This window comes from Scyliorhinus torazame, chromosome 22 (assembly GCF_047496885.1).
Source record: "Scyliorhinus torazame isolate Kashiwa2021f chromosome 22, sScyTor2.1, whole genome shotgun sequence".
NCBI lineage: Eukaryota > Metazoa > Chordata > Chondrichthyes > Carcharhiniformes > Scyliorhinidae > Scyliorhinus > Scyliorhinus torazame.
The window spans coordinates 31,117,560-31,261,738 of NC_092728.1; the positions used below are offsets into that span (position 1 = coordinate 31,117,560).

Sequence of the window (144,179 nt, forward strand, 5' to 3'; positions counted from 1 at the left end):
GGGGTGAAACCCATGCAAACTCAGGGAGAATGTGCAAACTCCACACGGACAGTGACCCAGAGCCGTGATCGAACTGGGACCTCGGCGCCATGGAGAGAGGTGCAAAAATAATAATGAGATAGATAAGTGTCTTTGTTTAAGATGTTTGTTCCTTGTTTGCACAATGCTCTTCAAACCAGGATTTCAGGTCTAGATTTCTGCTTTCCAGTCTGTAATGGTTTTCACAAGAGATTTATTCAGGTTCCTGCAATTTTAGGAACACGGCAACCCACACCGTTTCTGGAGAGAGAGAGAGAGAGAGAGAAGGGAGCAGGTCCCTCCCCTGATTGCCCAGGATTCAAATTTAGCTTCTTGGGTCTCTGAAAATTATTCCACTTGAGTAGGACCCATTCATACCTGTTACGGGGCAGAATACAGCTCTTTTGCACAATTAATTCACCACCAGACAATTAATCCAACCGAGTCCCCCCCCCCCCCCCATTCCTTGGGTGCCAAGAAGTCTGAGTTCTCCCCTGCGCACACGAGCAGCACTATATACTATGCTGTAACCTTTTAAATTCCTCATTCTCTCTGCTGCTTGTGTTAAAGACACATGTCCATTAAGCATCCATAGATAAAAAATGATAATGGCAAAAATAAAGAAAGGGGAAATAAGGGAAGCAACAAGAAGGACCTTTACATTCCTCCTTCCCGAAAAGGGATGGAACATCAGGGCCGGGACGTTTTATTGTGAGGTATGCAGGACACAAATCACAAACACTTACACATCCACCTACCCCCATTTTAATGAGCATTAACCACTTTCGCTCCTTTCTTAGAATCCTCCCTGTTCGCCCCCACAACTCCCGTGGGCCTTCCTTGCAATTTCAAACAGGTTGAACGAACCTGTCCCACCTTATTACAATGGTAACATCTCGGTTTCCCAGTCTCACTTCCACCCCCAGCACCTTTCTTTCTGGTCTGAGGAAGAGATCTCGGAGCCTTCCCAGCGAGCCGTTCTTTACCTTGGCTACCTGCCGTCCTCTTACTCTCCCACTTCCTGTCCTTTTCAAAATGATGAGCGTAATGGAACAAAGATTTAAATTTATGGATTAGCTCATAGTCGTCAGCCATAATTTCTGCTTGCCCTGCCTCCAACGTAAGTATACCTTCCCTTAGATAAAGGGACCAAAACTTTTCAGTGTTCCAGGTGATCTAACTAGTGCCTTGTATAACTTTAGCAAGACTTCCCTATTTTTACAAATAAACACCAACAATCCATTTGTCTTCCCAATTACCTGCTGAAGTTGCATGCTGGCTTTTTGCGGTTTCTACATGAGAGCCCCAAAATCTGTGCTGCAGCTTACTGGAGTCTTTCTCCATTTGAATAATGCTCCTTTATTCTTCCTACCAAAGTGCATATCTTCACATTTTCTGACGTTATATTCCATCTGCCAAGTTTTTGTCCACTCACAGAACCTGTCTATAACCCTCTGTCAACTCTTTTGTCACCCTCACCACTTGCCTTCCGACTTATGTTTGTCTTCCACAAATTTGGCAATAATACATTCATTCCCCTCGTCCAAGTTATTGATATATATTGTAAATAATTGTTGCCCCAACACTGATCCCTGTGGCACTCCACTAGTTACAGGTTGCCATCCTGAAAATGACTGTCCTACCACAACTCCGTCACCTAGCTAATCTGTGCTAATATAATATTCCCAACACCATGGTCTGTTATTAAGTTGCCTTTTGTATGTTACTTTACTGAACACTTTTTGGAAATCCAAGTATATTACATCCACTGTTTTCCCTTTATCTATCCTGCTTGTTACCACCTCGAAGAATTATAATAAACTTTTCAGACATGATTTCCCCTTCATTAAACCATGCTGACTTTGCTAGATTATATTATGGATTTCTAAATGCTCTGCTATTACATCCTTTATAATGAACTCTTAACTTAAAATGTTAAGCTAACTGGCCTATAGTTACCTGGTTTTTGCCTCAATTTTTGAAGAAGGGTTTTACATTGGCATTTGTCAAACCCTCTGGGATTTTTCCAGAATTTAAGGATTCTTGCAAGATTATTACCAGTGCATCCACCATCTCTGTAGCTACTTTCTTTAATATCCTTGGGTGCAACCCATCACATGCAGGAGACTTATCGAGAGTTAGCCCCATTAGTTTCCTGAATAATTTTTCTCGAGTGATAGTTATTGTTCATAAGTTCATAAGTTCATAAAATATAGGAGCAGAATCAGGCCAATCGGCCCAGAGAGGCTGCTCCGCCATTCTATCATGGCTGATATGTTCCTCATCTGCTACCTACAATGTTACAGACCAAAAGCTGCATTGCAAAATCAACTAGAGCATCTCCTCCCTAGAACACATGACCTAGGAGCAAGAGCAAGCAATTTAGCCTCCCAAGCCTAAACGCCCTAAATGTGATCATTGTGTTTATTTCTCCCTCTTTCCCCCGTCCCTTGATTATTTAGTACTTTTGGAATGTTATTATTATCTTCCACCATGAAGACTGATGGAAAGTATTTGTTTAACTGTGCTATTTCCTGGTTCCCCATAATCATTTTCACAGTCTCATTCTGTTCACTTTGCCCTCTCTTCCATTTTACATGTTTAAATAAGGTTTTACTGTCTGTTTTGATGTTATTTTCTAATTTACCCTCATTGTTTATCGTTTTTTTGCTGGCACTTTTTGTTCTTTTAATGATTTCTCAATTCTCTGGCTTGTCACTAATCTTGCTACATTATTTTTTCTTTGAATTGAACTTGATTTATCCCATTTCTAGAATCCTTCTTCCTCACTGGGATATAAGCCTGATCCCTTGTTGAATCCACAGCACGTTGTTCTCGGAAACTGTCCTGAAAACACACTCTGAATTCTTCCTCATGGCTACCTCTGCCAATTTGATTTTCCCAATCCACATAAAGGTTAAAATCACCCATGATTAAAGTGCGACGTTTTTTGCATGGCTTTATTATCTTTTTGATTTATTCTCGGTCCTACAGCATAGCTACGACGAGGGTGTCTATAGACTACTCCCAACAGTGTCGTCTCCCCCTTACTATTTCTTACACCCACCCTTATGGATTAGACATTTTCCAATCCAAGATAATTTCTTACTATCGTATTTATTCCATCTCGTGGTAACAAAGCTACCCCACCACTCTTTCCTTCCTGTCTCCTGCCCTTCCAAAAAGTCAAATACCCCTGAATATTTTGTTCCCAGGTTTGATCTTGTAACCATATCTCTGCAATGGTCATAAGTTTATACCCATTAACCTCAATTTGTGTCGTTAATTCATTTATTTTGTGCCGAATACTATGGGCATTTAAGTAAAGAACCATTAATTCAGAAAAAAAAAAATTCTGCTTGCCTAGCAGTTTGCACTCTCTGGTCTTCAACATGGGCTCTTATTATTGAAGGTAAGGAATTCTTAAACACCTCTAAGAGAATGATCTCTCTCAGAACCTCATAGGTAGTCGCACCTCCCAAAGCTCATACCCATCTATTTAAATTGTTCTGCTTAACCCTTTCAAACTCTGCATAAGTGTGTCCTGGCAGACTCTTCAAATTCTGGAATTTTTGCTTAGGAAAATATGCTTAGGAAATATGCTTAGGAAACCAATTCATGTGCACCTGGAATAGCCTTTTCATTAAGTCATAATCCCTAGAGTCTTGCTCCAACAAGGCAACAGAAACTTCCTGTGCCCTCCCTGTCAATTCACCCTTCAGGAGTAATTCAATGAGCTGATCTTTGCGAAGCTTTTCCAAATAAACCAAAGATACATTGTTCATCTGGAGCAATTACTGAACCGCTTCCATAACCATCTTGTTATATTACTACAAACCTGGGCCTTTAGAATTTACTCTGTACCTCAAAAGGGCCACCTAATGTTTCCAATCCTGGATGAGCCCCCAATTTATGTTATGACACCCTGGGCAAGTGCGTGGTCAATTCCAGCCCCACTGACCCTGGAGACCCAACATGAGGGTATGAACTAAAAATGCATGTTTTCTGATGATCTTTAACCCTCGACTACTCCAATGAGTTACAGACACCAGATTTATAAGTAAAACATCAACAAACTGTTTATTAATAACAAGTGGAAAAGATGAATATGTAAAGAAATAACAGGACAATGGTCTACCTAACCCCAAAACCCTGTCACTCTCCACTCAGACACACACAAGAAAGGCTCACATTCAGGGCTGGAGAGGATTTTTAAAAAATGGAGATTAAGTGAAAAGGTTCAAGATTACTCTTCTCTACTGCGGTTGTGGCCTCTGTGAAATAGATTCATTCAAGAGGTTCAGATTGACGCATTTCCGTCCTTCGGCCACTGGATGGCGTTTCTGCAAGAGTTCCAGGTCGGAGAAATTCCACCCTTCAGGTGGAGCTTTACACATGATTCAAGTTTTACAACAAACAAATGTGTTTACTGCAAGAGACACCAATAAACTACTTTTCCAATTCAATTTCTTTTTCTGAATTTCAATCACTTGCTGTAAATGTAGTTTCCATTTCTAGAAGAAGAATCAATCAAAAAAAATAATGCTTATGTGTCCAAGCATCTTTGAATTTAACTCATTATTGGTTATTTCCATTATAAGTGGGCTAGACAGCTGGTTTGTGATGCAGAACAAGGCCAGCAGCACGGTTCAATTCCCATACCAGCTTACCCGAACAGGTGCCGGAATATGGCGACTAGGGGCTTTTCACAGTAACTTCATACTTGTGACAATAAACGGTTATTATTGTTATTATAGATTTAGATACAAAGCAATTATTATAATAATAATGTAATTAATAATCTTAGTGTTGTCAGAAGAAACACATATGTACACAATTTAACTTGACTATATATAAATGTTAAATATAATTATTTGTATGAATACATTTTTAATGGGTTAAAATGGGTGATCAGTTTAGTGATTCCTGGAAAACCACAAAGTAGAACAACATCATCTGCCACAGACACCGAGAGGAAGACAGTGAAAGATCGTCTACATTGGAGCTAATATAGCACTTCTAACTAAACAATCAGCGTTATTGTAACCTTTGGTAATGTAGTCTTTATTCTCTCATCACTTTATTTAAATTTAAAAAAAAAAAAAATACTTTATTTGACAATTTTTATAACAGTAACATAAACAATGACATCAACATGGTACAATAAACATTTCCCACCCCCCAGCCCCATCTTCACGCACCTCAACCATACAACAACAATGGAATACTGCAACTGCTGACATTTAAATTTTCTCCGAGGAAGTCGACGAACGGCTGCCACCTTCGGATGAACCCGAACATTAATCCTCTTAAGGCGAATTTCATTTTCTCGAGACTGAGAAACCCAGCCATGTCACTAACCCAGGTGGGGGCTACACTCGGGGGCTTCGAGTGCCTCCACATTAACAAGATCCGTCTCCGGGCTACCAGGGAGGCAAAGGCCATGACGTCGGCCTCTTTTGCCCCCTGAACTCCTGGATCTTCCAACACTCCAAAGATCGCTACCTCCGGACTCGGCACCACCCATGTTTTTAGCACCGTGGACATTGCCTTCGCAAAATCCTGCCAGAACCCTCTAAGCTTCGGGCATGCCCAAAACATGTGGACATGATTTGCTGGGCTTCCCGCGCACCTCGCACATCTATCCTCAACCCCGAAAAACTTACTCATCCTAGCTGCTGTCATCTGTGCCGGGTGGGCTACCTTAAATTGTATCAAGGTAAGCCTGGCGCATGATGAGGATGTATTAACCCTGCTTAGGGCATCCGTCCATAGACCCGCCTCTATCTCTCCTCCTAGCTCGTCCTCCCGCTTGCCCTTAAGCTCCTCCACCTGCCTCCGAAAGCTCCTGGTAAATATCCGATATCTTACCCTCTCCCACCCAGTACTGGAGACTACTCTATCCTGTAACCCCCGTGGCGGCAGCAGCGGAAAGGCCGGCACCTGTTTTCTCAGGAAGTCTCACACCTGCAATACCTAAAACCATTCTCTGCTAGCAATTTAAATTTATCCTTCAAAGCGTTCAAGCTGGGAAAGCTCCCATCTATAAATAGATCCCCCATCCTTCTAATTCTTGCCCTCTGCCAACTCCGGAACCCACCCTTTAACCAACCCGGTACAAACCTGTGGTTATTATAAATCAGGGTCCAAATCGATGCTCCCTCCACTCTCTTATATCTCCTCCATTGCCCCCAGCTCCTCAGAGCTGCCACCAACACCGGACTTGTGGAGTATCGGCGAGAACGGCAGAGGTGCCGTTACCAGTATTCCCAAACTGGTGTCTTTGCATGACGCCGCCTTCATCCGCTCCCATGCTGACCCCTCCTCCACTTCCCACTTCCTAATCATGGCTATATTAGCCGCCCAGTAGTAGTTGCAGAAGTTTGGCAGCGCCAACCCACCCTCCGCCTGACTGCGCTCCAGCAACACTTTCTTCACTCGTGGGGTTTACCCGCCCACACACAGCCCGAAATAACCTTATTCACCCGCTTGAAAAAGGACTTAGGGATGAAGATGGGGAGGCACTGAAAGACAAACAGAAATCTGGGGAGGAGCGTCATTTTCACGGTCTGTACTCTCCCCGCCAGTGATAGTGGGAGCATGTCCCATCTCTTAAAGTCCCCATCCATTTGTTCTACCAACCAGGATAGGTTTAACTTGTGCAGTTCCTCCCATTTCCGGGCCACCTGGATTCCCAGATATTGAAAACTCTTCCCTACCATTCTTAGCGGCAGCTCTCCCAGTCTCTTCTCCTGTCCTCTTGCCTGGATCGCGATCATCTCGCTTTTCACCATGCTCAATTTATACCCTGAAAAATTGCCAAATTCCCCCAAGATTTGCATTATTTCCCCCATCCCCTCCAACGGGTCTGAAATATACAAGAGCAGGTCATCTGCGTAGAGCGAGGCCCGGTGCTCCATCCCCCTTTCCTGAACCAGCCCTTTCCAGTTCATAGCGGCTCTTAATGCCATTACCAATGGCTCTATGACCAGAGGAAACACCCTTGCTTTGTCCCTCGGTGTAGTTTAAAATACCCCGACCTCAGCCGGTTCGTACACACACTCGCTGCTGGTGCCTGATAGAGCAACCACACCCAGTCAATAAAGCTCTCACCAAGCCCAAACCTTTCCAGCGCCTCCCACTGGTAATTCCACTCCACCCGATCAAAAGCCTTCTCCGCGTCCATCGCTACCACCACCACCGCCTCCTCTCCTTCTGAGGGCATCATAATAACATTTAGAAGCCTTCGAACATTGTCCTAGAGTTCCCTGCCCTTAACAAATCCTGTCTGGTGTACCACTATCACCCCAGGTGTCGTGTTGGGTGTTCCGCTATACAAACGAACCAACACGGTTGTAGATGGTACAACTCTGTTTTATTATTCTTGATAACATCTACTGTATACTTCTGTCTGTGGTTCGTACTTTACCAGTTAACCTGTGGACCCAGCCCTAGCACTATCTCAGAGAGGCACTCAGCACATGGTGTATGTCTGAGTGGCACGCTGTGAGCTCTGTGCTCTGAGCTATCTCCTGCTGGAATGAGCAGGAACTGTGGTGTTCCCTGTTTTAGAACATAGAACATAGAACATAGAACAATACAGCACAGTACAGGCCCTTCGGCCCACGATGTTGCACCAAAACAAAAGCCATCTAACCTACACTATGCCATTATCATCCATATGTTTATCCAATAAACTTTTAAATGCCCTCAATGTTGGCGAGTTCACTACTGTAACAGGTAGGGCATTCCACGGCCTCACTACTCTTTGCGTAAAGAACCTACCTCTGACCTCTGTCCTATATCTATTACCCCTCAGTTTAAAGTTATGTCCCCTCTTGCCAGCCATATCCATCCACGGGAGAAGGCTCTCACTGTCCACCCTATCCAACCCCCTGATCATTTTGTATGCCTCTATTAAGTCTCCTCTTAACCTTCTTCTCTCCAACGAAAACAACCTCAAGTCCATCAGCCTTTCCTCATAAGATTTTCCCTCCATACCAGGCAACATCCTGGTAAATCTCCTCTGCACCCGCTCCAAAGCCTCCACGTCCTTCCTATAATGCGGTGACCAGAACTGTACGCAATACTCCAAATGCGGCCGTACCAGAGTTCTGTACAGCTGCAACATGACCTCCCGACTCCGGAACTCAATCCCTCTACCAATAAAGGCCAACACTCCATAGGCCTTCTTCACAATCTTATCAACCTGGGTGGCAACTTTCAGGGATCTATGTACATGGACACCTAGATCCCTCTGCTCATCCACACTTTCAAGAACTTTACCATTAGCCAAATATTCAGCATTCCTGTTATTCCTTCCAAAGTGAATCACCTCACACTTCTCTACATTAAACTCCATTTGCCACCTCTCAGCCCAGCTCTGCAGCTTATCTATATCCCTCTGTAACCTGCTACATCCTTCCACACTATCGACAACACCACCGACTTTAGTATCGTCTGCAAATTTACTCACCCACCCTTCTGCGCCTTCCTCTAGGTCATTGATAAAAATGACAAACAGCAACGGCCCCAGAACAGATCCTTGTGGTACTCCACTTGTGACTGTACTCCATTCTGAACATTTCCCATCAACCACCACCACCATAGCCAATTTCTGATTCACATCTCTAAATCACCCTCAATCCCCAGCCTCCGTATTTTTTGCAATAGCCTACCATGGGGAACCTTATCAAACGCTTTGCTGAAATCCATATACACCACATCAACTGCTCTACCCTCGTCTACCTGTTCAGTCACCTTCTCAAAGAACTCAATAAGGTTTGTGAGGCATGACCTACCCTTCACAAAGCCATGCTGACTATCCCTGATCATATTATTCCTATCTAGATGATTATAAATCTTGTCTCTTATAATCCCCTCCAAGACTTTACCCACTACAGACGTGAGGCTCACCGGTCTATAGTTGCCGGGGTTGTCTCTGCTCCCCTTTTTGAACAAAGGGACCACATTTGCTGTCCTCCAGTCCTCTGGCACTATTCCTGTAGCCAATGATGACAAAAAAATCAAAGCCAAAGGTCCAGCAATCTCTTCCCTGGCCTCCCAGAGAATCCTAGGATAAATCCCATCAGGTCCCGGGGACTTATCTATTTTCAGCCTGTCCAGAATTGCCAACACCTCTTCCCTACGTACCTCAATGCCATCTATTCTATTAGCCTGGGGCTCAGCATTCTCCTCCACAACATTATCTTTTTCCTGAGTGAATACTGACGAAAAATATTCATTTAGTATCTCGCCTATCTCTTCAGACTCCACACACAATTTCCCATCCCTGTCCTTGACTGGTCCTACTCTTTCCCTAGTCATTCGCTTATTCCTGACATACCTATAGAAAGCTTTTGGGTTTTCCTTGATCCTTCCTGCCAAATACTTCTCATGTCCCCTTCTTGCTCGTCTTAGCTCTCTCTTTAGATCCTTCCTCGCTACCTTGTAACTATCCATCGCCCCAACCGAAACTTCACACTTCACCTTCACATAGGCCTCCTTCTTCCTCTTAACAAGAGATTCCACTTCCTTGGTAAACCACGGTTCCCTCGCTCGACGCCTTCCTCCCTGTCTGACCGGTACATACTTATCAAGAACACGCAGTAGCTGATCCTTGAACAAGCCCCACTTATCCAGTGTGCCCAACACTTGCAGCCTACTTCTCCACCTTATCCCCCCCAAGTCACGTCTAATGGCATCATAATTGCCCTTCCCCCAGCTATAACTCTTGCCCTGCGGTGTATACTTATCCCTTTCCATCATTAATGTAAACGTCACCGAATTATGGTCACTGTCCCCAAAGTGCTCTCCTACCTCCAAATCCAACACCTGGCCTGGTTCATTACCCAAAACCAAATCCAACGTGGCCTTGCCTCTTGTTGGCCTGTCAACATATTGTTTCAGGAAACCCTCCTGCACACACTGTACAAAAAACGACCCATCTATTGTACTCGAACTATATCTTTTCCAGTCAATATTTGGAAAGTTAAAGTCTCCCATAATAACTACCCTGTTACTTTCGCTCTTATCCAGAATCATCTTCGTCATCCTTTCCGCTACATCCCTAGAACTATTAGGAGGCCTATAAAAAACTCCCAACAGGGTGACCTCTCCTTTCCTGTTTCTAACTTCAGCCCATACTACCTCGGAAGAAGAGTCCCCATCTAGCATCCTCTCCGCCACCGTAATACTGCTCTTGCCTAGCAGCGCCACACCTCCCCCTCTTTTGCCTCCTTCTCTGAGCTTACTAAAACACCTAAACCCCGGAACCTGCAACATCCATTCCTGTCCCTGCTCTATCCATGTCTCCGAAATGGCCACAACATCGAAGTCCCAGGTACCAACCCATGCTGCCAGTTCCCCTACCTTGTTTCGTATACTCCTGGCATTGAAGTAGACACACTTCAAACCACCTACCTGAACACTGGCCCCCTCCTGCGACGTCAAATCTGTGCTCCTGACCTCTATACTCTCATTCTCCCTTACCCTAAAACTACAATCCAGGTTCCCATGCCCCTGCTGCATTAGTTTAAACCGCCCCAAAGAGCACTAACAAATCTCCCCCCCAGGATATTTGTGCCCCTCAGGTTCAGATGTAGACCATCCTGTCTGTAGAGGTCCCACCTTCCCCAGAAAGAGCCCCAGTTATCCAGAAATCTGAATCCCTCCCGCCTGCACCATCCCTGTAGCCACGTGTTTAAATGCTCTCTCTCCCTATTCCTCATCTCACTATCACGTGGCACGGGCAACAACCCAGAGATAACAACTCTGTTTGTTCTAGTTCTGAGCTTCCATCCTAGCTCCCTGAAAGCCTGTCTGACATCCTTGTCCCCTTTCCTACCTATGTCGTTAGTGCCAATGTGGACCACGACTTGGGGCTGCTCCCCCTCCCCCCTAAGGACCCGGAAAACACGATCCGAGACATCACGTACCCTTGCACCTGGGAGGCAACATACCAAACGTGAGTCTCTTACGCTCCCACAAAATCTCCTATCTGTGCCCCTGACTATAGAGTCCCCTATTACTAATGCTCTGCTCCTCTCCCCCCTTCCCTTCTGAGCAACAGGGACAGACTCCGTGCCAGAGGCCCGTACCCCATGGCTTACCCCTGGTAAGTCCCCCCCCCCCACAAGTATCCAAAGCGGTATACTTGTTTCTCAGGGGAACGACCGCAGGGGATCCCTGCACTGACTGCTTTTTCCCAGTCCCTCTTACAGTTACCCACCTATCTCCAATCTTTGGTGTAACTAATTCCCTGAAGCTGCTATCTATGACCCCTTCTGCCCCCCGAATGATCCGAAGTTCTTCCAACTCCAGCTCCAGTTCCCTAACTCGGTCTTGGAGGAGCTGGAGATGGCAGCACTTCCTGCAGGTAAAATCAGCAGGGACACTGACTGCATCCCTCACCTCAAACATCCTGCAGGAGGAACATTGCACTCCCTTCCCTGCTATTCCTCTAACTTTCTACCAAGATCTGGCAAACAACTAAATTAAATTTTTATTAAAAAATAATAATAATATAATAAAATATGGTACTTACCACAGACCAATGGGTTTTATTATTAGGTTAGAGGAGGAGGGCGGGTGGGAGACACTACACGTGTAGTGTCTCGGGTTTCCTCTCCACCAGAATTTATTGGTGAGGGTCTTCCCAGACGTCCGCAGGTCGACTTCCTGTTCCCGCCTAAAAAACTAATTAAAAAAAAATAAAAAATTCTCAGCTCCTGCTGAAATTGACTAACCAGCCAGCTCCACTCCCGCCGAAATCGACTGGCCTGCCCCTGCAAAGACAAGTGTTTTTAAAGGACAGACTTACCTCCCAGCAGCCACTTCCGCAATGCTCCCGCTGAAACTGACTCACCAGCTGTTCTCACGCCGAAATCGACTGGCCTGCCCCTGCAAAGACAAGTGCTTTTAAAGGACAGACTTACCTCCCAACAACCACTTCCGCAATGCTCCCGCTGAAACTGACTCACCAGCTGTTCTCACGCCGAAATCAACTGTTTTATAGTGCGTGTGCTCTCACTGGTGATTGGCTGTGATGTTGCGTGTGTGTTGATTGGTCCGTTGATCTGTCCATCAGTGTGTGTGTGTGTGTTTGCACCATGATATGTTTATATGAATATCATGACATCCCCCTTTTTTACAAGAATATGTGCCTATTTGGTAATAAATATTGGTGTGTACTGAGTGCAGCTGAATATGTGTGTGCAATATCTACAACATGTACATGAGGCTAAACTATATACATAGGAAGGTGTCAGGTGCAACATAGCAACGAGGTTGTACCATAAACAAAACAAGTGCAATCATCAAATATCGAAAGAGAACTCCTGGAACGACAAAAAGAAAAACACATTAACATTGTTGCATAACAATTCAGTGAGTCCAATGTGCAAACAGGCTCATAAGTCCAGCCTAGTAGGTGGGTGACGAATTCGGGTTGACCGCCTCAAGGGTGGGTCAGGAGCCACCGGTAGAGGAATGGGCCTGGCCACGGGCAATAGAGGAATAGGCAGAGTGGCAGGAAGCTCCACGAAGTCAACATCAGGGACAAAAGGAGGGCGTGGCACCGGTGGATGATCACGTAGCGAGTGCGGAAGCAGCCGAAGAGCCTGCCGATTACACCGGCGAATGGAGCCATCAGGCATGCGAACCAGGAACGAGTGGGGAGCCACGCGGTGGAGAACTTCGGCAGTTGCCGACCAGCCACCCTCTGGTAGGTGTATGCGGACGTTGTCTCCAGGCGCCAAGGCAGGAAGATCAGTTGCCCGAGTTTCATGTGCCACCTTCTGCTGAGCACGCTGCTGTTGCATCCTTTGCAGTACTGGAGCATGGTCGAGTTTAGGAACATGAATGGACGGTACAGTGGTCCTGAGGGCGTGACCCATCAACAGCTGGGCTGGTGAGAGGCCTGTGGACAGTGGGGCCGAGCGATAGGCCAGCAGGGCTAACCAGAAGTCAGATCCGGCATCAGCAGCCTTGCAGAGGAGCCGCTTCATGATATGGACGCCTTTTTCCACCTTCCTATTTGACTGGGGATGCAGAGGGCTGGACGTCACGTGTGTGAAGCCATATGAAGCGGCAAAAGAAGACCATTCTTGGCTCGCAAAACAGGGCCCATTGTCCGACATGACTGTGAGCGGAATGCCATGGCGAGCGAAGGTTTCTTTGCATGCTCTGATTACAGCTGATGATGTCAAGTCGTGCAGGCGTATGACCTCCGGATAATTTGAAAAATAGTCAATTATGATGACGTAGTCCCTGCCGAGGGCATGAAAAAGGTCCACACCCACCTTCGCACAGGGGGACGTTACCAACTCAAGGGGCTGAAGCATCTCAGGGGGTTGCGCCGGCTGAAACCTTTGGCTGGTGGGGCAGTTGAGCACCATGTTGGCGATGTCGTCGCTGATGCCCGGCCAGTACACAGCTTCTCGGGCCCTCTGCCTGCACTTTTGAACCCCGAGATGGCCTTTGTGTAATTCATTGAGGACCAGCCTGTGCATTGAGGACCAGCCAAAATGTATTCAAAGTTGTGGGTCAGGTGAACTCCATGGTGAACTTTGGTGTTCTCTAAACCCTGGCCCATAATAAATTGGGACCTTGTGGGATAAAAGTCTATCTTTCATGATTGGGTTGGCTTAGTGAACTTAAAGACAATGAGGGGTGAGGATATTTGTGTTTGCTTTTCAGGTGTGGTATTGCAGTTTAAGTAGGGACAATGTGTTGTGGACAATGGCTCTTTCAGAGGCTCAGAAGTTTTTGGGGGTGGAGAAGGTCACATGCAGTATTAAAACGAACAGAGACTAAAAAAAGTCTTTTAGATTTTGCAAAAAATCTTGCCGTTAGCATTACCTGATAGCACACAAAATGAAGAGGTAGCTGAGCATTGAAAACTGCCTGAGATACAGTCATTAGGAATGGCAAAAATTCAGTTACAGACTAAACAACTGGAACATGAAAAAGAATTAAAGCAGCTTGAATACGAAATGAGGGAAAAAGAAAGAGTAGCACTAGCAGAACAACAAGAAAGAGAAAGGGAGGTACAGATCAGAGAAAATGAAAGAGAGAGAAAGGGAGGTACAGATCAGGGAAAAAGAAAAAGAGAGAGGAAAAAGAAAGAGAGAGAGAGGAAAGGGAAAAAGAGAGAGAGTTTGAAGTTCAGAAAATGACCATGAAACATGACAGTCAGTTAAAATTGGCGGAGGTAAAGGGAAATGTGCAGTTTGAGGATAGTGATGAGGATATAGAGAAAGAACGTCACAGTCGAAGGCTTGGTGGGGATCTATTTAAATATGTCCAAGCATTGCCAAGGTTTGATGAGGTAGAAGCCTTTTTCATTTCATTTGTAAAGGTGGCTAAACAACTGAAATGGCCACAGGACTTGTGGGTACTACTGATTCAAACAAAGCTGGTAGTGAAGTGTTTGCATCACTATCAGAGGAGTTTTCTGGGACATATAAGGAGGTGAAAACATCCATCTTAGATGCATATGAACTAGTGCCTGAAACCTACAGACAAAGGTTCAGAAATTTAAGGAAATAATCTGGTCAAACATACACGGAGTTTAAAAGGATCAGACAGAGTAATTTTGATAGGTGGATAAGGGTTTTGAAAATTGACCAAAAATATAAAGCTCTCAGAGAAATTATACTTTTGGAGGAATTTAAAAATTCAATTCCTGATGTAGTGAGAACTCATGTGGAAGAGCAGAGGGTTAAAACTGCGAGGTTAGCAGCAGGAATGGCAGATGATTATGAATTAGTTCATAAATCAAAGCTTGGTTTCTGACATCAGTTTCAGCCTGTGAGGGATAGAAACTTGGGAAAAGACAAATACACAAGTGGTAGAGGTAGAGATCTGATGGGAGATAATAAGGAGAGTGTACCTCAGATTAAAAAAGAAATCCAGGAGTCTGGAAGAGAAATGAAATGTTTCAGATGTTTTCACTGTAATAAACTAGGCCATGTAAGGTCACAGTGTTGGTGGTTGAAGAAAAACACTGAGAAGGCTGATGTGGGACAACAGCATAAGTCTGTGGGGTTTGTTAAAATGGTAACTGAAAGCCCACGTTAAACGAAGGAGGTGCAAAAGATTGTACAGCCTGATCAAGAGGTGATTGATAAGAAGGTGCCAGATCTCTTTAAAGAATTTACTTGTGTGGGTAAAGTTTACTCATGTGTATCAGTTAAAGAAGTCACGATTTTAAGAGATAAGGGAGCTAGTCAATGTTTGATGGTAAGAGATGAGGAGTTATGTAGTTTGGGAGGAATATTGCCAGTAAAGGTAGTAATATGTGGAATTGAGTAGTGTTCCATTATATAAGGTAAGGTTGGACAGTCCAGTGAAGAGCGGTGAAGTGGTAGTAGGAGTAATAGAGAAACTATCTTGTCCAGGAATACAGTTTATCTTGGGTAATGATATAGCTGGATCGCAGCTGGGAATGATGCTTACTATTGTTGATAAGCCAGTGAAAAATCAGACAACTGAAGTATTGAAGGAAGAATATCCTGGGATATTTCCGGATTGTGTAGGAACAAGGTCGCAAAACCACAGGGTAAGACAAGAGGAGAAATCAAAGAGTGAAGATAATGTTGAAGTTCAATTATCAGAAATTATTTTTGATCATATGGTTGGAAAAAAACAAGAACAGATGGAGGATGAGGCACATGTTTTTTGTTCAGTAAAATTGGCAGAGAAAGATATAGAAATAAAACGGATGTATCAGAAAGCATACATGGAATAGGAATCTGAGTGTATACCAGAATGTTATTACCGTAAAAGTGATGTCTTGATGCGAAAATGGAGATCTTTACATATGCAGGCGGATGAAAAGTGGGCAGAAGTTCATCAAGTCGTATTGCCGGTAGGGTATAGAAAGACGGTGTTGCGAGTAGCACATAAGGTATCAATGGGAGGTCATTTGGGAGTAAGGAAAACTCAAGTTAAAATCCAGAAATATTTTTATTGGCCTGGACTACATAAAGATGTAGTTAATTTTGTCAATCATGTCACATATGTCAAGTGATAGGAAAAACTCAAGCAGTGATAAAACCAGCGCCCTTAATACCCATTCCAGCATTTGAGGAACCTTTTACTTGTCTTAATTGATTGCGTAGGACCGCTTCCTAAAACAAAATGTGGGTTTCAATATCTTTTGACTTTCATGAATGTGCCTACCAAGTTTCCAAAGGCCATTCCAATATGCAATATTACTGCTAGAAAGATTGTGGAGGAGTTACTTCAATTCTTTACCAGATATGGACTACCCACAGAAATACAATCAGATCTAGGATGAAATTTTACCTCAAGGTTATTCAAAGAAGTTATGGATAGTTTAGGAATAAAACAATTGAAATCAACTGCGCACCATCCAGAATTGCAAGGAGTGTTCGAAAGGGGAAAGGTGGCCTCAGACATTAAAGACAATGTTGAGGGCTTATTGTCAAGATTATCCAGAGGATTGGGATAAAGGAATTCCATTCGTACCGTTTGCAATTAGGGATGCACCTATTGAGTCTTCCAAATTCAGTCCTCTTGAAATAATTTTTGGTCATGAGGTGAGAGGACCACTTAAATTGATGAAGGAGAAATTGGTGAGTGAGCAGTCGGAACTTACGTCATTGGATTACGTTTCAAGTTTTTGAGAACGATTAAATAGAGCATAGGAATTGGCCAGACAGCATTTAAAGGTTGCACAACATATGATGAAATGGGTAGGGGACAAGAAAGCAAAAGTTTGTATTTGCCAGTGGAGATAATTTTTAAAAATTATTACCAGTGGTAGGTGAACCTTGAATAGCTAGGTTTTATGGACCTTATCAGATTGAAAGGAAATTAAGTGAGTTGAATTATGTGGTAAGAACGCCAGATAGACGGAAAACCCTCACTGAGTGTGTCATGTGAATATGCTTAAAAGGTACTTTGAAAGGGAAGGAGAACAAAAGGAGTTGATTTTAATGATTCTAACTCAAAGTGAAGAACCAAATCCAGATGACTTTGAATTTGACAATTGGAAAATGAGGATGTTCTTAAAAATTTGGATAAATTGTTGAGTTACCTTACAGGGGAAAAACAAACTGACCTGAAAGAGTTATTGATATCACATGGGCAAGACTGTGGAGATAAATTGGGAAGTACTAAAATGGCTATACATGATTGTAGAAGCCAGGTATTTCTAATACACCTAATATTTACGCTAAACAGCTATCTTTTACCTATATTAGGTGTATTAGAAATACCTGGCTCCATCAACTGGCGTAGTCGATTGGCAGGAGGGAAGGAATTCTGATATGACCTTTGTAGAGGTTCGGAAAGCTTCGGGAATAATCGGAGGAGGCCCAGGCGATGACAGAAGCTTCGGAAATATTCGGAGGAGACCCGGAAGACATCCGGAATCCACGGCTAGACTAGGGTAAGAAATATCTTTTTCACCCATTAAAAGTCTTAAAGCCGCATCAATCAGTGCTTCGACCCCTGAAAGGACATTTTTATAGACTGTGTTAAATCAATCAGGTGCCGATCGTTGAGACTAATACTGCCTTCACACAGTCAACGACCTAGAGAAAGCTAGGTGAAAGGTTGAATTTATGGCTGATCCAGATCAAAGTATAGATTCAGAGCCTTTAGCAGGTTGAAAATTACTCCCTACGACGATAAAAGGAGGATATGGGGTACCAGGTGTTTCTATTGAAGATATGTTGGGGGATTTTGGGTCTTTCATTCGCAGACAATTTGACCTATGTGAAACCTCAAGAAAAATTGAATCAAGCTATGATATCCCCAGAGGACAGTGGTCCTTCGATAATATCAAGAGAGCATGGGGAAAATGCACACGATTGCACGGCGCAGAACGTATAAAAGATGTAAACAATGTAACAGGACACTGCAAAATCCTGACAGTCTTGCAGTTCAGAATTTAAAGCAAAGCACAGCTCAGGACCAACCAGCAGCTGAACAAACAGCACAAACTCCCAAGCACCCCACCTAGTGGCACAATCGGCAATTGCACAGCCGAGATCAAGTGTCAGGAATAATTTAGTTCCTCTGCCAGATGAATTAGATGAAGATAGTGTTCCTACAATGCAAAATACTAAATTAATTTGACTAGCCCCTTTAAAACGCAAATGGGTTAGAATTGGAAGCAAAGAAATAGAAGAAGAAGGAGAAACTGTGGCAGCACGGTAGCCTTATGGATAGCACAATTGCTTCACAGCTCCAGGGTCCCAGGTTCGATTCCGGCTTGGGTCACTGTCTGTGCGGAGTCTGCACATCCTCCCCGTGTGTGCGTGGGTTTCCTCCGGGTGCTCCGGTTTCCTCCCACAGTCCAAAGATGTGCAAGTTAGGTGGATTGGCCATGATAAATTGCCCTTAGTGTCCAAAAGTGCCCTTAGTGTTGGGTGGGGTTACTGGGTTATGGGGATAGGGTGGAGGTGTTGACCTTGGGTAGGGTGCTCTTTCCAAGAGCCGGTGCAGACTCGATGGGACGAATGGCCTCCTTCTGCACTGTAAATTCTATGAAAAACTATCACTAGAAACTTATTTGATCATCAATGGGTTCATGAACCAGCAGATCTTGAAAAAATTGACCAATGGTCCAAAGATCTTCCACACCCTAAAAAGGGTGGTATGACCACATGGGATGGAATTCACAGATTACAATCCATTTACGGTCTCCACCCATTTGCTCAAATCCAGCCCATGCAGCCTATTGCTCAAATCCAGCCCATTTGATGGAGTACAAATTCTGACGATTACTCGTGTAATTGCAACCCTTAGAACTGAGGTGGAAGTTGCCCTTGGAGACGATTTACAAAATTTAGAAGCTGGTTGGCTAGCAGTCAAGAATTGGCTATTAAAATTTCGCCCCCCCGAGGCCCAATTGGTCTAAGATCACAGCTTGCATTCAAAAATATAATGAAGATATTCAGGATTTTGAGGAAAGATTTTTACGTACTTGGATGGAATATTCAGGGATGACACTCGGACAGGAAACTGACACATGGGATGCAAGCACTTTAAGTCCATTGAAAATGGCTTTTATAGCCGGTGTTAAACCTGAAGTTTCTGCTGCCTTGAATTTGGTTTTACCAGCTAGGGTCACAACTGGCACATACCGAGACATAGTTGACCGATGCATTCAGATAGATCGTGGTTTGCACAATCAGGCAATTTTTAATACTGCAGCTGCTCAAATGCAGCCTATTGCTCAAATCCAGCCCATGCAGCCTATTGCTCAAATTCAGCCCATGTTACCTGCTGCTCCAGCGGCGGCTGTTGCAGCATATGCAGGAATATCAGCAGTAACTACAATACCACCACAAGCGTCAGGGCAAACATGTGGCCTTGCTCCATTAAAATCACGTAAGACGATACCACAATGCCTTTTCTGCAGAAGAGTAGGACATTGGATGGCAACATGCTATCATAAACAGCGGATGGATTCGAGAGATGATAATGAAGTAGACAATGTTCACTACAATACATTTCCACCTCGTGGTCAATCATGTAACGCGCACAAACAAGACGCACTAGGGTTACGTTCCAACAAGACACACCCAGTATGGCTTCTGGTCAGCAACACTGGCTAAGCAAGTACAACCATGGTTTGCTTTTACAGTTAATCAGCAACAGTATCAAAATAGCCCAACTGTTTACCACATGGCTCTACAGAATCATCTCAGGCATCTGCCTGTTCTGCCTTCCACCATTATCCAGTATGAAGATGATGTTCTGATAACCTCCATCAATAACGATGATCATGACAAAGAATTACGGGTGGTCTTGAACCACCTCAGTACTAATGGTCACAAAGCTAGCTTTGCCAAAGCACAAATTGGCCAGGAAGAAGTTGTTTACTTGGGACAGAAAATTTCCAAAGGCAAAAGGGAACTTACTCAGAACATAATGGCTGCAAAGGCTACAGGTATACAGGACATGTCTCGTATCCCTAAAAAGTTGCCAAGAACTGTCAACTTAAGAAAACTGTCATTATTTTCAATGTTGCTTTATTAATTTTAATAAGTAAATATATCTTGTTCGTTGTGCTTCCTCTAACAGAATTGACTAATTCATCTACAGAACACCAACACACAGCGCAAAATTGGTTCAGTTATATATTCTTAAAAAAAAAATATATATATATTTATTCAAATTTTTCAACAAATTTTCAACAAACCCCCCCCCAACAAGAAAGAAGAAACAAGAACACAACAAGCAGAAATTATACATTGGATTTCCTCCAAATACAATAACCCCCCATATAACAGTAAAAAACACAAATAGGGAAAACCCCCCACCTTAACCCAAACACCACCCCAAAAGAAATAACCCCCCCTCCCTGCCGCCCCACCCGCCCCGGGCTGCTGCTGCTGCTGACCTCCTCCTAACGCTCCGCGAGATAGTCTAGGAACGGTTGCCACCGCCTGAAAAACCCTTGCACAGACCTTCGCAAGGCAAACTTTATCCTCTCCCGCTTGATGAACCCTGCCATGTCATTGATCCAAGCTTCCACACTAGGGGGCTTCACATCTTTCCACAGTAACAAAATCCTCCGCCGGGCTACCAGGGACTGAAAGGCCAGAATACCGGCCTCTTTTGCCTCCTGCATTCCCGGCTCGTCTGATACCCCAAATAATGCTAATCCCCAGCTCGGCTTGACCCGGGCATTCACCACCTTGGACATAGTCCTCGCAAAACCCCTCCAAAACCCATCCAGCGCCGCGTACGACCAGAACATATGGACATGATTTGCTGGGCACACTGAGCACCTCCCACATCTGTTCTCCAGCCCAAAGAACCTACTCAACCTCGCCCTGTCATATGTGCTCTGTGAGTAACTTTAAACTGTATTAGGCTGAGCCTGGCACAAGAGGAGGAAGAATTAACCCTACTCAGGGCATCAGCCCACAGATCCTCATCTATCTCCTCCCCAAGCTCCTCCTCCCATTTGCCCTTTAACTCCTCCACCGAGGCCTCCTCCTCTTCCTGCAGCTCCTGGTAAATCGTCAAAACCTTGCCTTCTCCAACCCATACACACAAAATCACCCTGTCCTGAATCCTACGTGCCGGAAGCAGCGGGAATTCCCTCACCTGCCGCCTCACAAACGCCCTCACTTGCATGTACCTGAAAGCGTTTCCCAGCGGTAGCCCAAACTTCTCCTCCAGCGACCCTAGGCTCGCAAATGTCCCATTGATGAACAGGTCCCCCATTCTTCTAATCCCTGCCCGATGCCAGCTCCGGAACCCCCCGTCCATCCTTCCTGGGACGAACCAATGGCCCCTGTGTCGCCTCCACTGCCCCCAGATCTTCAGCGTCGCCGCCACCACCGGACTCGTGGTGTACCTTGTCGGCGAGAGCGGAAGCGGTGCCATCACCAGCGCCCTCAGGCTCGTGCCCACACAGGACGCCATCTCTAGCCTCTTCCACGCCACCCCCTCTCCCTCCATTACCCACTTACGGATCATCGCCACATTGGCTGCCCAATAATAGCCACATAAATTCGTCAGCGCCAGCCCCCCGCTGTCCCTGCTACGCTCCAGAAACACCATCTTCACCCTCGGGGTCTTATTCGCCCACACATATCCCATGATGCTCCTGCTTACCCGTTTGAAAAAGGCATTGGGGATCAAAATGTGCAAAGATGTGCAGGTTATCATAGAATTTACAGTGCAGAAGGAGGCCATTCGGCCCATCGAGTCTGCACCGGTTCTTGGAAAGAGCACCCCACCCAAGGTCAACACCGCCACCCTATCCCCATAACCCAGTAACCCCACCCAACACTAAGGGCAATTTTGGACACTAAGGGCAATTTATTATGGCCAATCCACCTAACCGGCACATCTTTGGACTGTGGGAGGAAACCGGAGCACCCGGAGGAAACCCACGCACACACGGGGAGGATGTGCAGACTCCGCACAGACAGTGACCCAAGCTGGAATCGAACCTGGGACCCTGGAGCTGTGAAGCAATTGTGCTATCCACAAGGCTACCGTGCTGCCACGTTAGGTGGATTGGCCATGATAAATTGCCCTTAGAGTCCAAAATTGCCCTTAGTGTTGGGTGGGGTTACTGGGTTATGGGGATAGGATGGGATAGGTCTATGGGTAGAGTCTTCTTTCCAAGAGCCAGTGCAGACTCGATCGGCCGAATGGCCTCCTTCTGCACTGTAAATTCTATGTAAAATGGGAAGGCACTGGAACACAAAGAGAAACCTCGGAAGGACCGTCATTTTGATCGACTGCACTCTACCTGCTAGTGAGAGTGGCAGCATATCCCATCTTTTAAAATCCTCCTCCATCTGCTCCACCAACCGCGTCAAATTGAGCTTGTGCAGGGCCCCCCAACTCCTAGCTACTTGGATCCCTAGGTACCGAAAGCTCCTTTCCGCCCTCTTCAGCGGTAGCTCGTCTATCCCCCTTCCCTGGTCCCCTGAATGCACCACAAAGAGCTCACTCTTCCCTACGTTGAATTTATACCCCAAAAAGTCCCCAAACTCCCGAAGGATCCGCATGACCTCCACCATCCCCTCCACTGGATCCGCCACATACAACAACAGGTCATCGGCATACAACGACACCCGGTGTTCCTCTCCCCCCTGGACCAGTCTCCTCCATTTCCTGGACTCCCTCAGTGCCATGGCCAGCGGCTCAATTGCCAGTGCAAACAACAAGGGGGATAAGGGGCACCCCTGCCTCGTCCCCCGGTACAGCCGAAAGTACTCTGACCTCTGCCGGTTCGAAGCCACACTCGCCACAGGGGCTCTATATACCAGCCTGACCCAACTGATGAACTCCTCTCCGAACCCAAACCTCCGCAACACTTCCCAAATATACTCCGACTCCACCCGATCAAAGGCCTTCTCCGCGTCCACTACCTCCGCTTCCCCCTCCACCGAGGGCATCATGATCACATTGACGAGCCTCTGCACATTTGTATTTAGCTGCCTACCCTTCACAAATCCTGTCTGGTCCTCATGAATCACCCCCGGGACACAGTCCTCAATTCTCATAGCCAGCACCTTCGCCAACAACTTAGCGTCAACATTGAGGAGCGAGATCAGTCTATACGACCACATTGCAATGGATCCTTGTCCCGCTTCAAGATCAAAGAAATTAGCGCCCTGGACATTGTCGGGGACAAGGTCCCCTCCTCACTCGTCTTATTAAAAGTCCTCACTAGCAACGGGCCCGGCAGATCCACGTATTTCCTGTAGAATTCAACCAGGAACCCATCCGGCCCCGGGTCCTTCCCCGCCTGCATGCTCCCCAATCCTTTAACCAGCTCCTCCAGCCCAATCGGCGCCCCCAAACCAGCCACCTCCTCCTCCTCCACCCTTGGGAATCTCAGCTGATCTAGGAATCGTCACATCCCCTCCTCCCCCGGTTGGGGTTCAGACCTGTACAGATCCCCATAGAAGTCCCTAAATACCTTGTTTATTCTCACCGCACTCCGGACCATATTCCCCCCTCTATTCTTAACTCCACCAATCTCTCTCGCTGCCTCCCTCTTACAAAGCTGATGTGCCAGCATCCGACTCGCCTTCTTCCCATACTCATACGTCACCCCCTGCGCTTTCCTCCACTGTGCCTCTGCTTTCCCCGTGGTCAACAGGTCGAATTCCGTCTGGAGGTTCCGTCGCTCCCTAAGTAGCCCCTCCTCAGGGGCCTCTGCATACTTCCTGTCCACTCTTAAAATCTTCCCCACCAACCTCTCGCTCTCCCTCCCCTCTCTCTTCTCCCTGTGGGCCCTAATGGAGATTAGCTCTCCCCTGACCACCGCCTTCAACGCCTCCCAGACTACCCCCACCTGCACCTCCCCGTTGTCGTTGGCCTCCAAATATTTTTCAATACACCCCCGCGCCCGCCCGCACACCCCCTCATCTGCCAACAGTCCCACATCAAGGCGCCACAGCGGGCGCTGGTCCCTCTCCTCCCCCAACTCCAGCTCCACCCAATGCTGGGCGTGGTCCGAGATGGCTATGGCCGAATATTCCGTTCACTCCACTTTCAGGATTAGCGCCCTACTCAAAATGAAAAAATCTATCCGGGAATAGGCTCTGCGGATGTGGGAAAAGAAGGAAAATTCCCTGGCCAGCGGCCTGGCAAATCTGCATGGATCCACTCCCCCCATCTGGTCCGTAAACCCCCTGAGCACCTTGGCCGCAGCCGGCCTCTTACCCGTCCTGGACCTAGAACGGTCCAGTGCTGGGTCCAGCACCGTGTTGACGTCCCCCCCCATTATCAAGCTTCCTACCTCCAGATCCGGAATCCGACCCAGGATGCGCTTCATAAATCCGGCATCATCCCAATTCGGGGCATATACTTTCACCAGTACCACCCACACCCCCTGCAACCTACCACTCACCATCACATATCGACCTCCATTATCCACTACAATATTCAATGCCTCGAACGACTCCCGCTTCCCCACCAGTATTGCAACCCCTCTGTTCTTCACATCCAGCCCTGAATGAAAGACCTGCCCTACCTTCAGATGTGTCTCCTGGAGCATAACCACGTCTGCCTTCAGTCCCTTTAAGTGCGCGAACACCCGGGCCCTCTTGACCGGCCCATTCAGGCGCCTCACATTCCACGTTATCGCACCCCCCCCCTGCCGACTAGCCATCTCCTTTTCGAGGCCAGCCATGTGCCCGCGCCTCCTGCATCCTCCAGTCCCCCAGGCGGTGGACCCCCTCCCCGACTACCTCTCCTAGCTCCAGCTCCCCTTTGGCCAATGCAGCAGCAACCCAGTTCCCCCCCCCTTCCCCCCTCTCCCCCACTAGATCCTCATCGAGCCATTTTGCTCCCCCCATGACATTCCCGTAAGTCAGCTGACTCCTGCTGATCCCGGCCTCCCCCGCCATTCCATCGACCCCCCAGTGTGAGAATCCCCTCCACCCCTTGCCAGTCAGTGTGCACTCCTCCCCAGCACCGCCCTCACCCCCCCGGCCCCACCCCCATCCTTCTCTAACGCGGGAAAAAGCCCGCGCTTTCCTGAGCAGGCCCCGCCCCCTCTGGCGCAGCTCCTTTTTGCGGCCTTACCCCAACTCCCCATCCCCGGGCCTCCGCCTCCCCCTCTTCCTCCGTGGGACCCTACCCCTCCAACACCGACGCCCACACTCTCCCACAGCCCCCACATCAAATCCATTCACCCATCCCCACCCCGCACTCAAACAAAAAGAACATTCCCCAAACGCGGTAAACACAGTAAACATCCCCCCCACGACAAGCCCTCAATTTGAGTCCAACTTTTCAGTCTGTATAAAGTTCCATGCCTCACCAGGCGTTTCAAAATAGTGGTGCCGATCTTGGAACGTGACCCACAAGCTGTAGCATCCCGAACTTCACCCCCTTCCGATGGAGCACCACCTTAGCCCGGTTGAAACTAACCCTCTTCTTAGCCACCTCCGCACTCCAGTCCTGGTGAATTCGGATCTCCGTGCTCTCTCACCTGCTCCTCCGCTCTTTTTTGCCCCATCTCAGGACTCTCTCTCTGTCCATAAAGCGGTGGAACCTCACCACTACAGCCCTTGGCGGCTCGTTGGCTTTGGGTCTCCTTGCCAGGACCCGATGAGCCCCATCCAGCTCCAGGGGCCTCGGGAAAGCTCCCGCGACCATCAGCGAATTGAGCATCGTGCTCATATATGCCGCGTCATCGGGCCCCTCCACTCTTTCAGGGAGACCCAGAATCCGAAGATTCTTCCTCCTCGACCTATTCTCCAGGTCCTCGAATTTTTCCGCCTACCTCTTGTGCAGCGCCTCGTGCGCCTCCACATTCACCGCCAGGCCCAAGATCTCATCCTCGCCACCCCTTGGGTCTTCTGGGTCTCCACAAGCTTCTCAATCGCTGCCTTCATTGGCGCCAGCATTTCTGTACTCAGCTCCTCAAAGCAGCGTTGAAGAAACTCCTGCACCCACTGCGCCCACGCTGCTTGGTCTCCACCTGCTGCCATATTGCTTTTCCTCCCTCGCACTTTTCGCTGCACCAGGATCACTTTTTTAACCGCCCCACTCCCAGTCCAATCCATATAATGTCGGGAGGACCTTCCCACACTGGAAGCTGTCAAACAATTGCCGTTGGGGGCCCCTCTGAAGAGCCCAAAAGTCCGTTCCCGGCGGGAGCTGCCGAACGTGTGACCTAGCTAGGCATAGCCACAACCGGAAGTCCATTGTCTACAACTACATGAAGCGCACACTCAGTAAGCTTTGCACACGGTGAAGTCGAGACATCCTGAGTGAGTGAGACAGCTAGAGTGAGGTTGAAACTTGGCAATTTGGAGCATTGAGGTAATTCGGTGCAGGGTGGTAGGAGGTGCTTTTCCCCTATCGCTTTGTTTTCTTTCTTCCGGCTTGTAATTGTTAATAAGCAGTGAGAGATCCAGAGAGCATCCTGGGTAGGTAAGTGATTTTAATATGTTTTGAAATTGTGTATGGGGGCGGTGGGGGGGGGGGGGGGGGGGGTACTGAAGTGGCATCACAGTAAAGCTGTGACCTGATTGGCTGGTAGGGAATCTGTTAAATTAAAAAAAATAAAATAACATTGAAAAACGAATTAAATCTAATTGATGAACCAGGTAGAGGAGTAACCAAACCTGAGGGCAGAGATTAGTCTTTAGCATTTAATTTTACAGTAAAAATCTAGCCCCAGGGCCATATAGTTAATTGTAATGGAATCTAATAATAATTTAATTGTTTATTTTGAATTAATTAACTCGTACATTAATGTCACTCAGCAGGGTGCAGTGCTCTAACTATGAGATGTGGCAGATCCGTGATGCTTCCAGCATTCCGGTCGACTACGTCTGCAGGAAGTGTAACCAAGTGGTTTGGTTGGAGCAGCAGTTGCATGCATTTCGGAGCATGCAGGTGGCAGAAAGCGTCATAGATAGGAGTTATAGAGATGTGGCCACACCCAAGGTGCAGGCAGACAGATGGATCACCGCTAGAAAGGGCAGGCAGTCAGTGCAGGAATCCCCTGTGGCTGTCCACCCCTCTCTAACTGGCTCTGTTGCTCAGCAGGGTACGGCAAAGTGCAGGAGAGCGATAGTTATAGGGGACTCGATAGTACGTGGCACAGATAGGCGCTTCTGTGGAAGTGAAAGAGACTCCAGGCTGGTATGTTGCCTCCCTGCTCCCAGGGTCAAGGATATTTCTGAACAAACACAGGACATTTTGAAGGGGGAGGGAGGGTGAACATCAAGAGGTCATAGTACACATAGGTACTAACGATATAGGCAGGTAGAGTGATGAGGACCTGCAGAAAAAATTCAGGGAGTTAGGCAGTAAGCTAAGAAGCAGGACCTCTAGGGTTGTAATCTCAGGATTAATCCCTGTGCCAAGTGCCAGTAAGGCTATAAGTGGGGGGATAGTGCAGCTAAACACGTGGCTAAACCAGTGGTGTAGGAGGGTGGGTTTAAGATTTCTGGACCATTGGGATCTCTTCTGGAGCAGGTGCGACCTGTACAAGAAGGACAGGTTGCATCTAAACTCGAGGGACACCAATATCCGGCTGGGAGGTTTGCTGGTGTCACGCGGGAGGATTGAAACTAATCTGGCAGGGCGGGGGGGAACCACAATGTTAGCTTACAATGTATCATAACTGAAGGGGAAATAGAGAACAAAGATAAGAAATCAACATCACCCTCAGGCAGAGAAAAAAGGTGACAAGTGTGAGAAGGGAGGTGGTCAATGCAGGATTGTACCTTAATGCGTGCATCATACAGAACAAGGTAAAAGAGCTTGTTGAGCACATTGAAATTGGCCGGTACGATGTTGTGAGCATCACAGAGACGTGGCTGAAAGGGGATCAGGACCGGGATCTAAAGATACAAGAATATGTGTCCTATCGAAAGGACAGGCAGATGGGCAAAGGGGCTGGATGACTCGAGATATTGAGACTCAGGTCAAAAAGAAGAAGGAGGCATATGACGTACATAAGCAACTGGGATCAAGTGGATCCCTTGAAGAGTATAGAGATTGTCGAAATAGAGTTAAGAGGGAAATCAGGAGGGCAAAAAGGGGACATGAAATTGCTTTGGCAAATAATGCAAGGGAGAATCCAAAGCGATTCTACAGATACATAAAGGGGAAAAGAGTAACTAGGGACAGAGTAGGGCCTCTTAAGGATCAACAAGGACATCTATGTGCAGAGCCACAAGAGTTGGGTGAGATCCTGAATGAATATTTCTCATCGGTATTCACGGTGGAGAAAGGCATGGATGTTAGGAAACTAAGGGAAATAAATAGTGATGTCTTGAGAAGTGTGCATATTACAGAGGAGGAGGTGCTGGAAGTCTTAAAGCGCATCAAGGTAGATAAATCCCCGGACCTGATGAAATGTATCCCAGGATGTTGTGGGAGGCTAGGGAGGAAATTGCGGGTCCCCTAACAGAGATTTTTGAATCATCGGCAGCCACAGGTGAGGTGCCTGAAGATTGGAGAGTGGCGAATGTTGTGCCCTTGTTTAAGAAGGGCAGCAGGGAAAAGCCTGGGAACTACAGACCGGTGAGCCTAACGTCTATCGTAGGTAAGTTGCGAGAAGGTATTCTGAGAGACAGGATCTACAAGCATTTAGAGAGGCAAGGACTGATTCGGGGCAGTCAGCATGGCTTTGTGCGTGGAAAACCATGTCTCACAAATTTGATTAAGTTTTTTGAGGGGGTGACCAAGAAGGGAGATGAGGGCAGTGCAGTAGACGTTGTCTACATGGACTTTAGCAAAGCCTTTGACAAGGTACCGCATGGTAGGTTATTGCAGAAGGTTAAAGCTCACGGGATCCAGGGTGAGGTTGCCAATTGGATTCAAAATTGGCTGGACGACAGAAGGCAGAGGGTGTTTGTAGAGGGTTGTTTTTCAAACTGGAGGCCTGTGACCAGTGGTGTGCCTCAAGGATCGGTGCTGGGTCCACTGTTATTTGTGATTTATATTAATGATTTGGCTGAGAATTTAGGAGGCATGGACTGGGACTTTTTTCCCTGGAGCGTAGGAGGCTTAGGGGTGATCTTATAGAGGTCTATAAAATAATGAGGGGCATAGATAAGGTAGATAGTCAACATCTTTTCCCAAAGGTAGGGGAGTCTAAAACTAGAGGGCATAGGTTTAAGGTGAGAGGGGAGAGATTCAGAAGGGCCCAGAGGGGCAATTTCTTCACTCAGAGGGTAGTGAGTGTCTGGAATGAGCTGCCAGAGGTAGTAGTAGAGGCAGGTACAATTGTGTCTTTTAAAAAGCATTTAGATAGTTACATGGGTAAGATGGGTATAGAGGGTTATGGGCCAAGTGCGGGCAACTGGGACTAGCTTAATGGTAAAAACTGGGCGGCATGGACTGGTTGGGCCGAAGGGCCTGTTTCCATGCTGTAAACTTCTATGATTCTATGATTCTAAAAAGCATACAAAGTTGCAAGGATTAGTGGGAAGCCAGAGGATTGGGAATCATTTAATAGAGATAAGAGGACAACTAAAAAGCAATAAGAGGAGAGAAGATGAAGTATGAGTGCAAGCTAGCTAGTAATATAAAATAAGATAGGAAGAGATTATTTCAATATATAAAAGGTAAGAGAGAGGCAAAAATAGACATTGGAACACCGGAAAACGTGACTGGAGAAGTAATAATAGGAAACAAAGAAACGGCAGACGAACTGAATAGTTACTTTGCATCAGTTTTCACGGTGGAAGACACCAGTGGGATGCCAGAGCTCCAGGAGAACCAGGGGGCAGAGGTGAGTGCAGTGACCATCACTGAGAAGGTTCTGGGGAAACTGAAAGGTCTGCAGGTGGATAAATCACCTGGACCAGATGGACTACACCCCAGGTTTCTAAAAGAGATAGCTGAGGAGATTGTGGAGGCATTGGTGATGATCTTTCAGGAATCAATGGAGGCAGGAAGAGTCCCAGAGGACTAGAAAGTGGCTAGTGTAACATCCCTGTTTAAGAAGGAAGCGAGGCAGAGGATGGGAAATTAAAGGCCGGTTAGCCTGAGTTCGGTCATTGGTAAGATTTTAGAGTCCGTTATTAAATATGAAATTGAGAATTATTTAGATATGTATGGTAAAATAGGACTGAGTCAGTATGGCTTTGTCAAAGGGAGCTTATGTCTGACAAATCTGTTCGAGTTCTTTGATGAGGTAACAAGGAAGTTAGACAAAGGAGAACCAGTGGACGTGATTTATTTAGATTTCCAGAAGGCCTTTGACAAGGTGCCGCATAGGAGATTGTTAAATAAGTTAAGAGCTCACGGTGTTCAGGGTAAGTTCTTGGAATAGGCAGAGGATTGGCTGACTGGCAGAAGGCAGCGACTGGGGAAAAACGGGTCTTTTTCAGGATGGCAGCCGGTGACTAGTGGTGTGCCTCAGGGGTCTGTGCTGGGACCACAACTTTTCACAATATACATTAATGACCTGGAAGAAGGAACTGAAGGCACTATTGCTAAGTTTGCAGATGATACAAAGACCTCTAGAAGGACAGGTAGTATTGAGGAAGCAAGGGGGCTGCAGAAGGACTTCGACAGATTCGGAGAGTGGGTAATGAAGTGGCAGCTGAAATACAATGTGGAAAAGTGTGAGGTTATGCACTTTGGAAGGAAGAATTTAGGCATAGACTATTTTCTAAATGGGGAAGTGCTTCGGAAATCAGGAGCACAAAGGTACTTGGGAGTCCTTGTTCATGATCTCTTAAGGTTAACGTGTAGGCTCAGTCGGCAGTTAAGAAGGCAAATACAATGTTAGCATTCATGTCAAGAGGGCTAGAATACAAGACCAGGGATGTACTTCTGAAGCTGTATAGGGCTCTGGTCAAACCCCATTTGATGTATTGTGAGCAGTTTTGGGCCCTGTATCTAAGGAAGGATGTGCTGGCCTTGGAAAGGATCCAGCGGAGGTTCACAAGAATGATCCCTGGAGTGAAGAGCTTTTCGTATGAGGAACGGTTGAGGACTCTGGGTCTGTACTCATTGGAGTTTAGAAGAATGATGCGGGATCTTATTGAAACTTACAGGATACTGCGAGGCCAGGATAGAGTGGACGTGGAGAGGATGCTTCCACTTGTAGGAAAGGCTAGAGCCAGAGGACACCATCTCAGACTAAAGGGACAATACTTTAGAACAGAGATGAGGAGGAGTTTCTTCAGCCAGAGGGTGGTGAATCTGTGGACCACTTTGCCGCAGAAGCCAAATCACTGAGGGTCTTTAAGAGAGAAATAGACATGTTCTTGATTAATAAGAGGATCGGGGTTATGGGGAGAAGGCAGGAGAATGGGAATGATAAAAATATCAGCCATGATTGAATGGTGGAGCAGACTCGATGGGCCGGGTGGGCTAATTCTGCTCCTATATCTTATGGTCTTATGGCCTTACCCGGTAAATTTTGGAACACCACTCTTAATAATAGCAATCTTTACTAGTACCACAAATAGGCTGGTTTAGCACAGGGTTAAATCGCTGGCTTTGAAAGCAGACCAGGGCAGGCCAGCAGCATGGTTCAATTCCCGTACCAGCCTCCCCGAACAGGCGCTGGAATGTGGTGACTAGGGGCTTTTCGCAGTAACTTCATTTGAAGCCTACTTGTGACAATAAGCAATTTTCATTTCATTTCAATAGGCTTACATTATCACTGCAATTAAGTTATTGTGGAAATCGCCTAGTTGCCACACTATGGCGCCTGTTCGGGTACACTGAGGGAGAATCCACAAGTAGGCTTCAAATGAAACTCCTGCGAAAAGCCCCTAGTCGCCACATTACGGCACCTGTTCGGGGAGGCTGGTACGGGAATTGAACCTTGCCACTGGCTTGCCTTGGTCTGCTTTCAAAGCCAGCGATTTAGCACTGTGCTAATTTCCCATTGAGAGCACTAACCTCGTCAAATTGATGTTTAAAGATGTGGATGGTTGCTTCTCCAAGCTAGCCATGATGGTATGCACTGCTGTTCCCCCAGTCCATTGGAGAAAAGATGGCACAGATGGGCTCTTTAAAGATGGACTCTTTGCAGATGGGTTATGCGTCAAGAGGGCAATTTTGAAATGGAGCTATTTTGCAGGATCGTTTGCATGTGGACAAAAAGAAATGGACACATTTTCCGATGGGCTCTTTTGCTATTTAGCAAAATAAATAGCAATCATCATTAAATTAACTGTAACAAAGAGATGGGGAAAAGCCTGACAATTACTGACATCCATTCCACATCCAAGGAAGAGGGCTGGATTTCAGCACCCGCAAATGGGTTGTATGTGATGTGATCATAGTTGTAATTTAATAAATCTATTCATGGTCCTAAATAACTTCTATTCTGCCTCCTTTCTGTTATATCAGCTGCTGGACAGAGTATGAAAATGGAACGAGCCACAGGAGACAGCAAATGATTTTAGGTATTTAAAGAGGTTGTCAACCTCTAAATGGCCAGGTTTCTACATATGTCCCCAGATTCGATGGAATGACCGCTAGGATTAGCAATCGAGTCATAGAATTTCATAGAATTTACAGTGCAGAAGGAGGCCATTCAGCCCATCGAGTCTGCACTGGCTCTTGGAAAGAGCACCCTACCCAAGGTTAACAGCTCCACCCTATCCCCATAACCCAGTAACCCCACCCAACACTAAGGGCCTTCTGAGAGCAGTATTCTCCGAATTAAGTGCATCCTGGGGCGGGTCATATAAGAGTCATATACATAATATGAGTCACAAAGTATGGGAATTCGCCTGAAAATCCCGAAGCCTGTGTTTTAGGGATGCGGGTGTTGGGTGAGGGGCGGGGGTCGTGGGGAGGGGGATTGCTGTTTTTACCATGGCTGGGATTGGACAACCCCACAAACTGAACCATCTCATTGTTGGGGGTTGAGTCCCTCCATTCGATATATGTTGTGTGTTGAAAATATTAAAACTCTGAAAATTCTTGATGTATATTTCAGCGAAGCATATACATTCATGAAAGAAGAGGAACAATGGGAATGTTGATAAATCTAGATCAATAGAGGGAGGCCTGTGTTTTACAAAGACAGGGAAAGGTTAGTTGGACAAATTAATAATTTCTGGGGTTTAGATACTCCTAAACTCAAATTCGAGATATCTTAAACATAAATTTATCAGTTTTCTTGATATTGTTCACTATAATGTAAAAAGAATCAAGTTCAAAATTGTCAATTACTACCCAGCCAATGTGCACTCTATCATCAGCATAGTAATGGGACATCAGGGCGGGATTCTCCGAACCCACACCGGGTCGGAGAATCGCCGGGGGCTGGCGTGAATCCCGCCCCCGCCGGTTGCCGAATTCTCTGGCACTGGATGTTTGGCGGGGGCGGGAATCGCGCCGCGCCGGTTGGTGGGCCCCCCCCCCGGCGATTCTCCGGCCCGCGATGGGCCGAAGTCCCGCTGCTGGAATGCCTGTCCCGCTGGCGAGAATCAAACCACCTCTCTTACCGGCGGGACAAGGCGGCGCGGGCGGGTTCCGGGGTCCTGGGGGGGGGGCGCGGGGCAATCTGGCCCCGGGGGGTGCCCCCACGGTGGCGTGGCCCGCGATCGGGGCCCACTGATCCGCGGGTGTGCCTGTGCCATGGGGGCACTCTTTTCCTTCCGCCTTCGCCATGGTCTCCACTATGGCGGAGGCGGAAGAGACCCCCTCCACTGCGCATGCGCGGGGATGCCGTGAGTGGCCGCTGACGCCCCCACACCTGTGCCGCACGGCAAAGTCATTTCCGCGCCAGCTGGCGGGGCACCAAAGGCATTTCCCGCCAGCTGGCAGGGCGGAAATCAGTCCGGCGCGGGCCTAGCCCCTCAAGGTGAGGGCTCGGCCCCTCAAGATGCGGAGAATTCCGCACCTTTGGGGCGGCGCGATGCCGGACTGATTCGCGCCATTTTTGGCGCCGGTCGGCGGACATCGCGCCGATTGCGGAGAATCCCGCCCCAGGATGCACTTAATTCGGAGAATACTGCTCTCAGAAGGCCAATAGGCGTTCCTATATAATCATCTTTATTGTCACAAGTCGGCTTGCATTAACACTGCAATGAAGTTACTGTGAAAAGCCCCTAGTTGTCACATTCCAGCACCTCTTCGGGTACACGGAGGGACAATTCAGAATGTCCAATTCACCAAATAGCACGCCTTTCGGTTCCTCAAAGGCTCTCCACCTCCTTTCCACGGTTCTTACCGTGTTTCTCTGAACACGAAAAAGAGCTGAATTTCTGGTGAGGTGAGAATGACTATCTTTCATATCAATGCAGCCTGAGAAACAAACACCACCAGCAAAATTGGCATTATTGAGAATACGTTCATTGGCGACACACTTGACACAAAGTGTATGATTGCAGCTAAATAGATGCACCCCCTGGGGTAATCATACATGAGGTCTTCAGGATTGAGTCCTCGGCAAAAATATCTTTGCTGCTTCACGGATTGCATTCCTTCTATCATTATGTCATAACTGGGAATTTCCTCTTGGATGTGATATTCAGGATACTTTGCAACTCTTCAGATACTGAATAATGTTGAAATATAATGAGTCAAATGACTTTCCCCTGCGTTAAAATAATTATATATTTCTGTGCTTTGATTCCTTCCTCACTCTTCCCTGTGTTCCTCTTACCTCGACCACGGATTTCAGCCGACTGTTTGCCCTCTTTAATTGATATCAGTGAAATAACGTTGAACTGCCCTAATTATCAGCGCAGAGACATGTAAGAATCGTTACTGGGACTCCCGGCAGGATCTCGCGGCCTGGTGACATTCGGCTGGGCAAAAGTGACACTGCAAGAATCGAACAGTGGGGCCTAATTTCGATTGGTTAATTAGCTAATTAACGAATGCTCAATCTATTGCAACGTGTGGCGGATATTAGTCGAATTTTATAAGGGCATTTTAAGGGCACTTTTAACGTCTCGCGACATCACAGGGCTGTCGCTGCTCTCCGATTGTATATGACAACTGTCACTTTGACATTGCAAATCTATTATTATTAAATCTATTGTCCTCTAACCAAAGAAAAACAACTGCTGTAAAGATCAAGAGGAAGGCTCGAGGGCAGGTAGAAGTAGAAAGACGTTGAACCGTGACGTCACAGCCTGCAGGTAAGGGATTGGCTGGTGACTGGTAAGTAGTTTTTCTTTTATTTTCCTTCAGGTGTTATCGTGCAGGACGCAGAGGTTGCTGAGTGAGTGCTTGCTGAAAAGGGGAGTGAATAACAGGTAAGCTCTTTCTTTCATTTTCTTTTTTTATCTAGAGGGGATGGCAGGGAAGGCAGTGCAATGTTTCTCCTGCAGAATGTTTGAGGTGAGGGACACCGTCAGTGTCCCTGCTGATTTCATTTGTGGGAAGTGCACCCATCTCCAGCTCCTCAGAAACCGCGTTAGGGAACTGGAGCTGGAGCTAGATGAACTTCGGATCATTCGGGAGGCAGAGGTGGTCATAGATAGAAGCCTCAGGGATGTAGTTACTCTGAAGAATAAAGATAGATGGGTGATGGTGAGAAGGGCTGGGAGGAAGCAGTCAGTACAGGGATCCCCTGTGGTCATTCCCCTTAGTAACAAGTATACACTTTGGATACTGTTGGGGGGGGGGGGGACTTACCAGGGGTAAGCCATGGGGTACAGGTCTCTGGCGCAGAGTCTGCCCCTGTTGCTCAGAAGGGAAGGGGGGAGAGGTGTAGAGCATTAGTCATTGGAGACTCCATAGTTAGGGGGATAGATAGGAGATTCTGTGGGAACGAGAGAGACGTGCGGTTGGTGTGTTGCCTCCCAGGTACCAGGGCGCATGATGTGGTGGTTGATGGGAAATGTTCAGAATGGAGTACAGTCACAAGTGGAGTACCACAAGGATCTGTTCTGGGGCCGTTGCTGTTTGTCATTTTTATCAATGACCTAGAGGAAGGCGCAGAAGGGTGGGTGAGTAAATTTGCAGACGATACTAAAGTCGGTGGTGTTGTCGATAGTGTGGAAGGATGTAGCAGGATACAGAGGGATATAGATAAGCTGCAGAGCTGGGCTGAGAGGTGGCAAATGGAGTTTAATGTAGAGAAGTGTGAGGTGATTCACTTTGGAAGAAATAACAGGAATGCGGAATATTTGGCTAATGGTAAAGTTCTTGAAAGTGTGGATGAGCAGAGGGATCTAGGTGTCCATGTACATAGATCCCTGAAAGTTGCCACCAGGTTGATAGGGTTGTGAAGAAGGCCTATGGAGTGTTGGCCTTTATTGGTAGAGGGATTGAGTTCCGGAGTTGGGAGGTCATGTTGCAGCTGTACAGAACTCTGGTACGGCCGCATTTGGAGTATTGCGTACAGTTCTGGTCACCGCATTACAGGAAGGATGTGGAGGCTTTGGAGCGGGTGCAGAGGAGATTTACCAGGATGTTGCCTGGTATGGAGGGAAAATCTTATGAGGAAAGGCTGATGGACTTGAGGTTGTTTTCGTTGGAGAGAAGAAGGTTAAGAGGAGACTGAATAGAGGCATACAAAATGATCAGGGGGTTGGATAGGGTGGACAGTGAGAGCCTTCTCCCGCGGATGGAAATGGCTGGCACGAGGGGACATAACTTTAAACTGAGGGGTAATAGATATAGGACAGAGGTCAGAGGTAGGTTCTTTATGCAAAGAGTAGTGAGGCCGTGGAATGCCCTACCTGCTACAGTAGTGAACTCGCCAACATTGAGGGCATTTAAAAGTTTATTGGATAAACATATGGATGATAATGGCATAGTGTAGGTTAGATGGCTTTAGTTTCGGTGCAACATCGTGGGCCGAAGGGCCTGTACTGCGCTGTATTGTTCTATGTTCTATGTTCTATGTTCTATGTCTCGGATCGCATTTTCGGGATCCTCAAGGGAGAGGGGGAGCAGCCCCAAGTCGTGGTCCACATCGGTACCAACGACATAGGTAGGAAAAGGGATAGGGATATAAGGCAGGAATTCAGGGAGCTCGGGTGGAAGCTTAGATCTAGGACAAACAGAGTTATTATCTCTGGGTAGTTACCCATGCCACGTGCTAGCTAGACAAGGAATAGGGAGAGAGAGTTGAACACGTGGCGACAGGGATGGTGCAGGAGGGAGGGTTTCAGATTTTTGGATAATTGGGGCTCATTCTGGGGTCGGTGGGACCTCTATAAATGGGATGGTCTACACCTGGACCAGAGGGGTACCAATATCCTGGGGAGGAAATTTGCTAATGCTCTTCGGGAGGGTTTAAACTAGTTCAGCAGGGGCTTGGAAACCTGAATTGTACCTCCAGCATACAGGAGGTTGAGAGTAGTGAGGTCATGAGTAAGGATTCAAAGTTGTAGGAGTGTACCGGCAGGCAGGAAGGTGGTTTAAAGTGTGGCTTCTTCAATGCCAGGAGCAACCGGAATAAGGTGGGTGAACTTGCGGCATGGGTTGGTACCTGGGACTTCGATGCTGTGGCTATTTCGGAGACATGGATAGAGCAGGGACAGGAATGGTTGTTGCAGGTGCCGGGGTTTAGATATTTCAGTAAGCTCAGGGAAAGTGATAAAAGAGGGGGAGGGGTGGCATTGTTAGTCAAGGACAGTAATATGGTGGCAGAAAGGACATTTGATGAGGACTTGTCTACTGAGGTAGTCTGGGCTGAGGTAAGAAACAGGAAAGGAGAGGTCACCCTGAAAAGTTCCAGAGGTGTAGAGGAAAGGATTTCAAAGATGATTCTGGATATGAGCGAAAGCAACAGGGTAGTTGTTATGGGGGACTTTCACTTTCCAAATATTGACTGGAAACTCTATAGTTCGAGTACTTTAGATAGGTCCATTTTTGTCCAATGTGTGCAGGTGGGTTTCCAGACACAGTATGTAGATAGGCCAACGAGAGGCAAGGCCATATTGGATTGGGTACTGGTTAATGAACCAGGCCAGGTGTTAAATTTGGAGGTAGGTGAGCACTTTGGTGATAGTGACCACAATTCGATTACGTTTACTTTAGTGATGGAAAGGGATAGGCATATACCGCAGGGCAAGAGTTATATCTTGGGGAAAGGCAATTATGATGCGATGGGGCAAGCCTTAGGATGCATCGGATGGAGAGGAAAACTGCAGGGGATGGGCACAATGAAAATGTGGAGCTTGTTCAAGGAACAGCTACTGCGTGTCCTTGAAAATTATGGACCTGTCAGGCAGGGAGGAAGTGGTCGAGCAAGGGAACCGTGGTTTACTAAAGCAGTCGAAACACTTGTCAAGAGGAAGAAGGAGGCTTATGTAAAGATGAGACATGAAGGTTCAGTTAAGGTGCTCGAGAGTTACAAGTTAGCTAGGAAGGACCTAAACAGAGAGCTAAGAAGAGCCAGGAGGGGACATGAGAAGTCTTTGGCAGGTAGGATCACGGGTAACACTAAAGCTTTCTCTAGATATGTCAGAAATAAAAGAATGACTAGGGTAAGAGTAGGGCCAGTCAAGGATAGTAGTCGGAAGTTGTGCATGGAGTCCGAGGAGATAGGAGAGGTGCTAAATGAATATTTTTCAACAATATTCACACATGAAAAAGACGATGTTGTTGAGGAGAACACTGAGATTCAGGCTACTAGACTAGAAGGGCTTAAGGTTCATAAGGAGGAGGTGTCAGCAATTCTGGAAAGTGTGAAAATAGATAAGTCCCCTGGTCCAGATGGGATTTATCCTAGGATTCTCTGGGAAGCTAGGGAGGAGATTGCTGAGCCTTTGGCTTTGATCTTTAAGTCATCTTTGTCTACAGGAATTGTGCTAGAAGACTGGAGGATAGCAAATGTTATCCCATTGTTCAAGAAGGGGAGTAGAGGCAACCCAGGTAACTATAGACCAGTGAGCCTTACTTCTGTTGTGGGCAAAATCTTGAAAAGGTTTATAAGAGATAGGATGTATAATCATCTGGAAAGGAATAATTTGATTAGAGATAGTCAACACGGTTTTGTGAAGGGTAGGTCGTGCCTCACAAATATTATTGAGTTCTTTAAGAAGGTGACCAAACAGGTGGATGAGGGTAAAGCAGTTGATGTGGTGTATATGGATTTCAGTAAAGCATTTGATAAGGTTCCCCATGGTAGGCTACTGCAGAAAATACGGAGGCATGGGATTCAGGGTGATTTAGCAGTTTGGATCCGAAATTGGCTAGCTGGAAGAAGACAAAGGGTGGTGGTTGATGGGAAATGTTCAGAGTGGAATCCAGTTACTAGTGGTGTACCACAAGGATCTGTTTTGGGGCCACTGCTGTTTGTCATTTTTATAAATCAACAGGTTTGTTTCGATGTCACTAGCTTTCAGAGGGCTGCTCCTTCCTCAAGGTTAACCTGAGGAAGGAGCAGTGCTCCGAAAGCTAGTGACATCGAAACAAACCTGTTGGACTTTAACCTGGTGTTGTAAGACTTCGTACTGTGCTTACCCCAGTCCAACGCCGGCATCTCCACATCATTTTTATCAATGACCTGGAGGAGAGCGTAGAAGGATGGGTGAGTAAATTTGCAGATGACACTAAAGTCGGTGGAGTTGTGTCATTCAAATGGTCATTGGATAGACATATGGACGATAAGGGAATACTGTAGATGGGCTTTAGAGTGGTTTCATAGGTCGGCGCAACATCGAGGGCCGAAGGGTCTGTACTGCGCTGTAATGTTCTATGTTCTGTGCTCACCCTTTTGCGAATGTCGATTTTTTTCATCAGCTGTCAGATAAAGATCTAATGACTGGGCACCCCGTGTCCCTGGCCGCTTAATGCCTGTAACATTCTCATGTGTTGTCAGTTATCGGCTGGATCTCCCCAACTGGCTAGGCCTGTGATTGCCTGAGGCTGCTTTCAACCTGTCACAGACTCTGCCCGCTGACGACAGCCAGTCCAGCTCCCATATGTTCTGAAGCGGCTGTCGCTGAGCGGATGGAGCTCACAGACTTTCGCAGGTGGTTGACTCTGAGCCATTGGAGCCGCTGATTTACTAAGGTTGCTGTCAGACAACCAGCGGAGTTTGCAATTGGCAGAAGCTGAACTTGCTGGGGCAGCACGGTAACGCAGTGGTTAGCACAGTTTCTTCACAGCTCCAGGGTCCCATGTTCGATTCCCGGCTGGGTGACTGTCTGTGCGGAGTCTGCACGTTCTCCCTGTGTCTGTGTGGGTTTTTTCCGGATGCTCCGGTTTCCTCACACAGTCCAAAGATGTGCAGGTTAGGTGGATTGGCCATGATAAATTGCCCTTAGTGTCCAAAAAGGTTAGGTGGTGTTACTGGGTTACAGGGAGAGGGTGGAGACGTGGGCTTAAGTAGAGTACTCTTTCCAAGGGCCGGTGTAGACTCGACGGGCTGAATGGCCTCCTTCTGCACTGTAAATTCTATGATTCTGAAACGGCTGTGAGGTAGCCAGTGAGTCCCTGACTGGCTGAAGGCAGCTGTCAATCAGCGCAGCGAACGTCCAAATTTACTCACTTTGTTGTCAGTTTTTTGTTTGCTCATTTATAAATTGAATAATTGATGCAACCGGATATTTCACTGCCTTCTTGATCTGTTCCCTGAACTTGGACTGAGTCACTGCGTAAATAAATGTATTTGTGCAGCAACTTAAACCCAGCAGCATATATCCGACTTGTTGATATATATATTCAGGTTTGGTGAGGTTAACTAATCCCCTAATTTTATAATAGAAGAATTCTGAAACAAACACCGACCACAGGAGTACAAAAATACCGGATACGGTGAATAGTAAAATCATTGACTTCCTTCTGTTCTCCATTTCTGGGTCACTCATTCTCTCATTCCTGTCAGCCCTCAGAGCCTTCCGGATACGACTGGTTACTAAAACGTGTCTGACTGTCAGAGCGTTTATCAACAGAATTAAACTGAATGGGAGCAATGGGGTTAAAACCTGAACAAACCAGGAATATCCAATCCAGCCGGGATCAGTCCAATAGCTTGTCTTTATAGCACAGAGCCACTGTACATTGTCAATTATCTCTCCTGGTTCAAATATGTAGTACCTGGGGATGTTTCGCAAACAGAACAAGATGGCGGTCGTTGTTAGAACCACAGCTGCAGTTCGTCCGGTGCAATATTTAGTTTTCAGTTTCTGACAGCGAATGGCCACAAATCGATCAAATGAGAAAGTGACGGTGAACCAGACAGAGCACTCTGTGGCTGCAACCATCAGGACAGTTTTAACACGACACACATGGGTGAGGTCCAGGAAACACCGGGGGAAATAATAAGAATTGATCTCTGTCAGTATTGGGTCAGTGATAATGACCAGTAGATCCGCCATTGCCATGGCCACCAGGTAGCGAGTGGTGCATGTGGAGAGGCCACACTTTCCCCGGCACAGGATGGCAATTCCCAGTAAATTAACTGTCATTGAGAGAAGAAAGAAGAGCGAGTAAATGACTGACTAAACGTTTTCTGTGACCAAACCGTCAGTAGCGATAGTGTTTCAACATAAATAAAATGGGTAGGCAGAAGTAGTGGTGTCGCAGAGTAAAATTTCAGATTGAAAAGTAAAACTTGAATCTGAAGTGTTTGAGGATATGCAACGGGGCGTAGTGAGACAGCTGGGTTCTACAGACCTATTAGTTTGACCCATAGTAGTCTGAACATGTTGAGAATTCATATGTTTAAAGTGCAACTGAAATTCTAGACTTAATCTATTTTACAGGATTATAAATAACCGCCTGGTTTCCCAATGTGATCTACCCACAACAAAGATATTAGTGATTAGCAGTAGAACCGCTCATCACAGGTCCGCTCCAATTATCGGGTCCCGCCGCGAATGGACTCTTTCCGGAGAGGACTCTTGATGGACTGGGATCACACTCCACTTGTATCTGAAACGGCCATTATTGACACCCTCAAACTGGAGCCAGAATCCGCCAAACCAAAGAATATTAGAACATGTTACATGATTGACAGAACTCCTCCAAGTCCAAACGTTCCCCAGAACACATCTTTCCCAGATTGAAATATTCCCAATTTCGAACAATCTTCACTTTCTTTCTGGGAATTGATCCTCTCCAGATTCTCAAGCTACCCAGGTCATTCAATTTCTAAGCATTCACAGGTGCATTTTTTCAGTCTTAGTCCTTGTCCAAATTTGAAGACGCCGCTTGTCACACTCCTCCCAGAAATATACTCTCTCTAAGTTTGGGAACTGCCCACATCCCAGTTGTTGAGTGTATGCTTACTTCCAGGATCGTGTTACGCTGAACATGTGGCTGCAGGAATGGTGTAGGAGGGAGGGCTTCAGGTATTTGGATAATTGGAGCACATTCTGGGGAAGGTGGGACCTGTACAAGCAGGACGGGTTGCATCTGAACCAGAGGGGCACCAATATCCTGGGAGGGAGGTTTTCTAGTACTCTTCGGGAGGGTTTAAACTAATTTGGCAGGGGAATGGGAACCGGATTTGTAGTCCAGCAACTAAGGTAGCCGATATTCAGGACGCCAAAGCATGTAATGAGGCAGTGGGGAAGGGAACACTGACAAAGGAGAGTACTTGCAGGCACGGAGATGGGTTGAAGTGTGTATACTTCAACGCAAGAAGCATCAGGAATAAGGTGGGTGAACTTAAGACATGGATCGGTACTTGGGACTACAATGTGATGGCCATCACGGAAACTTGGATAGAAGAGGGGCAGAAATGGTTGTTGGAGGTCCCTGGTTATAGATGTTTCAATAAGATTAGGGAGGGTGGTAAAAGAGGTGGGGGGGGGGTGGCATTGTTAATTAGAGATAGTATAACAGCTGCAGAAAGGCAGTTCGAGGAGTATCACCCTACTGAGGTAGTATGGGTTGAAGTCAGAAATAGGAAAGGAGCAGTCACCTTGTTAAGAGTTTTCTATAGGCCCCCCAATAGTAGTAGAGATGTGGAGGAACAGATTGGGAAACAGATTTTGGAAAGGTGCAGAAGTCACAGGGTAGTAGTCACGGGTGACTTTAACTTCCCAAATATTGAGTGGAAACTCTTTAGATCAAATAGTTTGGATGGGGTGGTGTTTGTGCAGTGTGTCCAGGAAGCTTTTCTAACACAGTATGTAGATTGTCCGACCAGAGGAGAGGCAATATTGGATTTGGTACTTGGTAATGAGCGAGGGCAAGTGATAGATTTGTTAGTGGGGGAGCATTTTGGAGATAGTGACCACAATTCTGTGACTTTCACTTTAGTAATGGAGAGGGATAGGTGCGTGCAACAAGGCAAGGTTTACAATTGGGGGAAGGATAAATACGATGTTGTCAGACAAGAATTGAAGTGCATCAGTTGGGAACATAGGCTGTCAGGAAAGGACACAAGTGAAATGTGGAACTTGTTCAAGGAACAGGTACTACGTGTCCTTGATATGTATGTCCCTGTCAGGCAGGGAAGAGATGGTCGAGTGAGGGAACCATGGTTGACAAGAGAGGTTGAATGTCTTGTTAAGAGGAAAAAGGAGACTTATGTAAGGCTGAGGAAACAAGGTTCAGACAGGGCATTGGAGGGATACAAGATAGCCAGGAGGGAACTGAAGAAAGGGATTAGGAGAGCTAAGAGAGGGCATGAACAATCTTTGGCGGGTAGGATCAAGGAAAACCCCAAGGCCTTGAACACATTTGTGAGAAATATGAGAATGACTAGAGCGAGGGTAGGTCCGATCAAGGACAGTAGCGGGAGATTGTGTATTGAGTCTGAAGAGATAGGAGAGGTCTTGAAGAGTACTTTTCTTCTGTATTTACAAATGAGAAGGGCGATATTGTTGGAGAGGACAGTGTGAAACAGATTGGTAAGCTCGAGGAAATACTTGTTAGGAAGGAATGTGTTGGGCATTTTGAAAAACTTGAGGATAGACAAGTCCCCCGGGCCTGACGGGATATATCCAAGGATTCTATGGGAAGCAAGAGATGAAATTGCAGAGCCGTTGGCAATGATCTTTTTGTCCTCACTGTCAACAGGGGTGGTACCAGGGGATTGGAGAGTGGCGAATGTCGTGCCCCTGTTCAAAAAAGGGACTAAGGATAACCCTGGGAATTACAGGCCAGTTAGTCTTACTTCGGTGGTAGGCAAAGTAATGGAAAGGGTACTGAAGGATAGGATTTCTGAGCATCTGGAAAGACACTGCTTGATTAGGGATAGTCAGCACGGATTTGTGAGGTGTGGGTCTTGCCTTACAAGTCTGATTGAATTATTTGAGGAGGTGACCAAGCATGTGGATGAAGGTAAAGCAGTGGATGTAGTGTACATGGATTTTAGTAAGGCATTTGATAAGATTCCCCATGGTAGGCTTCTGCAGAAAGTAAAGAGGCATGGGATAGTGGGAAATTTGGCCAGTTGGATAACAAACTGGCTAACCGATAGAAGTCAGAGAGTGGTGGTGGATGGCAAATATTCAGCCTGGATCCCGGTTACCAGTGGCGTACCGCAGGGATCAGTTCTGGGTCCTCTGCTGTTTGTGATTTTCATGAATGACTTGGATGAGGGAGTTGAAGGGTGGGTCAGTAAATTTGCAGACGATACGAAGATTGGTGTAGTTGTGGATAGTAAGGAGGGCTGTTGGCGGCTGCAAAGAGACACAGATAGGATGCAGAGCTGGGCTGAGAAGTGGCAGATGGAGTTTAACCCTGAAAAGTGTGAGGTTGTCCATTTCGGTAGGACAAATATGAATGCGGAATACAGGGTAAACGGTAGAGTTCTTGGCAATGTGGAGGAGCAGAGAGATCTTGGGGTCTATGTTCATACATCTTTGAAAGTTGCCACTCAAGTGGATAGAGCTGTGAAGAAGGCCTATGGTGTGCTCGCGTTCATTAACAGAGGGATTGAATGTAAGAGCCGTGAGGTGATGATGCAGCTGTACAAAACCTTGGGCAGGCCACATTTGGAGTACTGTGTACAGTTCTGGTCGCCTCATTTTAGGAAGGATGTGGAAGCTTTGGAAAAGGTGCAAAGGAGATTTACCAGGATGTTGCCTGGAATGGAGAGTCGGTCTTACGAGGAAAGGTTGAGGGTGCTAGGCCTTTTCTCATTAGAACGGAGAAGGATGAGGGGCGACTTGATAGAGGTTTATAAGATAATCAGGGGAATAGATAGAGTAGGCAGTCAGAGACTTTTCCCCCGGGTGGAACAAACCATTACAAGGGGACATAAATTTAAGGTGAAAGGTGGAAGATATAGGAGGGATATCAGAGGTAGGTTCTTTACCCAGAGAGTAGTGGGGGCATGGAATGCACTGCCTGTGGAAGTAGTTGAGTCAGAAACATTAGGGACCTTCAAGCAGCTATTGGATAGGTACATGGATTACGGCAAAATTATATAGTGTTGATTTATTTGTTCTTAAGGGCGGCACGTAGCATTATGGATAGCACAATTGCTTCACAGCTCCAGGGTCCCAGGTTCGATTCCGGCTTGGATCACTGCCTGTGCGGAGTCTGCACATCCTCCCCGTGTCTGAGTGGGTTTCCTCCGGGTGCTCAGGTTTAAAAAAGAACAAAGAACAAAGAAATGTACAGCACAGGAACAGGCCCTTCGGCCCTCCAAGCCCGTGCTGACCATGCTGCCCGACTAAACTACAATCTTCTACACTTCCTGTGTCCGCATCCCTCTATTCCCATCCTATTCATGTATTTGTCAAGATGCCCCTTAAATGTCACTATCGTCCCTGCTTCCACCATCTCCTCCGGTAGTGAGTTCCGGGCACCCACTACCCTCTGTGTGAAGAACTTGCCTCGTACATCTACTCTAAACCTTGCCCCTCTCACCTTAAACCTATGCCCCCTCGTAATTGACCCCTCTACACTGGGGAAAAGCCTCTGACTATCCACTCTGTCTATGCCCCTCATAATTTTGTAGACCTCTATCAGGTCGCCCCTCAACCTCCGTCGTTCCAGTGAGAACAAACCGAGTTTATTCAACCGCTCCTCATAGCTAATGCCCTCCATACCAGGCAACATTCTGGTAAATCTCTTCTGCACCCTCTCTAAAGCCTCCACATCCTTCTGGTAGTGTGGCGACCAGAATTGAACACCATACTCCAAGTGTGGCCTATCTAAGGTTCTATACAGCTGCAACATGACTTGCCAATTCTTATACTCAATGCCCCGGCCAATGAAGGTAAGCATGCCGTATGCCTTCTTGACTACCTTCTCCACCTCTTTCAGTGACCTGTGGATCTGTACACCTAGATCTCTCTGACTTTCAATACTCTTGAGGGTTCTACCATTCACTGTATATTCCCTTCCTGCATTAGACCTTCCAAAATGCATTACCTTACATTTGTCCGGATTAAACTCCATCTGCCATCTCTCCGCCCAAGTCTCCAAACAATCTAAATCCTGCTGTATCCTCTGACAGTCCTCATCGCTATCCACAATTCCACTAACCTTCGTGTCGTCTGCAAACTTACTGATCAGACCAGTTACATTTTCCTCCAAATCATTTATATATACTACAAACAGCAAAGGTCCCAGCACTGATCCCTGCGGAACACCACTGGTCACAGCCCTCCAATTAGAAAAGCATCCTTCCATTGCTACTCTCTGCCTTCTATGACCTAGCCAGTTCTGTATCCACCTTGCCAGCTCACCCCTGATCCCGTGTGACTTCACCTTTTGTACTAGTCTATCATGAGGGACCTTGTCAAAGGCCTTACTGAAGTCCATATAGACAACATCTACTGCCCTACCTGCATCAATCATCTTTGTGACCTCCTCGAAAAACTCGATCAAGTTAGTGAGACACGACCTCCCCTTCACAAAACCGTGCTGCCTCTCACTAATACGTCCATTTGCTTCCAAATGGGAGTAGATCCTGTCTCGAAGAATTCTCTCCAGTAATTTCCCTACCACTGAAGTAAGGCTCTGTGTTCCCTGGATTATCCTTGCTACCCTTCTTAAACAGAGGAACAACATTGGCTATTCTCCAATCCTCCGGGTCATCACCTGAAGACAGTGAGGATCCAAAGATTTCTGTCAAGGCCTCAGCAATTTCCTCTCCAGCCTCCTTCAGTATTCTGGGGTAGATCCCATCAGACCCAGGGGACTTATCTACCTTAATATTTTTTAAGACGCCCAACACCTTGTCTTTTTGGATCTCAATGTGACCCAGGCTATCTACACACCCTTCTCCAGACTCAACATCTACCAATTCCTTCTCTTTGGTGAATACTGATGCAAAGTATTCATTTAGTACCTTGCCCATTTCCTCTGGCTCCACACATAGATTCCCTTGCCTATCCTTCAGTGGGCCAACCCTTTCCCTGGCTACCCTCTTGCTTTTTATGTACGTGTAAAAAGCCTTGGGATTTTCCTTAACCCTATTTGCCAATGACTTTTCGTGACCCATTCTAGCACTCCAGACTCCTTGCTTAAGTTTGTTCCTACTTTCCTTATATTCCACACAGGCTTTGTCTGTTCCCAGCCTTTTAGCCCTGACAAATGCCTCCTTTTTCTTTTTGACGAGGCCTACAATATCTCTCGTTATCCAAGGTTCCCGAAAATTGCCCTATTTATCCTTCTTCCTCACAGGAACATGCAAGTCCTGAATTCCTTTCAACTGACACTTGGAAAGCCTCCCACATGTCAGATGTTGATTTTGCCCTCAACATCTGCCCCCAATCTAGGTTCTTCAGTTCCCACCTAATATTGTTATAATTAGCCTTCCCCCAATTTAGCACATTCACCCTAGGACCACTCTTATCCTTGTCCACCAGCAATTTAAAACTTACTGAATTGTGGTCACTGTTCCCGAAATGCTCCCCTACTGAAACTTCTACCGCCTGGCCGTGCTCATTCCCCAATACCAGGTCCAGTACCACCCCTTCCCTAGTTGGACTGTCTACATATTGTTTTAAGAAGCCCTCCTGGATGCTCCTTACAAACTCTACCCAGTCTGAGCCCCTGGCACTATGTGAGTCCCAGTCAATATTGGGGAAGTTGAAATCTCCCATCACCACAACCCTGTTGTTTTAACTCTTTTCCAAAATCTGTCTACCTATCTGCTCCTCTATCTCCCTCTGGCTGTTGGGAGGCCTGTAGTAAACCCCCAACATTGTGACTGCACCCTTTGTTATTCCTGATCTCTACCCATATAGCCTCACTTCCCTCTGAGGTGTCCTCCTGTAGTACAGCTGTGATATCCTCCCTCACCAGTAGCGCAACTCCGCCACCCCTTTTACATCCCCTCTATCCCGCCTGAAACATCTAAATCCTGGAACATTTAGCTGCCAATCCTGCCCTTCCCTCAACCAGGTCTCTGTAATGGCAACAACATCCTAGTTCCAAGTACTAATCCAAGCTCTAAGTTCATCAGCCTTACCCGTAATACTTCTTGCATTAAAACATATGCACTTCAGGCCACCAGACCCGCTGTGTTCAGCATCTTCTCCCTGTCTGCTCTGCCTCAGAGCCACACTGTCCCTATTCCCTAAGTTCTCCCTCAATGCTCTCACCTTCTGACCTATTGCTCCCGTGCCCACCCCCCTGCCATACTAGTTTAAACCCTCCCGTGTGACACTAGCAAACCTCGCGGCCAGGATATTTATGCCTCTCCAGTTTAGATGCAACCTGTCCTTCTTATATAGGTCACACCTGCCCCGGAAGAGCTCCCAGTAGTCCAGATAACGGAAACCCTCCCTCCTACACCAGCTGATTAGCCACGTGTCGAGCTGCTCTATCTTCCTATTTCTAGCCTCTCTGGCACGTGGCACAGGGAGTAATCCCGAGATTACAACCTTAGAGGTCCTGTCTTTTAACTTTCTGCCTAGCTCCCTGAACTCCTGCTGCAGGAACTCATGCCCCTTCCTGCCTATGTCGTTAGTACCAATATGTACAATGACCTCTGCCTGTTGCCCTGCCCCTTCATAAGAACATAAGAACTAGGAGCAGGAGTAGGCCATCTGGCCCCTCGAGCCTGCTCCACCATTCAATGAGATCATGGCTGATCTTTTGTGGACTCAGCTCCACTTTCCGGCCTGAACATCATAACCCTTAATCCCTTTATTCTTCAAAAAACTATCTATCTTTATCTTAAAAACATTTAATGAAGGAGCCTCTACTGCTTCGCTGGGCAAGGAATTCCATAGATTCACAACCCTTTGGGTGAAGAAGCTCCTCCTAAACTCAGTCCTAAATCTACTTCCCCTTATTTTGAGGCTATGCCCCCTAGTTCTGCTTTCACCCGCCAGTGGAAACAACCTGCCCGCATCTATCCTATCTATTCCCTTCATAATCTTATATGTTTCTATAAGATCCCCCCTCATCCTTCTAAATTCCAACGAGTACAGTCCCAGTCTACTCAACCTCTCCTCGTAATCCAACCCCTTCAGCTCTGGGATTAACCTAGTGAATCTCCTCTGCACACCCTCCAGTGCCAGTACGTCCTTTCTCAAGTAAGGAGACCAAAACTGAACACGATACTCCAGGTGTGGCCTCACTAACACCTTATACAATTGCAGCAGAACCTCCCTAGTCTTAAACTCCATCCCTCTATCAATGAAGGACAAAATTCCATTTGCCTTCTTAATCACCTGTTGCACCTGAAAACCAACTTTCTGCGACTCATGCACTAGCACACCCAGGTCTCTCTGCACAGCAGCATGTTTTAATATTTTATCATTTCAATAATAATCCCTTTTGCTGTTATTCCTACCAAAACGGATAACCTCACATTTGTCAACATTGTGTTCCATCTGCCAGACCCTAGTCCATTCACTTAGCCTATCCAAATCCCTCTGCAGACTTCCAGTATCCTCTGCACTTTTTGCTTTACCACTTATCTTAGTGTCGTCTGCAAACTTGGACACATTGCCCTTGGTCCCCAACTCCAAATCATCTATGTAAATTGTGAACAGTTGTGGGCCCATCACTGATCCCTGAGAGACACCACTAGCTACTGATTGCCAACCAGAGAAACACCCCTTAATCCCCACTCTTTGCTTTCTATTAATTAACCAATCCTCTATCCATGCTACTACTTTCCCCTTAATGCCATGCATCTTTATCTTATGCAACAACCTTTTGTGTGGCACCTTGTCAAAGGCTTTCTGGAAATCCAGATATACCACATCCATTGGCTCCCCGTTATCTACCGCACTGTTAATGTCCTCACAAAATGCCACTAAATTAGTTAGGCATGACCTGCCCTTTATGAACCCATGCTGCGTCTGTCCAATGGGACAATTTCCATCCAGATGCCTCGCTATTTCTTCTTTGATGATAGATTCCAGCATCTTCCCTACTACCGAAGTTAAGCTCACTGGCCTATAATTACTCGCTTTCTGCCTACCTCCTTTTTTAAACAGTGGTGTCACGTTTGCTAATTTCCAATCCGCCGGGACCACCCCAGAGTCTAGTGAATTTTGGTAAATTATCACTAGTGCATTTGCAATTTCCCTAGCCATCTCTTTTAGCACTCTGGGATGCATTCCATCAGGTCCAGGAGACTTGTCTACCTTTAGCCCCATTAGCTTGCCCATCACTACCTCCTTGGTGATATCAATCCTTTCAAGGTCCTCACCTGTCATAGCCTCATTTCCATCAGTCACTGGCATGTTATTTGTGTCTTCCACTGTGAAGACCGACCCAAAAAGCCTGTTCAGTTCCTCAGCCATTTCCTCATCTCCCATTATTAAATCTCCCTTCTCATCCTCTAAAGGACCAATATTTACCTTAGCCACTCTTTTTTGTTTTATGTATTTGTAGAAACTTTTACTATCTGTTTTTATATTCTGAGCAAGTTTACTCTCATAATCTATCTTATTCTTCTTTATAGCGTTTTTAGTAGCTTTCTGTTGCCCCCTAAAGATTTCCCAGTCCTCTAGTCTCCCACTGATCTTTGCTACTTTGTATGATTTTTCCTTCAATTTGATACTCTCCCTTATTTCCTTAGATATCCACGGTCGATTTTCCCTCTTTTTACCGTCCTTCCTTTTTGTTGGTATAAACCTTTGCTGGGCAGTGTGAAAAATCACTTGGAAGGTTCTCCACTGCTCTTCAACTGTTTCACCATAAAGTCTTTGCTCCCAGTCTACCTTAGCTTGTTCTTCTCTCATCCCATTGTATTCTCCTTTGTTTAAGCACAAAACACTAGTGCTTGATTTTACCTTCTCACCCTCCATCTATATTTTAAATTCCACCATATTGTGATCGCTCCTTCCGAGAGGATCCCTAACTATGAGATCCTGAATCAATCCTGTCTCATTACACAGGACCAGATCTAGGACCGCTTGTTCTCTCGTACCAATCAACATGTAGATTAAAATCCCCCATGATAACTCCTGTACCATTTCTACATGCATCTGTTATTTCTTTGTTTATTGCCTGCCCCACCATAATGTTACTATTTGATGGCCTATAGATTACTCCTATCAGTGACGTTTTCGCCTTACTATTCCTGATTTCCACCCAAATGGATTCAACCTTATCCTCCATAGCACCGATGTCATCCCTTACTGTTGCCCGGATGTCATCCTTAAATAACAGAGCTACACCACCTCCCTTACCATCCACTCTGTCCTTCCAAAAAGTTTGATACCCTCGGATATTTAACTCCTAGTCGTGACCATCCTTTAACCATGTTTCAGTAATGGCCACTAAATCAGTCATTCACAATGATTTGCGCCATCAACTCATTTACCTTATTTCGAATACTACAAGCATTCAGGTAAAGTACACTTATGTTGGCTTTTTTACCTCTGTTCTTAATCTTAACACCTCGATCAGTAACCTCTCCTAAGTTATATTTCCTCTTAACCTTTCTCCTAATTTTCCTCGTCGTCGAACCCATATCTTCCTGTAACAGCCTGCCGTGTCGCTTACCATTAATGTTTCCACTTCCCGTTTTATTTCTTTTAGTTTTCCTGGTCCTATTCACTGAGCTCCCCTCAGTCACTGTACCTTGTACTGTCGCCCTTTTTGATTTTTGACTATGGCTTCTCTGCCTTACACTTTCCCCCTTACTGCCTTTTATTTCTGTCCCTGTTTTACTACCTTCCAACTTCCTGCATCGGTTCCCATCCCCCTGCCACATTCGTTTAAACTCTCCCCAACAGCTCTAGCAAACACCCCCCTTAGGACATCGGTTCCAGTCCTGCCCAGGTGCAGACTGTCCAGTTTGTACTGGTCCCACCTCCCCCAGAACCGGTTCCAATGTCCCAGGAATTTGAATCCCTCCCTCTTGCACCATCTCTTGAGCCACGTATTCATCCTCTCTATCCTGACATTCCTACTCTGACTAGCTCATGGCACTGGCAATCCTGAGATTACTACCTTTGAAGTCCTACTTTTTAGTTTAACTCCTAGCTCCCTAAATTCAGCTTGTAGGACCTCATCCCGTTTTGTACCTATCGTTGGTGCCTATGTGCACCACGACAGCTGGCTGTTCACCCTCCCCCCCCAGAATGTCCTGCAGCCGCTCCGAGACATCCTTGACCCTTGCACCATGGAGGCAACATACCATCCTGGAGTCTCGATTGCGTCCGCAGAACCGCCTGTCTATTCCCCTTACAATTGAGTACCCTATCACTCTCGCCCTGCCATTCTTCTTCCTGCCCAGCTGCACAGCAGAGCCAGCCATGGTGCCATGAACCTGGCTGCTGCTGCCTTTCCCTGGTGAGCCATCTCCCTCAACAGAATCCAAAGCGGTATATCTGTTTTGCAGGGAGATGACCGCAGAGGACACCTGCACTGCCTTCCTACTCTTGCTCTGTCTTTTGGTCACCCATTTACTATCTCCCTCAGTACCTTTCACCTGCGGTGTGACCAACTCGCTAAACGTGCTATCCACGACGTCCTCAGCATCGCGGATGCTCCAAAGTGAGTCCATCCGCAGCTCCAGAGCCATCAAGCGGTCTAACAGGAGCTGCAACTGGACACACGTCTTGCACGTGAAGGAGCCAGGGACAGTGGACGTGTCCCTGAGCTCCCACATCGCACACGAGGAGCATGACACGGGTCTGAGATCTCCTGCCATGTCTTAAACCTTCGGTTAACTTCAACAATTTCAATTCCCCCCCCCCAAAATTTAAATAAATAAATAAACAATGAAGAAAAAAATAAATAAATATACCAATGAAAAGAAACAGAAAAACAGAAACACTACTTACCAGTCACAAAAAGCACTTCCTCCCCACCCAGCTTCGAATTCCCACCTCGATTCAAATTCCCAAACTCAGTCTTTGCTGTCTCACTCCTGGCTGTCTTCTCTGTCTCACTGGGAGAACTCACTGCTAATTTAGAGGGGTATCTAAGCCAGAGATCGGAGAGTACTATATTTAGCTTTCACATTTATAGTAGAAATCTAGTGCTAGGAAACAGACAGTTAACAGTAACTTTAAAAAATGTTTTAAAAATTTTAACTTTAATTTACTAATTAATTGACGCAATGTCAGTTCAGGATGCCCTCTACCTGTTCGGAGACATCCTGGACCCTGGCACCAGGGAGGCAACATACCATCCTGGAGTCTCTTTCACATCCACAGAAGCGCCTATCTGTGCCCCTGACTATAGAGTCCCCTATTACTATTGCTCTTCTGCTCTTTGACCCTCCCTTCTGAACATCATAGAACATAGAACAATACAGTGCAGTACAGGCCCTTCGGCCCACGATGTTGCACCAAAACAAAAGCCATCTAACCTACTCTATACCATTATCATCCATATGTTTTTCCAATAAACTTTTAAATGCCCTCAATGTTGGCGAGTTCACTACTGTAGCAGATAGGGCATTCCACGGCCTCACTACTCTTTGCGTAAAGAACCTACCTCTGACCTCTGTCCTATATCTATTACCCCTCAGTTTAAAGCTATGTCCCCTCGTGCCAGCCATTTCCATCCGCGGGAGAAGGCTCTCACTGTCCACCCTATCTAACCCCCTGATCATTTTGTATGCCTCTATTAAGTCTCCTCTTAACCTTCTTCTCTCCAACGAAAACAACCTCAAGTCCATCAGCCTTTCCTCATAAGATTTTCCCTCCATACCAGGCAACATCCTGGTAAATCTCCTCTGCACCCGCTCCAAAGCCTCCACGTCCTTCCTATAATGCGGTGACCAGAACTGTACGCAATGCTCCAAATGCGGCCGTACCAGAGTTCTGTACAGCTGCAACATGACCTCCTGACTCCAGAACTCAATCCCTCTACCAATAAATGCCAACACTCCATAGGCCTTGTTCACACCCTATCAACTTGGGTGGCAACTTTCAGGGATCTATGTACATGGACACCTAGATCCCTCTGCTCATCCACACTTTCAAGAACTTTACCATGAGCCAAATATTCCGCATTCCTGTTATTCCTTCCAAAGTGAATCACCTCACACTTCTCTACATTAAACTCCATTTGCCACCTCTCAGCCCAGCTCTGCAGCTTATCTATATCCCTCTGTAACCTGCTACATCCTTCCACACTATCGACAACACCACCGACTTTGGTATCGTCTGCAAATTTACTCACCATCCCTTCTGCGCCTTCCTCTAGGTCATTGATAAAAATGACAAACAGCAACGGCCCCAGAACAGATCCTTGTGGTACTCCACTTGTGACTGTACTCCATTCTGAACATTTCCCATCAACCACCACCCTCTGTCTTCTTTCAGCTAGCCAATTTCTGATCCACATCTCTAAATCACCCTCAATCCCCAGCCTCCGTATTTTCTGCAATAGCCTACCATGGGGAACCTTATCAAATGCTTTGCTGAAATCCATATACACCACATCAACTGCTCTACCCTCATCTACCTGTTCAGTCACCTTCTCAAAGAACTCGATAAGGTTTGTGAGGCATGACCGACCCTTCACAAAGCCATGCTGACTATCCCTGATCATATTATTCCTATCTAGATGATTATAAATCTTGACTCTTATAATCCCCTCCAAGACTTTACCCACTACAGACGTGAGGCTCACCGGTCTATAGTTGCCGGGGTTGTTTCTGCTCCCCTTTTTGAACAAAGGGACCACATTTGCTGTCCTCCAGTCCTCTGGCACTATTCCTGTAGCCAATGATGACATAAAAATCAAAGCCAAAGGTCCAGCAATCTCTTCCCTGGCCTCCCAGAGAATCCTAGGATAAATCCCATCAGGTCCCGGGGACTTATCTATTTTCAGCCTGTCCAGAATTGCCAACACCTCTTCCCTACGTACCTCAATGCCATCTATTCTATTAGCCTGGGTCTCAGCATTCTCCTCCACAACATTATCTTTTTCCTGAGTGAATACTGACGAAAAATATTCATTTAGTATCTCGCCTATCTCTTCAGACTCCACACACAATTTCCCATCCCTGTCCTTGACTGGTCCTACTCTTTCCCTAGTCATTCGCTTATTCCTGACATACCTATAGAAAGCTTTTGGGTTTTCCTTGATCCTTCCTGCCAAATACTTCTCATGTCCCCTCCTTGCTCGTCTTTGCTCTCTCTCAGAGCCAGCCGTGGTGCCACTGCTCTGGCTGCTGCTGTTTTCCCTTGATAGGCTATCCCCCCTAACAGTATCCAAAGGGGTATACCTGTTCGAGAGGGGGACAACCACAGGGGATTCCTGCACTGTCTGCCTACCCTTTCTGGCGGTCACCCATTTCTCTGCCTGCACCTTGGGTGTGACCACATTTATATAACTGTGATCTATGACGCTTTCCGCCACCTGCATGCTCCTAAGTGAACCCAATTGCTGCTCCAACAGAACCATGCGGTCTGTGAGGAGCTCCAGTTGGGTTCACATTCTGCAGATGAAGCCATCCGGGATGCTAGAAGCCTCCCGGACCTGCCACATCTCACAGTCAGAGCACTGCACCCCTCTGACTGACAAACTGACATTGCGTCAATTAATTAGTAAATTAAAGTTAAAATTTAACATTTAAAAAAAAAAGTTACTGTTAACTATCTGTTTCCTAGCACTCGATTTCTACTATAAATGTGAAAGCTAAATATAGTACTCTCCGATCTCTGGCTTAGATACCCCTCTAAATTATAATTAAGTAATTATGTTTAATTAGTTGCCAATGCTTAATTTTTTCAATTTAGTGTAGATTCCCAACCAGCCACTCAGGTCACAGCTTTTCTGTGATGTCACTACAGCCCCGCCCCCCACACGCAATTTGAAAAGGTAATAAAAGTAAAAATGAGTAAAAATCACTTACTTACCTTCTGAGGGTCTCAGATGTTCTCAGGTTCTCTCCCTGCTGATTAAAAGTTACAGGCCCGAAGAAAGAGAGAGAACAAAACAGTAGAGAAAAAGCACCTTCTCTCACTCTTCACCGAATTACCTCACTGCACCAAATTACCAAGTTTCAAATTCTCACTCTGTCTGTGTCTCACTCACTCAGGCTGTGTCTCTTTGACCTGCGCAACGGTCCCACAGTCCAAAGACATGCAGGTTAGGTGGATTAGCCACGCTAAATTACCCTTCGTGTCCAAAGGGCTTGGTGGGGTAATTTTGATCGGAAGAATAGATTTCCTAAATACTACTTGTTTAAAAGTCTGGGATTAGCTGAAATTTCTTTTTCAGTTGGAGCAGATGAATAGAAACATAGAAACAGAAAACAGAGAGATATTGAGAAATTGAACGTTATTGACTTATTACCAACTGTTTTCAGCAAACATCAAACGCTTTCTAGTTTGAATACATTGCAAAGGTAAAAACAAACCAGCTCCATGAATACAGATAACACTTGTTCAATCTAACAAAGCATGATTTCAAAATAGAATCAATTTATATTGTTGCAGTTCCAGATTCCCACTCAGTTCTACACTGAAAGACACCCCCAGTAACAAACTGCAACTTGGAACAGGTTTTTCACACTTGTTAATGACATAAACTTGTTATATTTCACACTCAAAAAAACCCCATGAATAAGTGGCGCCTGGGTTTTGGTATTCCACTCTGGTTTCTGACCAACACTCTAACTTAACACTGCATTCTCTTCTACTAAATGCAATCACTTCATTTATCAGACAGCTGTGAGTTAGGAACATAAGTTTATTCTCACGTGGGGAAATAACATGAACACACAGAGCTATTTCAGGGAAATTTGCCTTATTCGAATGATATCGCTGATCAGGTGTTTGTATAAAACTGAGCACCAGATTACCATGGAATATGTTCAGTCACAATTTAAAATCAGGCAGGCGCTCCCACACAGATTTACACAACTTCAATGGTTATAGTCACTTACCTGGAACACCAACAACAGCGAGGATTATATAGAATATTTTCTGAGCCAAATCAATTGATTCCATCGTTATCAGTCCGTGCGATGTTTTCCTTCGTTCTGCGTCAGTCTCTTTGTCTTAAACGCTGAGGTGATGCATTTCAAAACCCGTCATTTATACCCCAAGGTATCACCTCAGGGATAATGAAGTTGCAACATTGTTCAACCTTTTATTTCATATATGGATTACGACATTGATTGATGTGTTATGATGCATTTATTTGCAAATTGACTTTCCATGTTACAAATACAGACTTCTCCTATCGGATCGCGGGACCCTCCAGAAGCCGCCACCAACCTGGGAAGTGAGGGAAATGCATCAGTCTGCAGGTGAGACAAAAACAACGCGGTTTCAAGTCTCCACTCCACACCATACACCTGGCAAATGCCCAAGCGATCGAAAACAAGCTGGACGAGCTAACGCTAGACTTACCTCAGAGAGGAAAGTTAGAGACAGCTGTGCACTCTGTTTCACAGAGACATGGCTCACCACTGTCTCACCGGAGTGTGCTCTTCAACCTGACAGCTTCTCAATTCACCAGATGGACCACAGGTCGGCATTGGGAATGCGAACATTGGAGGGGTTTGCCTCCTGGGTAACTGCACCTGGAGCTTAAACATGGCGACGCTGGTGAACTACTGCTCCCCGGACCAGGAATATGTGAAATGCCACCCAAACAATATTCCATGGGATTTCACTTCTGCCATAATCACAGCGGTCTCCATCCCACACCAGGTGGAAGTGAAGAAGGCACCTTATGGATTGTACACCACTATAAATATCAGTGAAACAAAATACCTGAAGGCCTTGTTCATCGTTGCTGGAGAGTTCAACTAGGCCAAACTCAAGACATTATTGCAAACTTCCACAACACATCTCCTGTCCCACCTGTGGCCCATGCATTTTTGTCCATTGCTACACAAACATAATTGGCACCTACCAATCAAATCCCCTATCTCTCTTTGAAAAATGGGACCACAAGTTTTTACTCCTTGTACCAGCATATCAGAATAAATTTAAGCAGGAGAATCCAGTCAGCAATGTCGTGCAATGCTTGTCCGAGGCAACCGAAGAGCTTCTATGTGACTGCTTGGAGTCAGTGGACTTGTCTATATTCAGGAACTCAATGGCCACACTAGTCGAGTATGCCACCACCATCACAGACTTCATCAGTAAGTTGATGATTGCACGCTAAAGAAGGTAGCATGTGCATTCCCCAACCGGAAACTATGGTCTGACTGGGAGATCCACTCCCTACTAAGTCAAGGTCTGTGGCGTTCAAGACAGGCGGCCCTCATCAATGCGCAAAATCTAGGTATGACCTTTGCAAAGCATCAGAAATGCAAAGAGACAATACCGGATTAAGTTAGAATCGCAGACTAATGACATGGACTCTCATCACTTGTGACAACTTAAACATTTGCCTGCAGCAGGCGACAAGCAAAAGCTGCGTACAATCTCTGGCAACTGCGCACCCCTCCCAATGAACTCAATGCATTCTATGCTCGTTGCAAGCAGGAAGCCAACAAGCCATTGCCAACTGTCCCAACAGCCTCAGTCATACCCATACCTGCTATCACAGCCTCACAAATCAAATCAGCCTTCTTGAAAGTGAACCCAAGGAATGCAGCCCAGACAGAGTCCCTGGCCTTGGACTTGGATCCTGCATGGACCAACAGGCGGGTGTGTTCGCAGACATCATCAACCACTCCCTGCTCTGCTCCGAGGTTCCCACCTGCTTCAAGAAGACTACCGTTATTCCAGTTCCAAAGAAGAACCAGGCGTGCCTCAATGACTACCATCCATTGGCCTTGAAGTCTATCATTATGAAGTACTTCAAGACGTTGGTCATGAGACACGTCAACTCCATATTCCTAGATTGCCTTGACCGACTGCAATTCACATGCCATCACAATCGCTCCACAGCAGATGCTATCTCCCTGATCCTACACTCATTTAAAAAAAAAAAATATAGAGTACCCAATTCATTTTTTCCAATTAAGGGGCAATTTAGCGTGGCCAAGCCACCTAGCTTGCACATCTTTGGGTCGTGGGGGTGAAAACCCCCCCAGACACGGGGAGAATGTGCAAACTCCATATGGACAGTGACCCACAGCTGGGATCAAACCTGGGACCTCGGCACCGTGAGGCAGCAGGGCTAACGCACTGCGCCACTGTGCTGCCCAGACCCTACACTCATTGCATCTCGAAAACAAGAACTCCTACATCAGACTCCTATTCATTGACTACAGCTCCGCATTCAACACCATAATTCCAGCCAAGGTCATATCAGAACTCCAAAGCCTAGGACTTTGCTCGTCCTTATGCAACTGGATCCTCGACTTCCTGACCCATAGACCACAATCAATAAGAATAAACAACGCCATTTCCTCCACGATAGTCCTCAATGTCTGGGCCCCGCAAGGCTGCGCACTTAGCCCCCTGTTTATACACAAACACGACGGTGTGGCAAAATGTGGCTGTAACCCCATCTGTAGATTTGCTGATGACACGGCCGTTGTGGGTCGGATCTCAAACAACGATGAGTCTGAGTACAGAAGGAAGATAGAGTACCTATTGGCATGGTGCCATGACTACAATCTCTCCCTCAATGTCAGTGAAACTAAATAGCTGGTCATCGACTTCAGCAAGGGAAGTGTTGGGCACACCCCTGTCTGCATCAGTGGTGCCGAGGTCGAGATGGTTGACAGTTTCAAATTCCACAATCTCTCCTGGTCCACCCACATCGACGCTACCACCAAGAAAGCACAACAGCAGCTCTGCTTCTTCAGGAAACTAAGGACATTAGGCATGTCCACATTACTCTTAGCAATTTTTAGAGATTCATCATTGAAATCATGCTATCTGGCTGCATCACAGCCTGGTATGGTAACTGCTCATCCCTAAACTGTAAGAAAATACAGAGAGTCGTGAGCACATCCCAGTCCATCACGGAAACTCACATCCCATCCATTGACTCGGTCTACTCCTCTCGCTGCCTTGGGAAAGCGGGCAGCATAATCAAAGAGTCCTCTCACCCGGGTTTTTCTCTCTTCCAGCAGGTAGAAGATACAAAAGTCTGAGTACACGCACTAATATTCAAAAACAGCTTATTCCCCGCTGTCACCAGACTCCTAAACGACCCTCTTATGGACTAAGGTGATCTCTCTATGCATCTTCTCTACTGTTGTTAGCACTATACTTTGTACTCTTCACCCGATGTCTATGTCTATATATTGACATTGTGTACTCATCGTATGTCGTATGTTTTTCATGCATGAGATGATCTGCTGGGACTGTACACAGAACAATACTTTTCACTGAACCTCGGTACACATGACAATAAATCCAAATCTGAACAAAATCTAATATATTCCGTGCCCTCAACACCAAGAGCTCAATCACGAGATATCATATCGCTTCAGTGGTATCCGACACTCAAAAATGATCACTCGGTATTTAGATTCCAAATGTGAATGTAATCCTCTCCAAACTGTTCTACTGATATTCAAGGTGTAGCATCCCTCTTTAACTGAGGAATACCCATTATGCTTGAAATGGTTTTGGGGTGACTATTCATTGCACAGTGCAACGAATAAAATCTCTGGAAATAATTGAAGTCCCCTCTCAATGATCCCACGCTGAAATCAAATGCAGGTCATCGATCAGTGACAACATTTGGAAACAATGGCACACCGAGGGAAATTCAGACCCTGCAACAGATACTAACAAATCAACTGATACAACAATAAGAACAGAAAAAAAAAGACCTGACTGCTAATGCACATATTCTGTACGTGGAAATTCAGATGGATTTACACTCAAAGTGGAGGAGGACGGTTAGTTGTTAGCGGCAAGGCCTTGAGTTCTTGTTATTGCAGAGACTATTATCTTACAATAATGTTATATGTAAAAGCAGGAAGTAAAGGTTAATAACAACATATTATTGAAGTGATTAATTTTGGAATGTCGAATTTGAATGCTGAACACAGGGTTAAAGGCAGTATTCTTGGAAGTGTGGAGGAACAGAGGGATCTTGGGGTCCACGTACATAGATCCCTCAAAGTTGCCATCCAGGTTGATATGGTTGTTAAGAAGGGGTACGGTGTGTTAGCTTTCATTAACAGGGGGATTGAGTTTAAGAGCCGCAAGGGTTTGCTGCAGTTTTATTAAAGCCTGGTTAAACCACACTTGGAATATTGTGTCCAGTTCTGGTCACCACATTATAAGAAGGATGTGGATGTTTTGAAGAAGGTGTAGAGGAGATTTACCTAGATGCTGCCTGGACTGGAGGGCATGTCTTATGAAGAAAGGTTGCGTGAGCTGGGGCTTTTATCATTAGAGCGAAGAAGGAAGAGCGGTGACTTGATGGAGATGTACAAGGTGATGAGATGCATGGATAGAGTGGATAGCCAGAGACATTTCCCCAGAGCGTAAATGGCTGTCATGAGGGGACATAATTTTAAGGTGATTGCAGGAAGGTACAGGGGAGATATCAGAGGTCGGTTCTTTACACAGCCTGGTGAGTGCGTGGAATGCACTGCCAGCAGAGGTGGTAGAGTCAGAGTCATTAGGGGCATTTAAGCATCTCTTGGACAGGCAATAGACAGCAGTAAATTGAAGGAGTGTAGGTTAGGTGACCTTAGATTAGGATAAGTGTTCGGCACAACATCGTGGCCGAAGGGCCTGTACTGTGCTGTACTGTTCTATGTTCTACGTTCTATCTCATCGAAACCTACAAAATACTCAATGGATAGATAGGGGAGATACAGGTAGGAGATTTTACCCTGCTAGCAGAGTCCAGAATCAGGAGAAACAATTACAAGATATACAATTAAGACAGAGATGAGGAAAAATGTCTCCACTCCGAGGGTTGTGCATATTTAATTATCTCTGATCCAGAGGACTGTGGAAACTCAGTTACCTAGCATGCTTACAGCAGATTCCGCCGACTTTCTAAATGTCAATGACATAAAGGGGTGCTGGGATAATGTGTGGTAAAGGGCATTGAAATGAATAATCATCCATGATCACATTATATGGCAGAGCAGGCTCGACGGGCCTACTCTTTGGCCATACTCCTGTTCCGGTGTCACCAAGTTGCTGCTCAGGGAAAGATATCGCAGGAGAGTTTAGGTGGAGCGTTATTTTGTATCTCAGCCGTGTTGCACCTGTCCTGGGAGTGTTTGATGGGAACAGTGCAGTTGGAGTTTTACTCTATCTAACGCTGTGCAGTCTTGCATAAGTTCAGCAGAACCTCCTGTTGCTTACTTTTGGTTGGTTCAATTGGCTCTGTTTTATAACCTTTGCTCTCGAGTCGCCAGGTATCTTTATGATACCACCACGAGGCTCAAGTTCAAGTAATGATCAATAACTCAATACACCAATTAGTAAGATTCAAATCAAAGCACATTTATTATACACAGTAATCGCTACTCATGCTCAAATTCTACTTCTAAGCTACTTCAACAACTAACAGGCCTATACTTAGCTTCGGACTGGCTCACCAGGTCAGGGGAACAAATGGCCTTTCGTTCGTGTTCTGAGTCTGCGGGATTCGAAGTTGGTACGGACTGGTAGCTAGGAGCGCCTATCTCATAGCGAGCATTGACTTAAGACTTACTGGATATCGGGGGCGGCTGCACCGGTCACTGTCAAGGGTTGGTTCGCGTTGCTGAGTGACCCGGTCAAGAAGGACGATTTGAACTTGGGGGCTTAACTTTATAGTCCCCAGGGGCTTCCAGCCTTTCGGGGCGGACCCTGTACCTGGTTCCCAGTGATTGGACTTCGTTCCAATCGCTTGGTTCGATTTCTCCAATACTGGAGTGGTTCCCCAATCGATGGGCGGTCTTGAGGTGTCCGTTAACCTCTTTTGTGTTGGCTCCTGCTGGCGCCGATGAGTCTGGCTTGGCCTTGTTTATCCCAAATGTTTTGATTGTTCCCGGGGATCGCTCATTTAGTATGTAGATGGCTGCTACATTATTATGCAGATGGCTGCTTGTATCGATGCTGTCTAGGCTTTTGCAGAGTTTAATACACAGTAAACTTGCACCTGCTAGTTCCTGCCTCTGTTGGCTGAATTTCCCTGCAGCCTTTGTTGTTCTCCATTTTACGTCGGGAGTTGGCCAACCCAGGTGGCTATACTCCTTGCTTTGTACTCTGTGTCTCTGTTAATACATCCTCGAATATTATAGTCTTTATAACCTGCTCTCTACCTACCCTTCTACCTTCAATAAGCCATGCATATATACAACCAGGTACCTCTGCTCCTGCACCCCTTTAATAATGTTAACCCTGATGGAACATTGTCCCTCGATGCCCTTCCTAGCAAAATGCATCGTTTCACACATCTCTGCACTGAGCGTCATCTTCCGTGTGTGCCCCATCCACCAATTTGTCAATGTCCATTTGAAGTTCTATACGTTCCTCACAGTTCCCGATACTTCCACGTTTGAATATGTACATTAATATACATTAATATGTATCAGGAAAGCAAGGACTCCAATACTGACCCTACGGGAACACCATTACAAACATTCCTCCAGCCAAAAAACATTGGCCATTACTCTTTGTTCCAACCATTCAGCCAATTTGGAATCAACATTGCTACTTCCCTTATATTATGTGAGCAATGTGAGACATGGGCATTAATGCATTTTGAACCAAAACCTGAGGAGTTAAAGAAAATTCCAATGGCTGCAGGATGTGAGACATGGTTTTTAGTTTCATTTGTGCATGTTGAAGATTATTTTTGGTCCAGAGGATTTGTCAGCTGAAACTGGTCTTATCCTGAAAAAGTGTTTACACTTGTTTCAGAAACATGAGCAAAGCTGACATTCATGAGTAGTGAAATTGTGGTTTACCTTCTGACAGATGCAACGTTGTTTGAATGGGAGATTCGGATTTGGCTATTGTGGAAGCTTTAAACTGAACTGTGTTCCTTTGAAGAATCTGTTTCACTTTTAATGCCGCGAGAGAATTAATAAGAATTATAATGATTATCAGTGATTATCAGTGTCACAAGTCACAAGTAGGCTTCCATTAACATTGCAGTGAAGGTACTGTAAAAATCCGCTAGTCACCACTCTCTGGCGCCTTTTCGGGTACATTAAGGGAAAATTCAGAATTAAATGTCGTATCAATGTTTGATCAATAAGCAAGACAAGCAGACGTATGGGGCGGGGCGAGGGTGGGGCGGAGTTTGGGGATGGGGCAGGGGTGATGCAAGATACGGAGCATGAGATGGCAGGGAATCACAAATCGAAGGCGTCAGACCCCCTCTTGATTCAGAATGTGAATATATATGTTTGAGAATCCTTGGCTAATAATTCCAAGTTTCCATTCCCACACCTTGCTGTGAATTTGAGTTCTGAAGTTTATAAAATTAATTATGTAATAAAAATGCGTCAGGGTGCATCAATTCACATTCCGTGTGCTGCTGTTGAGCCCGTGTGTGTGTCTGTGTTCGCGTGTGGCACAATTTCACTGTATTTCGTAACGATTGAATATAATGAGATAGAAAGTTTATCAAAGTGTATGCAAATCGAGAGTACTGAAGCTGTAAGCTTAAATAACAAAGACATTAAAATTCCTGGAGAGAACTGGCCAAATTGTCAGAAATAGATTTCATTGTCGGCAAATGTGTGGTCTTACACTTTATAACGGAGACTTTATGAATGGTAAATATTCCATGTCTGCGTATGTTTCCTCCGGGTGCTCCAGGTTCCTCCCACAGTCTAAAGATGTGCAGGTTAGGTGGATTGGCTGTGCGTAAAAACTGCCCCTTATTGTCCAAAGACGTACAGGTTAGATGGGGTTATGGGGGATCAGGCAAGGGAGTCAGCTTAGGTATGGTGTTCCCTCAGGGGTAACTGGTGATTTGTTCGGCCAAATGGTCTCATTCAAAATTGTATGAACTCTAAGGTTGACACATCCTGAAATTAACCCCTCTGAATTGAATCTTTTGTTGCATTTGCCCCTCATCTCCCCTAATGCGTGAGGTCAGCTTATTCACAATACGGCTTCTGTGAAGCATCTGGGACAATTCTGCTCAAGGTTCTCTATAAAATGCAAGTTGCTGCTGTGCTTCTGAGTGTCCAGTGTACTGCAGGTGAAACGAAAGGATTCACTCCCATCCGCTTCTACAGAATCATAGAAGATTTGGCTCTTTGGAGCCTGGCCCACCATTCAACATGGTCATGGCAGATCACCTATCTCAACACCATACTTTAGTGCTCTACTGCACATCCTCTCTAAACCTCCTGCCCCTTATCTTATTTCTAAGCCTCGTGAATATCGATCCATCCACGAAGGGGAAATGTTTCTTCCTGTCTACTCTATCTGTGCTCCTCATAATTTCATATATCTAAATCAGGTCCCCGGTCTTCTCTGCTCCAAGCAAAACAATGCAAGTGTATCCAATCTCTCTTAAACTCTATGCCTCGGCTAATAAGGGCAAATATACCATCTTCCATCTTAACTTGCATGCACGTGCTCTGCTACCTGACGGGACTTTTATGCACACCAGGCTCCCTCTGATCCTTGGTGTTTCCAAGGGTCCTCCCTTTTATCATGCATTCCCTTGCCTTGTTTTCCAGCCCAAATGCATCATCTCACACTGATCCGGATTGAATTCCATTTGCCACTGATCAGTCAATCTATCCAGCCCGGCTATACCCTCCTCTATTTCATGGTTATCCACCTCAGTATTTACCACCCCACCAATTTTTGTATCAGCCACGAACTTACTAATCATCTCTCCAACTTCTACACCTAAATCATTTCTATAAACCACAAACAGCAAGAAGCCAAACACTGATCCCTGCGGATCCATTTATATCGATTATGCACAGGTTTCCAGTCAGGAAAACACCCCTCACCGTCACCCTCTCCTTCCTGACACTCAGACGACTTGGGAACAATTTGCCAAATTTCCTTGTATCCCTTCGGCTTGTATTTTCGTTATCAGCTTCCCTTGTGGAACCTTATCAAAAGCCTTGCTGTAGTCGAAGTAGACTAAGTCTTTTCCCTCATCTGTACACCTGTTCACCTCTTCGCAAAAATTCAACAAAGTTGCTCAGACATGACGTCACCTTAACAAAATCATGCCGACTGATTTTGATTAATATCTCCACATGCAGCTTAATTCTTTTTATGGGAATTATTTCCAAATAGTTCCGCAACACTTAGGTTAGACTTTCTGGCCTGTAGTTCTCTGGTTTTTCCGTATCACTTCTGGACTAATGATACCAGTTTGGCTATCCTGCAATCCTCCGGCCACTCTCATGTGACCAGAGCGGAATTGAACATTGCCAGCGCCTCTGCTATTTCCTTCCTTGCCTCAATTACCAGCGTGGGAGACATTTAATTGCCCTGGACAGTAGTCTACTTTTAAGCCTGCCATACAAATCAGAACCTCCTCTCTGCCCATGTTAGTCGATTTGATTGTATTACAGTCCTTATCCCTGATATATAACCCCATACTTCCCTCTCACGAGTGCACACTGGCACAAAGTATTAATTTAGAACCCTACCTACATATTCCGGCTCCACACACAGATTACCACTGTGGTCCTTATTGGGCCCTATTCATCCTTCAATCATAATTTACTTGAAACAACAATGTTCCTTTATATTACCTTTAATCTCCCCTTTTTGCTCTCCTAATTTCCTTTTTAAGTTCCCTCTTGCAGAGTCTACACCAGTTTCTTGCCCTTCACAGCTTTCTGTGGTCGACAAATCTACGGGATCTCGACCGGCTGAGTGAAGAATTTTCTCCTCAACTTATTTCTCAATGGTCACCACCATATCCTGAGACGGTTGCCCCTTTTCTAGATGCTCACCCCAGCCAGAGAGAACAATATTCATGCGTCCAACCTTCCAGTCTGTCCGAATCTTATACTTCAACCGGTCCCCTCTGATTCTTCTAAGTTACGCTATTACAACCCAGTCGACCCAATATCTCCTCAGACGACAGTTCTGCCATCCCAGGAACCAGTCTGCGAAACCTATGCACCACTTCCTTTATGACAAATATATATTTTCTTATATAAGGAGATGGAAACTACACACAATACACCCGGTGAGGTCTCACCAAGGTCCTATGTAGCTGCAATAAGAAATTATTGCTCCTGTACACAAGTCCTCTTGCAATGAAGGCTGCCATACTATGTGCATCGCCTTCCTAAGTGTTTGTTGTACCTGTGTGCATAGTTTTAGTGATTGGTGGATCAGCCCACCAAGGTGCCTTTGTATGTCAACATTTCCCAATTTATCACCGGTTAAATAATACTCGGCCATTTTGTCTCTCTGTCTGAAATGGATATATTCACATTTATAAACATTCTACTGATCTTCCATATATTTTGCCACTCACTGAATTTGTTAAAATCACATTGAAGCCTGTTTAACACCCTCCTCATCATCCACAACCCTACCCATCTTTAGGTCGTGAGCAAACTTGGAAATAATACGTTTGGTTCCCTCATCCAAATCATTGATGTAAATCTCGTGTGAATCTCAGTGTCGACTCTGAACAATGTACAGAGCAATGTAATATGGATCTACCTCTAAAATTACCTTTCCCATTTCCTAAATTGCACTGGTAACGTTTCAAAAGTGATTTGTTGCCTGTGAAACACTCTGGGTTAAACTACCGTCCCTCCAGACTTGTTGGTCCTTCTGATGTCATGTGAGAGTACCTTTAAGAAATGGGTGTTTATAAATGGGTGTGTATATAAATATCTGTAGTGAGAGTACCTTTAAGAAATGGGTGTTTATTATTGCAGTGATGTCAGCGAGTGAGTGGAGCTGGGCTGTCTGTCAGCTTTTTACTTTTGTTTTAGGCTGTTTGCTGCAGGGTGTGTTTTAGTTTCGTTTTCAGAGCTGGGCAGCTGCAGTCACAACCAGAAGGGGTATTAGTCTTTTTTCCTGTAATCTAAAAGCTGTAAATTGATCCTTTGGTGATTTAAAACTAATAACTGCTCTCAGTAGTGCCTTTAACCTGATGTGCTTCTGTTAAAAGTTTTGTTTAAAGTCTTATGGATGTTAAAAGGAAAGCTTAAAGGATTACTTAGTATTGTATTCTTTGTGGGTTGTATTTGAATTAATGGTTGCTAAGGTGTTCACTGTATGTTTTAAAAAGGTTAACTTGAGTTCATAGAATAAACATTGTTTTGCTTGAAAAAATACTTTTCCATTTCTGCTGTACCACACCTGTAGAGTGGGCCGTTTGCTCCCCATACCACAATCTATTAAAAGTTGTGGGTCAGGTGAAGTCCATGATATACTTTGGGGTTCTCTAAACCCTGGCCCATAACACTGAATAGAAATCCAATTTATCTCCTTCCATTTACAAATGGAGAAGAGTTCTTCTGCATTTTATATATGTTTAGTGAATGCTGCCTATGTCAGAGTATGTGTGCTATTGTGTGTGTGGACACATCCACAGAAACGCACACATACAGAAACCCAGAGATTAAAACACTCACCCACTTGGATTGTGGGAACACATTTAATATTTCCAAATGTGTTCATGACACTAAACTATGTGAAATAAGTTGTGAGAGTGATTCAAAGAATCCTCAAGGGGATTTGGACAGGCTGAGTGAATAGACAAGGATATTTAAGATGAACTATAATGTGTATAAGTGTGAACTTGTCTACTTTGGTCGAAAAAACCCAGTGCATTTTGTCAAAGATGCGAGATTGGAAAGAGTTGATGCCCAGAGAGATCTGGGTGGTGTCCGTGTCGATTTAACACTAAAAGCCAAAATGTAGCTACAGCCAGCAATCAGGAAGGCAAAAGGTACATGAATGAAATGAAATGAAAATCGCTTATTGTCACAAGTAGGCATCAAATGAAGTTACTGTAAAAAGCCCCTAGTCGCCACATTCCGGCGCCTGGTACGGGAATTGAACCGTGCTGCTGGCCTGCCTTGGTCTGCTTTCAAAGCCACCGATTTAGCCCTGTGCTAAACCAGCCCCTGGTTTGCATCTCAAGGAGATATTTGTATAGGAGTGAATGTGTCATCGCTTCTCGGCCTTTTGGCTAAGATCAAGTGTCTGTAGATTGAGCCTTTGGTTCAGATCTGATATGTCTCTCTTGTGGGGACCATGAATTGGATTCAATTTGAATTAGTTTTTTGGAGCAGGCGAGGAGCTGGATTAGGGGTTCGCCCCTGACCCACACTCTGAGCCCTGGCTTTGGAACTCAGAAAAGGTAAAAAAAAAAGGTGTGAATGTGTCTTGCTGCAATTGTACAGAGCCTTGAGCAGACCGAACATGGGCCATTGTGTGGTTTGGTCTCCTTGTCTAAGGAGGGATATAGAAGGAGTGTAATGGAGATTTGCCAGATTAACCCCTGGGATGGTGCGATTGTCTGATGAGGAGAGATTGAGAAAATGTACCTTTCTTCGGTAGAGTCCCGAAGAATGAGAGGTGATCTCCTTGAAACATACAAAATTATTACAGGGCATTAAAAGGTAGATATAGATTGGAAGTTCGCCATGGCTGGTGAGATTAGCAGTAGGGGACAGAGTCTCAGTATAGTTGGTAGACCATTGCAGACTGAGATAAAGAGGACTTCTTTCATTTCGAGGATGGTGAATCTTTGGAATGTTCCAATTCGAGGGCTGTGGAAGCATGTTCAAGAGAGAAATCGACTGTGTGTAATAGAATAGGAATGTGTGCGAGCGTCGGTGCGTGCCGTGATCTGTTTGAATGGAGGAGCAGGCTCAATGGGCCAAAAGGCATACACCTGCTCCTTGGTTATTTGAGACTTAAAGACACACACAAACATACACACACATACAATTAGCCACAATATTGCCAATGACACAAAACATTAGACAGCATTGGAAGCAACATAGCTGCAAATATCAAATTTCAAAGAGTAATTAATATATTGTGAATAGACAAAACTGGTGGATACGTTTCAGTGTAGAACATAGAACATACAGTGCAGGAGGAGACCATTCGGCCCATCGAGTCTGCACCGACCCACTTCAGCCCTCACTTACACCCTATCCCCGCAACCCAATAACCCCTCCTAACCGTTTTGGTCACTAAGGGCAATTTATCATGGCCAATCCACCTAACCTGCACATCTTTGGACTATGTATGGGAATGTAAGATGATGACTTAGAAAGCATGGAACAATGTTCTTTATAAATGATGAGAAGACAGAACCAGTAGGGCAGCAGGGCAGTGGGATGAGTTTGGTGATTGATACAAGACTATGAGGAGAGAGAGGATCAGTGGGATTCGTTTTGAGTGTTGATATATGGTTGTGAGGAGAGAGCAGAGCAGCAAGATGAGTTTGGGGATTCATTATGGGCTATGAAGAGTGAGCAGGGTAGAGGGATTAATTTGTGGATTGATAAAGGACTATGAGGAGAGAGCAGAACAGTGTGATTAGTTTGGGGATCGATACAGGGCTATAATGAGAGAAGAGCTAGCTAAAGTCGACTGGGAGCAAAGTTTTTACGGTGAAACAGTTGAGAAATAGTGGAGAACCTTCCAAGCGATTTTTCACAGTGCTCAGCAAAGGTTTATACCAACAAAAAGGAAGGACGGTAGAAAGAGGGAAAATCGACCGTGGATATCTAAGGGAATAAGAGAGAGCATCAAATTGAAGGAAAAAGCATACAAAGTGGAAAAGATTAGTGGGAGACTAGAGGACTGGGAAATCTTTATGAGGCAACAGAAAGCTACTAAAAAAGCTACAAAGAAGAGGAAGATAGATTATGAGAGTAAACTTGCTCAGAATATAAAAACAGATAGTAAAGGTTTCTACAAATTTATAAAACAAAAAAGAGTGACTAAGGTAAATATTGGTCTTTTAGGGGATGAGAAGGGAGATTTAATAATGGGAGATGAGGAAATGGCTGAGGAACTGAACAGGATTTTTGGGTCGGTCTTCACAGTGGAAGACACAAATAACATGCCAGTGACTGATTGAAATGAGGCTATGACAGGTGAGGTCCTGGAGATGATTGTAGTGATGGGCAAGCTAATGGGGCTAAAGGTAGACAAGTCCCCTGGCCCTGATGGAATGCATCCCAGAGTGCTAAAAGAGATGGCTAGGGACAAATGCACTAGTGATAATTTACCAAAATATACTAGACTCTGGGGTGGTCCCAGTGAATTGGAAATTAGCAAACGTGACACCACTGTTTAAAAAAGGGGGTAGGCAGAAAGCGGGTAATTATAGGCCAGTTAGCTTAACTTCGGTAGTAGGGAAGATGCTGGAATCTATCATCAAGGGAGAAACAGTGAGGCATCTGGATGGAAATTGTCCCATTGGGCAGACAGGGCATGGGTTCATAAAGGGCAGGTCATGCCTAACTAATTTAGTGGAATTTTTTGAGGACCTTACCAGTGCGGTAGATAATGGGGAGCCAATGGATGTGGTATATCTGGATTTCCAGAAAGCTTTTGAAAAGGTGCCACACAAAAGGTTGCTGCATAAGATAAAGATGCATGGTGTTAAGGGTAAAGTAGTAGTACGGATAGAGGATTGGTTAATTAATAGAAAGCAAAGAGTGGGGATTAATGGGTGTTTCTCTGGTTGGTAATCAGTAGCTAATGGTGTCCCTCAGGGATCAGTGTTGGGCCCACAATTGTTCACAATTTACATAAATTATTTGGAGTTGGGGACCAAGTGCAATGTGTCCAAGTTTGCAGATGACACTAAGATGAGTGGTAAAGCAAAAAGTGCAGAGGATACCGGAAGTCTGCAGAGGGATTTGGATAGGTTAAGTCAATGGGCTAGTGTCTGGCAGATGGAAGATAATGTTGACAAATGTGAGGTTATCCATTTTGGTAGGAATAACAGCAAAAGGGATTATTATTTAAATGATAAAATAATAAAACATGCTGCTGTGCAGAGAGACCTGGGTGTGCTAGTGCATGAGTCACAAAACGTTGGTTTACAGGTGCAACAGATGATTAAGAAGGCAAATGGAGTTTTGTCCTTCATTGCTAGAGGGATGGAGTTTAAGACTAGGGAGGATATGCTGCAATTGTATAAAGTGTTAGTGAGGCTACACCTGTAGTATTGTGTTCAGTTTTGGTCTCCTTACCTGAGAAAGAACGTACTGGTGCTGGAGGGTGTGCAGAGGAGATTCACTAGGTTAATCCCAGAGCTGAAGGGGTTGGATTACGAGGAGTGGTTGAGTAGACTGGGGCTGTACTCGCTGGAATTTAGAAGGATGCAGGGGTGGGGGGGGGGCATCTTATAGAAACTACTATAAAATTATGAAGGGAATAGATAGGATAGATGGGGGCAAGTTGTTTCCACTGGTGGGTGAAAGGGGGCATCGTCTCAAAATAAGGGGAAGTAGATTTAGGACTGAGCTTAAGAGGAACCTTCACCCAAAGGGTTGTGAATCTATGGAATTCCTTGCCCAGTGAAGCAGTTGAGGCTTCTTCATTAAATGTTTTTAAGATAAAGATAGATAATGTTTTGAAGAATAAAGGGATTAAGGGTTATGGTGTTCGGGCCGGAAAGTGGAGCTGAGTCCACAAAAGATCAGCCATGATCTCATTGAATGGATGAGCAGGCTCGAGGGGCCAGGTGGCCTACTCCTGCTCCTAGTTCGTATGTTGTTATGTTCTTAATGAGAGAGCGGGGCAGTGGGGGTAGTTTAGGATGGGTACAGCGATATTAGAAGAGCGTGAGGTAATGGGATCAGATTGTGATTGATAACTGGCTATCGGTAGAGGGCAGGGCAGTACGATTATTTGGGAATTAATACCGGTTATGAGGAGAGAGCAGAACAATGGTTTTAGTTTGGGGATTGGTGCAGGGCTATGAAGAGAGAACTGAACATTGGGATAAGCTTGGGGCTTGATTATAATTTATGTTGAGAGCGTGGGAAGTGGGATGAGAGTAGGATGTATATTGGGATATCGGTAGGGCGTGAGGTAGTGGGATCAAGTTTTAATTGATAAATGGCTATCGGTAGAGAGCGGGGCAGTGCCATTATTTGTAGATTTGTACCGGGCTTTGGGATTAGTTTGGGAATTGATGCAGGGCTATGGGGAGATCGAGGATCAGAGGGATTAGTTTACAGACTTGTTTGGAGATTTCTAGATGGGGCAGTGCACTGGAAGCTTTACTCTTTATACAACTCCATGCTCTATCTGTGCTGGGAGTGTTTGATGGGAACAGTGCAGAGGGCGCATTACTTTATATCTAACCCTGTTATGTACCTGTCCTGGTAGGGTTTGGCATGGACGGAATGGAATGGCCTTTACTTTGTTTGGATCCCCATGATGTACCTTTGATGGCTGTGATTGGTGGAGTTTCTTACCCTCTAATCAAAGTCTTCTGTTAGTCTCTCCATCTGTCTCTCTCCATCTGTCTTTTTCACTCTCTGGGAATCTATAAATAAAATCGACAAACACAGTCAGCCGTTTCAACTTACCTCACTGTCTCCATTTTATGCGAGCACAGGCCTGAGGTATTAATGACAGCGTTGGCATAATAATGCGTGATTTTAATATGCACATAGACGGGATTAATCGAATTGGCAAGCATAACCTTGAGGGTGTATTAGAGATTGTTTCTTGGAAGGATATGTCATGGAACCAACCAGTGAGCAGATTTCTCTGGATTTGGTATAGTGTAATCAGGAGGGATTAATTGATGACCCACAGTTGAGGATCCTCATTGGAATAGTGACTATAGTATGATATAATTGAAAAGTGGAGCCTACACTAGCGTTCTGGGCTTAACAACCTATTAATTAAATCGACATGAGTTCAGATGTGGCCCCAGTAGAGTGGTCAGAATGGCCGAAAGGCTAAATAATAATCGCTTATTGTCACAAGTAGGCTTCAATGAAGTTACTGTGAAAAGCCCTAGTCGCCACATTCCGGCGCCTGTTCAGGGAAGCCGGTACGGGAATTTAACCCACGCTGCTATCCTTGTTCTGCATTACAAACCAGCTGTTTAGCCCACTGTGCTAAACCAGCCCCAGAAGCTGACAAGCAGTGGCAGGTTCTTAAGGATATACTCAATTCCTCGCAACTAAAATATATTTCAGAGAGGAATAAAGGCGGAATGATGGGTACAACAAACGTTCATGGCTAAGCAATTAGGTTAAGGACAATATAAAAAATAAAACTAAGGTATACCATTTTGCACAGGCCAGAGGCAGGCAGGAAGATTGGGAAATTTTCAAATTTAAAAAAGGGTTACTAAAATATTATAAAAGCAGCTAAGGTAAATTACGAATGAAAACTAGCGTAAAATATCAAAAAGAGCAACAGCTTCCACAAGTACATACAAGGGAAGAGAGTAGCTGAAGTGAATGTTGACTCCTTAGAATATGAAACCAGCGAGTTAATGATGGGGAACACAGGAATGGCAGAGATGCTAAATCAATAGTTTCCCTCCGTTTTCACGGGGAGGACAACTTAGAGGAACGGATTATTCAGAAATGGTGGAACAGAACAATCAGCATCAAAAGGAACAGTACTCAAAAAACTATTGGGAGTGAAGGCAGACATTTCCGCAGGGACTGATTGCCGACATCTTAGGATGCTAATGGAAGTGCAGTGGAGATAGTGAATCCATTGTTATAATATTCCAAAATCCCCTGGACACGGAAAAGGTTCCAGTGGAATGGAAAAATGCGAATGTAACGCCCTTTGTCAAAAAGGGAGGGAGGCAGAATGTACAAAATTACAGACAATTTAACATCTATTATCGGGACATTGTTAGAACATTATTACGAAGTAATATCAGTACATTTGAAAAACCAAAATGCAATCTATCAGTGTCAGATGGTTTTATGAAGAGTAAATCATGTTTGACTAATTGGCTCGAGTTCTTAAAATATGGGACAAACCAAACGGATTATGGGGATCCTGTAGATGCAGTATATCTGGACTACCAAAACGCTTTTGAAAAGGTGCCACAAAGAAAGTTGATACACAAGGTCCCCACCGATAAACCGGAAAAAAAACATCCTTGAAGGCACCAATCACCTCGAGCGTCGTAGGGTCGAGCACACGGAGGTTAAGAGTAAATAGCACAAGGACCACAGAATTCAGAGCATCCCACCCACCCATCTCATCAAACACAACCTGCCAAATCTGGGGCACAGGCTGCAGATCCAGGATCATACTTTTCAGCAACTGTAGAGCCCAGAGTGAATGATTGAGTGAGTGAGTCCTCGATGCTGAATGATTGCCCAAATAATAAGTAGTAATACACAAGGTGAAATCACATGGGATTAGGGGTAATTCCACAGCTTGGATAGAAAACAGGGAGTTGGAATAAATGGGACTTTTCTGGATAGCAGGATGTAAGTAGTGGTGTGTCAGAGGGTCCGGTCCTTAGGCACCAAACAACGTCTGATCTGATGATGGAGGCGAGGTTATTGATGAAGCAACTGTCGATGGTTGGGCCTAGGACATTACCCTGAGGAACTCTGGCAGTGATGTCCAGAACAGAGATGATTGGTTTTCAGATAATCAGCACATTGATGTAAGGGTGGAAAATCAGCGAATGTGTGCCTGAACCGGTGTGCATATATCCCTGTATGACTGTATCCCTGTGTGCATATGAGTGTGCCACCCGGTCCATATATGTGACTGTGTCTGTGCGTCCCTGCGTCCATATGTGTGTGTTTCCATGGGTACATGTGTATGAGTGCAGCTGGGTGCAAATGTGTATGTGTGTGTCTCAGTGTGTCGAGTGCCTGTCTCCCTGTATGCTTGTGTGTGCACACTTCACAATGCATGTAGCTTTGTGTATGTGCCAGTTTGTTTCCCTATGTCTTTGTGTGCTTGTGGAGGCATATATGCCATTGTGTTCGTACGATGTGTCTGTGCTCTCTGTGTTGCTGTCCATGTGCGTCCCTGTGTGAGCATCTTGATTGATGAGGACAGTATCGTGGGAGCTTTACACAATATTTAATACCACCCTAAACCTGTTACGGGGTGGTTGATTGGGACACTGTAGAGTGAGATTTACTCTGTATCGAAACCTGTCTTTGGAGTGTTTTATTGGGAACTGGAGAATGAGATTTAATCCGTATTCAACCCTGCCCTTGGAATGTTTGATGTGGCCACTGTAAAGTGAACTTTACACACTATCTAACTCTGTCCTGGACCTGTTCTGGGTGTTTGATGGGGACAGTGCTGTACCTGCCCTGGAAATGTATGGAAGAAGATTTACTCTATATCTAAACCCGCCCTGTACCCGCGCTGTGAGTGTTTGATGGCGACAGTGTATGTACCCTGATGTACTTTTGCTGGTAGTGTTTATGGTGTTTCTTAATCTCCAATCAACATCTTCTGCTAATCTCTACATCTCTCTCTACGTCTCTCTTTCTCTATCTCTTTCTTGGGAATCTGTAAAATAATTTGCAAAAAGCAGTCAGCTATTTCAGGTTTCTTCACAGTGGCCATTTTATGTGAGAACAGCACTAGACATTATTGACAGAGCTGGCTACTCTATAAGGTAATGTTTGTACATTAAATGCCTATCTCCATGTATGTGGTGTCCATATGTGTGTGTGCCCTTTGTGCATGTGTGCCTTCGGGTGCATGTGGGTTTGTGGGTCTGTCTGTGACGGTTTGTGTGTGTGTTTGTATCAGTGTGTTTATTTGTGTGTCTGTGAGTGTTTGTGAATGTATGTATGCCATTGTTTCTTTATGATCTGTCTGTATTCTGTATGTTGGTGTCTGTGCATCCCTATCTGAGCATATGCACCTCAATGCTTTTGCAAAAATGTGGGCGCACACAATTTTGGGCGACCCCATTAAGTCTCTGGTCAGTCCCCTCTGATCTAAAGAAATCCCATCATGTGTAATCTTACCCCCAACCATGAAATTCTCTCGTCCAGACAACAACCTCTGTAAATCTCCTCTGGACCGTCTCTAATGATCATCAGAACTGCACACTCTTATTCTAACCCCCGTCTAACTGTGCTTCATACAGGTCGAGCATAACCTGCACCACTCTGGTATTTTATGCACCAGTCTTTAAGGAAAATATTCCCTCGCCCCTCTTACCCCTTTGCCACAGCAGGTGCGGTATGAGTTTGGAACTCTCCGTTACATTTTGAGTTATATGGGAGGCATGGTGGCACAGTGGTTAGCACTGCTGCCCACACAGCTCCAGGGATCCGGGTTCAATTCCGGCCTTGGATGACTGTCTGTGTGGAGTTTGCACTTTCTCCCCGTGTCTGCGTGGGTTTCCTCTGAGTTCTCTGTTTCCTCCCAAAGTCCAGAGATGTGCAGATTAGATAGATTTGCCATGGCAAATTGCTTCTTAGTGTCCAAATAGTTAGGTCGGGTTACAGGGATAGGGTGGGGACGTGAGCTTATGTAGGTTGCCCTTTCCAAGAGCCAGTGCACTTCTGCACTGTACATTCTACGATTCTATGATTGTGGGCGATGTCCAATTTCAGGACAAACTTCTACTTTGTTACAATGATATTTGACCTTGAACTTCATTGTAGTTTTAATGAATGACTGGACAATGACCATCATTGCAATTTACCTGAACATGTCAATAAAAAGAACAAACAAAAGTTCAGCATGGGAACAGACCCTTCGGCCCTCCAAACCTGAGCAGACCATGCTGCCCCTTTAACCTAAAACCGTCGACACTTCCGGGGTCCATGTCCCTCTATCCCAATCCTATTTACGTATTTGTCAAGACGCACCTTAACTGTCACTATCGTGCCTGCTTTGGACACCTTCCCGGAAGCGAGTTCCATGCACTCACTACCCTCTGAGAGTAAAACAGAGACTGTGGATGAGCAGAGGCACTGTGCGACACATCGGCCAGGTGATGACACACCTTACACAGTGGAGGTAACGGAGAGTTCCCGGTGTCAGTCAATCCCAGACCTCATAACACTACTAACAATCCAAATGATTATTCATTCATATCTCCTCAAAAACTTTGTCGTAGGCACCTTAAACATATTTCATAGAATTTACAGTGCAGAAGGAGGCCATTCGGCCCATCGGGTCTGCTCCAGCTCTTGGAAAGAGCACCCTACCCAAGGTCAACACCTCCACCCTATCCCAATAACCCAGTAACCCCACCCAACACTAAGGGCAATTTTGGACACAAAGGGCAATTTATCATGGTCAATCCACCTAACCTGCACATCTTTGGACTGTGGGAGGAAACCGGAGCACCCGGAGGAAACCCATGCACACACGGGGAGGATGTGCAGACTCCGCACAGACAGTGACCCAAGCCGGAATCGAACCTGGGACCCTGGAGCTGTGAAGCAATTGTGCTATCCACAATGCTACCGTGCTGCCCTACATATGTCCCTGAGTAATTGCCTTTTCTACTCTGGGAAAGAGGTTCTGACTATCAACTCTGTCCATGCCCTTCATAATTCTGTAGACATCTATCAGCTCTGCCCTCAGCCTCCGTGGTCCCAGAGAGAACAAATCGAGTTTATCCAACCTCTCCTCATAACTAATGCTCTCCATACCAGGCAACATCGAGGTAAACCTCTTCTGTGCCCTCTCCAAAGCCTCCACGTCCTAAGTAAATGTGACCTGACTAAGGTTCTACACAGAAGCATAAAGACGTGACAATTTTTATATTCGATACGCCGACCGCTGAAGGCAAACATGGTGTATGCCTTCTTGACTACCTCCTCCACCTGCGTTGTGACTTTCAGTGACCTGTGGACCTGTACACCCAGATCCCTCTGCCTGACAACATTTTACATTGTTTTTTTAATAAAGATTCTGACATTTCAACAGACTCTGCCTCATCAGTTGTTCACTTGTGGTTGTTCACAGTTGGCAGTGGAGTAATGTTAAATGGACAGTTTAATCGGATTGAATAATCATTTGGAATGTTAGTAGTGTTATGAGGTCTGGGATTGACGGACACCGAGAACGGGTGGCTCCCGATACCTCCACAGTGCAAGGTGTGTAATCACCTGGCAGATGTGCCGCACAGTGCCCCTGCTTATCCACAGTCTCCGTCTGCATGCCCGGACCAGAAGGTCCTCGATTGACATGCGGTTGCGGTACATGCGGGCACCATCCGGTGCCCACTTGGCACCTCCTCCTCCTTGGCCTGTTGGGTGGCCGGCCCTCCAACCTGTGCAGCTGCTACCTGCCCCTCTGCAGCCCGCTCCTCTGCTGCTGCCTCCGTCTGCTCTCTGAGTGGCCTCCGCTCACGCCGCCGCAGGGCATCTTGACATGACGGCTAGCATCGCGGGTTGATGTCCGAATGCCATTCTCTGCAGGGGGTGAAAGGCCAACATGTTAGCATGGCGCACACTCCCGTGCCCATCCAAGTTCCAAGGGTGGCCCCAGTTGGCACTGCGTTCCACGCATGCCCCTCCCCACCCCTGCACTCCGGCCCCTTCGGTGCCCAGTTCCTTGCGCCTATCCCTGATGACAGGAGTACCGTTGGCTGGCTCTGCCCTCACTGGGGGCTGCCGTGGGTGTGGCCCTGGGTGGTCCCCGGTGGGAGGCTGCCGGTTTGGTAGGGTTTTGGGCGCCGGGGGGCGCGTTGGGGCGGGGGCTGAGGTGCAGGGGTGGGCGCACCCATACGCCCAGTGTCAGTGTGTAGAACCAGGGGCCAGGGTGGATGGTCAGCAAGATGGCCGCCGTAATGGTGGTCGATGCCTGGGTACAGCCCCAGTTCTGTGGGGGAGCATCCCGGCTGCTCGTCCTGCTCCCCCCTCCCCGGCCCTGGCTGCCCCCGCTCCCCCTCCCCCCCGCCGCAGCCAGCAAGCCGGTGTCCGGGCCAGCAGCCCACAGTCACTCCGCGATTTTGGAGGCAAAATCTGAGAATCTAGCCCTCTATCTAAACACCGCGCTCTCCCTATATCCTTTGTCACGTTAACAGTCTACAAATCCAATGATTCCTTCATAAATATGTTCACTAACTTGCCCTTAAAAACATAGAAATATGGAACAGGATTATGGCATTCAGCACCTCAAGTCTGAGTGACATTTAACAAGATAATGGCTGCTCTGTGGTCTAGCTCCAATGCCTTTGGCCCACATCCCTTATTATCTTTGCTTAACAAAAATCTACCGACCTCAGATTTAAATGCAACAACTGTTCTCGCTTCGACTGCTGTTTATGAGAGAGAGAGTTCCAATCCTCTGCCACCCTTTGAGCAAAGAAGTGTTTCCTAAGATCTCTCCTCAACGGTCTGGCCCTAATTGCTAGACAATGCCCCCGAGTCTTAGAATCTCCAATGGAGATATTTTATGTTTATCTGCCCTGCTTTACCTGATATCTTAAATACTTCGATCCGATCACCCCTTAACCTTCCAAACTATAGCGCAAACATGCTTTATTTGTGTAATCTCTCCTTGTAACTCAACCTCTGTAATCCAGGTATCACTTTTTGTAAACCTACGTTTTAGTTATTTTTAAAAATTTGCTCATAGACGTGGGTGTGGCTGGGTGGACCTGCATTGTTGCTCATCTCTGATTGCCATTGAAGGAGCAGTTAAGAGTCAACCACGTGCCTGTGAATCTGGGGATTAGTGTAGGTCAGACCAGGTCAGGATGAATGATTTCCTTCCCTCGATGAGAGTAATGAACCAGATGGGTTTTGACAACAATGGACAATGGTTTCATCGTCATCATTGGAATGTTAGTTCCAGATTTGTTCAATTCAAATTTCACCAACTGCCGTGGTGGGATTTGAATCTGATTCCCCAGAATATAACTCTGGGTCCCTGGATTGTTTGTCCAGTGGCAATACCACTGTGCCACTCCCTCCCCATTCCGCATTCCCTCCAAGGACAAAATATCCTTCCCAGGGTGTGGTGCCCAGAACTACTCAGAGTACTCCAAATGAGGTCTAACTAGAGTTTTGCAAAGCTGCAGCACAGCCCCTTGGTGTTTATATTCCAATCATCTCGATAGAAAGCCGAACATTGCATTAGACGTTTTGATTATTTTCTGCACTTTCTCCTGGCAGTTTAATGACATGTACACCTGAACCCCAAAGTCTCTTTGCACAACCACTCTGCCTAACCTCTTTCCATTTAGCAAAGTACTCTTCGCTATCCTTTTGTTTGTTCAAAATGGATAACTTCTCTCTTACTTACATTGAATTCCCTCTGCCACGCATTTGTCCATTTTCCTTGTCTGTCAATATCTCCTTGCTATGTTATATATAACATAGAACATAGAACGATACAGCGCAGTACAGGCCCTTCGGCCCACGATGTTGCACCGAAACAAAAGCCATCTAACCTACACTATACCATTATCATCCATGTGCTTATCCAATAAACTTTTAAATGCCCTCAATGTTGGTGAGTTCACTACTGTTGCAGGCAGGGCATTCCACGGCCTCACCACTCTTTGCGTAAAGAACCTACCTCTGACCTCTGTCCTATATCTATTACCCCTCAGTTTAAAGCTATGTCCCCTCGTGCCAGCCATTTCCATCCGCGGGAGAAGGCTCTCACTGTCCACCCTATCTAACCCCCTGATCATTTTGTATGCCTATATTAAGTCTCCTCTTAACCTTCTTCTCTCCAACGAAAACAACCTCAAGTCCATCAGCCTTTCCTCATAAGATTTTCCCTCCATACCAGGCATAATCCTGGTAAATCTCCTCTGCACCCGCTCCAAAGCCTCCACGTCCTTCCTATAATGCGGTGACCAGAACTGTAGGAATAGGATATAGATAGGCTTCAGAATTGGACAGAGAAATGGCAGATCGAATGTAACCGGGCCAAATGCGAGGTGATACATTTTGGAAGATCCAATTCAGATGGGAGCTATAAAATAAATGGCAGAACCATCAGGAGCATAGAGACACAGAGAGTTCTCGGCGTACAGGTCCACAGATCCGGGAAAGTGGCAACACAGGTGGAAATGGTGCATAAAGAAAGCATTTCATAGGACGAAGTATTGAGTATAAAAGCTCAAAAATTATGTTACAATTATATAGAACATTGATTGGGCCTCATTTGGAACACTGTGACAAATTCTGGTCACTGCACTAGCAGAAGGACGTGGAGGGTTTGGAGAGAGTACAGAAAAGGTTTACCAGGATGTTGCCTGGTATGGAGGGTATTAGCTATGAGGAGATATTGAATAAACTGGGATTGTTCTCCTAGAGAGACGGAGGCAGAGGGACGACCTGATAGAAGTTTATAAAATTATTAGGGGTATAGATAGGTGAACAGGTGGAGGCTTTTCCCCAGGTCGGAATGACAATTATAAGCGGGCACAAGTTCAAGGTGAGTGGTGAAAGGTTCAGTGGAGGAAACCCACGCAGACACGGGGAGAACGTGCAGACTCCTCACCAACAGTGACCCAGCAGTGAATCGAACCTGGGACCCTGGCGCTGTGAAGCCACAGTGCTATCCACTTGTGCTACCATACTGCCCACACTTCTTGAAAAGTATAGAGAGAGGAATAGGTATGGTTTTAGGGATCTCAGTATTTTTAAATGACAAGGTTGGCGTGAGAGTCACTGTGGTAGAAAATATGGGAATCATACAAGGGCGAATGTGGATGTGTGATGGGGCATTATCATCCTTATTCGAGAAAGGAGTGAGGCTCATAGGCACCAGTCTGGAAAAATGTGAGCACACAAACAGAACAGTGGTCTGTCCATATCCGGGACATTTAAACAAACATTCCCTGCATGCATTTAGAACAACAGTGATCTAAATTGCATCCTGGAAATTCACAATTCAGAAAATGGCATCACTCGGATAGTCTATAAGGCGGAAGGGAGAATACTGCATCATAAACTCGCTGGGGAGGTAACAGTATGCGGCATCAACAGGTAACATCAGCAACATCACCTTTTGCATCAAGCTCACATCCCTGCTCAGATGGTTTAATAGAAATGATAGCAATAAGTGGTGATGAACGCGACCGAGGAACTCAATACCGGGTTAACACTCCTGCCTGGAAAAACTACAACGCGTTCAGATATAGTTGGGCACTGCAGTCAAGACAAAGTTGTGCAACAAATGGGGGAAATCAAAATCAAAATAAATATGAGTAATGTCACTTTCTGGTGGAAGGTTTTCAGGTATTGGGGCTCCAACATCCAAATTCAGGCCCGCCTTCTGTCACACTTGGATTGGATTGGAAATGTTTATTGTCTCGTGCACCGAGGTACAGTGAAAAGTATTTTTCTGCGAGCAGCTCAAACAGGTCATTTAGTACATGAAAATAAAAGAAAATAAAAAGAAAATACATAATTGGGCAACACAAGGTACACAATGTAAACACATAGGCACCAGCATCGGGGGAAGCATACAAAAGTGCAGTATTAATCAGGTCAGTCCATAAGAGGGTTGTTTAGGAGTCTGGTAACAGCAGCGAAGAAGTTGTTTTTGAATCTGTTCATGGGTGTTCTCAGACTTTTGTATCTTTTGCCTGATGGAAGAAGTTGCAAGAGTGAGTAAGTCAGGTGGGAGGGGACTTTGATTATGCTGCCCACTTTCCCCAGGAATAGACATCCTCCTCATGGCTGTCTACCTAACCATCCTCATACTACAATTGACCCAACGGAAGAAGGAATCGGTGCAGCCCTTGGATGCAGAAACTACGATCTGACACCATGAAAGAACATAATAAGGACTCTGATATTTGTGTGGTTTTATTTATGTCTTGTGTATTGTTTGATGTATTTTCTTTTTGATGAATTGGTTTGATGTATTTATTTTGTATGCATGTTTTGTACTTCCGAGTTTTTATATTTAATTTATGACTTAGAGAACATATGAATGTTGGGATAAGGGGTAGCATTTTTGGCTCAAGATTCTGATACTTGTCCATCCGGTAGATTGTTTAGGGGGCATTATCCGCTTTGATGATGCTCACTGGATCAATAGGAGGCACTATGTAATCTAGAAAGGCCTGGATTTTTGGGTCGAAAAAATTATTTGTTTCAAATTTAAAATTAGACGTTGTAAATCAAATTCCTGTCAACTTCAGGCAGGCTGATGGGAATTCGAACATGAACAAACTCAAATAGGTGCCGGGGTTTAGATATTTCAGTAAGCTCAGGAAAGGTGGTAAAAGAGGGGGAGGGGTGGCATTGTTAGTCAAGGACAGTATTACGGTGGCAGAAAGGACATTTGATGAGGACTCGCCTACTGAGGTAGTATGGGCTGAGGTTAGAAACAGGAAAGGAGAGGTCACCCTGTTAGGGGTTTTCTATAGGCCTCCGAAAAGTTCCAGAGATGTAGAGGAAAGGATTGTAAAGATGCTTCTGGATAGGAGCAAAAGCAACAGGGTAGTTGTTATGGGAAACTTTAAATTTCTAAATATTGACTGGAAACGCTATAGTTCGAGTAATTTAGATGGGTCCATTTTTGTCCAATGTGTGCAGGAGGGTTTCCTGACACAGTATGTAGATAGGCCAATGAGAGGTGAGGCCATTTTGGATTTGGTACTGGGTAATGCAGCAGGATAGAGGTTAGATTTGGAGTAGGTGAGCACTTTGGTGATAGTGACCACAATTTGATTACGTTTACTTTAGTGATGGAAAGGGGTAGGTATATACCGCAGGGCAAGAGTTATATCTGGGGGAAAGGCAATTATGATGCGATGAGGCAAGACTTAGGATGCATCGGATGGAGAGGAAAACTGCAGGGGATTGGCACAATGGAAATGTGGAGCTTGTTCAAGGAACAGCTACTGCGTGTCCTTGATAAGTATGTACCTGTCAGGCAGGGACGAAGTGGTCGAGCAAGGGAACCGTGGTTTACTAAAGCAGTCGAAACACTTGTCAAGAGGAAGAAGGAGGCTTATGTAAAGATAAGACATGAAGGTTCAGTTAGGGCGCTCGAGAGTTACAAGTTAGCTAGGAAGGACCTAAAGAGAGAGCTAAGAAGAGCCAGGAGGGGACATGAGAAGTCTTTGGTAGGTAGGATCAAGGATAACCCCAAAGCTTTCGATAGATATGTCAGGAATAAAAGAATGACTAGGGTAAGAGTAGGGTCAGTCAAGGACAGTAGCGGGAAGTTGTGCGTGGAGTCCGAGGAGATAGGAGAGGTGCTAAATGGATATTTTCCGTCAGTATTCACACAGGAAAAAGATAATGTTGTCGAGGAGAATACTGAGATTCAGGCTACTAGACTAGAAGGGCTTGAGGTTCATAAGGAGGAGGTGCTAGCAATTCTGGAAAGTGTGAAAATAGATAAGTCCCCTGGGCCGGATGGGATTTATCCTAGGATTCTCTGGGAAGCTAGGGAGGAGATTGCTGAGCCTTTGGCTTTGATCTTTAAATCATCTTTGTCTACAGGAATAGTGCCAGAAGACTGGAGGTTAGCAAATGTTGTCCCCTTGTTCAAGAAGGGAAGTAGAGCCAACCCCGGTAACTATAGAGCAATGAGCCTTACTTCTGTTGTGGGCAAAATCTTGGAATGGTTTATAAGAGGTAGGATGTATAATCATCTGGAAAGGAATAGTTTGATTAGAGATAGTCAACACGGTTTTGTGAAGGGTAGGTTGTGCCTCACAAACCTTATTGAGTTCTTTGAGACGGCGACCAAACAGGTGGATGAGGGTAAAGCAGTTGATGTGGTGTATATGGATTTCAGTAAAGTGTTTGATAAGGTTCCCCACGGTAGGCTACTGCAGAAAATACAGAGGCATGGGATTCAGGGTGATTTAGCAGTTTGGAACAGAAACTAGCTAGCTGGAAGAAGACAAAGGGTGGTGATTGATGGGAAGTGTTCAGACTGGAGTCCAGTTACTAGTGGTGTACCACAAGGATCTGCTTTGGGGCTACTGCTGTTTGTAATTTTTATAAATGACCTGGAGGAGGGCGTAGAAGGATGGGTGAGTACATTTGCAGATGACACTAAAGTCGGTGGAGTTGTGGACAGTGCAGAAGGGCGTTACAAGTTACAGAGGGACATAGATAAGCTGCAGTGCTGGGCTGAAAGGTGGCAAATAAAGTTTAATGCAGAAAAATGTGAGGTGATTCATTTTGGAAGGAATAACAGGAAGCCAGAGTACTGGGCTAATGGTAAGGTTATTGGCAGTGTGGATGAGCAGAGAGATCTCGGTGTCCATGTACATAAATCCCTGATAGTTGCCACCCAGGTTGAGAGGGTTGTTAAGAAGGTGTATGGTGTGTTAGCTTTTATTGGTAGAGGGATTGAGTTTCGGAGCCATGAGGTCAAGTTGCAGCTGTACAAAAGTCTGGTGCGTCCGCATTTGGAGTATTGCGTGCAATTCTGGTCGCCGCATTATAGGAAGGATGCGGAAGCATTGGAAAGGGTGCAGAGGAGATTTACCAGAATGTTGCCTGGTATGGAGGGAAGATCTTATGAGGAAAAACTGAGGGACTTGAGGCTGTTTTCGTTAGAGAGAAGAAGGTTAAGAGGTGACTTAATTGAGGCATACAAGATGATCAGAGGATTAGATAGGGTGGACAGTGAGAGCCTTTTTCCTCGGATGATGATGGCTAGCACGAGGGGACACAGCTTTAAATTGAGGGGAGATAGATATAAGACAGATGTCAGAGGTAGGTTCTTTACTCAGTGAGTAGTAAGGGCGTGGAATGCCCTGCCTGCAACAGTAGCGGACTCGCCAACACTAAGGGCATTCAAATGGCCATTGGATAGACATATGGATGATGAGGGAATAGTGTAGATGGGCTTAGGAGTGGTTTCACAGGTCGGCGCAACATCGAAGGGCCTGTACTGCGCTGTAATGTTCTATGTTCTATGACACACATTTTCCAGATGCCGAGTTTGCGACCCTGGTAGATGCAGCGAAGGAGATGCGGGCGACCTGGGAAGAAGGCTACCAGCCATCGCCGTTCCCCGTGCCGAGCCACAGTTGACAAAAGTTGTAGGCACCGTCAGCATAGAACATAGAACATAGAACAATACAGCAGTACAGGCCCTTCGGCCCACGATGTTGCACCGAAACAAAAGCCATCTAACCTACACTATGCCATTATCATCGATATGTTTATCCAATAAACTTTTAAATGCCCTCAATGTTGGCGAGTTCACTACTGTAGCATGACTGCATAAACTCCACAGGGCAGGCAGAGTAGGTAGGCAGCACTGTGCCCCTGGCACCAACCTCTGATCTCGAACACCACCTCCCGCCCAGAGGCAGGTCAACCTCCACCCTGCACCACATGCCGGCACCGCCATGGCCATGTGGCCTGGCCACTGAAGACACCAGCCACCCATTCCCTGGGCTGCACCTCGGACTCCCCTTCCTGTCCCTGGAAAATTGTAAGTGAGTCACTGAATCGCCACAATAAAGGCGGCAGCGACACCCCATAGTTCACTGGAACCCCCAGAGGACCATTAACAATTGGAAGTGAATCACTTAAAATACCACCTCGTTCCCAGAATGCAGTGGAACCACCCAGAGAACACACTAACAATCGCACCTGAATCCCCAAATGGTCACTTATTCAGATGCAGCGACACCACTGATTGCAGTAGAGCCACACAGAGAGACACACTAGCAATTGCAAGTGATTCACTGAACGGTCACAATGAAAGAGGCAGCTACGCCCCAGAGTGCAGCAGAACCAGGAAGAGTGGCACACACAAACAATTGGCAGCACGGTAGCACATGTGGATAGCCCTGTGGCTTCACAGCACCAGGGTCCCAGGTTCGATCCCCCGCTGGGTCACTGTCTGGGCGGAGTCTGCACGTTCTCCACGTGTCTGCGTGGGTTTCCTCCGGGTGCTCCGGTTTCCTCCCACAGTACAAAGACGTACAGGTTAGGTGGATAGGCCAAGCTAAATTGCCCTTAGTGTCCAAACAGGTTAGGAGGGGTTATTGGGTTACAGGGATAGTGTGGAAGTGAGGACTTAAGTGGGTCGGTGCAGATTCGATGGGCCGAATGGCCTCATTCTCACTGTATGTTCTATGTTCTATAATTGGGAGTGAATCACTGAATGGTTAGAAGAAAAGTAGCAGCCACAACCCCGAGTGCAACACAACCAGCCAGAGAAACATACTAACAATTGAAATTGAATCACTGAATAGCCACAGGGCGCACCTGTGATAGCCACATAGCTAGCAGCTGCACCGGAGAGTACTCTCGGTCCACAAAAAGACTCACACTGAGAATTGGACCTGAATAACTGAATGGTTACAGTCGAGTGATATCCACCACTCGACTGGTGTCGATTTCGGCGGGAGAATCAGCTGGTGAGTCAGTTTCAGCGGGAGCAGTGCGGAAGTGGCTGCTGGAAGGTAAGTCTGTCCTTTAAAAGCACTTGTCTTTGCAGGGGCAGGCCAGTCGATTTTGGCGGGAGAATCAGCTGGTGAGTCAGTTTCAGCGGGAGCAGTGCGGAAGTGGCTGCTGGGAGGTAAGTCTGTCCTTTAAAAGCACTTGTCTTTGCAGGGGCAGGCCTGTCGATTTCGGCGGGAGAATCAGCTGGTGAGTCAGTTTCAGCGGGAGCAGTGCGGAAGTGGCTGCTGGGAGGTAAGTCTGTCCTTTAAAAGCACTTGTCTTTGCAGGGGCAGGCCAGTCGATTTCGGCGGGAGTGGAGCTGGCTGGTTAGTCAATTTCAGCAGGAGCTGAGAATTTTTTTTTTTAAATTAGTGTTTTAGGCGGGAACAGGAAGTCGACCCGCGGACGTCTGGGAAGACCCTCACCAATAAATTCTGGTGGAGAGGAAACCCGAGACACTACACGTGTAGTGTCTCCCACCCGCCCTCCTCCTCTAACCTAATAATAAAACCCATTGGTCTGAGGTAAGTACCATATTTTATTATATTATTATTATTTTTTATAAAAAATTTAATTTAGTTGTTAGCCAGATCTTGGTAGAAAGTTAGAGGAATGGCAGGGAAGGGAGTGCAATGTTCTTCCTGCAGGATGTTTGAGGTGAGGGATGCAGTTAGTGTGCCTGCTGATTTTACCTGCAGGAAGTGCTGCCATCTCCAGCTCCTCCAAGACCGAGTTAGGGAACTGGAGCTGGAGTTGGAAGAACTTCGGATCATTCGGGAGGCAGAAGGGGTCATAGATAGCAGCTTCAGGGAATTAGTTACACCAAAGATTGGAGATAGGTGGGTAACTGTAAGAGGGACTGGGAAAAAGCAGTCAGTGCAGGGATCCCCTGCGGTCGTTCCCCTGAGAAACAAGTATACCGCTTTGGATACTTGTGGGGGGGGGACTTACCAGGGGTAAGCCATGGGGTACGGGCCTCTGGCACGGAGTCTGTCCCTGTTGCTCAGAAGGGAAGGGGGGAGAGGAGCAGAGCATTAGTAATTGGGGACTCTATAGTCAGGGGCACAGATAGGAGATTTTGTGGGAGCGTGAGAGACTCACGTTTGGTATGTTGCCTCCCAGGTGCAAGGGTACGTGATGTCTCGGATCGTGTTTTCCGGGTCCTTAGGGGGGAGGGGGAGCAGCCCCAAGTCGTGGTCCACATTGGCACTAACGACATAGGTAGGAAAGGGGACAAGGATGTCAGGCAGGCGTTCAGGGAGCTAGGATGGAAGCTCAGAACTAGAACAAACAGAGTTGTTATCTCTGGGTTGTTGCCCGTGCCACGTGATAGTGAGATGAGGAATAGGGAGAGAGAGCATTTAAACACGTGGCTACAGGGATGGTGCAGGCGGGAGGGATTCAGATTTTTGGATAACTGGGCTCTTTCTGGGGAAGGTGGGACCTCTACAGACAGATGGTCTACATCTGAACCTGAGGGGCACAAATATCCTGGGGGGGAGATTTGTTAGTGCTCTTTGGGGGGGTTTAAACTAATGCAGCAGGGGCATGGGAACCTGGATTGTAGTTTTAGGGTAAGTGAGAATGAGAGTATAGAGGTCAGGAGCACAGATTTGACGTCGCAGGAGGGGGCCAGTGTTCAGGTAGGTGGTTTGAAGTGTGTCTACTTCAATGCCAGGAGTATACGAAACAAGGTAGGGGAACTGGCAGCATGGGTTGGTACCTGGGACTTCGATGTTGTGGCCATTTCGGAGACATGGATAGAGCAGGGACAGGAATGGATGTTGCAGGTTCCGGGGTTTAGGTGTTTTAGTAAGCTCAGAGAAGGAGGCAAAAGAGGGGGAGGTGTGGCGCTGCTAGGCAAGAGCAATATTACGGTGGCGGAGAGGATGCGAGATGGGGACTCTTCTTCCGAGGTAGTATGGGCTGAAGTTAGAAACAGGAAAGGAGAGGTCACCTTGTTGGGAGTTTTTTATAGGCCTCCTAATAGTTCTAGGGATGTAGAGGAAAGGATGGAGAAGATGATTCTGGATATGAGCGAAAGTAACAGGGTAGTTATTATGGGAGACTTTAACTTTCCAAATATTGACTGGATAAGATATAGTTCGAGTACAATAGATGGGTCGTTTTTTGTACAGTGTGTGCAGGAGGGTTTCCTGAAACAATATGTTGACAGGCCAACAAGACGCGAGGCCACGTTGGATTTGGTTTTGGGTAATGAACCAGGCCAGGTGTTGGATTTAGAGGTAGGAGAGCACTTTGGGGACAGTGACCACAATTCGGTGACGTTTACGTTAATGATGGAAAGGGATAAGTATACACCGCAGGGCAAGAGTTATAGCTGGGGGAAGGGCAATTATGATGCCATTAGACGTGACTTGGGGGGGATAAGGTGGAGAAGTAGGCTGCAAGTGTTGGGCACACTGGATAAGTGGGGCTTGTTCAAGGATCAGCTACTGCGTGTTCTTGATAAGTATGTACCGGTCAGACAGGGAGGAAGGCGTCGAGCGAGGGAACCGTGGTTTACCAAGGAAGTGGAATCTCTTGTTAAGAGGAAGAAGGAGGCCTATGTGAAGATGAAGTGTGAAGTTTCGGTTGGGGCGATGGATAGTTACAAGGTAGCGAGGAAGGATCTAAAGAGAGAGCTAAGACGAGCAAGGAGGGGACATGAGAAGTATTTGGCAGGAAGGATCAAGGAAAACCCAAAAGCTTTCTATAGGTATGTCAGGAATAAGCGAATGACTAGGGAAAGAGTAGGACCAGTCAAGGACAGGGATGGGAAATTGTGTGTGGAGTCTGAAGATATACTAAATGAGATACTAAATGAATATTTTTCGTCAGTATTCACTCAGGAAAAAGATAATGTTGTGGAGGAGAATGCTGAGCCCCAGGCTAATAGAATAGATGGCATTGAGGTACGTAGGGAAGAGGTGTTGGCAATTCTGGACAGGCTGAAAATAGATAAGTCCCCGGGACCTGATGGGATTTATCCTAGGATTCTCTGGGAGGCCAGGGAAGAGATTGCTGGACCTTTGGCTTTGATTTTTATGTCATCATTGGCTACAGGAATAGTGCCAGAGGACTGGAGGACAGCAAATGTGGTCCCTTTGTTCAAAAAGGGGAGCAGAGACAACCCCGGCAACTATAGACCGGTGAGCCTCACGTCTGTAGTGGGTAAAGTCTTGGAGGGGATTATAAGAGACAAGATTTATAATCATCTAGATAGGAATAATATGATCAGGGATAGTCAGCATGGCTTTGTGAAGGGTAGGTCATGCCTCACAAACGTTATTGAGTTCTTTGAGAAGGTGACTGAACAGGTAGACGAGGGTAGAGCAGTTGATGTGGTGTATATGGATTTCAGCAAAGCATTTGATAAGGTTCCCCACGGTAGGCTATTGCAAAAAATACGGAGGCTGGGGATTGAGGGTGATTTAGAGATGTGGATGAGAAATTGGCTAGCTGAAAGAAGACAGAGGGTGGTGGTTGATGGGAAATGTTCAGAATGGAGTACAGTCACAAGTGGAGTACCACAAGGATCTGTTCTGGGGCCGTTGCTGTTTGTCATTTTTATCAATGACCTAGAGGAAGGCGCAGAAGGGTGGGTGAGTAAATTTGCAGACGATATTAAAGTCGGTGGTGTTGTCGATAGTGTGGAAGGATGTAGCAGGTTACAGAGGGGTATAGATAAGCTGCAGAGCTGGGCTGAGAGGTGGCAAATGGAGTTTAATGTAGAGAAGTGTGAGATGATTCACTTTGGAAGGAATAACAGGAATGCGGAATATTTGGCTAATGGTAAATTTCTTGAAAGTGTGGATGAGCAGAGGGATCTAGGTGTCCATGTACATAGATCCCTGAAAGTTGCCACCCAGGTTGATAGGGTTGTGAAGAAGGCCTATGGAGTGTTGGCCTTCATTGGTAGAGGGATTGAGTTCCGGAGTCAGGAGGTCATGTTGCAGCTGTACAGAACTCTGGTATGGCCGCATTTGGAGTATTGCGTACAGTTCTGGTCACCGCATTATAGGAAGGACGTGGAGGCTTTGGAGCGGGTGCAGAGGAGATTTACCAGGATGTTGCCTGGTATGGAGGGAAAATCTTCTGAGGAAAGGCTGATGGACTTGAGGTTGTTTTCGTTGGAGAGAAGAAGGTTAAGAGGAGACTTAATAGAGGCATACAAAATGATCAGGGGGTTGGATAGGGTGGACAGTGAGAGCCTTCTCCCGCGGATGGATATGGCTGGCACGAGGGGACATAACTTTAAACTGAGGGGTAATAGATATAGGACAGAGGTCAGAGGTACATTCTTTACGCAAAGAGTAGTGAGGCCGTGGAATGCCCTACCTGCGACAGTAGTGAACTCGCCAACATTAAGGGCATTTAAAAGTTTATTGGATAAACATATGGATGATAATGGCATAGAGTAGGTTAGATGGCTTTTGTTTTGGTGCAACATCGTGGGCCGAAGGGCCTGTACTGTGCTGTATTGTTCTATGTTCTATGTATAGTCAGGGACACAGATAGGAGATTTTGTGGGAGCGTGAGAGACTCATGTTTGGTATGTTGCCTCCCAGGTGCAAGGGTACGTAATGTCTCGGATCGTGTTTTCCGGGTCCTTAGGGGGGAGGGAGATCAGTCCCAAGTCGTGGTCCACATTGGCACTAACGACATAGGTAGGAAAGGGGACAAGGATGTCAGGCAGGCTTTCAGGGAGCTAGGATGGAAGCTCAGAACTAGAACAAACAGAGTTGTTATCTCTGGGTTGTTGCCCGTGCCACGTGATAGTGAGATGAGGAATAGGGAGAGAGAGCATTTAAACACGTGGCTACAGGGATGGTGCAGGCGGGAGGGAATCAGATTTCTGGATAACTGGGGCTCTTTCTGGGGAAGGTGGGACCTTTACAGACAGGATGGTGTACATCTGAACCTGAGGGGCACAAATATCCTGGCGGGGAGATTTGTTAGTGCTCTTTGGGGGGGTTTAAACTAATGCAGCAGGGGCATGGGAACCTGGATTGTAGTTTTAGGGTAAGGGAGAATGAGAGTATAGAGGTCAGGAGCACAGATTTGACGTCGCAGGAGGGGGCCAGTGTTCAGGTCGGTGGTTTGAAGTGTGTCTACTTCAATGCCAGGAGCATACGAAACAAGGTAGGGGAACTGGCAGCATGGGTTGGTACCTGGGACTTCGATGTTGTGGCCATTTCGGAGACATGGATAGAGCAGGGACAGGAATGGATGTTGCAGGTTCCGGGGTTTAGGTGTTTTAGTAAGCTCAGAGAAGGAGGCAAAAGAGGGGGAGGTGTGGCGCTGCTAGTCAAGAGCAGTATTACGGTTGCGGAGAGGATGCTAGATGGGGACTCTTCTTCCGAGGTAGTATGGGCTGAAGTTAGAAACAGGAAAGGAGAGGTCACCCTGTTGGGAGTTTTTTATAGGCCTCCTAATAGTTCTAGGGATGTAGAGGAAAGGATGGCGAAGATGATTCTGGATAAGAGCGAAAGTAACAGGGTAGTTATTATGGGAGACTTTAACTTTCCAAATATTGACTGGAAAAGATATAGTTCGAGTACAATAGATGGGTCATTTTTTGTACAGTGTGTGCAGGAGGGTTTCCTGAAACAATATGTTGACAGGCCAACAAGAGGCGAGGCCACGTTGGATTTGGTTTTGGGTAATGAACCAGGCCAGGTGTTGGATTTGGAGGTAGAAGAGCACTTTGGGGACAGGGACCACAATTCGGTGACGTTTACGTTAATGATGGAAAGGGATAAGTATACACCGCAGGGCAAGAGTTATAGCTGGGGGAAGGGCAATTATGATGCCATTAGACGTGACTTGGGGGGGATAAGGTGGAGAAGTAGGCTGCAAGTGTTGGGCACACTGGATAAGTGGGGCTATGTTCAAGAATCAGCTACTGCGTGTTCTTGATAAGTATGTACCGGTCAGGCAGGGAGGAAGGCGTCGAGCGAGGGAACCGTGGTTTACCAAGGAAGTGGAATCTCTTGTTAAGAGGATGAAGGAGGCCTATGTGAAGATGAGGTGTGAAGGTTCCCCACGGTAGGCTATTGCAAGGATCTGTTCTGGGGCCGTTGCTGTTTGTCATTTTTATCAATGACCTAGAGGAAGGCGCAGAAGGGTGGGTGAGTAAATTTGCAGACGATACTAAAGTCGGTGGTGTTGTCGATAGTGTGGAAGGATGTAGCAGGTTACAGAGGGATATAGATAAGCTGCAGAGCTGGGCTCATGGGTGGCAAATGGAGTTTAATGTAGAGAAGTGTGAGGTGATTCACTTTGGAAGGAATAACAGGAATGCGGAATATTTGGCTAATGGTAAAGTTCTTGAAAGCGTGGATGAGCAGAGGGATCTAGGTGTCCATGTACATAGATCCCTGAAAGTTGCCACCCAGGTTGATAGGGTTGTGAAGAAGGCCTATGGAATGTTGGCCTTTATTGGTAGAGGGATTGAGTTCCGGAGTCAGGAGTTCATGTTGCAGCTGTACAGAACTCTGGTTCGGCCGCATTTGGAGTATTGCGTACAGTTCTGGTCACCGCATTATAGGAAGGACGTGGAGGCTTTGGAGCGGGTGCAGAGGAGATTTACCAGGATGTTGCCTGGTATGGAGGGAAAATCTTATGAGGAAAGGCTGATGGACTTGAGGTTGTTTTCGTTGGAGAGAAGAAGGTTAAGAGGAGACTTAATAGAGGCATACAAAATGATCAGGGGGTTAGATAGGGTGGACAGTGAGAGCCTTCTCCCGCGGATGGAAATGGCTGGCACGAGGGGACATAACTTTAAACTGAGCGGTAATAGATATAGGACAGAGGTCAGAGGTAGGTTCTTTACGCAAAGAGTAGTGAGGCCGTGGAATGCCCTACCTGCTACAGTAGTGAACTCGCCAACATTGAGGGCATTTAAAGGTTTATTGGATAAACATATGGATGATAATGGTATAGTGTAGGTTAGAAGGCTTTTGTTTCGGTGCAACATCGTGGGCCGAAGGGCCTGTACTGCGCTGTATTGTTCTATGTTCTATGTTCTATCACTGACACAATCAGGTGTCTAGAGATGGCTCTGATGGTGTTAGTCAATAGAATAGAACATTACAGCGCAGTACCGACCCTTCGGCCCTCGATGTTGCGCCGACCTGTGAAACCAATCTAAAGCCCATCTACATTATTCCATTATCATCCATATGTCTATCCAATGACCATTTAAATGCCCTTAATGTTGGCGAGCCCACTACTGTTGCAGGCAGGGCTACTACACCGCTACTACTCTCTGGGTAAAGAACCTACCTCTGACATCTGTCCTATATCTATCTCCCCTCAATTTAAAGCTATGTCCCCTCGTGCTAGCCATCACCATCCAAGGAAAAGGCTCTCACTGTCCACCCTATCCAATCCTCTGATCATCTTGTATGCTTCAATTAAGTCACCTCTTAACAAAGAACAAAGTAGAAGAAAGAAAAAATACAGCACAGGAACAGGCCCTTTGGCCCTCCAAGCCTGTGCCGATCCAGATCCTCTAACTAAAACTGTCATCTATTTTCTCATGGTCTGTATCCCTCTGTTCCCTGCCCATTCATGGATCTGTCTAGATACATCTTAAATGATGCTATCGTGCCCGCCTCTACCACCTCCACTGGCAATGCGTTCCAGGCACTCACCACACTATGGGTAAAGGGTTTTCCACGCATATCTCCCTGAAACTTTTCCCCAATCACCTTGAACTTGTGACCCCTAGTAATTGAGTCCCCCACTCTGGGAAAAAGCTTCTTACTATCCACCCTGTCCATACCTCTCTTGATTTTGTAGATCTCAATAAGGGGGGCCTCAACCTCCGTCTTTCTAATGAAAATAATCCTAATCTACTTAACCTCTCTTCATAGAGACCAAGGGCAATGTGTCCAAGTTTGCATACGACACTAAGATAAGTGGTAAAGCAAAAAGTGCAGAGGATACTGGAAGTCTGCAGAGGAATTTGGATAGGCTAAGTGGATGGGCTAGGGTCTGGCTGATGGAATACAATGTTGACAAATGTGAGGTTATCCATTTTGGTAGGAATAACAGCAAAAGGGATTATTATTTAAATGATAAAATATTAAAACATGCTGCTGTGCAGAGAGACCTGGGTGTGCTAGTGCATGAGTCGCAGAAAGTTGGTTTTCAGGTGCAACAGGTGATTAAGAAGGCAAATGGAATTTTGTCCTTCATTGCTAGAGGGATGGAGTTTAAGACTAGGGAGGTTCTGCTGCAATTGTATAAGGTGTTAGTGAGGCCACACCTGGAGTATTGTGTTCAGTTTTGGTCTCCTTACTTGAGAAAGGACGTACTGGCACTGGAGGGTGTGCAGAGGAGATTCACTAGGTTAATCCCAGAGCTGAAGGGGTTGGATTACGAGGAGAGGTTGAGTAGACTGGGACTGTACTCGTTGGAATTTAGAAGGATGAGGGGGGATCTTATAGAAACATATAAGATTATGAAGGGAATAGATAGGATAGATGTGGGCAGGTTGTTTCCACTGGCAGGTGAAAGCAGAACTAGGGGGCATAGCCTCAAAATAAGGGGAAGTAGATTTAGGACTGAGTTTAGGAGGAGCTTCTTCACCCAAAGGGTTGTGAATCTATGGAATTCCTTGCCCAGTGAAGCAGTAGAGGCTCCTTCATTAAATGTTTTTAAGATAAAGATAGATAGTTTTTTGAAGAATAAAGGGATTAAGGGTTAGGATGTTCAGGCCGGAAAGTGGAGCTGAGTCCACAAAAGATCAGCCATGATCTCATTGAATGGTGGAGCAGGCTCGAGGGGCCAGATGGCCTACTCCTGCTCCTAGTTCTTATTTTCTTATGTTCTTATAGCTAGCGCCCTCCATACCAGGCAACATCCTGGTGAACATCCTCTGCACCGTCTCCAAAGCATCCACATCCTTTTGTTAATGTGGCGACCAGAACTGTACGCAGTATTTCAAATGTGGCCGCACCAAAGTCTTATACAACTGTAACATGACCTGCCAACTCTTGTACTCAATACCCCTTCCGATGAAGGAAAGCATGCCGTATGCCTTCTTGACCACTCTATCGACCTGCGCAGCCACCTTCAGGGTACAATGGACCTGAACACCCAGATCTCTCTGTACATCAATTTTCCCCAGGGCTTTTTCATTTACCATCTAGTTCGCTCTTGAATTGGATCTTCCAAAATGCATCACCTCGCATTTGCCCGGATTGAACTCCATCTGCCATTTCTCCACCCAATTATCTATATTCTGCTGTATTCTCTGACAGTCCCCTTCACTATCTGTTACTCCACCAATCTTAGTGTCATCTGCAAACTTGCTAATCAGACCACCTATACCTTCCTCCTGATCATTTATGTATATCACTAACAACAGTGGTCCGAGCACGGATCCCTGTGGAACACCACTGGTCACAGTTGTCCATTTTGAGAAACTCCCTTCCACTACTACTCTCTGTCTCCTGTTGCCCAGCCAGTTCTTTATCCAACTAGCTAGTACACCCTCGACCCCATAGGACTTCACTTTCTCCATCAGCCTACCATGGGGAACCTTATCAAATGCCTTACTGAAGTCCATGTATATGACATCTACAGCCCTTCCATCATCAATCAACTTTGTCACTTCCTCAAGAATTCGATTAAGTTGGTAAGATATGACCTTCCCTGCACAAAACCATGTTGCCTCTCACTGATAAGCCCATTTTCTTTCAAATGGGAATAGATCCTATCCCTCAGTATCTTCTCCAGCAGCTTCCCTACCACTGACGTCAGGCTCACCGGTCTTTAATTACCTGGATTATCTCTGCTACCCTTCTTAAACAAGGGGACAACATTAGCAATTCTCCAGTCCTCTGGTACCTCACCCATGTTCAAGGATGTTGCAAAGATATCTGTTAAGGCCCCAGCTATTTCCTCTCTCACTTCCCTCAGTTAACCTGGGATAGATCCCATCTGGACCTGGGGACTTGGCCACCTAAATGCCTTTTAGAATACCCAACACATCCTCCCTCCTTATGCCTTGACCTAGAATAATCAAACATCTACCCCTAACCTCAACATCCGTCATGTCCCTCTCCTCGGTGAATACCGATGCAAAGTACTCGTTAAGAATCTCACCCATTTTCTCTGACTCCACGCATAACTTTCCTCCTTTGTCCTTGAGTGGGCCAACCCTTTCGCTAGTTACCCTCTTGCTCCTTTTATATGAATAAAAGGCTTTGGGATTTTCCTTGACCCTGTTTGCTAAAGATATTTCATGACCCCCTTTAGCCCTCTTGATTCCTCGTTAATCTTCTTCTCTCTAACGAAAACAGCCTCAAGTCCCTCAGCTGTCCCTCATAAGATCCTCCCTCCATACCAGGCAACATCCTGTTAATTCTCCTCTGCACCCTTTCCAATGCTTCCACATCCTTCCTATAATGCGGCGACCAGAACTGCACACAATACTCCTAATGCGGCCGCACCAGAGTTTTGTACAGCTGCAACATGACCTCATAGCTCCGAATCTCAATCCCTCTACCAATAAAAGCTAACACACCGCACGCCTTCTTAACAACCCTATCAACCTGGGTGGCAACTTTCATGGATCTACGTACATGGACACCGAGATCTCTCTGCTCATCCAGACTACCAAGAATCTTACCATTAGCCCAGTACTCTGTATTCCTGTTACTCCTTCCAAAATGAATCATCTCACACTTTTCTGCATTAAACTCCATTTGCCACTTCTCAGCCCAGCTCTGCAGCTTATCGATGTCCCTCTGTAACCTGCAACATCCTTCCATATTGTCCACAACTCCACCGACTTTAGTGTCATCTGCAAATTTATTCACCCATCCTTCTACGCCCTCCTTCCGGTCATTTCTAAAAATAACAAATAGCAGTGGCCCCGAAACAGACCCTTGTGGATCTAGTAACTAGTAACTGAACTCCAGGCTGAACATTTCTCAACAACCACCACCCTCTATCTTCTTACAGCTAGCCAATTTCTGATCCAAACAGCTAAATCACCCTCAATCACATGTAGATTGTATTTTCTGCAAAAGCCTACCGTGGGCATCCTTATCAAACGCTTTACTGAAATCCATATACACCACATCAACTGCCTTACCCTCATCCACCTGTTTGGTCACCTTCTCAAAGAACTCAATAAGGTTTGTGAGGCACGGCCTATCCTTCACAAAGAGCTTTGACAAAGAGTCATCGGACTCAAAACGTTAGCTCCTTTCTCTCCCTACAGATGCTGCCAGACTTGCTGAGAGTTACCAGCATATTCCCTTTCGCCTACCCTTTACAAAACCGTGTTGACTATCCCTAATTAAATTATTCCTTTCCAGATTATTATAAATCCTATCTCTTATAATCCTTTCCAAGACTTTTCCCACAACAGAAGTAAGGCACACTGGTCTATAGTTACCGGGTTTGTCTCTACTCCCCTTCTTGAACAAGGGGACAACATTTGCTATCCTCCAGCCTTCTGGCACTATTCCTGTCGACAACGAATAACATAAAGATCAAAGCCAAATGCTCTGCAATCTTCTCCCTAGCTTCCCAGAGAATCCTGGGATAAATCCCATCCGGCCCAGGGGATTTATCTATTTTCACACTTTCCAGAATTGCTGACATCTCCTCCTTATGAACCTATTCCCATCTAGTCTAGTAGCCTGAATCTCAGTATTCTCCTCGACAACATTGTCTTTTTCCTGTGTGAATACTGACGAAAAATATTCAGTTAGCGCCTCCCCTATGTCCTCGGCCTCCACTCACAACGTCCCACTACTGTCCTTGACTGGCCCTACTCTTACCCTAGTCATTCTTTTATTCCTGACTTTAGGTTTTCCTTGATCGTACCTAACAAGGACTTCTCATGTCCCCTCCTGGCTCTTCTTAGCTCTCTCTTTACGTCCTTCCTAGCTAACTTGTAACTCTCGAGCGCCCTAACTGAACCTTCATGTCTCATCTTTACATAAGCCTCCTTCTCCCGTTTGAGTGGACAAAATGATTTGCGTTATTTGATCAGTGTGATCAGCACAGTCCCGTGTTTGTAAAGAGATCACTCAGTTAAACAATAATATTTTCTTTCACTGAACTCAATGTCGTCATCTGTTTGTTCACACCTTTAAAAAATAAGTCAAACGATGTTTCAATCTCAATATCCCTGAGGTGATTTCACAGGGTATAAATTAAAGGCTTTGGGAATATATAAACTCAGAATTTAAGACAGAGAGAGTGCCAGCAGCAGGGAGGCAACACGTCACTTCACAGTAAACATGCATCGTCTGATTAATGTAGCTGAAAAAATAATCTATCCAATCCTTGCTGCTGTTGGTGTTCCTGGTAAGTGACTATCACCTTTGAAGTTGTGTAGCTGCGTGTATGAGCGGCTCTCTGAATTTAACTGTGACTGAAAATGTTTAATGCTGATCTCCAGCTCATTGTCACACAGACACCTGACCAACTATGTAATTCACTTCAGTCAAATGTATTTAAATGTGTCGATGATTTGGATCTCTGTAAGCAACTGAGAATAAACCTGTGCTTGGGCCTCATGGGCTCCTTGGTCAATGAACTTCTTATATTGAGTGGAATCTTGGATAATGTTAGATTAGATCTCAGTGAAGGCAACCTCTCAGAACCAAGGTTTAGTTGCAGTTAGCATGAAAGCACACTGAGTGTGGCTCACTAACCAGAGTGGAATATCGGCCAGCAATGAACAAGTATTACCCGAAGTATCTGTCAGTGTAGAATAGTAATAACTGTGGGCTCCTCGCTTAAGTGGAACATCTGATATAGCTATCTATCTATTACTGAGACTACCTGTCTCAATAGTGTAGAAATTGCGAATTGTGTGGGTCAGGAACTGCGCTGAAATAATTTCGTTATTTTTCAAAATAATGTATTTTCATTGGAAAGCGGTTGCTCCATTCTGTGGAGCCCTCTCGGCTTTACCTTTGGAATGAATTCAAAACATGACGAGTTTGGATCGGTTTGGAAGATGTTTGATATTTATTGTATGAAGTGAAATATCTCTATCTCTGTTTCCCATTGACCTGCTCTAACAGAAACAAATATCACCTACACCCTGGCATTGAAAACAAAACACAACAATACAGTATCCTAATAGGTTTTGTGATATTTTCTCTTTTCTAGAAATTAAATCCAATGTTTGTTCAATTTTTATAAGCGTGCGTAAACTGTGTTGCTGCTTCATACGATTTGTGAATCTATTCAACTGAACGCAGAAAACCGTGCAGTCCATTCAGACACTCGTTTTCCAACGAGTGATTGAGAGACTTATTGTTTTGATCAAAACGCAACACCGGACACAGCTGTCGGGAAATTAATTTCACCTTGAAATACCCACTTTGAAAGTATATAATTCAGTATGAATGTTTTACTTAGATAGTTCTATTCTTCATCTTTAGTCTCTGTCACTCTCAATTTGGTTTGGTCTGTAAATTTTGAAATTATATATTTTCCCCCCATTCCATATTGTTGATGTAAATAGTGAAGGGCAGTATCCCAGTGTTGATCTTTCTGGAACACCACTGCCCACCTTCCACCAAAAAGGCTAAATTCCTTTAACTCCTCTCCCTGTTTTTGTATTCAGCTTGCTGCCCATTATACTGCTGTGTTGCCTAACCCCACTTGCTGTGAGAATACTCATGAGTCTGTTATGTTGAATCTCACTGAAGGCCTTTAGGAAATCAAATAGTTTAACATCTATCATACCAATCTATGAAATCTATCATTCATGATAGTTATTTAAATTATTCAATAAAATCTGTCATGAATGAAATGGATTTCTGGAATACGTGCTGACTATTTATCACAGTCTTTGTCACTAGATTTTCCCGTTCAAATGCTGATTCTATGTTTTCCAACTATTGATGTTGTGAGTGGACAATTGTTTTCTGGAATTGTTCTATTTTTTTTAAATTCTAGAATAACGGAAACCGACTGCTGCCTTTCAATTCTTTGGTAATATTCTGATGATTATTAGTGAATAGATAATTGTGTCTGCTCTTTCTCACTGCCAATTATATGAATATTTGTCGTTGAAATACATCCACATCCAGTAATCTACAGGACCCACCCTCTGGCATCCTATCTGCTCTTCATTCTTTCATTGCGATCTCTCAGTGCAGCATCGGCCCTCTCAAATTATCTGCCCCTTTCACCCACGTTCAGTCTCACTCTGAACGTATTCCAATCCTCTCTCCAGTATCCAACCCTGACCTGCTGATCAAAGTTGTTCACAAAGGTGGTGTCAATACTGTCTGGTGTACTGGCCTCTTCTTCACAAAGGTCGAAGGCCAACTCTCAAGAACATCCTGCTACCTCCCCCTCTACCAGGACCCCTGCACCAAACACCATGATATTGTTTCCAGTCCTTTCAGTGACCTCATCGACTCTGGAGAGGTTGAATTCTCAACCTCCAAAATCCTAATACCGCAACATACCGTACATCAACCTCCCGCTTCTAGCCGCTTTCGAAAATTTATCAACAGGACTATTTCAGCCCCATCAAATTCATTACTTTCTATCTGGACACCATCCTCTCTCCCCTTGTACTTTCCAACCGATATTCCTGATTACTCTGATCTATTGGCTATCCTCCAATCCAAGATGAGGGGTAAACTAGCTGGATGGAATCAGAACTGGCTGGGCCATTGAAGACAGAGGGTCGCAGTGGAAGGATGATTTTCCGAATGGAGGTCTGTAACTAGTGGTGTTCCGCAGGGATCAGTGCTCGGACCTCTGCTGTTTGTAATATATATAAATGATTTGGAACAAATCGTAGTGGGTCTGATTAGCAAGTTTGTGGACGATACTAAAATTGCAGGAGTTGAGGATGGTGATGAAGATTGTCAGAGAATACAACAGGATATAGATAGGCTGCAACATTGCACGGAGAAATGGCAGATGATATTTAACCGGGACAAATGCGTTTTGGTAGATCCAATTCGGGTGGGAGCTGTAAAATAAATGGCAGAACCATCAGGCACCCAGAGACACAGAGAGATCTGGGCATGCTGGTCCACAGATCAGTGATAGTGGCAGCGCAGGTGGAAATGGTGGTAAAGAAAGCATATGGTCCACTTGCCTTCATAGGACGGGATATCGAGTATAAAAGCCCGAAAATAATGTTACAGTTATATAGAACGTTGGTTAGGCCACACTTGGAATACTGTGTCTAATTCTAGTCACCACACTACCAGAAGGAGATGGAGGCTTTGGAGAGAGTACTGAAAAGGTTTACCAGGATGTTGCCTGGTATGGAGGGTATTAGCTATGAGGAGAGATTGAATAAGCTGGGATTGTTTTCCCGAGAGTCACGGAGGCTGAGGGGCGACCTGATAGAAGTTTATAAAATTATTAGGGGTATTGATAGGTTGAACAGCTGAGGTTTTTTCCTCGGGCGGAATTGAAAATTATAAGCGGGCGCAAGTTCAAGGTGAGGGGGGATAGGTTCAGGGGAGATGTGCGGGGGACGTTTCTTACACAGAGGGTGGTGGTGGCCTGGAATGCACTGCCAAGTGAGGTGGTTGAGGCAGATATGTTAGCGACCTTTAAGACTTATCTGGATAGGCACATGAACAGACGATTTATAGAAAGATACAGGTGGTCGGTCTAGATAGGACACGTGATGCAGGCTTGGAGGGCCGAGCGGCCTGTTCCTGTGCTGTATTGTTCATTGTTCTTTGTTCTTTGAACACTCCATTCACTCTCTCCGCTCCCCGCTCCATCTCTCCATCCTCATTTCTCACCCCCCCTATCACCCTCGCTGCTCCCCTTTTCCTCAGTTGGTGGGCCAGCAACCTGCTCGCCTTCTCCCCGTATTCGTACTGTACACCCTGTGCCTTCCTCCATTGTGCCTCTGCATTACCCGTAGTCAACAAGTCAAATTCTACATGTAGCCTTTGCCTTTCCCTGTACAGTCCCTCCTCCGGTGCCTCCGCATATTGTCTGTCCACCCTCAGAAGTTCTTTCAACAACCGCTCCCTGTCCCTACCCTCCTGCTTTCCTTTATGTGCCCTGATATATATCAGCTCCCCTCTAACCACTGCCTTCAGCGCCTCCCAGACCACTCCCACCTGTGCCTCCCCATTATCATTGAGTTCCAAGTACCTTTCAATACACCCCCTCACCCTTAAACACACCCCCTCATCTGCCAATAATCCCATGTCCATTCTCCAGGGTGGACGCTGTTGATTTTCTTCCCCTATCTCCAGGTCCACCCAATGTGGAGCATGATCCGAAATAGCTATAGCCGTGTACTCCGTCCCCGTCACCTTTGGGATCAGTGCCCTTCCCAAAACAAAAAAATCTATTCGTGAATAAACTTTGTGGACATAGGAGAAAAACAAAAACTCCTTACTCCTAGGTCTACTAAATCTCCAGGGGTCTACTCCTCCCATCTGCTCCATAAAGTCCTTAAGCACCCTAGCTGCAGCCGGCCTCCTTTCGGCCCTGGACCTCGATCTGTCCAGCCCTGGGTCCAGCACCGTATTAAAATCTCCACCCATTACCAACTTCCCCACTTCTAGGTCTGGGATTCGTCCTAACATACGCCTCATAAAGTTGGCATCATCCCAGTTCGGGGCATACACGTTCACTAATACCACCGCCTCCCCTTGCAATTTGCCACTCACCATCACGTATCTGCCCCCACTATCCGCCACTATAGTCTTTGCCTCAAACATTACCCGCTTCCCCACTAGTATGGCCACCCCCTGTTTTTTGCGTCTAGCCCCGAATGAAACACCTGCCCCACCCATCCTTTGCATAGTCTGACCTGGTCTATCAGCTTCAGATGCGTCTCCTGAAGCATAATCACATCTGCTTAAGTTTCTTTAGGTGTGCGAGTACCCATGCCCTCTTAATCGGCCCGTTCAGCCCTCCCACATTCCACGTGATCAACCGGGTTGGGGGGCTCTTTACCCTCCCCCCTTGACGACTAGCCATCTCCTTTTTCAATCCAGCTCCTCACCCGGTTCCCACATAGCCGTATCTCCCCCAAACAGCGCCCCCTTGCCCCGACCACCCCCCCATACCAGCTCCCCCTTCTCCCCAGCAACTGCAACCCAGTTAACCCCCCCGCTAGATCCCAAACTAGCGTAATTGCACCCCCCATGTTGCTCCCAGAAGTCAGCAAACTCTGGCCGACCTCGGCTTCCCCCCGTGACCTCGGCTCACACTGTGCGAGGCCCCCTGCTTCCTGCTTCCCTGTTCCTGCCGTGATTACCATAGCGCGGGAACAAAGCCCACGCTTTCCTTTTGGCCCTGCCCCTGATGGCCGGTGCCCTCAGCTCCTCATCCTCCCTCCCCCCCTCCCCCACGACATGGGGAAGAGAGAAAAGTTACAGGGTCGCAGGATTAACAACTTGGGAAGTCATCTCTTCCCTCTTTTCCCCCCTTCATCCCACATATTCACCCCCCCCCCACTTTGTCCCAAACGTTCTTTTTATGGCCCGCTCACTCCAGTTTCTCCTCGACAATAAATGTCCACGCCTCATCTGCCATTTCGAAGTACTGGTGTTTCCCTTGATGTGTGACCCACAGTCTTGCTGGTTGCAGCATTCCAAATTTAATCTTCCGTTTGTGCAGCACCGCCTTGGCCCGATTAAAGCTTGCCCTCCTTCTCGCCACCTCCGCACTCCAATCTTGATATACGCGGATCACCGCATTCTCCCACCTACTGCTCCGAGTTTTCTTTGCCCATCTGAGGACCATCTCTCTGTCCTTATATCGGAGAAATCTCACCACTATGGTTCGAGGAATTTCTCCAGCCCTCGGTCTTCGCGCCATAACTCGATAGGCTCCCTCCACCTCCAGCGGACCCGTTGGGGCCTCCAATCCCATTAACGAGTGCAGCATCGTGCTCACATATGCCCCGACGTCCGCCCCTTCTACACCTTTGGGAAGACCAAGAATCCTTAAATTCTTCCTCCTCGCATTATTCTCCAGCAACTCCAGCCTTTCCACACACCTTTTGTGTTGTGCCTCGTGCATCTCCATTTTCACCACCAGACCCTGTATGTCATCCTCATTCTCAGCAGCCTTTGCCTTCACGACCCGAAGCTCCTGTTCCTGGGTCTTTTGCTCCTCCTTTAGCCCCTCAATCGCTTGTAATATCGGGGCCAACAGTTCCTTCTTCATCTCCTTTTTGAGTTCTTCCACGCAACGCCGCAGGAACTCTTGTTGGTCAGGGCCCCATTTTAAACTGCCTCCTTCCGACGCCATCTTGCTTTGTGCCTGCCTTCCTGGCCGCTGCTCTAGAGGATCCACCGCAATCCGGCCACTTTCCTCTCTTTTTTCCATCCGTGTCCAGGGGGGATTCCCTTCTGGATTCCAGCACAGTGTTTTTTGCCGTTAAAATTGCCGTTAGGGCTCCTATCAAGAGCCCAAAAGTCCGTTCCACCGGGAGCTGCCGAAACGTGCGACCTAGCTGGTCATCGCCGCACCCGGAAGTCATGAAAAACTATGTTGTAAATGTATCTGGTTTGGAAAGCCTGGCCAGTCTGAGTTGATCCTTTATATCAGACTAAATGAGAAATCTAATCTCTCCAAAGGATATTTAAAATTATGAGCATTTTTCGACGACTGCCATCAAAGTGTAATTCACAGGTTCACCTGCTCCCTCTTCTTAAACACTTTGGGTACATTTTCTACTTCCATGCCTGCAACACAGATCTCTATGCCCACTCCTGTCCCAAGACCCTCATCCCCACCCAACAACTGCCAATTTTATTGTTGCTAAAATCATGTCCTTATTGTCGGTTCACGGACTGAAAATATTTAATCAGTAATTTCCAGGCTCTTCTCCGATCTCTCTCTGACAGTTAATTTACTGGGAATTGCGATACTGTGCCGAGGAAAGTGTAACCTCTCTACCTGCACCACTCGCTACCTGGTGACTATGGCAACTGCGGATCTGCTGTTTATTATCACGCAACCAATACTGAACAGAATTAGCACTTACTATTTCTCCTGGACGTTCCTGGACCTCACCACTGTGTGTTGTGTTAATTCGGTTCTGAAGTCTGCCGCCAAAGATCTTTCTGTCTGGTTCACCCTCGCTTTCTCCTTTGATCGATTTGTGGCCATTCGCTGCCAGAAACTAAAAACGAAATATTGCACCGGGAAAACTGCGGCTGTGGTTCTGGCAGCAACCGGCCTCATGTTCTTTGTCAAAAGCATCCCCGAGTACTTTATATTCGAACCGCGAATGACAATTGACAATATTCGTTGGGGCTGTAGGACAAAGAACATCTATTGGACTGACTCCAGATGGATTTTATATAACTGGTTTTATCAGGTATTAACTCCATTGCTCCCATTCGGTTTAATTCTGTTGATCAACGCTCTGACAATCAGACACATTTTAGTGACCAATCGGGTCCGGAAGGCACTGAGGGCTCAGAGTCAGGGAGCAAATCGCAGAGACCCAGAGATGGAGAGCAGAAGGAAGTCAATGATTTTACTTTTCAGCATCTCTGGATCTTTCATTCTCCTCTGGACGGTGGATGTTATAAAGTTTTTCTATTTGGACGTCAGTGGATTAATTTATGTCACCCTTCCTCAGTATAATTTGCAACAAATCGGATTTATGCTACGGGATTTAAATTGCTGCACAAACACATTTATTTATGTGGTTACTCAGTCTAGGTTTAGGGAGCAGATCAAGATGGCAGTGAAATATCCGGTTACATTAATTATTAAATTTATGAAGAAACTAAAATGAACCAACATCCTCTCAGCCAATTAGAAGCTCCAGCCGCTGACTGACCGCCCCATAGCCAATCAGAAAATCCAAACACTGACTGAAATCCCAGCTCCGCGAACCAGCGCCAGCCGCTGCCTGACACATGCGAGCATCAGCCAATCAGGGACTTAGCTTTCAGACTAACAGCTGCCATATCCATTCAGTGAGTTCGGAATACGCACCGATATGAACCTCAGCCAATCCCAGGCTTACGTTTCAGACCAACAACTGCCATAGCCAATAAAAAACTCCGCTTTCAGACTGACAACTGCAGTGAATCAGAAAGTTCAGAATACTAACTAACAGATGCCGCAACCAATCACAGACTCACTATTAAGACTAACAGCTGGCGAACCCAATCAGAAGCTCCACGAGCTGGCTAACAGACCTTCACCCAATCAGAGACTCCTCACTCTGATTGACAGCTGCGGCAGCCAATCAAGGAGCTCTGCCTGCAATCTAAGGCCCATTTCAGCCAATCAGAGAATCCTCACCTTGACTGACAGCCAATCAGACTATTCAGCGGACTAATCGACAGACACTCAACCAGCGAGGTTACTGGAAACCGTGACTCACAACAGCTGTAGGCTGTTTAGATTGGGCAGCACGGTAGCATAGTGGTTAGCAAGTCCAAGACCCTCCCTTGTATGAAAGAGGGGGAATAGAACGCATATGAGTTAGGGGCGGCAGGGTAGCACAATGATTAGTGCAGTTGCTTCACAGCTCCAGGGTCCCAAGTTTGATTCCTGGCTTGGGTCACTCTCTATGTGGAGTTTGCATGTTCTCCCCCTGTGTGCGTGGGTTTCCTCCGGGTGCTCCGGTTTTCTCCCACAGTCCAAAGATGTGCAGGTTAGGTGGATTGGCCATGCTAAAATGCCCTTAGTGTTCAAAATTGCCTTAGTGTTGGGTGGGGTTACTGGGTTATGCAGATGGGGTAGAGGTGTGGGCTTGGGTAAGGTGCTCTTTCCAAGTGGCGGTGCAGACTCGATGGGCTGAATGGCCTCTTTGTGCACTGTAAATTTTATAATCTATAGATCCGCCTGGTGCCTCAGTCAACTAGTCATGCCCAGCAGTTGTCCGTCCTCTGGCAAGGATTGCGGTCCAATAGTCGGTTGGAATTTGAAGCCACAGCTGATGACAAAGACAGAGATGCCCTAAAGTCTGATGGACTCCCCTTTCTTAGCCATAATCCTGCATTCGATTCACGTTCAGCTAACAGTCTAATTCCCCTCTAAATGCTTCAATTGAACATGTCTTCACCACAAATCCATACAGTGGAGTCGCCAACCTCCCCACTCGCTGTGTGAAAAAGGTCACTGTTTATATATGATGTGGAGATGCCGGCGTTGGACTTGGGTGAGCACAGTACGAAGTCTTACACCACCAGGTTAAAGTCCAACAGGTTTGTTTCGATGTCACTAGCTTTCGGAGCGCTGCTCCTTCATCAGGTGAATCTGCTCACCTGAGGAAGGAGCAGCGCTCCGAAAGCTAGTGACATCGAAACAAACCTGTTGGACTTTAACCTGGTGTTGTAAGACTTCGTACTGTTTATATAATCATTGCTACATCTACTCACACATTTAAATCAGAACAACTCATTCTTCATCTTTTCACAAATTAGAAACCTTTATCCCTATCTTCTCTAGACCACTCATGATTTCAAATCTCTCGATTAATTCGCCTCTCAAAATTTCTGAGGGAAGGAAAACCCACCTCACATCTCCAATTTCTTTTTTTTCTTTATTCCTGGGATGGGATGCCATCGGTGGCTGGGCGACCATTTATTGCCCATCGCTGAGGGCATTTAAGAGTCAACGACAATGCTGTGGGTCTGGAGTCACATGTAGGCCATACCAAGTAAGGACGACAGATTTCCTTCACAAAAGAACATTAGTGATCTCGATGTTTTTTTTTACGGCAATTGACAATGGTTTCATGATCATCAGACTTTTAATTTCAGATTTTTATTCAGTTCAGATTCTCAATAACTGATGTTCCTCAGCACTGGGAATATCCTGGTGAATCCTTTCTGCACTCTATACAATAATGTGGAGATGCCGGCGTTGGACTGGGGTGAGCACAGTACGAAGTCTTACAACACCAGGTTAAAGTCCAACAGGTTTGTTTCGATGTCACTAGCTTTCGGAGCGCTGCTCCTTCCTCAGGCGAATGAAGAGGTCTGTAACTTCACGTCCTTTCTGAACTGTGGCATCCGGAACTGGATGTAATACTTCAACCCAGACTTTTCCAACTTCCATGTAACCTATTTACTCTTGTATGCGATCCTCTATCAATAAAGCTGATTACATGATATTGGATTCTATATTCACTCAAAATGGCCCAATAATTTCAAGCAACTTTTTGGTTTTATTGATGTACCCTTTATTTTATTCAGTTTCTGCACGTGTGCTCTGCTATTATGACCGGACCTGGGAAAAGGTGCCCTGGATGGTTAAATTTCCAAACAGGACACTAAATTTGTTGTGGTCCGGGCTGAGGGCGAATGTGCTGTCTCCACTTTCTTATTCAACTCCATCGTTACGTTGAAACAAGAATCATTTAAAAGCGACCCCCATCTCCCTGGGTAATCGTTTGATATTCCAGCCTTTTTGATTAGAATGAGCCAATAAAACCAGGTTTCTCTGATTCAGGCAAAGAGTCAGTTTGTTGGTTATTAAAAGCCAAGAAAAATATTTAGAAACTCAACAAAATTACAGATAGATATGAACTAAAATGATAAGATTGCAAATAAATTTTAACATAGATGTATATATGAATTAGCCCTTGGCTTGTACGTAAGGCATAGATACCGGGCAGAAACGTAATCAGTCAGAGCAATTTTATTTTCTCCATGGTAGCTGAAGGGACTATCCCATTTCCTTTGGATCGTGCTTTCTGGTAGGCCTTGCACTCCTGAGAATCCTGCTGAATGAAAAAATGAAATGAAAATCGCTTATTGTCACAAGGCTTCAAATGAAGTTACTGTGAAAAGCCCCTAGTCGCCACATTCCGGCGCCTGTTCGGGGAGGCTGGTAAGGGAATTGAACCGTGCTGCTGACCTGCTTTTAAAGCCAGCGATTTAGCCCTGTGCTAAACCAGTTCCTGCTCGGCTGGCGATAAGCAGCACAACCCAGAACTGGCTGGCAGACCTATAGGGAATTCTCCACCGGGAGAGAATCAAGTACACCATCTGAGGGTCGGACGAGAGATTCTGCAAAGCATGGGAGCCATTCATCAGCCTGTTCCAAGACCTGTTCGAGGTCAACAGTGACTAGAAAGAGAGGAAGGGAGGAAGAGACACAAACATGGGGAAAAAGCAGAGTAGGAGAAAATGAAACCCAAGGGTGTTACAGAATGAAACCTGAGGGCAAGGAAAGGAGGGGAGAGACCAAGCAGCCCCCTCCCTCCGCTCCCATGACAAAACCTAAAATCCCAACAAAAAGAAGTAGAACACAGTATATGGCACCCAGGGAATAAGGCAACATAAAGAGGAAACCAAAGTATCAACAAAGGAAAGGAGGAAGGGGGAAGGGGTTTGGGGTATCGGGGGAGGCAGATGGGGACATCCCATGTAAAAAAATCTTTGTAAATAAGAAACAACTTTATTTGGAATTACCAGATACACTTGAGCTGTTGCTCTGTAAAAACTGGAAATTTCCAATAAAAATATTTTAAAAAATGAACTGCACGCAATGCTCCAAATTAACCTAACCAAGATCTTATATCGCTGCAAGATGATTTCCCAACTCCTGTACTCAATGCTCCGGCTGATGAAGGCCATCTCCCATTTCTGTACCCAAGTCTCCAATCTATCTATATTCTGTTTATCCTCTGACAATCCTCAGCACTATCAGCAACTCCACCAATCTTCGTGTCATCCACAAACTTACTAATCAGACCACCTACATTTTCCTCCAATCATTTATGTATGTTATAAACAGGCGAAGCACGGTGGCACAGTGGTTAGCACTGCTGTCTCACGGCGCCGAGGAACCCTGCTCTGGGTCACTGTCCATGTGGAGTTTATGCAATCTCTCCGTGTCGGCGTGGGTTTCGCCCCACAACCCAAAGGAGTGCAGGGTAGGTGGATTGGTCACGCTAAATTTCCCCTTAATTGGGAAAAATATATATATATATATATTTTTTAATATATACTATTGTCATGTGAGAGTACCTTTAAGACATGGATGTTTAAGCAATGTATCTTTAAGAAAACAGTGATGTCAGAGAGTGGGTGGTGCTGATGTTAGATCAGCCATTTTGCAGTTTTAGTTTTGCAGGTTTCAAAAGAGCTTGGGGAGTGTCTGTGTTTGTAGTGAGCTGGATCTCTGCCATGAAAGACTATCACTGGATTATTTGGGTGATTTAAACTCATAATTGTAAAGCCTAATATCCTTCTTGTAAGAGCATACAGTGCTAGTCTGTGTCTAATGTTCTTTTGGCAAATCGGGCATTCCTTCCTTGGGGTGGTTTGTTTTTTCTCTTCATTTGGGTGAGCCACATGCTGTTATAAGCCCTATCACATCACCTGATGTGATTCTGATTAAAGGTGTTAAGTCTCTTGGAAGTTTGAAGGAACATTTTGAGGAATTATTTACTGTTGCAATATTTTCTGAGTTATCTTTGCAGAAATGGGGTGTTAAGGGATCCAATGTTGATACTAATGTCATGTGAGAGTACCTTGACGCATTGGAAATGGCAAAAATTCAGTTGCAAATTAAAGAAATGGAACATGAGAAGGAATTAAAGTGGCTTGAATACGAGAGAGACAGAGAGGAAAAAGAAAGAGAGAGAGAGAAGAAAAAGAAAGAGAAAGAGAGAGAGCAGAAAAAGAAAAGGAGAAAGAAGAAAGGAGAAAAGAAAGAATAGCCCTAGCAGAACAAAAAGAAAAAGAAAGGGAGATACAGATCAGGGAAAAAGATAAAGAGAGGGTGTTAGAACTTCAGAAAATGGCCATGCAACAGAACAATCAGTTAAAATTGGCAGACGTAAAGGGAAACGTACAGTTGGATGATAGTGATGAGGATAGTGAAAAAGAGCCTCATAGTCGAAGGCTTGGTGGGAATCTATTTAAATATGTCCAAGCATTGCCAAGGTTTGACGAGAAGGAAGTGGAAGCCTTTTTCATTTCATTTGAGAAGGTAGCTAAACAAATGAAATGGCCACAGGACATGTGGGGATTACTGATTCAAACAAAGCAAAACTTAACCCTTTGCATCACTACCGGAGGAGGTATCTGGAACGTATGAGGAGGTGACGAAATCCATCTTAAGTGCATATGAGCTAGTGCCTGAAGCTTACAGACAAAGGTTTAGAAATTTAAGGAAAAAATTTGGTGAAACATACATGGAGTTTGAAAGGCTCAAACAGAGTAATTTTGATAGGTGAATAAGGGCTTTGAAAATAGACCAAACGTATGAAGCTCTCAGAGAAATCATACTTTTGGAGGAGTTTAAAAATTCAATTCCTGATGTACTGAGAACTCACGTGGAAGAACAGAGGGTTAAAACTGCGAGATTAGCAGCGGAAATGGCAGATGATTATGAATTAGTTCATAAATCAAAGATTGGTTTCCGACATCAGTTTCAGCCGCTGAGGGATAGAAACTGGGGACATGAGAAATACTCAAGGGGAAAGGTTAAGGTGATCTGATGGGAGACAATAAAGAGAGTGTACCTCAGATTAAAAAAGAAATCCAGGAGGGTGGAAAAGAAATGAAAAGTTTCAAATGTTTTCACTGTAATAAACTAGGCCATGTAAAGTCACAATGTTGGTGGTTGAAGAAAAGCACTGGGAAGGCTGATGTGGTAAAACAGGACAAGACGGTGGGGTTTGTTAGAGTGGTAAAGGAAGGCCAAAGGGAAGCGAAGGAGGTGCAAACGATTGTACAGCCTGTTCAAGAAGTAATTGTTAAGAAGGTGCCAGATGTCTTTAAAGAATTTACTTGTGTGGGTAAAGTTTACTCATGTGTATCAGGTGGAGCAGGTAATGAAGTCACAATTTTAAGAGATACAGGGGCTAGTCAATCTTTAATGGTAAGAGGTGAGGAATTATGTAGTCTGGGAGGAATGTTGCCAGAAAAGGTGGTGATATGTGGAATTCAGGGTGAGAGGAGTAGCGTTCCATTATATAAGGTAAGGTTGGAAAGTCCAGTGAAGAGTGGTGAAGTGGTAGTAGGAGTAATAGATAAACTACCTTGTCCAGGAATACAGTTTATCTTGGGTAATGATATAGCTGGATCGCAGGTGGGAGTGATGCCTACTGTGGTTGATGAGCCAGTGGAAAATCAGTCAACTGAAGTGTTGAAGGACGAATATCCTGGGATTTTTCCGGATTGTGTCGTAACAAGTTCGCAAAGTCACAGGTTAGGACAAGAGGAGAAATCAAAGAGTGAAGATGAAGTTGAAGTGCAATTATCAGAAACAATTTTTGATCAGATGGTTGAAAAAGAACAAGAACAGGTGGAGGATGAGGCGGATATTTTTAGTTCAGGAAAGCTGGCGGAGTGACAACAGAAAGATGTAGAAATAAAATGGATATATCAGAAAGCATATATGGAAGAGGAATCTGAGCGTATACCAGAGTGTTATTACCGGAAAAATGATGTCTTGATGAGAAAATGGAGACCTATACAGGCGGATGAAAAGTGGGCAGAGGCTCATCAAGTAGTATTGCCGGTAGGGTATAGAAAGGAGGTGTTGCGAGTTGCACATGAGGTACCAGTGGGAGGTCATTTGGGAATAAGGAAAATTCAAGCTAACTTCCAGAAACATTCCAGAGGCCATTCCAGTACGTAATATTACAGCTAAAAGGATTGTGGAGGAGTTACTTAAATTCTTTACTAGATATGGACTACCCACAGAAATTCAATCGGATCAAGGTACGAATTTTACTTCAAAGTTATTCAAAGAAGCTATGGATAGCTTAGGAATAAAAGAATTAAAATCAACTGCGTGCCATCCAGAATTGCACGGAGCATTAGAAAGGTGGCATTAGACATGAAAGACAATGTTGAGGGCGTATTGTCAAGATTATCCAGAGGATTGGGATAAAGGAATCCCATTCGTATTGTTCGCAATTAGGGTTGCACCTAATGACTCTACCAAATGTAGTCCTTTTGAACTAGTTTTTGGTCATGAGGTAAGAGGACCACTTAAATTGATTAAGGAAAAATTGGTGGGTGAGAAATCGGAAATTACACTATTGGATTACGTGTTAAATTTTAGGGAACGATTAAATAGAGCAGGTCAATTGGCTAGACAACATTTGAAAGTTGCACAAAATGTGATGAAACGGGTAGCGGACAAGAAATCCAAAGTTCGTAGTTTTGCCAGTGGGGATAAAGTTTTCGTGTTGTTACGAGTGGTAGGGGAGCCTTTAAAAGCTAGGTTTTGTGGACCGTATTAGATTGAAAGGAAATTAAGTGAGGTGAATTATGTGGTAAAAACACCAGATAGAAGGAAGACTCACCGAGTGTGTCATGTGAATATGCTTAAAAGGTACTTTGAAAGGGAAGGAGAGAAAAAGGAGGCTTTAATGATTCTAACTCAAAGTGACGAACCAAATCCAGATGACTGTGAATTTGACATACCTCAAATTAAATTGGAAAATGAGGATGTTCTTAAAAATTGGGATGAATTGTTAAATTACCTTCCAGAGGAAAAACGAACTGACCTGAAAGAGTTATTGATATCACATGGGCAAGACTGTGGAGATAAATTGGGAAGTACTAAAATGGCTACACATGATGTAGATGTGGGAAATGCTGTTCCTATCAAACAACATCCATATAGACTTAACCCTTTCAAATTGGCACAGGTTAACAGAGAGATTGAGAATATGCTGAAGAATGGCATAATTGAAGTGGGTTGCAGCCAATGGAGTGATGGTACCTAAACCAGACGGTACCCAACGGTTGTGTGTGGACTACAGAAAGAACTGACTCTTATCCTATCCCACGTTTGAAGGATTGATTGAGAATGTGGGACAATCTGCTTTTATTTCCAACTTCCGGACATGGAAAGAACATTTAAAACATTGTATGGAGTTCTTCGATCGGCTTCAGGAGGCGGGTTTGCTGATGAACCTAGCCGAAAGTGAATTTGGAGAAGCCCGAATCACGTTCCTTACGGAGTTTCCGTTATCCTCAAGACAAAGGGAAATAATGCGATTTCTTAGCATGAATGGCTTTGATCGAACAGTTGTGCAAAGGTTTTGTAACGTTATTACTCCACTGATGGACTTGCTAAAGAAACCTAAAAATTTTCAATGGACAGCGGACTTTCAACAGGCTTTTGACTGCCTGAAAGCTGTGATCACCAATGCTCCTGTATTGGAGAATTGCAAGGGACTCTGTGGTCAGACTGAACTAAAGTATCTGATTCTAAAGAGAAATGCCGAGGAGTAGATGAATGCATGGATTGTGCAGAGACTTTCTTTTCAAAGAGACTGTCAATCGAGAAGGATTTCGGTTGGAGGAAGAAGAACAAAGAAAAATGGACTATATTATTATACCTGTTTGCGTGTGTTGTTTTTAAAAAAAAAAAGGTATATTTACTGTGTACATTTCTCAGTGGATGGTGCAAAAGTGAAAAATGAAACTATCTTGAAGTTGATGGTTTATTTTTTTTTCTTGGGGGGAGGTGTCATGTGAGAGTACCTTTAAGACATGGGTGTTTCAGCAATGTACCTTTAAGAAAATAGTGATGTCAGAGAGTGGGTGGAGCTGAGGTCAGATCAGCCATTTTGCAGTTTTAGTTTTGGAGGTTTGAAAAGAGCTTGGGGAGTGTCTGTGTTTGCAGTGAGCTGGATCTCTGCCATGAAAGACTATCACTGGATTATTTCGGTGATTTAAACTCATAATTGTAAAGCCTTTAACCTGATGTGATTCTGTTTAAAGGTGTTAAGTCTCTTGGAAGTTTGAAGGAACATTTTGAGGAATTATTTACTGTTGCAATGTGTTCTGAGTTATCTTTAAAGTAAGGGGTGTTAAGGGATCCAATATTTATTTAAGATGTTAAGTTGGGTTCATGGAATAAACATTGTTTTGTGTTTAAAAACCCACGTGTTCATAATTGTAATCCCACACCTAGGGAACAAGCCGTGTGCTAGGAAAAGCAACAAATACATTAAAGGGTTGGTTGAACTCCATGATACATTTTGGGGTTTTGAAAACGCCTCGCCCATAACACTATAAACAACCGAGGCCCCAGCACTGATCCCTGCGGAGCACCCCTAGCCACAGATATCCATTCTGAAAAACCCTGCCACCGCTACTATCTGTCTTCTATAACCATCTAGCCAGAGCACCCCGAATCCCATGCGATTTTTGTTTTTGTACCTATCTGCCGTATGGGAGCTTGTCAAACGCCTTACTTAAGTCCACAGGAACTGCATCCACAGCTCTTCCCTCATCAATTTTCTTTATCACCGCTTTAAAAAACTCAAAAAAGTTGGTGAGACATGACCTTCCCCGTAAAAAAACCATGCTGCGTGTCACTAGCTAGTCCATTTTCATCCTAAGGTGCACATATACTCTTCCTCAGTATCTTTTCCAAGAACATGCCCGCCACTGATGTCAGGCTCACCAGTATATAATTTGCTGGATTATCCTTGCTTCCTTCCTTAAACAAGAGAACAACATTGGCTATTATTCAGTCCTCTGGAACATTGCCTGTGGCCAAAGAGGATGTGAAGATATGTTCAGTCCGTAGCTATTTCTCCCATTGCCTCCCGCAGTAACCTAGGACAGATCCCATCCGGCCCTGGGCACTTGTAATAATACTAATAATAATAATCTTTATTGTCACAAGTAGGCTTACATTAAAACTTCAATGAAGTTACTGAAAAGCCCCTAGGATGGCTTCCGGCGTCTGTTCACAGAGGGTACACAGAGGGTGAATTCAGAATGACTAAATTACCTAACAGCACCTCTTTAGGGACTTGTGGGAGGATAGCGGAGCACCCGAAGGAAACCACGCAGATACAAGAAGAATGTGCAGACTCCACACAGACATGCCGAGAATCGAACCTGGTACACTGTAGCTGTGACGCAACGGTGCTAAACACTGTGCCTTAATGCAATTAATAATATTCAATACTTCCTCCGAGTACATCAACGTTGTCAAGAGCGTTCACATACCTATCCCTGACCTCAACATCCATCATGTTCCTCTCTCTAGTGAATACTGATACAAAGTACTCATCAGAGAATTAGCTGAATGGCCATAAATTAGGAGAGGGGGACGTGCAAAGAGACCTGGTTGTCTTCGTACACCAGTCACTGAAGTAGGCATGCAGGTGCACCAACTGGTAAAGAAAGCAAATGGTACGCTGGCCTTCATTGCGAGTGGATTTGAGTGCAGGAGCAGGGATGTCTTGCTGCACTTATACAGGGCCTTGACGAGGACCCACCTGGAATACTGGAATATTGTCTGAAGTTTTTGTCTCCTTATCTCAGGAGGAATGTTCTAGATCTCGAGGGAGTGCATCAAAGGTATACTGGACTTATTCCTTGGGTGGCAGGACTGACATATGAGGAGAAACTGAATCGATTAGGATTGTATTCGTGGAGTACAGATGCATGAGGGAGGAATCTGGCAAAAATCTATAAATTTCTAACAGCACTGGACAGGGTAGATGCAGGATGGATGTTTCCGATGTGGGTATGTCCAGAACCAGGGGGCATGCACAGCCCGAGGATACGGGGTCGGCTATTCATGACAGAGATGAGGAAACATTTCTTCACTCAGAGAGTGGTGAGTCTGTGTAATTCGTTACCAGAGGAAATATTTGAGTCCAATACATTGTATGGTTTCAAGAAGCAGTTGGAAATAGCACTTAGGATGAACGGGGTCAAAGGATATGGGGGAAAGCGGGATTAGGCTATTGATCACAGGGTGGAGCGGCCATGAAGGGCCGAATGGCCTCCTCCTGCTCCAATTTTTCTATGTTTCTGTGTTTCAATTAAGATTTCCCCCACTTCTTGTGGTTCCACGCATAACTTCCCTCCATTGTAATTGATGGGCCTACTCTTTCTCTTGCTACTCTTTCTCTTGTTGGGGCAGCACGTAGCACAAGTGATTAGCACTGTGGCTTCAGTGCCAGGGTCCCAGGATCGATTTCACGCTGGGTCACTATCTGTGCGAAGTCTGCACATTCTTCCCGTATCTGCATGCGTTTCCTCCGGGTGCTCCGGTTTCCTCCCAGAGTCCAAAGACGTGCAGGTTAGGTGGATTGGCCATGATAAATTGCCCTTAGTGACTTAAGAAAGGGTTATTGGGAATTGCTGTTATAGTGCGGAGCACAGTGGTTGCTGAGTGAGTGTTTGCTGAGAAGGGGAGAAAATTAAAAAAATAAATATATACTGTTGGGGGTTTCCAGATGAATCCGGGCAGAGTGAGGACAGAATGACTGCTGGGTAAGTAGTACAGATTTAAATTGTTTATCGCTGGCCCATAACAACTGATTGCTGTTATAGAGCGGAGCGCAGTGGTTGCTGAGTGAGTGCTTGGTGAGAAGGGGAGTAAATTTTAAAAAAAACTTACTGTTGGGGGATTCCAGCTGAATCCGGGCAGAGTGAGGACAGAGTGACTGCTGGGTAAGTAGTACAGATTTAAATTGTTTGCGCCGGCCCAGAACAACTGATTGCTGTTATAGAGCGGAGCGCAGTGGTTGCTGAGTGAGTGTTTGCTGAGAAGGGGAGTATATTTTTAAAAACATTTACTGTTGGGGGATTCCAGCTGAATCCGGTCGGAGCGAGGACAGAGTGACTGCTGGGTAAGTAGTACAGATTTAAATTGCTTGCGCGGGCCCAAACAGCTGATTGTTGTTATAGTGCGGAGCAGTGGTTGCTCGTTATGCGTTTTATTTTTACCTGTGTTTAAGTTGGGTGGTTCCTAAACCCGAGACACTACACGTGTAGTGTCCCCTTCCCTTCCACCTCCACTAACCTAAACGGTTGAGTGAATATCAGGTAATCTCTTTCTTTATTTCTTTTTCTTGTTTTATCCGCAAGCTATCTAGAGGGGATGGCAGGGAAGGCAGTGCAATGTTCCTCCTGCAGAATGTTTGAGGTGACGGACGTCGTCAGTGTCTCTGCTGATTTCACCTGTGGGAAGTGCACCCATCTCCAGCTCCTCAGAAACCGTGTTAGGGAACTGGAGCTGGATGAACTTCGGATCATTCGGGAGGCAGAAGTGGTCATAGATAGTAGCTTCAGGGATGTAGTTACTCCGAAGAATCAAGGTAGATGGGTGACGGTGAGAGGGGCTGGGAGGAAGCAGTCAGTGCAGGGATCCTCTGTGGTCGTTCCCCTCAGTAACAAGTATACCGCTTTGGATACTGTTGAGGGGGACGACCTACCAGGGGTAGGCCACGGTGAATGGATCTCCAGCACTGAGTTCGTCCCTGTGGCTCAGAAGGGAAGGAGGGAGAGCAGGAGAGTAATGGTTATTGGGGACTCGATAGTTTGAAGGACAGATAGACGGTTCTGTGGCAATGAAAGAGACTCACGGATGGTATGTTGCCTCCCGGGTGCCAGGGTCTGTTTTCAGAATCCTTAAAGGGGACGGGGAACAGTCACAAGTCGTGGTACACATCGGTACCAACGACTTAGGTAATAGAAGGGACGGAGATTTAAAACATGAATTTAGGAAGCTAGGGTGGAAGCTGAGAACAGGACAAACCATGTTGTCATACAAAGAACAAAGAAAAGTACAGCACAGGAACAGGCCCTTCGGCCCTCCAAGCCCGTGCTGACCATGCTGCCCGACTAAACTACAATCTTCTACACTTCCTGGGTCCGTATCCCTCTATTCCCATCCTATTCATGTATTTGTCAAGATGCCCCTTAAATGTCACTATCGTCCCTGCTTCCACCACCTCCTCCGGAAGCGAGTTCCAGGCAGCCACTACCCTCTGTGTCATCTCTGGCTTTTTGCCGTTGCCACGTGTTAGCGAGTTGAGGAACAGGGAGAGAGTGCAGATAAACACGTGGCTGCAGGGATGGTGTAGGAGGGAGGGTTTCAGTTCTGTGAATAATTGGAGCACATTCTGGGGAAGGTGGGACCTGTACAGGCAGGACAGGTTGCACCTGAACAAGAGGGGCACCAATATCATGGGAGGGAAATTTGCTACAGCTCTTCGGGTGGGGGGGGGGGGGGGGGGTCAAACTAATTTGTCAGGGGGATGGGAAAACGAGCTGTAGTCCAGAAGCCAGAGTGAAGAGTAGTGAGGTATTGAGGAGGGTATCAAGGTGGCAGGAGTGTACCGGCAGACAGGAAGGTGGGTTGTAGTGTGTCTACTTCAATGCAAGGAGCATCCAGAACAAGGTAGGTGAACTTGGAGGATGGATTGGTACTTGGGATGTTGATCCCCAAATTTCTTTCTCTGTCAGTCTGGCCTCAATAAAAGTTGAGATGGATTCGCACGTAAAAAGAAGTTATTTATTTAGCTTGCAAGCTTGATTCATTTCATAGAAATATAAGAGACATCCAGTTTCCTATATCCCAGAAAGCGAATGAACAAAGAAACAAAGGGATCTCTGCAAATCAATTCAAATGGTATCAAGTTTCACATACTCGACGGACATAGGTCAGCCTATGTCCCTCCTGACCTGTTCGATCTATTCTGATTGGCTCACTTCCAATCCCTTTCTCTGGCCCCTATCAATGCAGCATCACTCTCATAGACACACCTCTTCCTGCTTTTTCCATGCGGTCTCAAACCCCTTTGTCCCTAACTGCCAGAATCAAAGTGGCTTATTTCTACATTACATTAACTAGTAACTCTAAAGTAACTATTTTATATCACATTCGTCATTCCCTCCTTTTATCATTCCATGATAACCGAACTATCCAATCCATAGCTACGGTTTCTCATCTAAAAAGATCCGTCGCTGCATTTCCAATTCCTGTCTTAGCCCCCCTTCATCTGCCTCACCCTCATGGATTTTAACAGTTACATTTTTTTTTCCAGTGATTGGGGCGGTGATCTGATCTAGTGCACCCCGCATTCTACCCATCACACATTTAAGGATGGCCAGGCCCACAAAGATGCAGCCGATAGCTACCACTAGATACATGGCCATATTTATCAACCAGTCCTTCCATCCTCCAAATCCCCAGTTACCCCAAGAGTCAGGATCCTGCATCCCGTCCAAGTGATCCCGTATGCGATCCATAAATTTAGTGATGTTAGCGGTCAAGTCCTGAACACCCATGATACACTTGCCCTGTACTATGGCGCATACCCCACCCTCACGGGCCAGAAGATAGTCAAGAGCATACCGGTTCTGCATTGCAAACAACCGTAGCTGAGACAACTCCTTGGTTATTGCCCCGAGGGCTCCCAAGGTTTACTACCCGGGTTTTCCTCAGTTTGGCCTTTAACTAACTTAAGTGTATCTCCCGGTAACCTACGTTCTAGCTGTACTTCCCTTCTCATACGCCCCGTCCTCTCTCTAGTCCCTTTCTCTTTCTCATGGTCTCTTCCTACACTCTTCTGACAGCCTGATTTTACCTTTATTGTACCACTCTTAACACATCCAAAATCAAATTTACATGTATTCCAAAAACAAGGCAATGTCCATATAATGTTCCCTTCCCATCGCCGGGACCGGTGCAGCTGCTTCATGACTCCTGCATTCTCCTTAACTTTGATGACCTTCCATGAGTCGATACCATGTCCTCGTATATGGGGGCAGCGAAGAACATCACCTTTGCATAGGTGATGTATCCTTGTAGATTGGTTGGGGCTACACAGATACATAATATTCCCCTTTTCCATGTCCATCGCCAATAACACGCCAAGCGAAGTGAGGCCAAATATCAGACAGACGATGCGTAGCCACTCCATCATGCTCCACACCTGTAAAATAGCACTGGAGAAGGGAGGCAGGTTAGTATCCGACCTTTTACAGTAGTGGAGATGGACTCAATTTACAGTGATGTAGGTGGACCCAAGCACTTCGCCCCTCCACTTTAACTGCTGTGGGGGTGGTAAGGAGAACTTGGAAGGGCCCGTCCCATCGCGGCTCCGACCCCTTCCTAGTCCAATTTTTGACCATGACATAACTACCGGGCTGGACTGAAAGTGAGCTAGGTATTGGGGCAATGGCTGGTGAGCCGCGCGGACTTGGCCATGGAGTTCCTTGAGCACTTGCGTAAGGGCTAGAACATAGGTGGTCATTTCTTCAGTCATCTGATGAAACTGAACCCGTCTGGGAACCTGCAGGCTCCAAGGAGTTCTAAGAGGCCTGCCATAAAGAATCTCGGCGGGAGAGAGCCGGGCCGGTCCCGCAGGTGTAACCCGCAGCTGGAAGAGGGCAACGGGGAGCAACTTAAGCCATGTCAGTCCCGTGTCTGCTCTTAATTTTGCCAATTTAGTTTTGAGGGTCTGATTGTGTCTCTCAACCAACCCGGCCGCCTGCGGTCTGTATGCACAGTGTAACTGCTGGCGTATGCCCAACTGGGAGCAAAACTCCTTGTTAATTTGTCCAATAAAATGAGGCCCATTATCAGAACTTAACTGAGCTGGTATACCGTACCGGGGAATGATTTCCCTCATCAAGACTTTAACCACAGGAGCAGCTTTACTATAGATAGTCGGATACGCCTCGACCCATCTGCTGAACACATCCACAATGACCAAAACATACTTGTAACATTGACACCTTTCCAACTCAATGTAATCCATTTGGAGCGTCTCAAAGGGACCACTGGGCAACGGGGTTTGCCCCTTCCCACAAGGGATACCTTTTCCGGTGTTAGATTGCTGACAAATCAAACACCGATTACTGATACTTTGGGCCAACCCCTGCATTTTAGGGTGCCACCAAGTGTCCAGCAACAAATCACTAGTCCCTCGAGCCCCACAATGAGTTGTAAAGTGTACACATTCAATGAGCCATAAAGCCAGCGCATCAGACATACAAGTCTGATGTGCAGGCGTGGTCCATAAAGAGGAAACAGAATCATATGTACAACCTAACCGTTTCCACATTTGTTTATCACTCTCAGGAGCGTCCTCCTGTAACCTTATGACGTCTTGGATGGTTGGCATTGGCTTGTCAGAAGCAGACATATTCATAGTAGATCGTTTAGTCTGACTTAACATTTTAGGCACCATCACTTGCTGAATTTGTGCGGCTGTGCGCGCTGCACGATCTGCTCGTTCATTACCAACGTCAACTGGGGTTGTACCATTCGTGTGGGCAGCGCATTTAATAACGGAAATCTGCGCGGGCATAAGGAGGGCCTGCAGTAGGTCATTAACTAAACCCCGGTGGGATATTTGACCACACATAATCATGTCAGGTTGTTCTGACGAAATGTCACTCAAATCGCCCCTTATTGTGGTAGTTTCCTGAATCAAGGCTAAACAGTCGTGGCCAGGTGCGTCTTCATGGACAGGGGGACCACGAAGAAAACAGGCTGGATTGATAGTGGTACAGTATTTAAATGTCAGACGTGGATTGTTCAAAAGGTATATCTCATACCTATTCTGACGAGCTGCGGTAAGATGCTGACCATTCGCCCCATATCCCTGGCATGGTACTGGTCATGGACCTGACGTGTAATATGAGGGCTTACCGAAGCTGACTGTGGCCATAAATGTGGTGATATTGTAACAAAATCGGCTGTACCTTCTTTTCCCGTGACTGTGGCTGTAACCTTGACTGGCCATTCGGTCTCAAGTAATGGCCGGTATTTGTCCTCCAACTCCCTGTTTCGTCCAGTTCTGTCATAGGCCAGGGTAACGTGATGCAGTGACTGTTCAACGTCTAACGTCCACCACTGGGGGGTGATAGAAATATAGCACTGTTGTCTCATCCTCCTCTTCGCTGATCCACCCACCCAAAGTCACTATATTGGAGCTCCTGCTGGTAAACTACCATTTCTGCCGCTTGTTGGGGTCGCAGATCATCCTTTTTCATTACATACTCAGTCTTAACCTTTGTAACTGAGCCTCCTTCTTGGCCTACACCCTCCTTCCAGTAAAATCTGACTGCCCTTGCCATCTGGGAAGGGTCGTTCTCTGTCCAATTCATGTTATTACATTTCACAGCAGTAACCACAGAAGGTGGTAGGCAATGCATTAACATAGCACAGTATTGAGGGGAATTCTGACCATTTTGATACAGCAAATCGCCTGACTGCCCCCGGTAGATTTCATTAAAACGCTCCAGAAATTCCTCTGGCTCGTCAATCTTCCTAGGTTTTAGGTCTAAGATAACAGAAAGATTTATGGGCCTTTGAAATGTGCTATTCAACGCATTCAAGATCTGTGTCCTTCTTTTCTCTATTTGCTCTCTTTTTTTTAAAACTTAAAAATGTTTGAAAATTCAAATTGAATTACTGCAACTTGCAAGCTTAGCTCTGATCTCAACTCAGAACTAAATTTACAATTTGCTTAACACAAACTTGTATAACATTTACAACTTAATTATTTCTTTATCTTAACAATTTTTCTTTTAACAAGTTTTTTTTTTCTTTTACATACACATAAGTATTAGCAAAATCAACTATCATCTCCAGATTGACACTTTTTAAAATGGTGTCCATGATCTTCTTTAAGTTTCTATTAATCTCCAGATAAAATGAGATAAACCTTATTTCAAGTAAGTAAAACTTAAGATTCTGGCAATTTCAATCAATTGCTTTCGAAAATAATAACTTTTATCAAAGAGGTGGAGAAACCCACTGCTTTCCTTTAATTAATTCAAAACGTAACTTTGCTGGTGTTCATTGACTCAAAGGAAAGGTATCCGATTACACTATGGCTGCTGCTGTTATCTCAAAGCCTGAGTGAGAAGCACTGTCTGTTTTCAACTCCGCCTGCTGCTGTTAACCCTTTGAGAGACTTCTGCTTCAACCAATATGCAGCATTCCTCACAATCTCAACTAGACCTCGGAACTTTACAGTCCAAGGAGACAATTTTAGCTTAATCAACTATATATTTAAAACACTCACACATAGAGTTGAACCATCTTCAGATTTAAAAACAGTTATACTGGACTGAACCTCCATCTATTGAAGTCCCATCAGCCCCTGAACCCATATAATAGACTGAACCTTCATTAATGAAGTCACATCAGCCTCTGAACCCATATAATAGACTGAACCTTCATTAATGAAGTCACATCAGCCTCTGAACCCATATAATAGACTGAACCTTCATTAATGAAGTCACATCAGCCTCTGAACCCATATAATAGACTGAACCTTCATTAATGAAGTCACATCAGCCTCTGAACCCTTATAATAGACTGAACCTTCATTACTAAAGTCCCATCAGCCCAAAACCCTAACCCAAGCCGAAACAACAATATGAAATCCCATCAATTAAAGTGCTAATCCCCAGACTGACCTGTGATTTCGTCGAGGCGGTCTTTCTGTGCCAACCGCGAGTGACCAGACTAATCAGACGATAAGAAGAGGGGAATAATCAATGCGCGGTCGTTTTCCAGTTCTACATTGAGGGCCCTTTGTTCCCCATCCTCCTGTTCATAATCAGTCTAATTCTGATTTCGCAGTTGGATCAGGATCGCCCTGAGAAATCCCGGTTTTCGGCACCAAATGTTGATCCCCAAATTTCTTTCTCTGTCAGTCTGGCCTCAATAAAAGTTGAGATGGATTCGCATGTAAAAAGAAGTTATTTATTTAGCTTGCAAGCTTGATTCATTTCATAGAAATATAAGAGACATCCAGTTTCCTATATCCCAGAAAGCGAATGAACAAAGAAACAAAGGGATCTCTGCAAATCAATTCAAATGGTATCAAGTTTCACATACTCGACGGACATAGGTCAGCCTATGTCCCTCCTGACCTGTTCGATCTATTCTGATTGGCTCACTTCCAATCCCTTTCTCTGGCCCCTATCAATGCAGCATCACTCTCATAGACACACCTCTTCCTGCTTTTTCCATGCGGTCTCAAACCCCTTTGTCCCTAACTGCCAGAATCAAAGTGGCTTATTTCTACATTACATTAACTAGTAACTCTAAAGTAACTATTTTATATCACATTCGTCAGGGACTGATGTTGTGGGTATTACGGAGACCTGGTTAGAACAGGGTTCTAACAGAACAGGTATTCCCTGAAATGGTTGTTGGCAGTTCCGGGGTATAGATGTTTCAGTCAGAGTAGGGAAGGTGGTAAAAGAGATGGAGGAGTAGCATTGTTAATCAAGGATAGTTTAACAGCTGCAGAAAGGGTTCGAGGGGGATCTCCCAACTGAGGAAAGATGGGCTGAAGTTAGAAATAGGAACGGAGCGGTCACGTTATTAGGAGTTTTCTATAGGCCCCCAAACAGTAATAGAGATGGGGAGGAAGAAATTGCAAAACAGATTATGGATAGTGGAGGTCTCAGGGTAGTTGTCATGGGTAAATTCAACTTTCCAAATATTGATTGGAACCTCTATAGGTCGAACAGTTCGGATAGGGCAGTTTTTGTACAGTGTGTGCAGGAGGGTTTCCTGACACAATATGTGGATAGGCCGACAAGAGGTGGGGCCACATTGGATTTGGTATGGCTAATGAACCGGGCCATGTGTTTGATTTGTTTGTGGGAGAGCGCTTTGGAGATAGTGACCACAATTCGGTGTCTTTCACTACTGCAATGGAGAGGGATAGGGCCATACGGTAGGGCAAGGTATATAATTGGGGCAGAGGTAATTATGATGCGGTTAGACAAAAATTAGGGAGCATAAGATGGGAACAGAAACTGTCAGGGAAAGGCACAAATGAAAAGTGGAGCTTGTTCAAGGAACAAACCTTGATAGATATGTCCCTGTCAAGTAGGGAGGAAATTGCCATGTGAGGGAATCATGGTTCACAAAAGAGGTTCAATGTCTTGTCAAGAGGAAAAAGGAAGCGTATGTAAGGAGGAGAAAACAAGGTTCAGTTGGGTCGCTTGAGGGTTACAAGGTAGCAAGGAATGACCTGAAAAAAGGGCTTAGAAGAGCTAGGAGGGGGCATGAGAAGTCCTTGGCGGGTCGGATCAAGGACAACCCCAAGGCTTTTTACTTTCTCTGAGAAATAAAAGAATGAGCAGGGTGAGGTTAGGTCTGGTCAAGGACAGTAGTGGGAACTTGTGCATGGAGTCAGAAGAGATAGGAGAGGCGTTGAATGAATACTTTTCTTCAGTTTTCGCCAAGGAGAGAGGCCATGTTTTTGAGGATGGGAGTGTGATACAGCTGGGAAGGCTGGAGGAGGTAGATGTTCTGAGGAAGGATATATTAGCAATTTTGAAAAACCTTAGGGTCGACAAGTCCCCTGGGCCAGATGGGCTATATCCTAGGATTCTTTGGGAGGCAAGGGAATTGCAGAGCCTTTGGCTTTGATCTTTGGATCCTCACTGTCTACGGGGATAGTGCCAGAGGACTGGAGAGTGGCGAATGTTGTTCCTCTGTTCAAGAAAGGGAATAGGAATGACCCTGGTAATTATAGGACGGTAAGTCTTACTTCTGTGGTCGGTAAGTTAATAGTAAGGGTCCTGAAGGATAGGATTTATGACCATTTGGAAAGATGCAGCTTAATCCTGGATAAATCTCCTTTGGAGCGGGTACAGAGGAGATTTACCAGGATGTTGCCTGGTATGGAGGGAAAATCTTATGAGGAAAGGCTGATGGACTTGAGGTTGTTTTCGTTGGAGAGAAGAAGGTTAAGAGGAGACTTAATAGAGGCATACAAAATGATCAGGGGGTTGGATAGGGTGGACAGTGAGAGCCTTCTCCCGCGGATGGGTATGGCTGGCACGAGGGGACATAACTTTAAACTGAGGGGTAATAGATATAGGACAGAGGTCAGAGGTAGGTTCTTTACGCAAAGAGTAGTGAGGCCGTGGAATGCCCTACCTGCTACAGTGGTGAACTCGCCAACATTGAGGGCATTTATTTATTGGATAAACATATGGATGATAATGGCATAGTGTAGGTTGGATGGCTTTTGTTTCGGTGCAACATCGTGGGCCGAAGGGCCTGTACTGCGCTGTATTGTTCTATGTTCTATGTTCTATATACTACAAAGAGCAAAGGTCCCAGCACTGATCCCTGTGGAACACCACTGGTCACAGCCCTCCAATTAGAAAAGCATCCCTCCATTGCTACCCTCTGCCTTCTATGGCCTAGCCAGTTCTGTATCCACCTTGCCAGTTCACCCCTGATCCCGTGTGACTTCACCTTTTGTACTAGTCTACCATGAGGGACCTTGTCAAAGGCCTTACTGAAGTCCATATAGACAACATCTACTGCCCTACCTGAATCAATCATCTTAGTGACCTCCTCGAAAAACTCTATCAAGTTAGTGAGACACGACCTCCCCTTCACAAAACCGTGCTGCCTCTCACTAATACGTCCATTTGCTTCCAAATGGGAGTAGATCCTGTCTCGAAGAATTCTCTCCAGTAATTTCCCTACCACTGAAGTAAGGCTCACCAGCCTGTAGTTCCCGGGATTATCCTTGCTACCCTTCTTAAACAGAGGAACAACATTGGCTATTCTCCAGTCCTCCGGGACATCAGAGGGTTAGATAGGGTGGACAGTGAGAGCCTTCTCCTGCGGATGGAAATGGCTAGCACGAGGGGACATAGCCTTAAACTGAGGGGTAATAGATATAGGACAGAGGTCAGGGGTAGGTTCTTTACGCAAAGAGTAGTGAGGCCGTGGAATGCCCTACCTGCTACAGTAGTGAACTCGCCAACATTGAGGGCATTTAAAAGTTTATTGGATAAACATATGGATGATAATGGTATAGTGTAGGTTAGATGGCTTTTGTTTCGGTGCAACATCGTGGGCCGAAGGGCCTGTACTGCGCTGTATTGTTCTATGTTCTATGTTCTATGTTCTATGCTCCAAATGCGGCCGCACCAGAGTTTTGTACAGCTGCAGCATGACCTCATGGCTCCGAAACTCAATCCCTCTACCAATAAAAGTTCCCTCTCCATGTATTTCTCGATCAGCACGGCCAGCACGGTAGCACGGTGGTTGGCACAATTGCTTCACAACTCCAGGGTCCCAGGTTCGATTCCCGGCTTGGGTCACTGTGCGGCTGGACGTTCTCCCTGTGTCTGCGTGGGTTTCCTCCGGGTGCTCCGGTTTCCTCCCACAGTCCAAAGATGTGCAGGTTAGGTGGATTGGCCAGGATAAATTGCCCTTAGTGTCTAAAATTGACATTAGTTTTGGGTGGGGTTACTGGGTTATGGGGTGTGGGATTGGGTAGGGTGCTCTTTCAAAGATCCCGTGCACACTCGATGGGCCGAATAGCCTCCTTCTGCACTGTAAATTCTATGAAATTAATACTTTTAAACCTCTTTACATTTAACATCATCGGTCATTTCCCAGCCCATTGGACCAGTCAGTGCAACATCATCCTCCTGGTAGTGATCCTCACTTAGTGCTAGGGACTTAGACGGTGCAGAGTTTGGAAGGAGCATCCAGGAGGGCTTCTTAAAACAATATGTAGACAGCTCAACTAGGGAATGGGCTGTACTGTACCTGCTATTGGGGAATGAGCCCGGCCAGGTGGTAGAAGGTTCAGTAGGGGAGCATTTTGGGAACAGTGACCACAATTCAGTAAGTTTTAAAGTGCCGGTGGACAAGGATAAGAGTGGCCCTAGGGTGAATGTGCAAATTGGGGGAAGGCTAATTATAACAATATTAGGCCGTTAGGATGTTTGAAGGTAAATCAACGTCTGACATGTGGGAGGCTTTCAAATGTCTGTTGAAAGGAATTCTGGACCGGCATGTTCCTGTGCGGAAGAAGGATAAATACAGCAATTGTCGGGAACCTTGGATAACGAAAGATATTGTAGGCCTCGTCGAAAAAGGAGGCACTTGTCAGGGCTAGAAGGCTGGGAACAGACAAAGCCTGCGTGGAATATAAGGAAAGTAGGAAGGAATTTAAGCAAGGAGTCAGGACGGCTAGAAGGGGTCACGGAAAGTCATTCGCAACTAGGGTTTAGGAAAGGCTTTCTACATGTACACAAAAAGCAAGAGGGCAGCCAGGGAAAGTGTCGGTCCACTGAAGGATAGACAAGGGAATCTATGTGTGGAGCCAGAGGAAATGGGCGAGGCACTAAATGAATACTTTGCATAAGTATTCACCAAAGAGAAGGAATTGGTGGATGTTGAGTCTGGTGAAGGCTGTGTAGGCAGCCTGTGTCTCATTGAGATCCAAAAAGACGAGGTGTTGGGCGTCTTGAAAAATATTAAGGTAGATAAGTCCCCAGAGACTGATGGGATCTATCCCAGAATACTGAAGGAGGCTAGAGAGGAAATTGCTGAGGCCTTGACAGAAATCTTTGGATCCTCACTGTCTTCAGGTGATGTCCTGGAGGACTGGAGATTGCCAATGTTGTTCCTTTGTTTAAGAAGGGTAGCAAGGATAATCCAGGGAGCTACAGGCCTTACGTTAGAGGTAGGGAAATTACCGGAGAGACTTCTTCGAGACAGGATCTACCTCCATTTGGAAGCAAATGGACATATTAACGAGAGGCAGCATGGTGTTGTGAAGGGGAGGTCGTGTCTCACTAACTTGATAGAGTTTTTCGAAGAGGTCACAAAGATGATTGATGCAGGTAGGGCAGTGGATATTGTCTCTGGACTTCAGTAAGGACTTTGACAAGGTCCCCCATGGTAGACTAGTACAAAAGGTGAAGTCACACGGGATCAGGGTTGAGCTGGCAAGATGGATCCAGAATTGGCAAGGTCATAGAAGGCAGAGAGTAGCAATGGAAGGATGCTTTTCTAATTGGAGAGCTGTGACCAGTGGTGTTCTGCAGGGGTCAGTGCTGGGACCATTGTTGTTCGTAGTAAAAATAATTGATTTGGAGGAAAATGTAACTGGTCTGATTGATAAGTTTGCAGACGAAACAAAGGCTGTTGGAATTGCGGATAGCGATGAGGACTGTCAGAGGATACAACAGGATTTAGATCGTTTGGAGACTTGGGTGGAGAGATGGCAGATGGAGTTTAATCCGGACAAATGTGAGGTAATGCATTTCGGAAGGTCTAATGCAGGCAGGGAATATACAGTGATGGTAGAACCCTCAAGAGTATTGAAAGTCAGAGAGATCGAGGTGTACAGGTCCACAGGTCACTGAAAGGGACAACACAGGTGGAGAAGGTAGTCAAGAAGGCATACGGCATGCTTGCCTTCATTGGCCGGGGCATTGAGCATAAGAATTGGCAAGTCATGTTGCAGCTGTATAGAACCTAGTTAGGCCACACTTGGAGTATAGTGTTCAATTCTGGTCGCCACACTACCAGAAGGATGTAGAGGCTTTAGAGATGGTGCAGAAGAGATTTACCAGGATGTTGCCTGGTATGGAGGGCATTAGCTATGAGGAGCGGTTGAATAAACTCGGTTTGTTCTCACTGTAACGACGGAGGTTGAGGGGCGGCCTGATAGAGGTCTACAAAATTATGAGGGGCATAGACAGAGTGGGTAGTCAGAGGCTTTTCCCCAGGGTAGAGGGGTCAATTACTAGGGGGCATAGGTTTAAGTAGCGCGTGGCAAGGTTTACATAGAACATACAGTGCAGAAGGAGGCCATTCGGCCCATCGAGTCTGCACCAACCCACTTAAACCCTTCCTTCCCCCCTATCCCAGGAACCCAATAACCCCTCCTAAATTTTTTTTGTCACAAAAGGTAATTTATCATAGCCAATCCACCTAACCTGCATGTCTTTGGACTGTGGGAGGAAACCGGAGCACCCGGAGGAAACCCACGCAGACTCCGCACAGACAGTGACCCAGCAGGGAATCGAATCTGGGACCCTGGCGCTGTGAAGCCACAGTGCTATCCACTTGTGTGACCGTGCTGCCCACCGTTTACAGGAGATGTACGAGGCACGTTTTTTACACAGAGGGTAGTGGGTGCCTGGAACTCGCTGACGGAGGAGGTGGTGGAAGCAGGGTCGATAGTGACTTTTAAGGGGCATCTTGACAAATACATGAATAGGGCGGGAATAGAGGGATACGGACCCAGGAAGTGTAGAAGATTTTAGTTTAGTTGGGCAGCATGGTAGGCACAGGCTTGGAGGGCCGAAGGGCCTGTTCCTTTGCTGTGCTTTTCTTTGTTCTTTTGTTGGTAGATCAATATAATTCAAAGTTCTTTGGAATTTGCAAATTTTGCAAATATTGAATATGTGTCCTGTCCATCCATGACTCTCTGTGAAGCGCAGCAAGTGTCGTTTCAGTGACCCCTGAAGAATTGATCTGCAAAGCTTCTCGCAGGCCAGAAAAGAACGAATCACTTGAACCCTGTTTCCTCTCACTCGGCCATTCCCGGTTTCATATGGGTATTAATAATAATTGCCCCTTGTATTCCGTGATCTTAATTTACTGGAACATTGTGTAGCATTGTCTCAAAGGTATTAACGTGATCTTTGCTGTTTGTTACCGCATCCAAAACTCCAGCAAATGAGGAAAACAGGATTTGTGCTTCACAAATATTAGCTGGCTCTACTTAATTCACATACGTCTGATGACGTGACAGTTAATCTTGTTCCTGTGGCATTTTGAAACCCATCCCCTTAACGGAGGTTATCCTGAGCAGCCTTTCGTTGCTGGAAGCTTACGCGCCTTTTTTTGTAAAGAGTTGCAAGTGTGCAATGATCTGAAAACTTGATGGGACAACTATGGGCAAGGTGTCCGCAATTTCAACGCTCACTTCCTAGATATCAGTCGATGACTAGATACTCAACAAATCAGTGTTCGCAAAAGCCAGAAAAGTAAACACATCCGCTTTCTTAAGATAAAGTCCCATGTAAATCTAGCACTGTCAGCAACATTGTAACGATAACGGTGAAGATACCGGAGTCTTACAGATGTGCTGTAATATTTGGGATTCTACCAGATGTGGAACTGTTGGTGAGATGGATGATGGATGTTTTATAGATGGCTCACAGGTGGAGTTCGCTCTGACTGTCGTCAGTCTGCTGTCTAAGTTGTGAAAGATATGGGTCAGTACCATGTGACTGAAGAACTTCGTTCGACTAGAGATGAATCCAACGAACGAGCAAAAGGGCTTGATATATACATATATATATATATATATATTTTGTAGTAAATAAGTCTAAGAGATATGCAGCTGGGAAAGTCAGCAAGCTTTCTCAAATAGTTGGATAAGTGAAGTATCAAACAAGCATAGAACATAGAACATACAGTGCAGAAGGAGGCAATTCGGCCCATCGAGTCTGCACAGACCCACTTAAACCCTCACCCACCCTATCCCGGTAACCCACTAATCCCTCCTAAACCTTTTTGGTCACTAAGGGCAATTTATCATGGCCAATCCACCTAATCTGCACATCTTTGGACTGTGGGAGGAAACCGGAGCACCCGGAGGAAACTCATGCAGACATGGGGAAAACGCGCAGACTCTGCACAGACAGTGGCCCAGCAGGGAATCGAGCCTGGGACCCTGGCGCTGTGAAGGCACAATGCTAATCACTTGTGCTACTGTGCTGCCCACATAGTGTGGTATGAGAACGCCTGAGCTTGAAAGTCTGGCGTTTTATGTTCCAGTGAACATCCTGGTCATCTGTCAAGTATCCTCACAGTGAATGGAATTAACCCACCCCTTATATTCCACCCCCTGGATACTTGGGGGCATTCAGTTGTCCCTTTGGTTAGGAACAACCTTCAACGCAGGAATGGGTGCTTCTTAAAACAGTGTTTGAAGCATTTAGAATTAGTAAACATAAAAATAAAAAGAGCCTCTTGACATCGTTTAGCAGATACATGTCGCTAAAATAAGTACAAATTATTAAGTGCCAATTATTCAGAGATCACATTAAAGTTACCATAGATTGTGGAATAGCCTGGAATCAGATCACCCCAGCCAAGGGCTAGAGAAAGGTAGTGACCTAGAATAATAGTGAGTTAAGGGGTGGAAGGGTAAGATCTCACCCTGTGATAACTGTATTGTAGTTACTCACTAGTTGAAATGACAGTTATTTTAGTTTACTTAACACATTATCTATGTATGGGAACTCAATATGATTTTATAGACAATTTCGGATCATAAGCTCATCCCATGACCCAGTCTTCATAAAGCACTTAAAATTGTCAAGAGTGAAAGAACATATGGCCTTCAGACAGTGATGTGAGATGTGAAGGTTCAACAATTACTGATACAGACTATCAATCCAAAGAAGTAAACGTGTCCTCACTGCACGAGATAGATTTCCTGCTCAGCTTGTTCCCTTTTAATGGGCCAGATAGCTCCAAAGGGATCACTAATTTGGCAAAACACATTAAAAGTGAGGTTGAAAAAACTCAAATAACCCGAGCCTAACAATCTTTGGAATTGGGCGACGGAGTGGTTGGGATCCTTAGGAAGCCTCAATGGTGGAAGGCTGGTCATACCCTTTCTCCTTATTTTTGCTACATGTATCCGCAAAAGGACGTCAAAAGGCTCTTACTATGAACACTTTAGTGCTTACTTTTATTTTTACTAACTCTAAATGCTTCTAACACTGTTTTAATTTAGAAACGCAAAAGAACAAAGAACAAAGAAAAGTACAGCACAGGAACAGGCCCTTCGGCCCTCCAAGCCTGCGCCGACCATGCTGCCCGTCTAAACTAAAATCTTCTACACTTCCTGGATCCGTATCCCTTTATTCCCATCCTATTCATGTATTTGTCAAGATGCCCCTTAAATGTCACTATCTTCCCTGCTTCCACCACTTCCTCTGGCAGCGAGTTCCAGGCACCCACTATCCTTTGTGTAAAAAGCCTGCCTCGTACATCTCCTCTAAATCTTACCTCTCGCACCTTAAACCTATGCACCCTAGTGATTGACCCCTCTACCCTGGGAAAAAGCCTCTGACTATCCACTCTGTCTATGCCCCTCATAATTTTGTAGACCTCTATCAGGTCGCCCCTCAACCTCCGTCATTCCTAAAGCTTTAACTTTTAGACCTGCAGGCATGAAGGTGGTTTGAAGTGTGTCTACTTCAATGCGAAGAGCACCAGAAATACGGTTGGTGAGCGTGAAGCATGGATTGGTACCTGGGACTGCGATGTTGTGGCCATTACAGAGACGCAGATAGAACAGGGGCAGGAATGGTTGTTGGAGATTCCGGGGTGTAGGTGTTTCTGTAAGATTAGATATAACCCTGGGTATTATAGGCCAGTTAGTCTCACTTCGGTCATAGGTAAATTATTGGAAAGGGTCCTGAGGGATAGAATTAATGATCATTTGGAAAGATACAGCTTAATCCAGGATAGTCAGCACGGATTTGTGAGGGGTAAGTCTTGCCTCACAAGTTTGATTGTATTCTTTGAGGAGGTAACTCAGTACATAGATGAAGGTAGAGCAGTTGATGTCATATACATGGATTTTAGTGAGGCGTATGATCAGATGCCCCATGGTCGGCTCATGCAGAAAGTAATGAGGCAAATAGAGGGAAATTTGGCCGATTGGATCAGTAGCTGGCTATCACATAGAAGACAGAGCGTGGTGGTAAATGGTAAATAATCATCCTGGAGCCCAGTCACCAGCGGCGTACACAGGGATCAGTGCTGGGTCCTCTGCTAGTTGTGATTTTTATCAATGACTTGGATGATGGAGTTGAAGGTTGGGTTAGTAAATTTACTGATGACACCAAGATTGGTGGAGTAGTGGATAATGTGGAGGGCTGTTGTAGGCTGCAAAGAGACATTCATAGGATGCAGAGCTGGGCTCAAAAGTGGCAGGTGGCGTTTAACCCTGTCAAGAGGAAGAAGGAGACTTATGGAAAGATGAGACATGAAGGTTCAGTTAGGGCGCTCGAGAGTTACAAGTTAGCTAGGAAGGACCTAAAGAGAGAGATAGGAAGAGCCAGGAGGGGACATGAGAAGTCTTTGGCAGGTAGGATCAAGGATAACCCTAATGCTTTCTATAGATATGTCAGGAATAAAAGAATGACTAGGGTAAGAGTAGAGCCAGTCAAGGACAGTAATGGGAAGCTATGCTTGGAGTCCGAGGAGATAGGAGAGGTGCTAAATGAATATTTTTCGTCAGTATTCACACAGGAAAAAGACAATGTTGTCGAGGAGAATACTGAGATTCAGGCTACGAGACTAGAAGGGCTTGAGGGTCATAAGGAGGAGGTGTTATTAATTCTGGAAAGTGTGAAAATAGATAAGTCACCTGGGCCGGATGGGATTTATCCTAGGATTCTCTGGAAATCTAGGGAGGATATTGTTGAGCCTTTGGCCTTGATCTTTAAGTCATCTTTGTCTACAGGAATAGTGCCAGAAGACTGGAGGATAGCAAATGTTGTCCCCTTGTTCAAGAAGGGGAGTAGAGATAACCCAGTAACTATAGACCAGTGAGCCTTACTTCTGTTGTGGGAAAAATCTTGGAAAGGTTTATAAGAGATAGGATGTATAATCATCTGGAAAGGAATACTTTGATTACAGATAGTCAACACGGTTTTGTGAAGGGTAGGTCGTGCCCCACAAACCTTATAGAGTTCTTTGAGAAGGTGACCAAACAGGTGGATGAGGGTAAAGCAGTTGATGTGGTGTATATGGATTTCAGTAAAGCGTTTGATAAGGTTCCCCATGGTAGGCTACTGCAGAAAATACGGAGGCATGGGATTCAGGGTGATTTAGCAGTTTGGATCAGAAATTGGCAAGCTGGAAGAAGTCAAAGGGTGGTGGTTGATGGAAAATGTTCAGACTGGAGTCCAGTTACTAGTGGTGTACCACAAGGATCTGTTTTGGGCCCACTGCTGTTTGTCATTTTTATAAATGACCTGGAGGAGGGCGTAGAAGGATGGGTGAGTAAATTTGCAGATGACACTAAAGTCGGTGGAGTTGTGGACAGTGCAGAAGGATGTTACAAGTTACAGAGGGACATAGATAAGCTGCAGCACTGGGCTGTGAGGTAGCAAATGGAGTTTAATCCAGAAAAGTGTGAGGTGATTCATTTTGGAAGGAATAACAGGAAGATTGAGTACAGGGCTAATGGTAAGATTCTTGGCAGTGTGGATGAGCAGAGAGATCTCGGTGCCCATGTACATAGATCCCTGAAAGTTGCCACCCAGGTTGAGAGGGTTGTTAAAAGGCGTACAGTGTGTTAGCTTTTATTGGTAGAGGGATTGAGTTTTGGAGCCATGAGGTCATGTTGCAGCTATACAAAACTCTGGTGCGGCCGTATTTGGAGTATTGCGTGCAATTCTGGTCACCGCATTATAGGAAGGATGTGGAAGCATTGGAAAGGGTTCAGAGGAGATTATCATAGAATCTACAGTGCAGAAGGAGGCCATTCGGCCCATCGAGTCTGCACCAGCTGTTGGAAAGAGCACCCTATCCAAGGTCAACACCGCCACCCTATCTCCATAACCCAGTAACCCCATCCAACACTAAGGGCAATTTTGGAGACTAAGGGCAATTTATCATGGCCAATCCACCTAACCTGCACATCTTTGGACTGTGGGAGGAAACCGGAGCACCCGGAGGAAACCCACGCACCCACAGGGAGGATGTGCAGACTCCGCACAGACAGTGACCCAAGCTGGAATCGAACCTGGGACCCTGGAGCTGTGAAGCAATTGTGCTATCCACAAGGCTACCGTGCTGCCCAAATGTTGCCAGAATGTTGCCTGGTTTGAAGGGAAGATCTTTTGAGGAAAGGCTGAGGGACTTGACGCTGTTTTCGTTAGAGAGAAGAAGGTTAAGAGGTGACTTAATTGAGGCATGCAAGATGATCAGAGGATTGGATAGGGTGGACAGTGAGAGCCTTTTTCCTCGGATGGTGATGTCTAGGACAAGGAGACATACCTTTAAGTTGAGGGGAAATAGATATAAGACAGATGTCAGAGGTAGGTTCTTTACTCAGAGAGTAGTAAGGGCGTGGAATGCCCTGCCTGCAACAGTAGTGGACTCGCTAACACTTAGGACATTCAAATGGTCATTGGATAGACATATGGACAATAAGGGAATAGTGTAGATGGGCTTTCGAGTGGTTTCACAGGTCGGCGCAACATCGAGGGACGAAGGGCCGGTACTGCGCTGTAATGTTCTATGTTCTATGTTCTATGATAAGTGTGAGGTGATTCATTTGGTAGGACAAATTTGAATGCGAATTACAGGGTTAACGGAAGGGTTCTGAAGAATGTGGAGGAGCAGAGAGATCTCGGAGTTCATGTCCATAGATCATTGAAGGTTGCCACCCAAGTGGATAGAGCCGTGAAGAAAGCCTAGTGTGTTAGCATTTAGTAACAGGGGGCTTGAGTTTAAGAGCCGTGGGGTTATGCTGCAACTGTACATGACCCTGGTGAGACCACATTTGGAATATTGTGTGCAGTTCTGGTCACCTCGCTATAGGAAGGATGTGGAAGCATTGGAAAGGGTGCAAAGGAGATTTACCAGGATGCTGCCTGGTTTGGAGGGTAGGTCTTATGAAAAAAGGTTGAGGGAGCGTGGGCTTTTCTCTTTGGAGCGGAGGAGGATGAGAGGCGACTTAATAGAGGTTGAGAAGATGATGAGGGGGATAGATAGAGTGGACGTTCAGAAACTATTTCCTCAGGTGGATGTAGCTGTTATAAGGGAGCATAACTATAAGGTTCAGAGTGGGAGATATAGGTGGGATGTCCGAGGTAGGTTCTTAACTCAGAGAGTGGTTAGGCTGTGGAAAGGTTGAGGGAGTTAGGGTTTTTCTCATTGGAGCGAAGGAGGATGAGAGGTGACTTAATTGAGGCGTATAAGATGATGACAGGGATAGATAGATTTCCTCGGCTGGATGTAGCTGTGAGAAGGGGGCATCAGTATAAGGTTCATGGTGGAAGATATAGGAGGGATGTCAGAGGTAGGTTCTTTACTCAGAGAGTGGTTGGGACGTGGAACGCACTCGCAGCTGTTAGTGGAGTCGGACACTTTAGGAACTTTCAAGCAGTTATTGGATAGGCATATGGAGTGCACTAGACTGATTGGGAGTAGAACATAGAACATTACAGTGCAGTACAGGCCCTTCGGCCCTCGTTGTTGCGCCGACCTGTGAAACCACTCTAAAGCCCATCTACACTATTCCCTTATCATCCATATGTCTATCCAATGACCACTTGAATGCCCTTAGTGTTGGCGAGTCCACTACTGTTGCAGGCAGGGCATTCCACGCCCTTCTACTCTCTGAGTAAAGAACCTACCTCTGACATCTGTCCAATATCTATCGCCCCTCAATTTAAAGCTATGTCCCCTCGTGCTAGACATCACCATCCAAGGAAAAAAGCTCTCACTGTCCACCCTATCCAATCCTCTGATCACCTTGTATGCCTCAATAAAGTCACCTTAACCTTCTTCTCTCTAATGAAAACAGCCTCAAGTCCCTCAGCGTTTCCTCATAAGATCTTCCCTCCATACCAGGCAACATTCTGGTAAATCTCCTCTGCACCCTTTCCAATGCTTCCACATCCTTGCTATAATGCGGCAACCAGATTGCACTCAATACTCCAAATGCAGCCGCACCAGAGTTTTGTACAGCTGCAACATGACCTCATGGCTCCTAAACTCAATCCCTCTACCAATAAAAGCTAACACACCATAAGCCTTCTTAACCACCCTCTCAACCGGGATGGCAACTTTCAGGGATCTATATACATGGACACCGAGATCTCTCTGCTCGTCCTCACTGCCGAGACTCTTACCATTAGCCCAGTACTCTGTCTTCCTGTTATTCCTTCCAAAATGAATCACCTCACACTTTTCTGCATTGAACTCCATTTGCCACCTCTCAGCCCAGTGCTGCAGCGTATCTATGTCCCTCTGTAACTTGTAACATCCTTCCGCACTGTCCACAACTCCACCGACTTTAGTGTCATCTGCAAATTTACTCACCCATCCTTCTACAAAGAACAAAGAACAAAGAAATGTACAGCACAGGAACAGGCCCTTCGGCCCTCCAAGCCCGTGCCGACCATACTGCCCGACTAAACTACAATCTTCTACACTTCCTGGGTCCGTATCCTTCTATTCCCATCCTATTCATATATTTGTCAAGATGCCCCTTAAATGTCCCTATCGTCCCTGCCTCCACTACCACCTCCGGTAGTGAGTTCCAGGCACCCACTACCCTCTGCGTAAAAAAACTTGCCTCGTACATCTACTCTAAACTTTGCCCCTCTCACCTTAAACCTATGCCCCCTAGTAATTGACCCCTCTACCCTGGGGAAAAGCCTCTGACTATCCACTCTGTCTACGCCCCTCATAATTTTGTATACCTCTATCAGGTCGCCCCTCAACCTCCTTCGTTCCAGTGAGAACAAACCGAGTTTATTCAATCGCTCCTCATAGCTTATGCCCTCCATACCAGGCAACATTCTGGTAAATCTCTTCTGCACCCTCTCTAAAGCCTCCACATCCTTCTGGTAGTGTGGCGACCAGAATTGAACACTATACTCCAAGTGTGGCCTAACTAAGGTTCTATACAGCTGCAACATGACTTGCCAATTCTTATACTCAATGCCCCGGCCAATGAAGGCAAGCATGCCGTATGCCTTCTTGACTACCTTCTCCACCTGTGTATCCCCTACGCCCTCCTCTAGGTCATTTATAAAAATGACAAACAGCAGTGGGCCCAAAACAGATCCTTGTGGTACACCACTAGTAACTGGACTCCAGTCTGAACATTTCCCATCAACCACCACCCTTTGTCTTCTTCCAGCTAGCCTATTTCTGATCCAAACTGCTAAATCACTCTGAATCCCATGCTTCCGTATTTTCTGCAGTAGCCTACCATGGGGAACCTTATCAAACGCTTTACTGAAATCCATATACACCACATCAACTGCTTTACCCTCATCCACCTGTTTGGTGACCTTCTCAAAGAACTCAATAAGGTTTGTGAGGCATGACCTACCCTTCACAAAACCGTGTTGACTATCTCTAATCAAATTATTCCTTTCCAGATGATTATACATCCTTTCTATGAAAACCTTTCCAAGATTTTGCCTTAAATAGAAGTAAGGCTCACTGGTCAAGAGTTACAGGGGTTGTCTCTACTTCCCTTCTTGAACGAGGGGACAACATTTGCTATCCTCCTGTCTTCTGGCACGATTCCAGTAAACAAAGATGACTTACAGATCAAAGCCAAAGGCTCAGCAATCTCCTCCCTAGCTTCCCAATGAATCCTGGGATAAATTCCATCTGGCCCAGGGGACGTATCTATGTTCACACTTTCCAGAATTGCTGACACCTCCTCCTCATGAACCTCAAGCCCTTCTAGTCTAGTAGCCGGAGTCACAGTATTCTCACCGTCAAAACTATCTTTTTCCTGTGTGAATACTGACGAAAAATATTCATTTAGCAACTCTCCTATCTCCTCGGACTCCACGCACAACTTCCCGCTACTGTCATTGACTGGCCCTACTCTTACCCTAGTCATTCTTTTATTCCTGACATATCTATAGAAAGCATTAGGGTTATCCTTGATCCTACCAGCCAAAGACTTTTCATGTCCCCTCCTGGCTCTTCTTTGCTCCCTCTTTAGGTCCTTCCTAGCTAACTTGTAACTCACGAGCACCCTAATTGAACCTTCATGTCTCATCTTTACATATGCCTCCTTCTTCCTCTTGACAAGTGTTTCTACTGCTTTAGTAAACCACGGTTCCCTTGCTCGACGACTTCCTCCCTGCCTGACAGGTATTTACTTATCAGGGACACGCAGTAGCTGTTCCTTGACAAGCTCCACATTTCCATTGTGCCCATCCCCTGCAGTTTTCCTCTCCATCCGATGCATCCTAAGTCTTGCCTCATCGCATCATAATTGCCTTTGCCCCGGATATAACTCTTGCCCTGCGGTATATACGTATCCCTTTCTATCACTAAAGTGAACGTAATCGAATTGTGGGCACTATCACCAAAGTGCTCACCTACCTCCAAATCTAACACCTGTCCTGGTTCATTACCCAGTACCAAATCCAAAATGGCCTCGCCTCTCGTTGGCCTATCTACATACTGTGTCAGGAAACCCTCCTGCACACACTGGACAAACATGGACCCATCTAAAGTACTCGAACGAAAGCATTTCCAGTCAATATTTGGAAAGTTAAAGTCCCCCATGACAACTACCCTGTTGCTTTCACTCTTATCCAGAATCATCTTTGCAATCCTTTCCTCTGCATCTCTGAAACTTTTCGGAGGCCTATAGAAAACCCCTAACAAGGTGGCCTCTCCTTTCCTGTTTCTAACCTCAGCCCATACTACCTCAGTAGACGAGTCCTCATCAAACGTCCTTTCTGCCACCGTAATACTGTCCTTGACTAACAATGCCAACCCTCCCACTCTTTTACCACCTTCCCTGAGCTTACCGAAATATCTAAACCCCGGCACCTGCAACAACCATTCCTGCCCCTGCTCTATCCATGTCTCCGAAATGGCCACAACATCGAAGTCCCATGTACCAACCCACGCAGCAAGTTCACCCACCTTATTCCGGATGCTCCTGGCATTGAAGAAGACAAACTTTAAACCACCTTCCTGCCTGCCGGTACACTCCTGCAACTTTGAAACCTTACTCATCACCTCACTACTCTCAACCTCCTGCATACTGGAGCTACAATTCAGGTTCCCAAGCCCCTGCTGAACTAGTTTAAAACCTCCTGAAGAGCATTAGCAAATTCCCCCCCCCCCCCCCCCCCCAGGATATTGGGACCCCTCTGGTCCAGGTGTAGACCATCATGTTTGCAGATGTCCCACCTACCCCAGAATGAGCCCCAATTATCCAGAAATCTGAAACTCTCCCTCCGGCACAATCCCTGTAGCCACGTGTTCAAATCCTCTCTCTCCCTATTCCTCGTCTCACTAGCACGTGGCACGGGTAACAACCCAGAGATAACAACCTCTGTTTGTCCTAGATCTAAGTTTCCACCCTAGCTCCCTGAATTCCTGCCTTACATCCCTATCCTACCTATGTCGTTGGTACCTATGTGGACCACGACTTGGGGCTGCTCGCCCTCCCCCTTAAGGAGGACCTGGGAGGCAACACACCAACCGCGAGTCTCTCTCGTTCCCACAGAATCTCCTATCTATCCCCATAACTATGGAGTCTCCAATGACTAATGCTCTGCTCCTCTCCCCCCTGCCCTTCTGAGCAACAGGGACAGACTCTGTGCCGGAGACCTGTACCCCATGG

The 144,179-nt window shown here is 45.7% G+C and overlaps 1 long non-coding RNA gene and 1 other non-coding gene across 2 annotated transcripts; one reads left to right on the plus strand and one right to left on the minus strand.

Annotated features, from left to right (window-relative positions):
* Positions 1-40,629: 40,629 nt before the first annotated feature.
* Positions 40,630-107,899, minus strand: LOC140399491 (uncharacterized). The gene is made up of 4 exons (XR_011937701.1): positions 107,271-107,899; positions 79,225-79,351; positions 73,424-73,494; positions 40,630-41,296 (listed from the first exon to the last, which is right to left on the minus strand). It is a non-coding gene; the product is annotated as an uncharacterized lncRNA (long non-coding RNA).
* Positions 69,137-69,330, plus strand: LOC140399502 (U2 spliceosomal RNA). Its single transcript, XR_011937703.1, has one exon. It is a non-coding gene; the product is annotated as a U2 spliceosomal RNA (small nuclear RNA).
* Positions 107,900-144,179: the final 36,280 nt, after the last annotated feature.